Source organism: Castanea sativa, chromosome 4, assembly GCF_040712315.1.
Source record: "Castanea sativa cultivar Marrone di Chiusa Pesio chromosome 4, ASM4071231v1".
Taxonomy (NCBI): domain Eukaryota; kingdom Viridiplantae; phylum Streptophyta; class Magnoliopsida; order Fagales; family Fagaceae; genus Castanea; species Castanea sativa.
In genome coordinates, this window is record NC_134016.1 from 15,739,570 (window position 1) to 15,843,120 (window position 103,551).

General features: G+C 35.6%; 8 protein-coding genes, 1 long non-coding RNA gene and 1 pseudogene across 11 annotated transcripts; 4 read left to right on the forward strand and 6 right to left on the reverse strand.

Moving 5' to 3' along the window:
• Window positions 1-11,196: 11,196 nt before the first annotated feature.
• LOC142632511 (uncharacterized) lies at window positions 11,197-14,550 on the reverse strand. The gene is made up of 4 exons (XM_075806896.1): window positions 13,365-14,550; window positions 12,284-12,592; window positions 12,063-12,220; window positions 11,197-11,955 (listed from the first exon to the last, which is right to left on the reverse strand). Exons 1-4 carry the CDS (start codon window positions 14,548-14,550, stop codon window positions 11,197-11,199), a joined length of 2,412 nt encoding a protein of 803 aa, XP_075663011.1.
• Window positions 14,551-14,573: 23 nt separating this feature from the next.
• On the reverse strand, window positions 14,574-15,284 carry LOC142632512 (uncharacterized). Its single transcript, XM_075806898.1, has one exon. It carries the CDS (start codon window positions 15,282-15,284, stop codon window positions 14,574-14,576), a length of 711 nt encoding a protein of 236 aa, XP_075663013.1.
• A 546-nt stretch (window positions 15,285-15,830) lies between these two features.
• Window positions 15,831-16,676, reverse strand: LOC142632513 (uncharacterized). Its single transcript, XM_075806899.1, has one exon. It carries the CDS (start codon window positions 16,674-16,676, stop codon window positions 15,831-15,833), a length of 846 nt encoding a protein of 281 aa, XP_075663014.1.
• A 1,721-nt stretch (window positions 16,677-18,397) lies between these two features.
• Window positions 18,398-21,823, forward strand: LOC142632285 (RNA polymerase II transcriptional coactivator KIWI-like). The gene is made up of 4 exons (XM_075806719.1): window positions 18,398-18,657; window positions 18,767-18,872; window positions 21,437-21,459; window positions 21,534-21,823. Exons 1-4 carry the CDS (start codon window positions 18,490-18,492, stop codon window positions 21,591-21,593), a joined length of 357 nt encoding a protein of 118 aa, XP_075662834.1. The 5' UTR covers window positions 18,398-18,489; the 3' UTR covers window positions 21,594-21,823.
• A 3,259-nt stretch (window positions 21,824-25,082) lies between these two features.
• LOC142630256 (receptor-like protein 6) lies at window positions 25,083-29,010 on the reverse strand (annotated as a pseudogene).
• A 612-nt stretch (window positions 29,011-29,622) lies between these two features.
• LOC142630335 (NAD-dependent protein deacylase SRT2-like) lies at window positions 29,623-36,937 on the reverse strand. 3 transcript variants are annotated; one of them, XM_075804324.1, is made up of 12 exons: window positions 36,705-36,937; window positions 35,776-35,818; window positions 35,422-35,659; window positions 35,204-35,269; window positions 34,240-34,285; window positions 32,714-32,874; window positions 32,485-32,614; window positions 31,906-32,070; window positions 31,155-31,282; window positions 30,508-30,607; window positions 30,352-30,421; window positions 29,623-30,130 (listed from the first exon to the last, which is right to left on the reverse strand). In XM_075804324.1, the coding sequence occupies exons 1-11, from the start codon at window positions 36,750-36,752 to the stop codon at window positions 30,368-30,370; spliced, it is 1,179 nt and encodes a 392-aa protein (XP_075660439.1). In that variant the 5' UTR covers window positions 36,753-36,937; the 3' UTR covers window positions 29,623-30,130; window positions 30,352-30,367. The 3 variants fall into 3 exon arrangements, with proteins under 3 accessions (XP_075660439.1, XP_075660438.1, XP_075660440.1); XM_075804323.1 differs by having other exon boundaries at window positions 29,623-30,421; window positions 36,705-36,934; XM_075804325.1 differs by lacking the exon at window positions 36,705-36,937 and adding an exon at window positions 36,376-36,497 and having other exon boundaries at window positions 29,623-30,421.
• Window positions 36,938-40,082: 3,145 nt separating this feature from the next.
• Window positions 40,083-43,337, forward strand: LOC142630799 (psbP domain-containing protein 2, chloroplastic). The gene is made up of 4 exons (XM_075804851.1): window positions 40,083-40,531; window positions 40,826-40,981; window positions 42,222-42,544; window positions 42,957-43,337. Exons 1-3 carry the CDS (start codon window positions 40,142-40,144, stop codon window positions 42,480-42,482), a joined length of 807 nt encoding a protein of 268 aa, XP_075660966.1. The 5' UTR covers window positions 40,083-40,141; the 3' UTR covers window positions 42,483-42,544; window positions 42,957-43,337.
• A 6,788-nt stretch (window positions 43,338-50,125) lies between these two features.
• LOC142630493 (amino-acid permease BAT1 homolog) lies at window positions 50,126-55,644 on the forward strand. The gene is made up of 7 exons (XM_075804489.1): window positions 50,126-50,360; window positions 50,519-50,701; window positions 51,858-51,977; window positions 52,084-52,275; window positions 53,207-53,512; window positions 54,188-54,370; window positions 55,034-55,644. The coding sequence occupies exons 1-7, from the start codon at window positions 50,253-50,255 to the stop codon at window positions 55,523-55,525; spliced, it is 1,584 nt and encodes a 527-aa protein (XP_075660604.1). The 5' UTR covers window positions 50,126-50,252; the 3' UTR covers window positions 55,526-55,644.
• Window positions 55,645-60,949: 5,305 nt separating this feature from the next.
• Window positions 60,950-69,928, reverse strand: LOC142631786 (lipase-like PAD4). Its single transcript, XM_075806102.1, has 4 exons — window positions 69,772-69,928; window positions 69,338-69,665; window positions 62,469-63,185; window positions 60,950-62,154 (listed from the first exon to the last, which is right to left on the reverse strand). The coding sequence occupies exons 1-4, from the start codon at window positions 69,789-69,791 to the stop codon at window positions 61,351-61,353; spliced, it is 1,869 nt and encodes a 622-aa protein (XP_075662217.1). The 5' UTR covers window positions 69,792-69,928; the 3' UTR covers window positions 60,950-61,350.
• A 27,487-nt stretch (window positions 69,929-97,415) lies between these two features.
• Window positions 97,416-98,587, forward strand: LOC142632099 (uncharacterized). Its single transcript, XR_012843728.1, has 2 exons — window positions 97,416-97,616; window positions 98,247-98,587. It is a non-coding gene; the product is annotated as an uncharacterized LOC142632099 (long non-coding RNA).
• Window positions 98,588-103,551: the final 4,964 nt, after the last annotated feature.

The window sequence follows — 103,551 nt, forward strand, 5'->3', positions numbered from 1 at the left end:
CAGATATATTGGTTGTCATTGCCCCGTAATGTCTTCCACCATCATGTGATTAGGTCTATTTGTCAAGATCCTCACTTATTAAATATGTGTATGGCATATAGCGTGCAACATGGCGATCAGTAGGGTCTACACCCTTTAGTAAATTAATTTTGGCCTCCTTAATGATTTGCATTATGGACTCAAATTTAGCTTCATGAGTCACATATCCAGCTTTCAAGGCCAATGCCTTTAGAGTCGGGTCATCAAAGCGTCTGTTGAAGTTGCTAACAACATGTCGAAGGCAATATCAGTGAAATACCCGTTCTGTTCCGTCCCTCCCTCTAGGCCACTCTCGAATGACGCATTTGATACCTTTATGTCTGTCAGAAATAATGCAAATGCCTTTGTCAGGTATGACATGCTCAATCGAAGTCCTGAGACACTCTAAAAACCACCCCCAACTAGGCTCTGACTCCTTGTTCACAACAGCAAAGGCGAGAGGCAAAACCTTTTGGTTAGCATCGGTTGCCATTGCAATCATCAATACCCCTTTGTATTTACCATACAAATGAGTCTCATCAATACTGATCACTGGCCTACAATATTGGAATGTAGCAATGCATGGAGCGAATGCCCAATATACATAGCACAGTAACGTAGTACCTTAGTATGGCTTAGGTATGGTGTGATAGTTGTACTGGTTACCCGAATCCTGATCCAAGTATGCCAACAACAACTTTCGCAACCTTTGGTAAGACTCCTCCCAATCTCCAAATATCTTAGCAATTGCCTTTTGTTTTGCGTCTCATACTTTATAGTAAGAAAGCTCATGTTTATACTTAGTATGTATGATGTCCCAGAGCTCTAAATACGAGTAATGTGACTTTGTTGCAATTTTCCCACAATTTCTGATGCAACAAAATTAGAATCCATTATTTTACCGTCTCTTCGCAGACCAAAGGGTATACAAGTGTGTGGACCTACATAAGACGTGACCATCCTCAGACCATTAAGTTTAGCCTTCATGAATGCCCCAACGTACCACTTTCAGTTGCCATCAACGCATGTGGCGCACAATTTAGTTTTGGTCGACCTCCGGATTATAAAATTTCTATTATCATTTGTTGCGTATATTATCAATGCACGCTTCACCGCCTCTTTATTTGCAAAAGTCAGCCCTTTATGAAAATGCGCCCCATCTTCCCAAGTAGAAACAAATGGTATCTAAAGACATGAAGGATCACCATATTTTCCCAAGTATTTGCGTAGAATGAGTCGGCAGGAGATCTGTAGGCAATGGTTGTATTTGTATCATGTTGGACGCTAATATCATCGTCTGCATCACCTTCATCATGGTACTCCATATTTTCCTCTTCAAAATTGGGAACGACTTCATGGTCATCCATATTGTTCTCAAAGTCGGCTCGCTCAATCCTCTCTTCATACTCATCCACATCATCAATATTTTCACCAACAGTCGCGACATGATCTTCGTCTTCTTCCTTTAAATGTGTCTCTTGAGGATGGAGGGTTTCACCAGTATTGGCAACATGATCTTGAGATGGGAGTGTATAATCTCCCATTGTAGTACATCCATCATCTAAGGTTGTAAATTGTAAAGACGTAGTTGTTTGTTCCACCACCTCAGTATCAACTTCTACAAGTGGCTCCGAACTTACGTACAACTTAGCAGCATTTACTTGGGGCATTTTCTGGATCCTATTAAATATCATCTTTACATGTTTGTCTTCTTTGATCACCATATACCCGTAATTTATCTGTTCATGAAGGACTTTTTGTGGGTAACAATAAATAATCTTGATGTCATACCAAGCAAGGTTCAAATTCAATTCGTCCATTATTTTCCTTTTCAAATCATTCAACGTCTTCAACTTACGACGTATCATCATGTAGTAGCATTCGATACCCGACCCTCTAAATGGGAATCCGTCAATCTCTCTAGGATTGTCAAGGGGTCCACCATAGTATACATTTATATCAATATTCCTCAAAGATTGTGAACCTATTAGAGAGTCAAGTATAATATGTTAGTGACATATTTTATCTCTTTCATTTAACATCAATTACAAAACCTTTTCTGTCCACTCAAAGTACAAAAATTACAACTTCTCACCCCACAATTGCATATACTCACCCCACATCACATACAAACACACTCAATTATTATCATTTCGTACTCAAACAAATAAAAAAACTAAAGACAAAACTCACCCCCATTACAAAATTTCAACTCAGCTCTAACAAAAACATAAATAAAAATATCAAACCAAACAACAAAAGTCATGAGAATGTGCAAATGAATGAGTGCAATTATGTAACATCATCGTTCTAGTGCAAGAAAATTCATGGCATACCCTATTACACTACTATTAATGAAATAACATAGAGTATGGTTCATCAGACAAAAAAAAAAAAAAAACACTAATGTGAATATGATCATGAGCAATCAAAATTAGACATATCATCTAATTTCAAAATCAAGGCATTAATATACAGTCAAATGTACCAGATGTGATATACAAACTCAAATTTAATACAAATTATTGAGAAAAGGAAGCAAATAACTTCACCGAAAGCTAGCAAAAAGACTTCCTGGATCATGAATTAAAAAAAAAATATATATATATATATATATATATATATATATATATATCTTTCTCCTCACTTTCTAATATATATATATATATATATATATATATATATAAATATAAAGTGGTTAATACAAACAAATAATCAGGAAATGTCATGACAAATTCAATACAACTAACACTTTCTAAAGCACTTATATACACTACACAACCAACTATAGAGTGAGGAGACCTTTACCTGACATGAGGATGTGCAAATGTACTGTTGGGATTGTATGAGAGTTAGGAAAGGAGCAATTTTTTGCTACTGAATGTGTATGAGAGTTGAGAGAGGAGCAATGTTTGCTGCTAAATGTGTATGAGAGTTGAGAGAGAGTCTGCTAAATGGTTTTGAGAGAGGGTCTGCTAAATGGTTTTAAGGGTGAGCTTGTATGGTTTTGCTTGTCTGCTGAGTGAGAGAGTTAAGAGAGGGCAGTATGGTTTTGCTTTTCTATTGAATCCCAAGAGACCCAGACCTAGACAAAACCAGATGGGACCCAGACATTGCCACGTGGAGCAATCATTTACCACATTTAAAAATCGAGTTTCTGAGACTCGATTTCCCTTTTAGCAAATCGAGTCCCTTAGGCTGTGGCTATAAAAGCAGAAGGTTTGAAGCCAACAAGTACCCTTAGCCATTCTTCTTTCACTTTTTTTTTTCTTGTTTTTTTTTTTTATTTTTATATTTTATATTTTTATGTTTAGACGTGCCGTGAGATTTTCTTCTGACATTTTTTTTGGAGCGCTCTTTCATTGTTATTTGGACTTGACAACAAGCTTTGCAACAACTTTCTTAGAGTGGTGCCCATTTTCACTTAGTGACCTTGCATTTCCTTGATAGTAGTGTTGTTTGCCTTCCTATTCTCACACAACAATCCCTTGGTGACGTAAATTTCGACGTTTTCATAGTGGCAGTCATCTAGGCAGCCATGCTATTATCGGTGTTCATGATGCAACGATGCTATCATTGGTGCAATATTGGCCCTTGCCTTGGTAATGAAGCTATACCAACATTTGTCTTTACATTGAAACTGTGTCAACACTTGTTTTTGCAACATAGCCATACCAACTGTCTTTACCATGAAACTATGCCAAAATTTGTCCTTACATTGAAGCCATATTAACACTTGTCTTTGCAATGAAGTTGCATCCACATTTTTCTTTGCGCTAAAGTTGCATCAACACTCATCGAAGTTATGAAGCTATGCTGATACTTGCATTTGCATTGAAGCATCACAATTACTTTGTCTAACGAAGCAATACAAGCACTTGTCTTTGTAGTGAAGCCTTATCAACACTTGCATCTTCTATGAAGTCACACCAACATTCGCCTTTGCCATGAAGCCACATTAACACTTGTCTTTGTAATGAAGCTGCACTAGCACTCTTCTTTGCCATGAAGCTGCATCAACACTTGTCTTTGCAATAAACCATGCCAACATTGAACTTTGCCATGATGCCATGTCAACACTTGCATTCGCACTGAAGCTGCACCAACAATCATTGCTATGATGCTACCACAAGCCTCCACACGGAGCCACAAGCTTTGGAGATTGTAGCCTCCTCCTTCACAACTGTCCAAATCGAATCACCAATTCAGAAAACAGACACTACCACTTAATCTAGCAGCCCTCGGTTTATAAAACCAAAAAAATCAGCCTCAAATGACCATACACGCGCCCCCATGCGCCGCTAGAAGCTCCAGGTATTGCTGCCTCACAGCTCAAGTGCTTTTACACGCCTTCGTTTTGACACAAGCGCTTACATGTGACTCCATGATTCTTCAAGCTGATTATGAAGCAATGGTGGTTGCTAAGCATTAAGAATGATGAACCTATAGCAAAAAATGGTTGTGAGAAGGAGGATCTGAAAATTTGAAAGAATCAGATCTTCATTTCATGATTCAGTGTGTTTTTCTTAATGAGTTTCAATGAATCCAAACCTTATATTTATAGCGGAGAGATGAAAAACTATAGTTAGGTATGTTAGATGAGAATGGTGGATGAGAATTTTCGGTGGGGGTGGTAGATGAGAATGTTTGGCATCAAACGGGAATGGTAGGTTGAATTGGTAACTCAATGTAACTTCAAGTTTAGGATATGCTTGTGAGGATTCATTTGATCTTTGAAAAGGAAGCCTTAATGTAGTCTAGAGGATATCCCTGAAGAAATTCAAACTAAATGGATGAATTTCAAACTTTGATTTTGAGAGCTCGAGTTTTGGACAATGGGCGATTGGCAAGATATACTTGGAATTAATCATTGGAGAATTGGCAAGTAATGTTATGAGATTCAAAAGTATAGAAAAGGTAGTGACCAAATGTTAGCCAATACAGAGGTAGCAAGGCTAAATGGACGATCATTGGCCATGGAACTAGCAATCTTGAAAGTGTCTGGATGAATGCTATTCAGATTCTTGATAGGAAATAAAAATATACACAGCCAGCAGGTAAGAAGTGCTGATAAGTTAGTTTCCTCCTTTAAGTCACCATCGAAGCCGCATGTTCTTTACTAGACCAAGGTCCATGCTCGTTTATCACGCTAATGGGATTCTAAATACACTTGGGAATGGTTGTCCATCTTGCTTGTCTTCTGGGAGCCTGGCATCTACAAGTTTGTCTATACCAAAAAGTAATTCAGCCACGAACACTAACTTTCCCTTGTCTTTTCAATCGGTTTTGGAGATGATGATATACCATGAAAAGGTAGCGACAGCTGTAGAGCAAATAGGGTCATCCTTGTTCGTTGGTTTCATCCAACTCCTGCGCATTGAGTACCACTTTGTCATAAAATACACTTGTGCAAGGAAGTCCACTAAGGATGGAGAGATCCCATGGTGTGATGGAATTCTCCCCGACTAAGATATGGAGGGTATTGGTCGCTGGACTCCAACACTCACAAAACGTTTTCGTGAGATTCTCGTCATAATAATATGTGAACAAGGAGGCAAAGACAACATTATAAAGCTGAGTTGCATCAAGGAAGTGTTTACACGGGCCAAGAGCATCTTCTAACCACTCCCAGTAAAATGGGAAGTAGGAAAACCCTTTGTTCATGCCAAAGGAAAAATCCCAATTGGCTCGTCTCATAATTATCTTCTGTCCCAAAGTGTTATACGGCTTTGATTTAGCAACATTTTTGTGATGGGAAGCAAGAAGAATAATTGTCTCCAAGTTAAAACCATCATCAGGGGCAATGACCTGTGACCATCTCGACAGATTAAGGGGGTAAAAGTTATGGTCCTACTTTTTGAAAATCTTCCAATTATGGGTGGAAGAACAATTAAAGTCGTAGCCTTTGAATCCTTGTTGTCTTTTTCCTTGCAAATGAACAAGGCTGGTTCTTAACCAATCCTCGAATCCTTGAAGAAAAACATCATGATAACTAAAAGAAAAAAAAATTAATACAAACAAAGCATGTTAAAAAGAAAAAGAAAAAGAAAAAAGTGAAAGGGCATAATTTCTCTACACTTATGTTATTATGTTACCCACCGGATGCCACACTTGTGCAACTCAATGCATGTCCGGGGTGGCCTTATATAGAGAACTTTTGAAACTAACAGACAAAAGGAGAAAGAGGCATAAGTAATTAAAATACCATGCTTTCAAAAAATACTGCGCTGAAACTTAAAAGGAAAAAAAGTAGATGCCTATAGAATGGAGGAAAGTATCATGTTGTCCAAAAGAAACTATTGAACTAGACTTTAGAAGGGGCTTATAGGTTGGCAAAAAGTAACATATCATCTAGAAGAAACTATTGCATTAGACCTTGGAATAAGTTATAGGTTAGCAAAAGGTCAAATATTGTTCAATGAAACTGTGCCACCAAACCTTGAAAATAGTAAGAGACACTTAGTGGTTAACCTGGAGCCACCCTACTTGAGTTGTCACATGCTAGTCAAAGCTATTGCCATGAAAAGACTAGAAAAAGCCACAACAATCTAGTACAAAACAAATTTTGTCACCCATGGCCTTGTCCTTTGGATTTGTGCAAATTAGTCTTCATTTCACAAAAACGACCCCATAGGGATCTTATACGGACTTTGATCAGCAAAACTCGGAGAAATCAACCTCAACGAAGCCATCACGCACCTCCACATACGGCCATAAGCTTTGAAGATCGTGGCATCATCCTTCAAATTTGTGCAAATCTAGTCACCAAGGATATTTCCACCCCCCTCTTGCAAGAAATAAGGTATTCAACAAGGACATCTCCACCTTGGATCACCTTAAGTAAGTTGGTCACATTATTTCTCTCCCACTATAGGGAGCCCAAAAGATGATATTTCACATGCTCATTTTAATTCACTTTCTTCTGCATCATCTTGGGAAGTTGTGTTAGTCATGATGACTAATACCTCTAACATAGAGGAAAAGATGTTTGAAATGGAATAAAGGGTCGTCCTTCTCACAAAAGCACTTGAAGATAAGGACCTCCAAACTGCAATTCTAATGAATAAACTCGAAATACAAGATCTTGGTAAATCAAGTCATGGTTATAAGTTCCCATCTAGCTTCACATCCACAAAGGATGACAAAGGGAAAGAAACTGAAGACATTTTTCAACGGGAACAATCTATTTTGGTTGCTTTGTTATTGTGGACTAATGGAGTCGCCACCTAGAGTAGGTCTAGGAACCATATTGGATCCTTTGGACCAATCACTTACACACATGAATCCACGTACCAGATTATGGGTCCAGAGTTTGGGTACAACTTGGGAACATGTTAAGCATCCAAGATCGCCCAGCTTGTGGGCCGGCCTCCATTATGTGTGTTGCTAGGTCATATTTAATTAAAGAGTTTATTAAGAGAGCCCTAATCCTTAATCTAAACATATATCATGCACTTTAAATAAGAAAACACATACAACATGTTGTTAAAAACAAATCACAATATAAAAGGAAATAAATAAAACATAATCAAACAAAATAAATTAAATATGGCAAGTTAACAATTAAATAAAACACACAAGGAAATAATATCAAATAGACTAAACATTGCAAAAATACTAAAACAAACATGGAAAATAATTAAACATAAATAATTAACCTAATCATAGTTAAACAAAATCAAAGATTATGTGAAAAATGATTAAAACAAATAAAAACAAGATTTTATCCTAATGTGGGTTTGAGGTGCGTGCGCATACTCAACTATGTGTACACATGGTTGAACCACGGCATACTCGATGATGCACATGCATCCTTTAATACACATTCGAAAAAATTACATTTTACAGACTTAATCATTCAAAGATATAAACATAGAAATCAAACAAGCATGTTAGAACCCTAAATATTAAACTAACTTAAAGAAAATTGTGGGGTGGTAGGACCAAGAGTATGTATTGGGCCAGAGGCCCAATCCGAGAATGTTAAATAGTTTGAGGACGGGTGAATGTCTTCCTAAGAGTCCGTGTTGGTAGGTAAAGAGGTAAAGCTTGATCGTAATCGTCCAAGAAAGTGGTCCGAGGAGGAATACTTCCTCGGTTGAGTAAAGCCGAGGTTAGATGGTACGGTTTGCAACCTAGAAAAACCGCCCTAGGAGATCTTGTTGGTAAGGATATACATCATAAGAGCACAAGACACAGAAAGATTATGAAATGTCTAAGAGAAAGCTGCTACCATCGCATTGAATGCTCTGCAGCTATCTCTCTGGCTGCATTAATGAAGAAGTGATGCTTGAGTAGCATAGTTCAACCTTACAGCTTTTTCCAAAGACTTCAGGAAAGTGTTGATGGGAAAAGTATCCAGACAAACAAGCCGATCCATACGTGGAGCTTAAAGAAAGGAGGAAGAATAATATAAAAGGCAGAGGAAACCCCAGAATGGGGGGGATCATAAAGGAAGAGAAAAAGCACTGTAGACTAAAGAACAATATTTATAATCTACCTTTAAGTGAGATATACAGAAGAACTAGCTTCCTCGGATTGAGTCCAATGACGACTTTCCTTGTATAAAACTGTTTGATCTTTACTTTTTGGTCATCTTGACTCATTGCAATTGATAGACAAACTTATTAGAACCTAGATTTCAAACTCACTCCCTACAAAATTTATTGTATTAGGCTCTTTGGGCTTATTCCCTTCCTGTTTTGGGCTTAGGTGCAAATTGTGTCCCTACAAAAATAAAACAATAAACATAAAACAAAACAAGCAATTATACTAAACTAACATTAACTCAATTAAAAAGTCAAACTTTACACGGAACTAAAATAATAAAACAAGAACAACTAAAACATATTATAAACAATCTAAAATTAGATTAATACATATAAAATATAATCATGTACATCAAACAAATCAAATAAAACAAATATAAAAACTATGTGTCAAATAAAACAAATATAAAAACTATGTTAAGAAACTCATGTGAATCTTATTAAACAAAGAAAGAGTTCATGAAAAAAATACTCACATTGCTTTAGATTATGAGTTTAGAGTTTGTTTATCCAACCCCTCAGTGCCTACAACACAAAGATTAGATTGATAGGACAAGAATAATCAAAAGAACACAATAGTTTAGGTAATCACAAGTCAAGAACAAACTTTTATTGAAAAAGGTTTTGAGAAAAATTTAGAGAATAAGCTTTCTGCCTTAGAACAAACTAAAGAGAGGTTTTAATTTTATAAAAAACGTTTTAAGGCGCTACCCCTGGGTTTTGAGAAGAAAAAAAAAATGGTTTTAGTGAAGATAGAGGCAAAAAATAACTCTCTAGTTAGCTTTTAATTGGAGGCATTTGATGAGTATTCATAAGTTAAAATTATGATTTTTAGACTTTTTAACAATCTTTGGACGTTTTCTAGGGTCCATGTGGCAGCTTACATCAAAGCATTATATTTTGGGCCCTTAAAATGAAGTTTTAAAACCTAGAAAATCGGACTACCCAGTTGGCCCAATTTTAAATAGTAGTAACTCGTTCAAAATAAGTTCAAATTAGGCAAATTTTGTATTCAAATTAAAGCTCAGGATGCCTACTTTCCAATGAAACAAACTTCACTAAAAAATTCTTTGTGGATCAAAAGTTATGGTAAAAAAGTGAGCAAATGTCATTTTTCAGTATTTATTTCAAAACGATTTGAGTAAATTTGAGTTGTGATTACTTCGAAACTATTGTGAATTTTTTAATTACCCTTGGTTGACATATGTCAAGCTCATCATTGGGGGTTGGGGACCAAAATTTATTAGTAGCTACAAAATGTGGTGTCTACATTTATTAGTCCAACAATTGTAAGACATGATAACAAATACCATCTAGGCACAATATGAAGGTTCTTCGACAAGTTCTTTGACATATTCAAAACCCTACACAAAGCGCATTGACAACATGAGAATGCCAAATGGGTATCAACCTCCTAAGTTCTTGCAATTTGATGGCAAAGGAAATCCTAAGCAACACATTGCTCACTTTGTAGAAACTTGTGAGAACGCAGGGACTCAAGGAGGCCTCCTTATAAAGCAATTTGTCCATTCACTCAAAGGGAATGCCTTTGATTGGTTTATAGGCTTAGAACTTGAGTCCCTTCAGCCATTCTTCTTTCACCTTTCTTTTCTTGTATTTTTTTGTTTTTTTGTTTAGACGTGTTGTGAGATTTTCTTCTGAAGAAGGAGGTTGCAATCTCGGAAGCTTGTGGCCGCGTGTGGTAGCTCCGTTAAGGTTGATTGTTTTTGGGTTTTGTATGTCAAAGTCCGTATAAGATCACTTTGCATTAGCGAAGTGAGCTTTAGTATCAGTAAAAGGTTTTAAGTCCGCATTGATCTTTTTTATTCCACCTTGAAGGTACTTGAAACACTGATGTTGAGCAACCCTTCGTTGAATTTCAGTCCTATGGTGTATATCATCTAGGAGTCTTCCATGTTGAAGGTACTCAACGATCGCTTGTCACCAATCTTCTTTTTCAACAAGGCATACAGAAATAATGTTGGCCTGCACTTCTTCTTCTTATTCCTCAACCATGAGAGGTACCACCCACCTTTGGGAAATAGCAACTTTGGTTGTCTCTTCTTGAGATAATGCTAAGGCGGTAGCCAAATTGGAGAACTAAATACCCTTTCATGGAATTACTTTTGCTTACTCTTGATACTTTGATGATGATAAGGGACGAAAATGTATCATTTTTCATTTAGTATGCATAACAACTTTAAAATATGTGGCAGAACAAGTATGACAAACATTTTCCATAGGGGGAAGAATAAGATACTTTTTTGCCAATGATTGAGCATTTGAATTTGGTAAAGGTCATATGGATTCATAAGTGAAGTTGGGGCTACACTTGATAATGCAGCTATGTATAATGGCAATTCGATTAACATAGTTGCTCAAAATAAAGTGACACCATTAAGGCCAAATTCGGATTTGGATGTGTATATTTTTGCATTGTTTAATGAAAATATGAAGTTTGAATCCTCATATTCGAGGAATTTTGGGCTATTTCAATCTAATGGTATGCTAGTGTATTCCATTCGAGTTATTGCTGATCATTGGTATAGGATCCATTCAAGTCATTGGTGGAGTTACTAGTTCTTTTTTTTTTTGAGAAGCCACCCTCACAGAAAGAGGGGGGAGAATATCATTGAGGAATTTCAGAGAGGTACACAGCTTTCACCCCTGAAGGAACATCCTCCATCCAGGATTGGAAAAGAGAAAAATTACATGCCATTCTAGCCATGCCGTGGGCAACTTCATTGCCCTGCCTACGAGTATGACTGAAAATAACACTTTCAAGTGTTGAAGACAACCTCTTGATATCCTTGATAATGTGCCCAAAGCAGGAAGAAGAAAGACTATCATTTGTAAGAGCTTGGATAGCAATCTTTGAGTCTCCTTCCACTACTAGCTTAGTAAAGCCTAGATCCTTTGCAAAACATAGGGCACTCCGGGCTGCCAACACGTCCACCATCTCTACTGATGTAGGCAGTGGAATGGGTTGTGTAAAAGCAGCCATAACTAGACCCAAGTCGTTTCGAATTATCACTCCCAAGCCTGCTGAGCTGGAGGTACCGAAAGTGGCTCCATCAAAGTTGACTTTCACCCAATTAGTAGGAGGAGGTAGCCATTTAGAGTCCTTTGGGGGAAGGGGGGCTTTTGGGGGGTTTAGGGAGGACTGATGGAATTCCTGGAGACTGACCAAAGCTAGCTGGTTGATCAAACCCAGAGGGGGAACATCATCACCAACACGGAGTTTGTTGCGCCTAGTCCAAATCTGGGCAACTGTCATAGCCAGCATGTCTACTAAATTACTCCTCTCCGAGCACAGTTTCAACACATCAAGAAAACATGTCGCCTTACCTGCTTCGCTAAGCAACCAGCCAAAATTGACACTCCAAACCTGCATTAGGGAGGGACACGACCAAATCGCATGCATTGTGGTTTCTGGTTCCAAGCCGCAACTTGAGCACGTTGCATCAGCTAAAATTTTCCTTTTTTGAGATTTGCCTTCGATGGTAGTGAGTTTGTGCTCGTTCTCCAAATTAAAGTCTTAACTCTATTAGGAACTCTCAATTTCCAAATGCCATTCCATAGCTGCTTGGTACTGGATAGGTCCGAGGTGCTTGGTTGCTCATTTAGTTCCAGGTCTAGTAGCTGTTGGTAACCTGATTTTACAGAGTATATGCCATCAATGTTTAGAGGTCAGGTCCTTACATCCGCGCAATTACTCAAGCTGAGAGGTATGGCCTTGATTGTGGTAGCTTCTCGTGGAGAGAAGTTCGCGTCAATTACATCCCGGGACCAGCAATGCTTCTCCCAGTCAATAAGGGATGAGACCATGTCCTGGCTGTCTAGCAAGAGAGGTTTTGAAAGGATTTTCTTGATACTGGGATCCGGCAGCCAGTTGTCATGGAAAATCCGAATTGATGAACCATTTCCCACTCGCCAAAGCAAGCCTTTTTGGATTATCTCTCTGCCCTTTAGGATGCTTTTCCAAGCAAAGGATCCCTTACCTTCTTTAGCCTCAAGAATGCTACCTGAAGGAAAAAACTTTGCTTTGAAAAATCTGTAAAACAGGGAGTCCTCATTTGTTAGCAGGCGCCAGACTTGTTTCCCTAGTAATGCATCGTTAAACTTCTGTAAGTCTCTAAAACCCAAGCCGCCTAGAGACTTTGGCTTACACAGAGTGTTCCATTTGGCCCAGTGGATTTTCCTTTGCTCACCCCTCTGGCCCCACCAGAATTTCTTAATCAAGGATTCGATTTCATTGCAGAGGGTGATTGGGAGTTTGAATCAGCTCATGGCGTAGGTCGGAATTGCTTGGATGACCGCTTTGAGAAGCACTTCCCTGCCTGCTTGAGAAAGGAGCTGTTCTTTCCAGCCTTGAAGTTTTGCCCAAATTCTTTCCTTAATGTACTTGAAACTTGCCCTCTTGTTTTTTCCAATTAGGGAAGGTAAGCCTAGGTATTTCTCACGTTGCTTCACTTCTTGGACACCGAGAGTGGCTTTTATCTGATTAAGGATGTTTGGGTGGGTGGACTTACTAAAGAAAAGACCCGTTTTTTTGCATATTTAGGAGCTGCCCTGAAGCTTTCTCATAGCAGGAAAGAAGGGACTGGATTTTTTGGCATTCTACCATGGAAGCACGGCAGAAGATTAAGCTGTCGTCGGCAAAAAACAAGTGAGTGAGTCTTGGACCTTTTTTGCAAATGGAAACCCCACGGATATGGCCTGCTATATCTGCTTGGTGTAGTAGGCTATGGAGGCCTTCGGTGCACAAGAGAAACAGATAGGGGGAGAGTGGATCACCTTGTCTAATGCCTCTCGAGGGGTGAATCACGTCTGTAGGAACACCGTTAATAAGAATGGAGTAGCTCACCGAGGTGGTGCATTCCATCATTAGAGCAACCCACTTTTCATCAAAACCCATCTTCCTCATGATCTTCTCAAGATACAACCATTCAACACGATCGTATGCCTTGTTCATATCTAATTTCAATGCCATGAACCCCGACTTGCCGGATTGGTGGTTTTTCATATAGTGGAGAGTTTCAAAGGCCATGAGCACGTTGTCTGTGATGACCCTACCAGCTTGAAAAGCACTTTGGTTCTCGGAAACTATTGCAGGCAGAACAACCTTAAGTCTGTTAGCTAGGACTTTTGAGACTAGCTTATAGATCACGTTGCATAGACTGATGGGCCTGAACTCAGTGATGTTTTCTGGGGATTTTACTTTTGGGATCAAGGTAATGTTGGTATGATTTATCTCATGAGGAATTTTACAATTATTTAAACAATCTAGAACTGCAGAGCAAACCTTATCACCAACCAGAGACCAAAAAGATTGATAAAACAGAGGGGGCATACCGTCGGGGCCCGGAGCCATGATGGGTTCCATTTGCTTGATGGCAATCTCAATTTTCTCCCGTGTGAAAGGCCTAAGTAGTTGAGCATTCATTTCTTGAGTAACTGAGGGGAAGACAGTCTCCAAAATTGCATCGAATTCAGTGGGGTGGGAGGTGGCAAATAGAGTTTGATAATATTGGATTGAAATCTCTTTAATCTGGGAGTCATCCGTGCACCACACATTTGATTCGTTTCTTAAACCCAACATTCTATTCCTACAGAATCTTTTGGAGGCTTTACTATGGAAATACCTTGTGTTACGATCCCCCTCCTTCAGAAAGAGAGCCCTAGACCGCTGGCGCCACATTTGGCTTTCTTTGTCCAGGAGATCATTGAGCTCTGCTTTCAAGTTCCCGATTAAGTTTGCCTCCCCCTTTCCTTTTGCAGCTTCCAATTCTGCTTTGTTAAGCCTCTTCGATTTCAATTCAATTGCTTTTTTAATGTTTCCAAAAGATTGACGACTCCAAGACAGGAGTTTTTCACCGCAGTTTTTAAGCTTACCAGCAACCAACGCCATTGAAGCTTTGGTAGAGGGGTGACCCCAAGCGTCCTTCACAGTCTGGCTGCAGCCCCCATCACTGAGCCACATTTTTTCAAACTTGAAAGGTCTGTTTAGCCTTGGAAAGATGCCTTCCGGATTGATGACAATTGGTTTGTGGTCCGAAGAGAGGGAATGGAGATGGAATATCGAGGAGCCCGGGTTAAGGAAGGACCACTGATTGTTTGCAACTGCCCTGTCGAGCCTCTCAAAAACCATACCCCCTGCCTCTTACCCTTCCAAGTAAACTTCTCTCCTGCATACCCAAAGTCCTTGAGACCACACTCGTCCAGGACATCCCGGAAGAGTTTCATACCTCCTTCCGGTCTCGAAGCGAGACCAAGTTTTTCATGAGACCACAGTATTTCATTGAAGTCCCCTGTGCAGAGCCAAGGGAGGGAGATAGAGTGGTGGAGCGATCTGATCATGGACCAAGTTTCGTGCTTCCTGGCTGCTTCTGCGAATCCGTAAATACTTGTAAACCTCCATTTGGTTTCAGGCTTACTACCAACAATGGTGTCAATATGATTGGGGGAGGAAGAGATTACCTCAATGTGAACTGAATTTTTCCAAAACAGAGCTAGACATCCCGTTCTATTTACTTGAGGGACTATCCAAAAATGATCAAACAAAAGCTCCCTACAGAGTCTTTTCAAAAAATCTTCCCCTGACCAAGTCTCGGCCAAGAAAAGAGCATTGGGATCTTGTGCTCGAACCAGAGATCCGAGTTTTCGAACGGTGCGTCGGTTCCCAAGCCCACGCACGTTCCAACAAAGCCAACTCATTGGGCTCGGCGGGGCTGGGGTGCAGCCGCCGCCGGTGAGGAGAAGTTTTCATTTATGATTGCGTCGTGAAAGGCTCTGCGCTTTTCTGGGAGATAGTCTTCGAGGGAGGATGGGAGGAGACGTTTGCCCAGAACAATACCTAACGACACGTCCTCTGAGAGAATTGAGGGCCTTTGAATGCGAGTCCATTTCTTCTCTCCTTGGGTGGGGATTAGGGGTGGGGTCTGAGTTAGGTTAGTAATGTCTTGGAGGGCCAAGGATTTGTTGGGTTGGGTTCGTAAAGAGGGAGAGGTTGGGCCTGGGACCGAAATAGTGGAAGGCCCATTGGCATCCATTTGGGGGGCCACGGGTTGGTCAAAGCGTGAGATATCCTGGTCTATCTCTGTGATCAGTTCCTCAAAGTCCTTAGAGGGGGGAAATTTTGTGGTGGGGTCAACTTTCAAGTTTGAATTAGTCTGCAGGTCCCCATCTTTCTCGGGATTAGACTTGTTGAAGTCTTTCACATTAAATGTTGACAGAGGGGGAGGGGTGTGCATCGAGGCCATTTCAGGGCCCGCCGTGGGCGGTGGGGGGCTGCGTACCAGGAGAGTAGAGGACTGGGCATTCTTTGTTTTTCTTCGCAAAAAAACCAGGTACATTTATGACATTTCTTCGCGAAGCTTGGTAGGGTAGGGCCCTTAGCCAGGGGCCAAATTGCTGATCTTTTTGCTGTAGTGAACCTTCACTATCAATCCATTTATTGCAATTCTTATCCTCATGGGTAAGGAGCCCACACCAGTAGCACAAGTTGAGTAAACGCTCATATTTAAAGGATACCCAGTGTTCTTTCCCGTCTTCTAGGGAGATCAGTCTGCCCCTGCAGAGGGGGAGGGAAATGTCAATTTGCACCCTAACCCTGATGAAGCTGCCTCCGTCACTGTCCGGTGCATCAGGAGGGTGGATGACAGATCCCAGGACTTCACAGATCTGTTCAGCTACTTCTCTATTTCGGTATCTAACTGGAATATCAAAGACTTGAACCCAGAAAAAGACCCTATTGAAGTCTAATGGGTTTAGGGAAGTATCCTTATCATAGTGTGTGAGCACCATTAGGTGCTTGTCGAAGGACCAAGGCTCCGAATTAAGAATTCTATCTACTTCTCCTATGTTGTCAAAGGAAAAGAGAATCATATGATTGCCAAGATTTTTAATTTTGAAACCTGATTTGGTTCTCCACAGGGGAGTGAAGGTGTTGGCGATGGCTTCGATGTTGAGGGGGCGCTTAGTGAGGAATCTGGCAGCAATGGCAAACTCCGTAATGGCTTGCTCCTTTCTCAGTCGTAGTCCTGATCCCTCTTTTTCAGAGAGAGAGAGCGAACTCCAATGTTTAGTAATGTCCTCCATTGGTGTCATCGCAGCGCTTAGAAACTATCCTACTTGTTTCCCAGACCCCTGAGAAAAGACCCACTAGCCTTGAGATAACTTTGTTATCGCAAGGGACTAAGTCTCCTTCAGCAAGAAGGGACGACAGTGCCATTGCCTAGGCGAAGTTTCCAGATGGAGACTTTCCTAGCGACTGGGCAACAGGGGCTAAGGCAGTTCAATTAGTTGATATGGAGTTACTAGTTCTTTTGCTGTTGAAAGATACAATAAAATTAGCATGATTTTAACATTGTGCCTAGCATCAATTGCACTGTTCTAGAGTGGACTGAATTGATAAAGAATCTTGAGGGCAAATGTATTCTTTATTTTTACTTCTCTTGCACATTGTTATTGCACTACTTTGTAGTTTGATTTTCATTTAAATTGTGAATCGTTAATATTAAGTAGTGTTTTTCTTGGTTTTACTTCCATTTTCTATTGTAATTTTTCTATAGGTTTCCACACCCTTATATAAGGAAGAATGAAAAAATTGAATCAAAAAAAGGGAAAAATTTAAACACATGCATAGCATATGTGACCAATAATTCATTTTTTTAAGCATGGTTGGATGTGAATGTGAAGTACTCAAATCCGTTTCAGAGGGCGTTTGGATCCGCCGTTTGTGCGTCTACGTTTTTGCTTTTTTTTTTTTTTTTTTTTTACCCAGCAGCTTATTTTGACTTTTCAGCTATGAACAGTGCACAAATGCACTATTCATGGGTCCCACAAATTTCACTTTTTAACAATTTTTTCATTAAAAATGGGTCCCACAAAACTATTCATATATTTAAAAATTATTTTGCTACAGTGTTTTCAGTTTTCAGTTTTCAGTTTCAGCAAAATAAGTTCTATCCAAACGGACCCTTAGTGTTGTTCAGGCTGATTTTTCCCCTCTGATTAAATGAATTAATGTCTTTCTTCTTAAAAAAGAAATCCCTATTAGTGTTGGTTTTTAATCCCTTAGATAACATGAAAACATATTTAAAATTGACATGTCATCAACAATATAAACTAAAAGTAATCACTTTAAACCGAAAAGGTCTCTCAAAAAAAAAAATAAAAATGGAAAGACTACTTATATGTGGGATAAACTAAGGGTCCATTTGGCACTATTGTTTAAATAACATTTTTCAGTAATTAAACACCATAACACGTATTTTTACAATACTTTTTAACTTACATGTATTTCCACATCATTTAAATAACGTTACTAAAAAACTCTTATCAAGCGGACCATAATTATTGCTAGCATATAATAGTAATAGGTGATCACATCATAATAACACCTACTTGGTAAATGGTGTTGCTTCACCAACCAACCGCAGAGAATTAATTAAGCATTAAAATTAGTTATTTACGAAAGTAGTGTGTCTTTCAAATAAGATACATCTCTTGGTAAATAAACATACCTTTTTCCAAGAGACATGATTTTATTCATTGTTGCGTTACTTAATTTTATTCTCTGTGTCTGTGTTGGTGGTCTAACGACATCACCATACACAGCAAGGGCCAAACAATTATCCCTAATTACAAATATTTGGGTTTTTAAGCCCAAACCCAACACTGAGTTGGAAACAAACAAAAAGCCCAAAGTCGATTGTTAGGTTTAATTGGCGCAAAAGGGTTTCGATTTAATTTTCGAGGGTTGGGTTTCCGCCATTTATTACTTTTTACAAAGTTAATAAATATCTGATAATTTTATTTCATTTTCCATTTCTTCACACACACAGAACAGAGAAACAGAGAAAGAGAGAAAGAATCAGAAGAAAGAGAAAGAGAGAGAGAGAGAGAGAGAGAGAGAGAAATGGCTTCGGGGTTTAGGGGAAAGAGAAAGGAGGAGGAGGAGTACGCATCGGAAGGCGAGTTTGAAGGCCAAGCGCCCCCTAAGAAGAGAACCTTCAACTCCAACTCCAACTCCAACTCTAAGAAGGACTCTGACGATGACTCTGCTGACAACATCGTCGTTTGCGAGGTTCCTGTCTCTCTCTCTCTACCTCTGTATCTATCTTTCTGTGTATGTATATATTTCTAGGGTTTGTAATCTAAATTGCTTTTGTTTTTGAAATAATGTGTTTGTTTAGATATCGAGGAATAGGAGAGTGACGGTGAGGACTTGGCAAGGCAAGGTTGTTGTGGACATTCGTGAGTATTACAACAAAGATGGCAAGCAACTCCCTGGCAAAAAAGGTCCCTTTCTTTATTGTCATTTTAGGATTAATGTTTTAATATTTGGTTTTGTTGAACTGGGTTTGTGTTGGATTCTGTTTGTTTGTTACTGTTGGTTATTTATGTCCAGATTGACACTTTTATATGCTTTCCTATAAATTTGGGTACTGCTTAGGGTTTTCAATACTGTTTTGTGTGATGGGTTTTCTCTTAATTTAGTAGAAAGTATAGGGACACAACTTCTGTGCCGTAACTTTGAGGTGCTTGATTCTGAGTGGTGGAGAAAAAGTGTTGGGTTCATGTGGAAGTAATTGTTCATCACTGATGGCCGACCACTTCATCAAGTTGTGGTAACTGGTGTTAATTTGGTGAACAAAATGGAGTCTTGTAGCTCAGTAGAATTACTTGACCTCCTTTACAAAGAGTGCTCACTTGCTGTAACAATTGACTTATTGAAAAAAAAGAGTATCCGTTGAGCCAACTCTATCCTTTTTCTAATAATGTTAGAATGGCTTTATCAGATTGTGTAATGGGCAATGCGCTTGGCCTTCTGCGACCATTAAAGATCAATTAGTCACAAGGGATAGAATGGCTACATGGGGTTAAAAGGGTGACATGCTTTTTTTTTTTTTTTGGTATAAACAAAATGTAATCAAGAGATCATATCTTTTTCTAATGTTCTGTTACCAGGAGAATGTGGAGGGAATTTTTGATCAAATGTTGTTGTGATAGGCTCATAGGTAGGTTGACAGCTGAAGTGATGAGCTAAATTGGTTGAACAACCTTAAGGATGATAGCTTGCAAACTCTAATAAGTAAATTAGCGTGGGTTGTTTAAATTTATCATATTTGGACAGATAGGATTGCGACAATACATAATGGGAGAGATAGAACTGAAGTAGAATTGTAGAAATAGTTAACTCAATTGTGCAAGATGTTTGAGGAAGAGTAACAGCTAAGAAGAAATTCAGAATTTCATCTTGGAATAGAATTCTTTGCTGAATTTGGAGTATTCTTTTAGATGTGCTGCTCAAGTAGCTGTTGTATTTTAATGTTAGGTATGGTTTTGCTTCTGTAGGCTGAGTTGTGGGTCCGGCTTTATTTTGCCGGTTTCTTGCTTTGTTCTTGTTCTATGTGGTAGGTGCCCTTTGCAGCTTGGTGTTATTTTCTACTTGGGTTTGTTCGGGGTTTTGAGGGCAGTTTAACATTTTCTTGTTGGTTAGTCTGGACTCAAGTTTGTGTTTGTTGGTTAGTCTGGACTCAAGTTTGTGTTTGTTGCTTAGCCTGGACTCAAGTTTGTGTTTGCTGCTTATGCAGCTTGTACTGTATTTTGATCAATGAAGTTTTTTCATTCATAAAAAAGAAAAAAAATGGCAGAATGTCTTCTTATTCCTATAGATGTTCCTCCTTTTGATCTCAACATTTACCATTGTTGGTAGTATGTTGTTCCTTGGCACCAATTCTTATATGTTTAAAAACCGCTCTCATATTACATATCTTGGAAAATTTATAAATAAAAATAGTAAACCAATTACAGAGACCATGAAAACTTCTATTATATCATGATATATCAGTGTTTTTACATTCAATCAAGCTTACCATCTTCCAGAACATATTGTAGTACATTGTACTTTCAGTATCTATATCTCCTGAGCATTTCATAGTATTGCTCAACTCTAGCATAATCTTAGAGGAGATCACTGCTGGTTCTGATCAATAATTATCATGAAAGTGTACAGATCTTTTTTATTTTTTCATTCTTAAGGCATTGGCCTTTATTTCTATTTTCCATTTGAGCCTCCAATCCAATAGCATCAGGTTTTGAATTCATACATCGAGTTGGCAAGGAGCACCCTAGTAATTCTTTGTTGACTTCCTCTAATTAGACTCAGTTATTGGGACTTCAATGTTGTTTTTACTGGGTAGGGGGTGGGGGGAGTGTCATTTTTCTTTCATCCCTCTAGTGTACTTCCCATTTTCATCATGGGTTGTCTTTCCATATTTCTTCCAATTAATTTTATTGGTTTTCAGGGGAAAAAAAAAAATAAGTCAGGTATTTCATCTTGTCACCTGACCCTGTTGAATGACAATGTCAGCCAATAATTATAACTTGCTTTCTATGAAAAAGTCACAGACCTTGTGAGTAGCCAATCTTAATTTAGGGTTGTTCCTTTTTGTTTTGTTTTCTTTTAGTGATTGGGATTTGTGACCGATTTGTGTTTTGGTCGGTCTTTTACTCTTGAGGCAAGTATTCATTAATATTAATCAAGAAATAAAGACACTTTTTTTACTATTCCAAATTGTTTTACACATGATTAGCATCTAGGAAATACATACTTCTCTCTTTTGGAGAGCCTAATAAAATTTAAGATTGCTTGTAAAGCAAGGAAAAAAAAAAACTTTTTGAGTTAAAAAAGGCTTTTTCATACTTTTTGTCTAACACATTGAGTACAACACATCTTCCTTTCAAATGGCCTTTGCTGCATTATGTCTCTTTTTAATAAGTTGTGAGTTGTCTTAAGTACTTTTGTGTTTTCCTGTTGAAAAAACTACGACCCACATTGATGTTCTTGTACTTGTTTTCAGGAATCTCACTTACCATGGATCAGGTATGTGTCACTGTGCTTTTGCTTAGTTTAGTGGTTTATGAAGGCAATTCACTCATTGATTCTTTCTTGTGCAGTGGAATGTACTCCGAGATCATGTTGAAGAAATTGACAAGGCTGTTAATGAGAGTTCTTAGGGGGGTTTTGTTGATATTAGGAGAAAATGTTAGCCTGTAGGGTTCTTTTGTTTTTGGCGACCAGAAACTTTGGATGAAGTATTGATGTTTTGTGCTTGCCTGGGGATGATAACTTGGATTGTGGTTGCCAACTTTATGGTTGGATGTAATGGAAGTGAACCTTTGACTGATGTATGTAATTACTTAATCAACTATTTCAATGAATAGTTTATCTATGTTTAATGGTTGAAGGAGTAAGTTTAAAAAGTTTAATTAGTGTTTAAACATTATTTGGATTCTTGGGAATTCAGGCTATTATAATCTCATGATTTATTAGAAGTCCATACAACCCTAAGGGGTTGGTCTGGTGGTTCCAAAGGTCTCAGCCTTAGGTTTGAAATATTTAGAGGGTGTTTGGCACAATAGTTTTAACACATTTTTACACGTTTTAAACAACATTATATACATTTCTACACACTTTGTACTTACACATATATCAAAAACACTCAAACAACATAATTTAAACTACTCTTCCAAACATCCCCTCACCCCGTTAGAATCTTAGACAGCAACTTGGGTTACTCCCATGAGATCCCTTGTAATACTCGGTGTGTGGGACAGGATTATACATATTGAGAGAATAGTTAGGTATTTAAAGAGAGTTTTGGACACCCCCATTACCAAAAAAATAGGTCCAGGTATGTTCACTTTTTAATGGGAATGTGTTATATCTTTTAGTTTGACATTATATATTGCCAAATTGGTTTTTGGTAATGATTTTTATTTTTGCATATTTGTTTTGTGTCATGCATTTTTGCATATTTTGTGAGATAAATGTTCTAAAAAAATATGACAAATTTTAAATTTAGCTTATCTTGTAACAATACATTTCTATAGCAGTTATAGTCAATTGCATGGCAAGTAGATTGGTGATAATGTGTTAAATATGGAAATAATAGAGTGGGGCTTTGAATAGAATGGAACAATGAAGAATGATATACTGAAAGTCTGATAGACTGATTAGTGATTAATATGTTGAAAATTCATGGTTGGCCTAAAAGAATATGGATGTAAGGTACAGTTAATGAGTTATACAATGTCTGGCTCCCATCAATAAGAGTATGCAATATGCTCAAAAAAATAATAGTATAAAGAATTTCTGCAGAACACCCAACTCATTTATTATGCTTCCTTAAAGGAAATGTTTTTATTTTTTTTTTATTTTTTTTTATATACGTAACTTTTTTTATAACACTCAGCGAACTCCAAAAGTCTAGGTTTTTTCCTGTATAATTTTAGAAAACCAGTTGAGACAAAGTTTTACTGTGAAGTATCAATTGAAATTGCTCTAAAAAAAACATTAAAAAAAAGGAGGTAAAAATGGAAAACTGAATATCTACTTTTCAGTTTTTTTCATTTCAGTCCTCTAACTTTTAATTGTTGTCAATTTAGTACTCTATAAAACTCCAATTATGTCATGATGTTAATTGAGTCAAAATGACATAATTTTGGTTTTTTTTTTTTTAATAATAATTTTCGGAATTTAAAGAAAAAAAAAAAAACTGATATTAACCAACAAAAAAAAAAAAAAACCCGAGGATCACTCACTGAAATTTACAATTTCATCTCACACTTACCTTCTCAAACACCAAAATCTAGCCAAAATAGCAAATGAATAATAATTTTTAAACAATATAATTAGGAGGTACTGTCACAAAACTATATTTTTTACTAACATTTCGAGTTTAAAAGAGTCGATTTTGGCCTAAAAATCGAGTCTTTATGGGTCAATTTTCATGATCTGATCATATCTTTTTCACGTGATATTTACGTGGAAATCGAGTATCTAACACTCAAGTTATAACCCAAAATTTTTTTAGTCTAAGACTCTCGTACTAGCCATTCCCAGAAAGGCAGCAACACCCAAAAAAAAAAAAAAATCACTCACAACAAACTTTCAACTAGCCACATCCACCTCCACCACCACTCCACCAGCAACAAACTCCATACGGCAACCCCAGTCCACAGCAAAAAAAAAAAAAAAAAAAAACCACCACCAATACAGCCACAACCACCAACACAGCCTACGGCAACCACAACCGCGGCTACCGAACCACCACCAACACAGCCACCAAACCGCCAGTCACAACCAAACCCACAAAACCCACTTAACTACACAATTAAATCCTTTCATTAAAATATCTATTACCTCTAAAATGAAGAATAATTAATGTATCAACTAAATAATGCAGGGGTACAAACATGATTGCATGACGCTCTGCACGGTGCATTTTTCCCAAAACCCTTAACACATTGCACTTTCATAGAACAAACACTGTGTGATGCAGTGCATTTTGGTCGGTTTTCATATATATTACAAATATATACTAAATATATTTAACATATGTTAAATTTTACGAAATAATATTGAATATAAAATAAAATAGACACTCACATACATATATGGGTGTGGTTGTGTAATTTTCTTAAAGATGAACTGCAAGTCAAACCATATTGCATGGTGTTGTGCGGTTTTTTCACCTCCACCTGCGGCACGGTGCGATTACTCCATTTGATGGTGATTTTGGTCGGTTTAGGTGCGGTCCAAGCCGTTTCATGAATACCCCTAATTACTACTCCTTAATGTCTACCCTTTTCCTCCCACAATTCTTGAGTTTTTAGAATTCAAAAGGCATGTTGTATGAATAGAAAATTGTGAGAATATTTTATTCTTAGTGAATTAGTTCAATACTTTTTTTGAATTCTTGACGCAAAAAAGGGCAAGGCCTAACTCCTAAGTATTTGAAAAGGCAAGGACCCCTACAAAAAGGCAAGTTTGAGGCCAAGAAAAGCGGGCTCAAGATTAGGAGCCAAAGCAGACCAAGAAAAAAAGAAGTGAAATTCACCCAATAAAATAGAGAATAATTAACACATCAAGTAAACAGTGCAAGCAACAGACTTGACTTACCAATGGAGCTTAATGAAGACCAGTACTTTGCATCAAAAGATGAAAACATGGACGAGCTCCCCAAATTTCAGAAAATTCATTGCCTAATAACTGCTATACAGCCAGAAATTCATTCTTGGCATGGGCAAACATTCAATCTCATGTCCCTTACTTTAACAACAATACTAATAAAGGTAATAAATAAAAAGCTGTTGCATGAAAAATTATTAAATTAAGGATAATTAACAACTCCACTGTCTCCAACACGTTCTTCCGCATCACATGTTACAGAGCCAAGCAACCTTACTGTTGATGTCATGGAACATCAAGGTGACGAAATTGCTTGAGAGGAGTAAAACTTCCACTGACCACTGCAAATCAAGAAGCATGCCATAATTAAAATGGGAAAAAAAATGAACTTCTCATCAAAATGATGGGTATGTCCATAGGAGTCCCTTTTAAAAATTAAAAAAAAAAAAATTATGTTCGAAGAGCCATTTGATGTTCGAAGTGCCCTATTCTCTTCCACAAAACGTGCATTTGAATGTGTAAGAGCCATTGCATCAATGCTTCGTGTTCGTTTGATACAATTTTTCAATAGTGTTCAGTGCGAATATGAAATAGTTCGAGCATCTTAACTGACAAAGCTCGCATCCAATAAACATTAGTGCCTCTGCATTCGAATCCTATGTCGTTGGACTTGATGGTTTTTTTCCCACCTAAGGTACAGCTGAGGAAAGATCCTGAAAAAAATGTCATCAGCGTGTTTGTAATACCGTATCCTCCACCTCTTCCAAAGCACAAGCGGCCCAACGACCATCCCAAAGCCAAAAACAAAACCCAGTTCAACACACAGGTAATTCCAGTCAATCAAAGGCCTAGATTTTGAGTGAATATCTTCAAATGGAGCTGGCGGTCTTCTGTCTGAAGATCCGCATTCTGCCTTCAAAGGGTGCCCACATAATCCTTTGTTCCCTTCATAGGAACCTTCTGAAAATGTAGTAAATTGCTTGATATATGGAATTGGCCCAACCAATTGATTAAACGAAAGGTTTAAGACTGATAGGAAAATGAGACTATCTGCAAGTTGCATAGGTATCCCACCGGTAAGCTTGTTGCTTGACAAGTCCAATGCCTCAAGTTTAATTAATTTTCCTAGAGATGGTGGGATTCGGCCTGTGAAAGCATTGTGTGACAAGTTGAGAAGATACAACGATTTAAGTACTTATATTTCTTCTGGTATTGGCCCATCAAGATTGTTGCATGAAAGGTCAATTGAAGTGACAAGGGTCAAAATCTTCACCAACTCCCTCTCTAGACCCTCAATGAAAATTGCTATTGCATCTTGATACTGATCTTTTCAATGAAGGGCCCTTTATGGAATTCAGGCATGGAATTCGTATCTACATTAGCCACATAATGGAGGTAATTGAGCTCTAACTGGACTTCATTATTAGCTATCATTGCCTGTGAGTTAGCGAAGGATTTTATTGATAACTTACCACTAAAGTTGTTTGAAGCAAGGTCTACAATTTGAAGCATCAACCAAGTTGCATTCAGCCCCCCACAACCAATAGAACCATAAAATTTGTTTGATCTCAAGATAAGGACGCGCAAACTGGATGTCTTTCAAGTGACATGGGAACTCATCTTGTATCCGGTTGTTCCCAATGTCCAATAACTCCAAATATATGCAATTGGCAAGAGAATTTGGTACCATCCCTTCTAGTAGGTTTCTATTGAGACTCAAAGTTTGTAAACCACAATTGCTTGGAAATATATCTGATATTTTACCAGTGAGGTTGTTTCTCCTTAGATTTAGAACCATTAGAGTTTCACTCATTGCAATGAGGCAGTGGGGAATTGTGCCACTCAAGGAATTATTAGACAGATTTAGAATTTGAAGAGATGTAGCATTGCATATTGCTTCAGGGATATGCCCATTGAGTTTATTGCTTGAAAGAGATAAGAGTGTGAGAAAGAGAGTTACCAATGCCAGCTGGTATAACAGAGCTAAAATTATTCCATGACAAGTCCAGATACCAACAAGATGGTAGGGGAGTTGGGAGTTGCCCTTGGAATTGGTTGGACCGAAGGTCTAGTATACCAAATGATGAAAGATTGAGTTGAGGTTCTTCCAGGTAGTTATATGAGAGATTTAGCTTAAAAAGACGAAGTTCCCAAATCCAGTTGGGTATCTCTCCATGTATCTGGTTACTAGAAAGGTCTAAATGGGATATACTGGTTTGGTTTCTCAAGAAACTAGGAAATGTTTTTAACTTAAGAGAAGCCAATCCCAATGACTCAATAAGGGGAAAGGGGGATAATGAAGAATTCGTTCCATTATATTCAATCAACAAGCTATTGTCAGAAAGATCAAGCTCAATAGGATTTGTTAACTGCTGAAACACATTAAGTTGAAAGGAGCCATTAAAGTTATTTGAAGAAAGTAATAGGGTGTGAAGATGTTGGAGTTTACCAATAGAAGTGGGTATGGGTCCTTTCAAATAGTTCCTACTCAAATTGAGGTAACTCAACAGGAAAGAAGAATTGGAAAATTCATGGATTTGACCAGACAATTTGTTGTTGGACAAACGAAGGTACATTAGACTTGGAAGCTCTTTCCAGTGAGTGAAAGTAAACTGACCTGTCAAATGATTATCAGAAAGAACTATCATGATCAGATTCTTTGCCATGTTGAATGCTGGAATTGGTCCGATGAAGCTGTTTGATGACATTTCAAAAAAAACCAATTGAGTAAGATTTGCCATGAAGTTTGGGATAGATCCAGTGAAACTGTTTGATGATATGCGCAAATCAAACAATTGGGTAAGATTTGTCATGGAGTTTGGCATTGATCCAGTGAAACTGTTTGATGATAAGTCCAAATGAACCAATTGAACAAGATTTGCAATGGAATTTAGGCTAGATCCAGTGAAGCTGTTTGATGATAAGTCCAAATGAACCATTTGAACAAGATTTGCAATGGAATTTAGGATAGATCCAGTGAAACTGTTTGATGATAAGTCCAAATGAACCAATTGAGTAAGATTTGCAATGGAATTTGGGATCCAGAGAAGTTGCACAGTGAGAGATCTATTTTGGACAACCTTTTAAGGTTGCCAATAGAATCAAGAAGTGCCCCTAAAAAGTTTGTACCACTAAGCATCAGCGACTGAAGAGAACCATTTGGATGAAATTCAGGCAAAGAACCGTTAATTTCATTAAATGATAAATCTATCGTCCGCAATGTTGGAAACTGGAAGATCTTTTTCAGAAATTGTCCATTCAATCCACAAAAACTGAGACACAAGGATGTTAAATTTCTAAAATAGGAAAAAAAATTCTGGAAATTAAGCAAAAAAATTGTTCTGATTGAGACGAATAATTGAGAGAGACTGAAGCTTCAGTAAGGAGGAATCCGGAGGCCCCTGAAGATTACAACCTGACATGCTCAACGCCCTTAGATTTGGGAGTGAAGATGATATGGCCTGGCACCACTCATTCCCTTGAGATGATATATTTACACCATCCAACTAAAGTTCCGTAAGCCACGTAAGGTTGTGAACTAATGAAGCTAAATCTGGGTTCTCAAGTTTCAGCATATTGGAGGTAGACATATCGAGAGAAAACAACCTTGTGAGACGTGAAATCTCAATGGGAATCTGCCCCCCAAAGTCAGCATATGATAGGTTTAAATACCTCAAATTCGTTAGATTTCCAAACTCCGGTGGAATTAGAGAATTGTTGAAGTAGTTATAAGCCAAATTTAGATTTTGGAGATACTGCAGACAGAAAAGGCTACTTGAATTGTCAAGTCTGTCATAGATTGATTCTCTGACCAAGTTGAGGCCAACAACAAGTCCCCCATTGCAGGTGACCCCTTCCCACGAACAACAATCAGTACTTTCATTCCAATGCACCAGTTTTGTGGACAAAGTACTGTCGAATAAGAAGAGGTTTTTCTTTATATCGAGCAAATAGGATCGCTGATCACCACGACATTGGCCAGACACCACAAAGACAGGAAAGTTGACAAAAAGTGAGCATATTGGTATCAAGAAGAACCAAGAAAAGAATGGAATTTTCATTGGGAGGTTGTAATAAGAAACACTCATACAATCAAGAATAGAAGAGGTGATGATATTAATCTCTAGCTTTGGAATTTACATATAGCATTTTTGAGCTGTGGCTCAAGTCTTGGTAGACCAAAAACCACTCAGGTTTGGCACAGCAGTCAACAGTGTAGAATGAGAGGTAGATGACAGCAACGGCAGGTAACAGTGTAGAATGGGAGGTAGATGACAGCAACTTCACTTCAATTGGAATAATGGTGATAAGCTCATGATGTTCAAGAAAAAATTGGACCTCATCATTTATTTCTGACGACTTTCATATTCAACAGAATCAACACGTACGGTGGTTCTAGCTTACACAATGTTGTTGATTTGTTGTCACTCATTGCTGCTGATTTTACAAATCATTCCTAAACATTTTTCCTGCCTACAATTTTTTTTTTTTTTTTATTGGAATCTTATTAACCAAGGCTTAGGATAGTTTACTTTATTGATGATTAATCTTTGGTTTTGGAGTGTGAAGAGTAAAGACCCATGAAAGTGGCCTTTTAGACCTGTGGCTGAAGTCTTGGAAGACCAAACACCACTCGGGATTGGCACGGCAAATCAATAGTGTAGAATGGGAGGTAGATGACAGCAACTTTTTTTTATTGGAATAATGAGGATAATTTCTGAAGGGCTTCGTATTCAACACGGTGGCTCTAGAGCAGACAATGTTGTCAATTATTGCTAGTTGCTACTGATTTTTACAAATAATTCCTAAAAAATTTGCCTGCCTACAATTTTTTTTTCTATTGGAATCTTATTAACCAAGGCTTAGGATAGTTGACTCGTGTGCCAAAACAACAAATATCCATATCAAGTGATATATATAGTGTCGGTTTTCCGTGAAATATGATGTATAAAAAAATGGTGAAGAATCTATGAATTTCTTAAATTTTCGGTGGACTCTTGCATTTGAGGTTCTTCTATTCGTTAATTAAATCATTTATTACCTACTTAAAAAACACACATTTACTCATACAAGGAAAATAAAAAGAAGTCACTATATATCCACACATAAAATGGTGTATTTAACCCTTTACAGAAGGCAAATTGATAACTTCAAAATAAAAACTGCTTGAAGAGGGCTCCCTATCTGACATGACCAAGAATTCTGATTTTTTTGAATCTTCCTCGTCCCAATAAAAATCTAAACCAGTAAACTAACAAATATTATTTTTTTCAATGTTCTAAAGCAGAGATAGAGATGCTTTTCAATGGTCTCATTACAAAAAACTTTTCACTTCAATCTTCTCCACCCTAGACCAACCTTAAGACATAAGAGGCTTACAGATCAATGATCAATACTTTCTTCCTTTCTTTACCCAAGAATTGTATAAATTTTCAGGCTGTAGGCAATGTATTTTGCCCGAAAGAGGTGTTAATAAACCTGTAATTCCCAGTATCTTGATGTAGCCTTTAAAATCTTAAGGCTCATCTCTGTCAACTGAACTTGTAAATTCATGGGAGGGTGGCTGTGTCCTGCATCATTTCTGAATGCCAAGGAAATGAAAACATTATCCCATTTAAATGGCTCATTAAGTCAGATAGCCATCCTTCAAATAGAAGTCAACTGTCTTGAGAATGATAAAAGGATAACTTAACAATTGCAATTAATATTAATAATTTGCTGAAACCATTCCAAGTCCATGTGGTGCCCAACAACCATCAAAATCACCATTAGACGAAAATTATATTTATGATTCCAAGGTACCTCATTCCAAGTATAATCAAAGGAGAGCAGGGATACTGAGAGATCCCATGTCAAGCACTCTTGGCAAGATCTGTAACAATACAAGGAAAGTAAGCACTGATAAAGCCAATAACGGTGTGTAGAACTAGTGGCAAAGATGATATCAAGAAACTACACCTCTCCTAATCGGGCATTGATCTTCAAGGGCACAATATCATCAGCCCGGGTTACACCCACGTTCACAATCGCAGTAGCTGCACCTGCCTCATGAGCAGCTCTGTGGAATTCAATGTTAGAAGCCTTTCAGCTAAAGAATAAAATACTAAGAGAAAAATGTGTGGGTGGCTCCTTCTCTATCAGCTTTATTGCTTTCTAAATCAGAATCTTGATACTAAAATCAAACAGTCTTCTAGTACTTGATTATCTGAGCTATACAGGATATCAAAAAGTAATTATAACATATATGTACATGGAAATGACTTATTCAGGCATCAAACTGTATATTTACTCTAGCCCAAATAAACATTGAATTCGAAGACAAAATAATCATAAATTTAGCGTATTTTGTTCTTGCAAAAATACATTTGAAACTGCTGAACTATGATTATGTGCTGTTAATTCATATATCGTTGCTCGCTCTCTTCATGACAGTGGTCCTTTATTCAATTTTATATGCTGCAGGTTTTGCATACGAATTAGGATAGACCAAGCACAATAGAGAGAAGATATTTCCTTCTGTAGAGGTATGCAGCAAGCATTGCCTATGTAATATTAAACTTTTCGCTCACTTCAATGTGAAACATGTGTACAAAATAAATACGTACCTGAGAAGCCGGAAAGCAGACATGGTCATCAGAGATGATCCTAACACAAGAAATGCGTCACATCCTTTTGCAGCTTCCATTGCCTTATCAGCTCTATCCTTGGGAACATTATCACCAAAGAAAATAACCTTCAAAGTTACCACGTAAAACAAAAGTATCAAAAAGACCACCTTAATTGAGTTCCCAATGTACTTAAGAAAAGTTATGAAATGTGTGTAAAACTGCTGGGTGCAAATGAGCAGTACCCAACAAAAAAAAAGAAAAAGAAAAAAAAAAAGAACAACGCAAAAAAGAAAAATGGAAAAAATGGCCCTCATTTTATTGCATGTAATGTAATCACCCAGCTTTCAAACAATTTAAATAAATTTATAGACCTACAATGCATACTCAAGATGCAATCTCCCCTTTATTTGTACATCAAAATATACAAGAACTTCTCCATAGCTTAAAGGGGACAATGTCTTCATTTGAAGGGTATAAACAGTATCAAATACTTATTTTCTAGCATGAAGATCTAGGCCATTTTTTGGATCTATCTATACTTCTTAATTCATTTTTTTAACTAACAATAACTATAATGACCAGACCCAGTCAATTCCATTTTAGTTGTGTGATGGTGCCTTTGCCAGCTTGTCACATGGATATGCACCTGAGGGCCACATTCATGATCCTACTTCTGTTAAATTATGAGTGCTTTCAGAAAATGTAGACTGAAAACTTTTAATTTTATAAAAGCAAAAAAAAATCTTACATCAGGTTTGAGAACACCATTGCATTTTTGGCAAGTAGGGATATGAAAATCCTCTTCCCAAAACTTTTCGTCAATTTCAATATCACCATCAGGTCTTTGCTTCATGCCAAAACTCTTGTCCGAACCAGGGTTTCCATAATCAAAACTTTCAATTGCTGCTGCCCACTGCAGTAAAAATTGCAATCTTGCTAATCAGTCATGCATCCCAAATAATAGAAGAGAAAGAAAACAAGGGTTTGAGGCCAGATGAAACATTAGGTTTTATTCCAGGCATAGACAGACGGTTAGAGGATACATAAATTAGAAGGCCAGAAAATCTAAATTTACAATGCAAAAGGATAGATCTTGCCTACAATTATATTTTTAGATCATGAATATAGCATTGAATTCTTCTTAGAAGAACACAGCCTTCCATTGGACATAGATTAAGGCTCACTCATAAATCTCCCTTCTTAAGCATAAAGAGAAGATGACAATGTTCTGAGCCAAAAAAGGTGACAATGTGGAAGTAACCAATGATGTGATATGAGAAGCCTAGATTGTTGCAACTCCAGGAAAAATAAATTACTCAAAATTAACCTTTGGATTGAGCTCCTTCACTTGATCTTGAAACGAAGTCCGACAAAAAGAAAATCCACAATCTAGACAAACTACAGTATACACAGTCCCATGTAGTTCAAGTGGGTTGCTACCAGCATGATGATGCAGCCTGAAACAGAATAAATGTTAAAATTAATCCCATTGGCTTTGCTCCTGACACAAGTAGAGCTACACATTTGAAAGAAAAGGACATACAACTGCTACTTACCTGTCAACATTTTGTGTAATCATAAAATTTATCCGGCCAGCTTTCTCTAGAGATGCTAAAGCAATATGAGCCGCACCAGGCTGTGCTGCAGTAAACCGTCTCCATCCAGCATAACTCCTTGCCCAATACCGCCTGCGGGCCCGACTTGATCGGAGAAACTCCTGTTGAGAAACCCACAATACTAACTTAAGAAAACTTGATATTTAGAAACACAAACAGCAGTAATTTACAAGGTGATCATTCAGAGCTTTGATCAACTGCGTCAATGTTTTGTGAATTAATTTTAACTCTTCTTCTTCCTCCACTCAATCTTAAAACAACAGCATGTCTTTAGAAAGGAATTGGAAATAGTCACTATAAAACATAAAATACCAGTATCATAATCCAAATTAATACTCCCTTTGTCACATAATGAGTGACCCAGTTGGAACACGTACAAATTTAATAAAAAACAGAAGAAAAAAAAACAATCCTTTTGTATAACTTTCCAAACATGCATTAGATGTATTGTGGGAAAGAAATTCCCTGATAGTTGGAATGGCCTTGATAGTTGGAATGGAAATACATTATGGGACAAAAAAAATGCGAATTGAGCAATCATTATGGAATGGAGGAAGTGGTAACTAATGAAAATATGCCAAATTATTGTTGCCATTGGTTTGAATAGATGATTATGTTCAAGTTCTTAGCATGTTCGTTGAGTTTTGAATAATATTAAATTTATCCAAATATAACTTACATGCTACTAAACCTCCCTATTTAGTCTTGCTCTTTTCAATAAACCTTCAAAATCAGATGTGTGACCCCTCCTTATTAAAAATTGATTTAGGGTGTGACAACATGTGGCTGAATATATAGAGGGAAAGAAATTAAGGAGAAGAAGATTTAATGCCAAGAACATTGTAGCTCAATTGGCACCTTTTGGTGTTTCCAATGCAAACATCCAAGGCTCAAATCCCTTCCCCTCCCAACTATTGATTTATCAAAAATAAAATAAAAAGAGAAGATTTAAGAAAGAAGATGAAACAGGTTGGAGGGATGGAACGGATCAGAATATAAGAAAAGCAAGAAAGTAGAGAGGAGAGTATATCCGAGAGGATTAGGGGTATAGAAAGCGATGAGATATAGGGAAATATCATGCCAAAAAAAAGAGAGCAAGATGAATAAGGGAGCAGTGCACCAGAAAAGAAGAAATGAGATAGCAAGGCAAGAGGGGAGACCAAAAAAAAAAAAAAGTACTCATCAATTTTACTTCTTTACTGAATCAGAAAGATGCCTTCTTAAGGCTTTGCAGTACTTGGGGAACAGGGAAGTATACTCTAGATCTATAAATTGTCCTCATACAAAGATACATCGGACCTACATCTCCTACTTCAAGCATTGAAGAAAATTTATTAATATAAATATTACAGAAATCACTAAAACATTTTCCTAATATATCTAAATACTTGTGTGGGGTAATCATAAGACATACAAAAACATACTGCTATAGGGGATAAATATCACAGCACATGCCTTCAGATCACCTGATGGGTAATTGGTTTGAAACCAGAACTATAAGCACCATTGGGACTGCAACATGATAAAAAATAAAAGCTGATATTATTTAAAAAGTAGAAAAATATTACCATTTAGGGAAAATATGGAAAAAAAAAAAAAAAGATTTGGCATTTGATAAACTTTAAAAGGAAGCATCACTTTACAGGTATGATAAATTCCACCACAAAGCCTTAAAAATATATTTAGTGTGACATATTGAGAGCAAGAACACTTTAATCAACTCAAAGCCCGCTCCAAAAAAAATAACAAAATAAGGTTTTTCTTGGGTTAATGCTAAACCGCATAATTAGATGAACCAGAGGCTTATGCAGTTATGTATATTCAATTTAACAGAAGGGTGATTTTTTTTGTCCTGTGATAAAATCACAAATGAGAAAAAAAAATATTGAGATAATAGGTGAGTCTACCTCTAACAGGAGCTTGCTGAACAAATTTGTATGAAAACTGAGATAGCTAGATTTATTCATTTTCTTTGCTGATGATAACCAGCTAACAAAATGCAGCATAGGCCACAAACATCATATAAGAGTACACATATTAAACAGTATTGGAAGCCTTTAAAACCTTTGATATTCATATGGATAATTAATATGATTTGAAAAGTACGGCAATAGTCAAAAGAAAATGAGGATTGACTGGATCAATGAGACAATTGAGAAGAAGTATCAACTATTACAAACAATTATGCAAAATAATTGAAAATGTTTTGGGTAGAGTCTATATGTGCCAAGGAACAAAGAGCACATGCTTAATGTGATCAATATTAGGTGCTGCATCAGCAATATTAAAAGGTCTTTATTAGAAACATATAAAACACAAAGGTAGAGACATCCTTTAGTTCTGTGTGCTTATGTGAAATAGTAATTTGGGAAAAGTTTCAAGAGATTTGTGGATCTTATAAGCTTACAAGAACCAAAGAGGAGGTAGAACCTTCTATAATCAGGAATTCCACATTCTGTACTGATTCCAGCCCCCGTTAATACCATGAGCTTGTTACTGCATAATAGCAAATAACCAATGAAACAGAATCTGGCAAGAAAACTATTAAAAAAAGAGCTAAAAACTAAGCACTAGGATTCATAAGATAAATTTCATAAGAAACCCGGAATTTTAAAATATAACTATATATGAGAACATCTAAGATTGACCTTTGATCAAAGAATTGATATAAAAGGTTGACATCACTAGTGCTAGGAGGATCTGAATCAGGAACCAACTTCTTGTCCCTCAAAAAGTTTGAAGGTGCTCTTTCTCCTCTCCCTGTTGAGGTCCCTGGAAATGAGATCCGGCATGAAGTTTTAACAGACTTTATAGAGCCCTGAAACAAAATGACTCTTCTTCCTCTACTTGGAGATTTCCAATTATTGCGACTTGATTGAAGAAAACCTAAAAATAAAAAAGAGTTTGCTAGCACTTTTAATATCACCCATTTATACAGAACATAAGTAAGAAATTTATCTAATAACGCTAAAGAATTTGGTGGATGGCATGGGCATACTTGCCTGTCATAATACTCCCCAGCACTTCACTTGCACTTCTAGAGGTCTGCTTATCCAAAGTGAATAATTCAGTATTAAAAAAATTCAATCCACAACTGAACAGATTCATGGAGAAATGATGCCAAAATTACATATCAAACAGTACAGACTACTTTTCTTGTAGACTCAAATGGATAGGCATATATGAATTTTGATGAAATTTTATTCAAAGAAGCTTCTGCAGAATGTACATTTCATTTGTCCACTATAATAAAATCTCCAATCATTATTTTTGAGAACTAAAAGTTACCAATATACTCCTCAGATATGTTCGCACAAGATTATGAATGGAGTTCTTATTTGCTTTCAATTCAACGATTTGGTACGATTCCTTTTTGACATTTTTTTTTTCCTTTGCTAAACATTTAATATAATTTAGACCAATCTAAAATGCAACTCAATAAATTCTTCTCTGTAGAGCTGTATACAAAATAATTTGACAATAATGAAAGATAAAGGGCCTCCACTTATAACTGAAATAGACTTTAAAGAAGCAACAAGCAAATATATGATTATAGCAATTATTTCATCAAATGTGAAGTAGTACTTTATAAATTCCAGTACCCATTTCCAAACTTGAACCAACACATCATTCTCTTTCCTTCTCATCTCTCATCTCCACCCCCCGAAAAAAAAATCCTTAACTAAAAGTGTAATAATTCTCCTTCAAAACCCAGCAAATGCCAACGCTTCTATTGTTGAAGCAAATACAAATGCACCCTTTGGCTTCTCTTTGGTTTGGAAAATAGAATAGCTGAGTGAATCAAAAATACAGATGAACTTCTTGAGCAATATTCATTATTTTTCACAGAAATCTTTTTTTTTTTTTATAAATTTTATAGCAGAATGGTAAAGATTAGAGGAAATTAAAGAGAAAAAGTATTGGAACTTACAGAGAAGAAGGGTGGGTGAGAATGCAACCGCATGAGCATAGAAGCCATTTGGTTGGTTGGCGTTTTGAATATCTGATTATTTCTTCAGCAAAATTTAAGGTGGTCGGATTATGGCAAAGAGAAGAGGTTATTTCGTGGAGTTCGTGGCTGTTGTGATTGTGGTTGTGGGTCTATTTTATTATTATAAAGATGTGTTTTTGATAATAGAAAGAAGCATTGGACAAATCGAGGGGGTAGTTAACTGTTTCTCACTTTCTTTGTCTTCCCAATTTGGTCCACTACCACTTGGGTTGGGTGGCACTTTTTTTCCCACGTTGCATAAGTCTCCACCCATCAATTTCGAAAAGTCAGGGACTTTGTAATTATGACTTAAAGCTGAATTAGGTTAGTTTAGTGATAGTAGTGTACAGAGGTAATTTGCAGAAGTGCATGAATTTGCCACGTTATATCATTAGTTAGCACGAAGTGGGAAGAATTTTGAAGAATAACATTTCAAGCCTTTGAGGCTCGAGCTAAGTGAAGAAATCGAGACTCAAAGCCTCGAGTTCTAATTGCTGACCTAGAAATATTTATGCCACGTGGAAATTGAGTCTTGTTTCCATAAAAGAAGAAGAAGAATCTGAAGAAATACAATAAATATCTAAGATTCTGAAGAAATTGAAGACGAAGAGAAGAACATAGAGAAAGAAGAAGAATAGTCCGCACGGGAATAGAAAGAACACGATGAAGGATTCCACGGAAGAAGACAGGACCGGGTGAACAAAGAAGAACAAAGAACAAGAAGAAAGGAGTCCACAGAAGAAGAAAGGATAAGGTGAACACTGGAAATCGAATTTTAAATACTCGATTTCCACGTGGATTTTTTTTCCACATCAAATTGCTATCACACACAACTCGAACTTTAGAAAATCAAATTTCACGTTTGAACTCGAGTTTTAGAGTCTCAAGATACTAGTTTGCTACATAATTTTACAAACATCACAACTACCTAAAATATTTTAAAAATAATATTAAATGCAAAAAAAAAAAAAATCAAAATGTACAATAAGAATTGAGATGAGTTTTCCTGCTGTAGTATGAGTTTTGCATTATCTACTAGAGACTAGAGAGCTCATTTACCTTAACTAAATTGTTCTACAAATATATATATTTTTTTGGAAATCATACTTTACCCCCTAAACCATATTTTTCTTACACTTACTTTTTAAATATATATATATATATATATATATATATATAATAATAATAATAATAGGTAAAGCAGAGAGAAAATCTAATTAAATTTCAAATTGAAATTAAATTAGAGTCTAATTTTATGACATGTGTCTCATCTAATCTAAATTTTAGAATTTTGTGCCAAGTGAATTAATTTTGTGTAAAAATTGAATTTCAATTAGATTTTAATTTTGTGTCACGTGTTTCATCTAATCTAAAATTTTAAATTTTTGTACCAAATTAGTTAATTTAGTGTAAAAAACGAGGAGTCCAATATAATAAACCATAAAAAAACATAATCATATAACTAAAAAAATTCAAATTTATAAGTCATATATATATATATATATATATATTAATAGGTAAAACTTATAGAAAGTTGAATTAGAATTTGAAATTATAATCCAATTTTGCACATGTCTAAATTTATGTGGGGACTACACTATAATTATCCACTTAAGCATGTGCCATGTGTCTACTTGAGTTTTTTAATATTTGTGTCAAGTGAGTTAATGAGTGCAAAATACTAAGAATATAATATTAATGAACTATAAATTTTTTTTAAAAAAATTACATATACTTAATAAAAATCACCTCATGTTTCTCAAAAAATAAATAAAATAAAAATCACCGCATATTCTATCTTATTAAAAATTAGAAGAAGAGAAATGATCATAAGTAGTACTAAATCTAGGTAAGAATTTTAATATGTGACTAATTATATTTGCTTTAAAAAAATAATTTGACTAATTATCTATATTTTATGATAATTTTTTTTTATTTAATTTTAAATGTATCTACACGTATGCATAAATGCATGTATTACATGTTTTTTAAAAAATAATAATAATTTGACTAATCATTTATATTTTTATAATAAAAATTTTGTTTAATTTTAAATGCATTCATGCCTTTGCATGGAGTTACATGCTAGTTATAATAATACACACTTACCTTTCTAAACTATATTCTTTTTTACACTTACCCCTTTAAATTATGAGATTGCACACTTATTTCCATGGGTAATAGTTTAAGCGAGTAAATATGCAATTTAATATTTTGGAAAGCAAGTATTACGCGGATAATAGTTTAGGAAAATAAATGTGTATTTTCATAATTTAGGAGGATAAGTATAAAAGGGTATAGTTTAAGGGGCAAAGTATAATTACCCTTTTTTTTAATGAGGACTCTTATAGAATTTGTTTTTCTATTGATTATGCCAAATAAATATAATGTTTCTGGTTTTTTTTTCCTATTCGATGGTTAAATAAATTTTTTTTTTTCTTTTCGTTTACCTCTATGAAAAGAGCTAGGCCGGAATTGTTAAGCTAAGAGGGAACATGTATATATACATACATACATACATATATATATATATATATATATATATATTTTGTTAATATTGAAATTTGATTTGAAGCTTGGAACATATAACATCTTGATCATTTTTTTTAACTACTTTTGAGGGGTAATTTTTTTTAATATGTCATTGTGTTTATGAGTGTTTTTTAATATATGTGTATAGTTCGACTTTATTTTTTAAAATGTATAAAAATGTTATTTAATAATACATTTTAATGCACTTTAATCACTGTTGCATCTGTTAACAAAAGCCATAAAAGACATGAGGAAATAGAGCATTCATGTGTAAAAATTCTTGTCTATTTTAGCATAAGAACCTACTTTTTCTATGTTACTTAACCACTTTTCAAAGAGCATACGACATATTATCTATTTTAAACTCTATTTTATTAAAATATCAAATTTTCTTAATTTTTTTAATTGTTTCTGTTTCTTCATACACCACAACCACTCTCTTCTTTCATCATCAAAAAACATATAAAATTTTTTATTAAAGGAAAGAAAATTTGAAATGTACAATAACTATGCTTGTGTATACACAACATGCTGTTTATGCGTATGGACAAATTATGGCTAACAATTTTTTTTTTAATTGACCAATGCTAGAACCAAAAAACTTACATAATTTTTTATGTGACGAGTAGTGAATGATGAAAAAAATATGGTGAGTTCATGTGAATCCAGAATTTTATTACTCAACTATTGTCACACAGTAAGTAATGTTAAAAATTATGTTTTTTTTAAAATTTTTTTATTTTAATGTTACTAGCATTTTCCTTAAATCTGTGGGCAGGCTAAAAAGCCCAACAACGTGTTAGAGAGGCCCTCATCATCTCCAACGAACGAGTAGAGTAAAAGTAATGGCTTTGCAAATTTGGTTCCCTCTCTTCAACCATTACCACAACCACAATCTCTGTAATCATGCTAGATACGGTCCAACATTAATGTCTTCTCCCAGAACCCTCTTCTCAGTTTCATTGCCCCAAGCTTCTCTTTCGTCAACTCAACAACACAACCCAGATACCACTCATTATTTGAATTTGAATATTAATAATGACACTCACAAAGCAACTCAACTTGGTTTTTTGAGCAAGAGGAGGAACCTCAACCTAGTAATTCTTGCATTGTTTTCAAATGGGTTTTTGCCAAACATGACAACAAAGCCCATTTTGGCTGAAGAATTGCAGCTCCAAAGGTACATAGATCCCAAGGAGGGTTTCACTCTCCTCAGACCCTCTTCTTGGATCAAGGTACTACCTTTCTCTCTCTACTCTACTCTACCATGTATGTGTTGCGTGAATTTGCTTTGAATGCATCTAGTTTTTGTTAGATTCAATTTTCTAAGAACTTAAAGCTTATGGGACGGTTGGTAATTTATTATGGTTTCATAGCAAGAGGTTCCCAAAGCCTATTAAATTCACCATTTCCTAACAGCTTGAGCTTTTGGGACAATTGGTAATTTATAGTAGGAGCATACAAACCAACAGACAGACACACTTTCAGTAATGTTGTTTGTATAATTGAGGTTGGTTTTGCGTGGATAGGTTGATAAGGCAGGGGCAACTGTTCTGTTTGAAGAGGCTAATAAGGGAAGTAACAATGTTGGGGTTGTGGTAAACCCAGTTCGTCTTACAAGCCTTGGAGAGTTTGGGACTCCTCAATTTGTAGCCGAAAAGCTTATACAGGCCGAAAGGCGCAAGGTAACTTTTTTGTTTAAATGCTGCTTTCTGGTGGGTATTGTATGTAATTGCTTCAAATGTGGAAGAAAGGAGATTTAAATTGAATGAAGTTCTTTGTTGATTCTTAGTGAAATGGTAAAAGCAAATCCAAATGGACACATGAAAAAAAGAATAGGATGGGCAATAAAAGGGTAAACCCACATTTTTAAAGATTAGATATTTTCATAATTAGAGGGAGACCTTTGCTTTAGTTTTGTGCGAGCACTTCTGGCTGTTGTTTCACTTTTTCACTAGGTTAATTAATATTACTGTGTCTTTCTCGCTTAATTAACACCTCAAGGACAAGGTGTTCCATATGTTTTCATTTTGGTTTATAACTCTAATTGCACTGCCTGCTTAAGATTGAAACACAACTTGATCTTTTTTGTTGTGTGTAAACTTTTGGTTGGTAATTGAAGCACCACTATGGTTCTATCCATCTCAATGAGCCATCAAATGCTAATATCTTTATTCTTTCAAGATAACTTTATGCTTCATGCTTGGATGTAATCACTAGTGATTATTTGGTGTAAATATTTTCAACTTTTGAATGGAAAGGATTTTTAAATAGATGGTTGGTTTAAATAAGAGGAAGAACTTTCATTTGGATAACTTGAAATGGTTAATTGTTTTTATCATAGCCAATGAGCTCTAGCTCTATTGGCACCTCATTCCCTTATAAGTTCCAGGTGGAGAGTGTGAGGTTATGGATTCAAGATCCATTGGATGCTTGTGTAACTTACCAATCCAAAATCATGTTTCTTTTACAAGTATCAGTTGAAACAAGCGGAAGGGGACAAGTAAAGCTTCTATGACAGAAAGTTACATTAGGTTCTTTCATCAATCCAGATATTTTCACTTATTTTACCCATGTTCTTTTGAGCATGATTAGCCCTTCTTTTATACCAATTCCACTTTGGGGACCCAAAAGGCTTCACTGGTCTGTTATCTATCATTTGACTGCTTTTGGGTGTAAAGTGCTATATATGACTGATTGGCGGATTGAATGTCAGAACAGAACATAGGAAGTTTCAGTTGGAGAAACAATTAAAGTCATGCATGTGCCACCTCTGTAATAGTCCTTGGATATTTTTTTTATGAGTCATGGCTAAATTATGCTTGGTTGAGTTTGTGCATCTCTTCTCTCTCTTTTTTTTTTTTCAACAGTTCTCTTGTTGTATAAGGAAATTCAAGGCAAACAGTCATGAGTTTTCTCATATAGGAAAGTACAAATGATGCTGAGGTGATTTCAGTTGCGGAGAGATCTGGCCAAGGAGGCTCACAAGTGTATGAGTTTGAGTATAAGGTTGACAGCACCAGGGGAGGGATGAAAAGGATCTTCTCAGCTGTATTTGTGGCCTCTAAGAAACTCTACCTCTTAAATATTACTCACTCAGACAAACCAGATAGTCCTCTTGATGTCCACACCAGAATGATGTTGGAGCAAGTTCTTCATTCCTTTGATGCAGCACCCCAGACATAAAATCACAACATGTGTCATGGAAACTTCATTTTTTTGTCTTTGCTTGATCTTCAAAAGCAAAGGTAATGCCAATCACTTGTCTTGTATTCAGTTTATGTTGGAAGCAAGGATATTGGAAGCTTGCTTGAAGTAGTAAATGAGTGTTCTGAAACCACATTGACATGATTAAATCCTACTACACTTTTCCCCCAGTTCAGTTCTAGATTAAATATTCAGTACTAAAATCAAAGGAAAAAAAGATGAGGTAGTGTTGAAAACTTGTTGCCAATGTTCTTGTGGATTCCACTAGTGAGATGTAGACATACATTCATAGATAAATATAACTGATACATATATGCATGCATATATTCATAGTTATAGCAGTTATTGGTCTACTTCATTATTCATTCAATATGAAAATAACTTCAAATATGTGAATAATCACACTACGTAGTCGACCCCATGTGAATAAGCAAATTTTTTTTTTTTATTCAGATGGAAATGCTCTAGAATGGAAGTAACCTTTGCTGGTGGATTCAAATGGCAGAAAAGTATCTTTTGTGGCATTCATCAAGAGAAGAATCATCCTTTAAGGATTTAACCATCCTTTCAAGTTATGAGAAGACTATGACGGGTATCACTAAAGCCCTCATTGGTATCACTTAATCCCTGATTATTCATTTTTGTTAATACAAAATCAGTTAAATGGGCTTAAGTTGTAAAGTAACACTGGTGTGCTATTTTTGTTTAATGTTTCTTATTCAAGATTTCTTCAGCAAATGCCTCTAGGCTTTTTGTAAATTGTATCATGTATTCCAAGTTTATTGGCCATTCTTTCAACAACAACAACGAAAAAAAAAAAAGGTTTATTCCAAATTTGTTGACTTGTGCTGTGGTGGTAGTTGTAACATCCATATCTATAGCTGCTAGTGCTACTTTCCCTATTGTTATTATTGAAGTAGAACAAGTTTGATAATAAAACTGATGCAGTACAAAATTCTCTAAAGAAGTTTGCAAGAAAAACAAAACTGAAAAATATGATAAATTAATAAATCAACACCTACGCTTATTTGGAATCTCCATCAAGTGGGATAGAAAACCTAGGAATTGGCATCTAGGGTTGGCTAAAGTTGAACCATTAGAAAAATTCCAACTTAGATTTTATTTATCATAAACTTGTCTCCATCTGAGTACATTAACACGCATATATAGACTATTAGGACTAAATTCTAATTCTAATGACTTGGGTAAAAGCTTCATCATTGAATATAAAAGTAATCTTGGTTTAAGAAATTAAATAAAATACTAAAACCTAATTAGTCAATAGGAGCTAAGAAAAAAATTATATAATTGACCTCTAAAATTAAATAAAACTAAATTAAAATAAAATCCTATTTGCATTTCCCACATCAGACTAGGTATCTATTGCAACTTGTTGCCTAATTGACCATGTTTTAATTATGTCAAATACCATTGCCGACTGAAGTAGACTTGTTTTGGGCACACATGAGGATTAAAAGCCTGATGGACCATTGGATTTCACATTGCACCAAGTCTTGTCTTGGTAATTGAAGTATTCAACTTATGTGCTTAAAGATTAAATATAAGATCGAATATTCAATCAAGAATCAAAATCTTCCCAACCCACAAGTGACATTAAAATTACTCAATTAGAAAATTTATTAATTGAGAAAAGATCATTGCATCTTCGGATTCTAGCAAACCAAAATATCCACAAAGTCTTAATGCCAATATCAAACGATGGAATTTTGATACACTTTCCATAAAAATAAAGAGGTGCCTTAGTTGATGAGCCAAATAGAGCCATCAAGCTGAGGAGACATCTAATAGAATACTAATAAGTAATAAGTAATGAAATTAAATATAATGTAAATTGATTTTTGAAATTTTTAGAAAATACAAATGACTCGTGGCAGAAACTTGGGCCTTTAGTAGTTTAGTTTAGTATAACCAAATGACATACAATGAACAGTTTTTAGGGGTTGAACTTCTCTGAATTTTGACTTAACTATAATAATTAATGATATTAATTATAATATTAATTTATTTGTTTAGATTAAACAATATTTAAAAAAAATTAAAGGACAAAGATGGATTTGGGCCTTTGAGCTTCTCAATGTTTATATTTTTACCATCAGTGTAGTTGCGTGATGCATTGTTTAAATCATAAAATGAATGTGTTTCACAAATAATAATAATGTGAAATATATATTAGCTAAATTAATACAAATTAGAGAATACTTTTAGAATTGCTTTGCATTAATTAGAATTTTTGGAAGCAAACATTGAAATCAAATAAATTAAGTGGCTTTTCTAAAAATTTATAATTTTTTTGCTAGAATGGAGTAGCCGTTGGAGCCTACATTAAGTTCTGGCACAAACTAATAATTCGTTCCATGGCATAATAAACTATTATTTCGTTTAGATGAAATCAGATTCTATCTTATTATAATAAATATAATATGATTCGTTGATCATGCTTGATCTTTTTCAGCAGTGTGCATGTAGTGGAACTTCCCGAATGACTTTTCTTGATGGACTTGAATAAAGGTTTAATTTATATGATATAATATATAGCCTTTATGAATCAGCGGCATCCACTTCCTTCTGATCAGGCTTAATTAGTTTCAAGATTCAATCTCTCGTGCCTTAGAATATATGTATGTATATCCCACCAGCCAGCCTTATGAGTTGACTAATGGCATAAGATGAGGAGAGATACCAGTAACACTGGAATGGCATGCTTTGATTTATGCTTTTCCCCCCTTGAAATCATTAGAGTATCAACTATCACCAGTATTTTGATATCTTTTTTTTATACTTAGGAACTGTTTTTTAGGTTCCATTTTTAAGATTCTACCACGTGGATTTTTCTCTTAGAATAGAAGTATATTTATTAGTTAAGTAATTACATGGCTAAATCTTAAGAGAAGAATTTAAGGAACAATACATAAAATACTGTATTTAAGTTTTGTCATTTATTAATGGGTGTCCTTATATACAGGTAGGGTTACATTAAATATTCTAAAATACTGTTAGTTATTATGAGTTCGAGACAAAAAAAAAAAAAAAGAGTGGTGAGACACTTGTGATGTGTGTCATGAAAGTATAGAAAAATGATTGCAGCTTGACTAATACATTAAATGCTTCCTTATCGAATAACTTAGAAATTTGGGCACCTATAAAATGGACCCAATCAATTTTTATATAGTAATTACCATTTACCACCAGTGTTTGACATAATATGCAACATAATTTAAGCAATATCGAATGTTCTATTTTCTGCCACAGCCCACAATGCATCTTCAAGCCAATGGAAGGAGCTCTGCATGTGCCCCAGCCTTCAAGTCATGGTGCATGCATGTATATTTTGGATTTTCATGATTTTTAAGTAGCTCCACTACTGTCTGCTTTCCATGTCTTGAGGGCTATGGCTAATCACTAATGCACGTTTGTCCATGCATTCTACTCCTTCAGGATTATGAAGATATCTAAAGAATTAAATTTCCTGGCAGAGAGAGAGAGAGAGAGAGAGAGAGGGTTATACATTTATTTATTGATACAATAAATTTAAACCTACAGTGTCCACCATATGATATTTACTCTTATTATTAAGCAAAGCTACCATTTGATTTTTGTTGTTGGTAGGATTTAAACCTCAAATCTGTTATTTGATGACAATAGACTTCACTAAGTAAGCTAACTGAAACTCATGACTTTTTTTTAGGGGGAAACTCATGACTTAAGAGAAGGGTTTGACAAATTCTGCAATTATTAGATAGTCATCTTGAAATAAAAAGTATAATTTTTTTTTTGGAACACAACATGATTAGGAAATATTTGTAAGTTCCAGTCAATTCAATTGGTAAAGTATCTGTTAGTTGAATAAGAAATCTAGGGTTTAATCTTGTCTACACCAAAAATTGATTGGTGTCTTCTATCTTGATCTAATTATTAAGAGCAAAAATCATAAAAATGGACGCCATAGGTTGATGTTGGTGCAAACACAATAATAATGGAAATAACACAAAAAGAGACTGAATAATACTTCTGAATATTATTTATTTGAGATTAGAAAATACACAACACTACTTGGATTGAAGCGCAGCACTCGCCCTCTTTAATGAGATTCAAGCCCTTAATTAGCTAAACTTTGTAACCGGTGCAGACTTTCTTTGACTTACCTAACAAATATCGTATGGCTAGAACAATCTCTGCACAAAGTGTTCAAGCCCAAAACTCCACCAGAAAGAACACCCTTCTTTGCTGGATTTTTTTGGTGTCTTCACGTTGTTAACTTCAACTTGTTATATTTCAGTATCTTGGATGTGCTGGATATTATGGGCTGGAGTTACACAATTAATGGATGAAATAAGGAGTTTTTGAAGAAATAAATAGGCCCAACAAGTAATCCATTAAGTGGGTGAATAACTTTTCATTTTCCATAATAAAAAGGTCAGTTACTCACTAATGAATAAGGAAATTATTCTAAAAAATAATAATAGAGATACAAACTATTTTTCAATTTTTTTTACAAATTGCTACAATACATATCAACCTATTAATCACCACATTTAAAATGAATAAACTAGTCTCTCTCTTTTCCAATGTAGGATTAAACATTTTCACTAACTTCTCATTTTCTATATTAACTCTCATATCTTTATATTTATATTGTCATATAAATTTATTTTAATTAATTAATATTAAAATGCTCCAACAGTTGATACAAAAATAAATAAAAAAAATAAAAGATAATCTAAGTTTATTTTTGGTCTTAGGGTGGAAGCTTTAGTTAATTCTGTTTTTAATTCTGGTTCCCACACGGCTGAGTAAGATAGCTCAGATTCTTGCCAGCTCTTTTAAATGATGAAACGGACCAGTGAAAAGTATGGATTGCATGATAACAAATTGACAGTGTTCAAACAATTTATGTGTTTGTTCTCCAAAAAAAAACGGTGTCCCAAAATTTCAAACAGTGTCCCAAACTTTGATGGGGTTGGTTTGACTTCATTTACATCTCAAAAGGAACACGAAAAGAAAAGGCAAAAACGATTAACGCTCTGTTTGTTTTAGCAATAATGTTTTTTAGAAAATGAGTTATTTTCTAAAAAGCATTTATTATAAAATTATCTCATTTTTCAATATTTGGTAGCAACTTTAAATGAATTGAAAAACAACCTCATAACTTCCCTTATTTAGCTTGCTGTAAGATATAGTTGTTTTTCAAAAAATTTTAATGGAAAACAATCTCCAAAAATAAGCCATACTTTTTATGTTGACCAAAGATAGTTGTCCTTTAACACATCTTTTTTTATGCTACCAAACACTAGAAAACAAGGTAAACTATCTTTACACAAGGTTTTCTATTGAAACAAACGGAGCGTAAGTAATTTTGTTTTTCATTTTCTAATCCTTTTAAGACTCAAAGACCCAACGTAAATTCCAACCCCCAAAAAACAAAAAACTAAAAACCCGATAGGTATGATTTCATTATGATTTATGAGACGAATGATTTTAGTTATAATATCTCCGTTTGTTTCAATGGAAAACCTTGTGTAAAGATAGTTTTTCTTGTTTTCCAGTATTTGGTAACATAAAAAAATATGAGTCAAAGGAAAACTATCTTTGGTCAACATAAAAAGTATGACTTATTTTTGGAGATTGTTTTCCATTAAATTTTTTTGGAAAAGAACTTTATCTCACAGCAAGCTAAATAAAGGAAGTTATGAGGTTGTTTTTCAACTTATTTAAAGTTTCTACCAAACATTAGAAAATGAGATAGTTTTATAGAAAATGCTTTTTAGAAAATAACTCATTTTCTAGAAAACATCGTTGCTGAAACAAACAGAGCGTTATATTATATATCATATATCATATATTATATAATAAAAGTTAAACTTAAAAATTGTAATTGCAACAAATGACTGCTCCAAATTACAGTAATTTTTAGATAAAAATAATAATTTGTTTGTTCTTATCAATTTCTTTGGATAAAATAACAAAAATGTTTTTAACAAAATATGTAACCTATATTCAACAAATGTAAAACTTAAAAAAAATATTAGCATGTGTATAAAAATGATTTTAATCGTTTGAACTATTTCATTATCTTAGAGATCGACCTATATCAATTTGGTCTCATCTATCACACTGTTCGCTTATCAACAATTTTTTATTTTCATATTTATCTTCAAGTATATCTCCAACTTGAGATTAGATCATAGGGAATAATTTGATGAGATTTTATATTAGAGTTTAACTTCAAACTCTATTATCTCTTAAATAAAATCAATCGAAAAAAAAAAATTATAAATATTTGAATACTTTAAGGTTGACTATAATGAAAGCTACAAGTTCTCTTTTCCCCTACAAGGTTATTTAACTTCATCATTTTTCTTTTATATTTCATTATGTTCATGAAATACATCATTTTTTTTAATCCCACAAGTAACTATATTGGAACTCTTTGAAGTTTTTATTCCATAATAAGTATGATCAATCCTCATTACTTCTTGCATATATTCTTTATTCTTTTGCCTAAATCTTCTAAGGTGAAAAAAATGAAAGTATTTGTGTTATTAGAATTTTGAAAATTATTATTTACTGTAAGCTTGAATTGGTACTTAGGGACTTAATTAATTAGATCTTCATCAACCATGATCTATTGGGATATGATTACAACAAAGGATTCTCAAGAGAGATAAATCGTAAAAATTAAGGTGTAGTTGACTTAGCAAGTTTGGGGGTTTGAGTGGGAAAAGAGTTTGAGCTGCTCTAAAATTTATAAAAAAAAAAAAAAAAAAATCTTAACCAATGTTGGAAGATGTTTTATTAACAAATCAGAAGGATCACAAGTTGCAACTAGTCAAAGTGTTTGCGTGCATATTATTTCCTGCCCGTTAAAAATTCAAAGCTGACCACATGATGAGATCAGATGAGATATTTATTCAAGATAATTGGCCGCGATCTTGGACTTCCTGGATTCCATTGGAATGGAGATATTCTTCAAGGCTCTTGGAATCTTTCCATCTTTGAGATTTCCTGTTCTATCTTTGATATTTCCTGTAATAGTTGCATATAAGATGTGAAAGGATATTGTCTTTTACATGTAGTAAATTGTCATTTATGGATAATTATTGATAGTAAAAGTGACATGTTACTGGTTCAAGTTCGGAAATCACTTCTTTAAAAAATAGTTAGAGGTAAAGCAAGGGCCTACCATCACCTTTTTTTTAACCATACAAAAGTGGAAGTTTTAGTTTTGTGTATTGGGTGCGGTTTTTTTTTTTTTTTTTTTTTTAAAATTTTTATTGTATTATACGCTCTTCACATAAGAGTTCACATATGGTCTTATGCATGGGACCTATTCTTAGGAGAGAGAGAGTGAGGCACAGTATGTGCAGAATATACTAATTTCTTAAAAACAGCACACTTTATTATTGCAGCTTTTATTGTACTTTGGGAAGCAATATAGACCACGCAAAACTCAAGAGTGTGAACTAAGAAGCGTATGGGAAAATAATCAAATATAACACTTGACAGTTGTAATTAAAACTATTATTGGAGGGAACTAATTAACGATAATTCAAACTTGGCAACAGTTTGACTTGCATATCTTTCGGCACCCTCTTTTCCCAAAGCTGGATCTTTAAAAATTCTAAAGCAGAATATACAAAAAGTTTATAAGTCAGACCCTTCTTTCTGCTCACTATTTCAATTTTGTTTAACCATCTTTGATCTCAATTTCCAAGTGATATCTTTGATATCATGAGGAACCACCAACAGGAACCTGAGGTGCCACAAATCCCAGTAATGGATACTGGGGAGAAGCGGCTCAATGAGCTGGGTTACAAGCAAGAACTCAGAAGAGAAATGGTAACTATTCCTTTATTTGGTTATCTTGCTACTATATGTATTTGTTTTTTTGCTCCTTATGATGTTCTTTTTATCATTGCATAGATTTTCTTCTTCTTTCTTGTTTGATTTGCTCCTATATAGACTTTTACTAATAGTGTTGCTCTAATTTGATGCAGACTTTGTTCAAAACACTGGCAATATCATTTTCAACTATGACCCTTTTCACTGGGATTACTCCCCTGTATGGTTCAAGTCTTCAATATGCAGGTCCTGCAAGTCTAGTTTGGGGGTGGGTGGTAGTATCATTCTTCACCTGGTTTGTTGGAATTGCAATGGCTGAGATCTGTTCCTCTTTCCCAGTTAGTACCTTTCCATCTTCCCCTGTTCATTTATTTATTTAAATCCTATTTGTGATCTAGTTTTTCAGTACTTGAAAATATTAGGCAAAAATACATTTTTGGTCACTCCATTTTGCCATGTTTTCAATTGGGTCCTCAAGTTTTTGTGATTTTATTTTGGTCCTTATATTTTTAAACTTGTCGTTATTTTGGTCTATGCCATAATCTCACTTACAGAAAATGCCTGTGTGATTAATGAATTACACTGCGCACTTAAAATTATTATTATTATTTTTTTTGTAAGTGAGATGATGATAAAGACTTAAATGACAATAAGTTTAAAAATATTAGGACAAAAATGAAGTTATAAAAACTTGAGTACTAAATTGAAAACATGGTCAAAATATAGTGACCAAAACTGCCATGGAGATTTGTTCTATTTAATCATTTGCTCCTGAATTTAATATCTGCTCATTATCCAAATGCATATATCTATAAAAGCATAAGAAAGGAAACATGATGCAACTACTGGGCTAATTAGAAACTGAAAATTGATTTTCCCTCTATGGAAATCAAAATTAAAAGGAATATAGGAAGATGATATTCACGTCAAAATTTCCAAAGCCATGTCAAATTCTATTAAGCATGACCTTGTTACAACTTAAACCTTTTGAGAAATCAAGTAGCTTTCTTATTTTCATCACAAGAGAATAGTTGTCCAATGTATGATCTTTACTGAGTGAAAACCAAATTTTTGGCTTTATGTACGTTGCAAGTATTTTACAAGAAACATGTTTATGGATCGGAAGATTGACGATCCATGTTCAGTGCCCAACACAACAGATAAGCTCAAAAGTTTTGCTTTATTTAGTGAAAATAGGATAGCAATTAAACCAGTTTCAGGAGGTAAGTGAGAATCTCTGGGAAATAGAACTCAAGATTAAATTAGAAGTAATCTTGTTGCAGCAAGTAAATTTTTCTGTCTTTACATCCAAAAACTTGTTTTGAGCCTGCTTTCTCAGCAACATTGTTAGATCTACCTTATATGGTCCAATTTTTTTTTTTTCTCCTGGCTTGTTAATATCTATTACAAATCATTATTCCCTTAATAATGGCTATGAATGCATTTTGCTGAAGTTTTAGATGACTGACTATCTCTTGGTTGTGTGTTAAACAGACTACTGGTTCTCTTTACTTCTGGGCTGCCCATTTAGCTGGTCCCAAATGGGGTCCATTTGCATCATGGTGTTGTGCTTGGCTAGAGACCATAGGGCTCATTGCCGGCATAGGCACACAGGTACCTTTTTTCCAAATATTTTATAGAGTTTTTCTATTAATTTTTAGGTATATGGTAAATTGGTAATCATATTTAACTTCTTTTTTTCCCTAACTGGGTGGAGAAGGCTTATGCAGGATCACAAACACTGCAAAGTATCATTTTATTATGCACTGGCACAAATAAGGATGGAGGGTACTTGGCTCCTAAATGGTTATTTCTATGTATGTACATAGCCCTGACTCTTATATGGGCATTTCTCAACACTTTTGCACTGGAAGTGATTGCCTTCATCGATATAATTTCAATATGGTGGCAGGTATAATCTATATAAGCTTGCTTGTATGCCTTTTACAGTTTATACTCTAGTTGATAATCAAGATGTGAACCATTTATATTCTAGTTGATAATCAAGATAATGGTGTTAAAAAAAAAAGAGACAGTGAGCAAACATAAGATACAATCATTTTCACGCTTCCCAAGAGTTGTTCCTTTCATCTCTGTTTATGGGAACCTAATCTAGCATTACCTATGCTTCATTTCCTGTTAAGAAATTTTTAGGCTATGCCGGAGACTAATCAAATTGGAAAGCGATTGAATTGCAGAAAAAACTATATAGTAATGTTAAAGTCCATTTTTCTTATAGCAGTTAAATTATATACATTCCTCTACTATAGTGTCATTACCAGAAGTGAAATCAAAATACAAAAATAACTGAAGTAAAAAACTGGTTGTAAGCCTAAATGATAAAAAAATTAAAATTTTATTTGCATAAAAAATTAATAGCATTTCTAATTGCCTCAAAAAATCAGAAAAGTTAGTCCAATTTTTAGTTGTAATACATAAACAATCATCAACTAGTCAATTAGGGCCTGTTGCAGTGGCATACGGACAAATCTTCAATCCTAAAGTGGGCTTTTATGACCTCATGCTCTATTTGGTTTCCAAAATTTAGGAAATGGAATCTTAAAATTTTCTGGGATGGAATGCTTGTAAGTTTCTATTCTTTTCCCAGGATTTTCTTTCCAACTGTTTGTGTATCTTAAAAAGATCTTCTTTCGAGCTGTCTTTATCATGGCAAAGTTAGGCATTAGTAATTAATGGAGTTCTAATCGGAAAATCTCATCCAGCTCAGTAAGCCTGACTGGCAGAACCTACTCTTCCAATTTCTACATCAACTTTTATGAAGTAATTAACATGTGAAATGTAATATTTTCAGTTCTAACATTTGGCTGCAATCCCTTTTTCAGGTCATTGGAGGGACGGTTATTGTTATAATGCTGCCCTTGGTAGCACTGACTACACAATCTGCTTCATACGTGTTCACGAATTTTGAAGTGGTACCTGGGACAACTGGAATATCAAGCAAACCTTATGCAGTCATTCTATCTTTTCTAGTCAGCCAGTACTCACTATATGGATATGATGCTGCTGCACATTTAACTGAGGAAACCAGAGGGGCAGACAAGAATGGCCCTATTGCAATTCTTTCCAGCATCGGGATCATTTCAATATTTGGATGGGCTTATATTTTGGCCCTTACTTTCAGCATTCAGGTATATTGTCATGATGACTAATTTTAGTCTCTGATTTTGGCCCTTACTTTCCAAACAAGTAATCAGACACTACTGCAAAGTTCAGAACTCTGGTTGTAATGAGTTATTTCAATTCCTCTATTTCTTTTATTCATTTGTTTGGCCCTAAATAATACTCCCTCTGTCCCATAATATAGATGATAACCTTAACCTTTTAGGTCGTCCTAAGATATATGAAACTTTCAAAAATGGAAGTTCATTTTCCTATTTTCCCCTCATCTTATTTCAAAAAACAGAAAGGATTATTGTCAAAAGTTATGCCACCTCTAATATAAATTAGAGGAAATTTTAGGAATATCACTATATTTTTTTTCCTTTTTTGATAATAACTGTGTCATTTCAAAAGTCTTGTCTATTGTGAGATGGAGGTAGTAGCATAAACAACAAAGTGAGCGTTCAAAGTTGCATTCAATCTTCCTCTTGTCATAAGTACTTGCTGCTTCTAGAAATTACTATGCAATGATATTAATGCAAATTGAGTAGCATAATCTTCTCACTTTCTGATATGAGTAACAATGAGGTCCACGTACACTGTATGTTTTTATATTGTCTTTTAGTAGGGTCATTACCTTCTTTTTTTCCAATTATTCTCTGGATATTTTCCTTCTTTGATATGCTTTGCAATTTTTCACTCAGGATTTTGGCTACCTATATGATCCAACCAATGAAACTGCTGGAGCATTTGTGCCAGCTCAAATACTCTATGATGCATTCCATGGTAGATATCATAGTGCTACTGGAGCTATAATTTTACTATTTATCATATGGGGTTCATTCTTCTTTGGGGGGCTCTCAATTACTACTAGTGCTGCCAGAGTGGTAAGCGGCTATCATTTTTTTACATAGTTATTATTTGCATTGGGAAGAATGGGGATTTGGAGGGGATGAGGGCTCATTTCTAGCTTGAGTTTGGGGAACCACTACCAACACCTGTTTTGCAGTGGCAAAACAAGTGAACTTTAGCAAGAGCTTTCTAGTGTAGTCCTTGTGCCAGCTTATATAAATCATGTGAAAGTATGTCATTACATGTATTACCATTGGGCATCTCCCATATATCTGCTGCTGAGCCTCAGTTTTGCATGTTTTCCTTACAATTAAGATTAAAATTCTGAAAGGGTCTGGATAAATGTTATCCTGTGAACAACAGCATCTCAAGTTGTCCACCTGCACAGGAACTATGTTATGAACAATAGACTTTGAGCTTCCCAATTTTATACTTAGGTGAAATCATTACATTGTTACGGGTATAACTATGGTATTGTATATATTCTCTAGAAAGAGAAGCAAATGCAAAAAATTTAGAAGTTTTGAACTGTACTTTCTTGTATGCACAAGACAACATTACTTTCTTGTATGCACATCTAATTTCTAGACTTCATATTGTTAGAAATGTCAAGAGCAATATCCATGTTGAACTATCTCTTAGAATTTTTCTGTTTATATTTCTGTATAACCATTTCACTGAACCATGTTATCCTTCAGGTATATGCTCTATCAAGAGATAAAGGAATTCCCTTTTCATCCATTTGGCGAAAAGTGCACCCAAAACACAAAGTCCCTTCAAATGCTGTGTGGCTCTGTGCAGCCATATGCATCCTTCTTGGACTTCCAATCTTAAAAGTGAATGTAGTCTTCACTGCCATAACATCCATATGTACAATTGGTTGGGTTGGCGGCTATGCAGTTCCAATCTTCGCAAGAATGGTTATGGCTGAGAAAAACTTCAAGCCTGGGCCATTTTATTTGGGAAAAGCAAGAAGGCCAATTTGCTTGGTTGCCTTTTTGTGGATCTGTTATACCTGTTCAGTCTTCCTTTTGCCAACTTACTATCCAATTACTTGGAATACTTTCAATTATGCACCAGTGGCATTGGGTGTAGGTTTGGGTCTAATAATGCTTTGGTGGATGTTGGATGCAAGAAAATGGTTTAGGGGACCAGTTAGGAATATTGATGGTCAGAATGGGAAGGTTTAACTTCTCTCTTGTATTGTAAATTTTTGTTGAATTCTTTCCATGAACTCCTTGTTATATAAACTAGTCCTAGACTCGCGCGATGCACGGGAAAATTTGATATGATTATTATTTTTGGATAATTATTGAATTAATATATTAGATTGTATATTTTTTTAAAATTCAATATGTATTATTTAAAATTATGTTTTAAATTAGAAGTTTTTTGTAGTGTAACAAAATATATTTTGTAGTCAGGTATTATATATAGTGAGATATGTATGAAAACACAATGCAATAAATTTTTTTTAATTGATAGTTTGAGAACTATTAGACCAAGTTGTAACTATGTATACCATGTTTATTACTATACAGATGTATGCAATTCAACTCTTATAGGTATATTTTTCTTTAAAACATAGATCCACATCTCTTTCTTCCTCACAATTGAAACTAAGGCTGTGTTTGTTTCGGGTGTAAAGGAAAATTGGAAAACATTTTACACCAATGATGGTGTTTGGCAACTCAGGAAAATAAAGTCAAACTGAAAATTAATGTAAATGACCGTAAGATAACCCACTCACATATGTAAAATATTTTACACACTGATTTTACCTTCAAACTATTTACACTCCTCCTAATTTTTTTTTTTTTACCTCACTCTCACTCTCATCACTCACGAGCAAGGAAGTCAATACCGTATCGGAGGCTGTATCGGTTTAGCCAGAGGTAAGATATATTTCGAGTACTGGTCAATATCGGTGTACCGTTTCAAGTTTACCGCTATTTTATATATTGTACATACACACACACACACTAAATCTCTAGAACCATGTTTACAAGATTATCCACTATTCTTTTGCCCCCAAGAAGCATAGGAATTATAATACAAAAGAACAACTTTGCCGAGACAATTCATCATTAGAGAAAAGTTATAGATGCACGACAAGTATAAATTAGTCTCATTTTTCTTTTGTGGAATTAAATAAACACAATGCTGAAATTACATTTTGTAATGAACCTGTAAAATTGTCTCTCCAAAGAAAGAAACAACCCCCCTTATAACAAATGAAAGTAAACCAAAATTAATTAAAAAAAACACAGAAATAAGTTTCAGAGTATAGAAACTAAAAAAAAAACAAAACAAAACTGAAAAAGAAAATAAATAAATTCTATGTTTTGCATCAAGAAATTCTGAAGAATAACATAATGGAACAATTGCAATATACTCGTATAAAAATGCCAATTTTTAAAAACTTATGGAAAACTTATATCATACTGTAAGTGCACAATTGCACCTGGACCCAAGAACAACTGTGGGCTCAGGCCCAATGAGCCTTAAACAATGAAAATTTGTAGAGTGTGGGAATGAAATCTAGTTTAAGGATGCGAGGAATTTATTGAACAGGCTCATTGGGCTTGAACCCACAGTTGTCCTTAGGTCCAGATGCAATTGTGCACTTACAATGCTGAGTCTCAAGGATCACAACAGACGGCGTCAATTGTAAGTGCACAATTGCATCTGGACCTAAGGACAACTGTGGGCTCAGGCCCAATGAGCCTGTTCAATAAATTCCTTGCATCCTTAAACTAGATTTCATTCCCACACTCTACAAAATTTCATTGTTTAAGGCTCATTGAGCCTGACCCACAGTTGTCCTTGGGTCTAGGTGCAATTGTGCACTTACACATACAATGACAACGATTTTCAAATTTGATTAAAGCAAAATTTTACTTGAGAATGAGAAGCCGAGACCCGAGACAGAGAATGAGAAGCCGAGACATAGCAAAGTGAGAAGCCAAGACATAGCAGAGTGAGAGACATAAAGCAGCTGAGAGAGAACGTAAGAGAAAGAAAGAAAGAGGGTTGTGCGGCTAGGACTTAGGGTTAGAATTAGGTTTTGCACAATTACCATATTTCTCTTGAAAATTTGTCAAAATTACAACAAAAAAAAATTGGCTTGGAGTGTTTCAGCCCGGTACGCTTCCAGTATGGCCGGATTTCGCTGGTATGACTGGTATGCGTTCGGTACAGCCGGTATATTTTCTAGTATGAAATAGAGGGGTACCTGTACCGGTGCACTGGCTAGTATGGTATCTGCTCACGAGTCCCACCAAGCCCTACCCGAAGGATAGAGAGATTAGCCGTCGATGAAGACCAGATCATCATCTATGACCCACAACCCTGCCAGTGAAGCTCAGATCGTCATCCCCAACCCACAACCCCACTATCGTGCATGCAAGCCCCACCACCGATCCATCCCTCTTCCTCCCTCGACCCATCTCCATTGACCCATCAATTTTCCTCTACCAAACCACCTCCACCTCCACCTATCCATCCCTCTCCCTAACCCACCTCCACTGACCCATCCATTTTCTCCACCAACCCATCTTCGACCTTTCTTTTCATTCAAGACCCACATTCTCTAATAGAGATCTGGGTTTATATGGGGTGGTTCCCATTTATAGTGTAGTATTTTTGTTTTGTTTTGTTTTCATGATTTGGTTGAGGTAATAACAACGATTTGTTCTTGGTTGCAATTGATTTTTTTTTTTTTTTGTATGTCAAAACTTGAAAATTATGACTGGTCCATTGATTTGATCAATCAATCCATTGAAAATTATAATCCAATTCTATTATAGGTATTTTTTGACATTTTCTCTAGAAAATGTTTTACATTGGAGAACCAAACACAAGAAATACTTTTTCGGAGTATTTCCTAGAACACAACCAAACAGATGAAAATGTTTTCCTTTTCATAAAATATTTTCAACTGAAAATATTTTACATGTTGCCAAATACAGCCTAGTGAAAAAGTAGATAAAGATAACTATGCAATAGATCATTATCAATAAATCACATATCATAAAGTGGAAATATAAAATAAAATAAAATGCAAAAAGAAAAAATTCTTTAAGTATCTATATATAAAAACATTAATAGCATAATGATGCTCTAGAGTAAATTATATTTTTTTCATATTCTCTTTTTGGCATTTTCAGTAAAGATGATTAACTAAGCAAAGTAAAAACTTACTAAGAAAGTTCAAATTAACTAAAAATTTGATGGTGGAGATACTAATTATTGGTAATAAAATGACCAAAATAAAAATAACAAATAGACTTGAGAAAAACACATAAGATTTCTAAAGTAATTTCACCAAACACATGGGATTCAACAATACAAAATTACTACACCAAATATTTTTTGACCTTTTTGATATTCTACAAATAAAACAATTTATTAACTTTTTGTCACAATATAGACTATAGAGCGATTACAATGTTTATTATAGTCTCCCCCCCCCCCCCCTCTCAAGAGGTTATTTTATAAGCAGTTTGATTGAAATCAAAATATGCTTTTTATTTAAGTCTAATTAAGGGATACTCCACAACATCACCAACCTAAGTCTTGTAACGGCAAACTGATATCTTTTCATTGCTTGTAACAACTACAACCTCGTCTTTGCAAGTTAAAAGCTCATTGGCCACAATCATATGCATCTTGTACTTTTTAAGAGCCATATCAGCCTTCTCCAAAAGTATTTGTATCTCTGTCTCTAGCTATTTAGTCAGGCAGAGTAGAACTTTCTGTCTCATTTCATTATAAAAGAACAAAAATTCATGGAACTTATAGCAAAAGGCTTTCTATACAAAATTCCAGTAGAAAGGAGACTAATAGGCCCTCCACTTTCTTCAAGACATAGAGGATTATGAAAGAGCATACATCATTTGCCTACTCTTTTCTTTTTCTCAAATTCACATTACCAAAGAAGTATATGAAGCTAAAAACATTGTGGAGACTTCTCTGTTTAGTGGAAGTCCATTGGTAGGCATATTCAAATTCGTAGCCGTGTATATTTTGTTTTGATATAAACTCAAATTTCTATTTTTTTTAAAAAAAACTACATATTAACCCAAACCAAAATTCAACCAAAGCTATAAGAGTGATTTGTGATGGGAAATTTAAAAAATACAACACAAAAAAATTAAATAAAAAAAACCAATTAGAGTTATAAGAAAGAACAAAAATCGAGAGAGAAGAGAGAGAGAATACTCACAGTTTTTGTGTGGAAAAAATATGGATTGAATGAAATAAATGATATCAAATTTATACAAAATAAGACGAGGAGAAGAAAAGTCAAAATATAAGAAAGAGGAAATGATAAAGGAAGTATAATAGTAAAGTAAAGAGTAGTAGAGAGATAAAGAGACAAAGAGGAAGGGGAATGTTGGAGGAAGAGAAGAAGAGTTTTTTTTTTTTTTAGAATAAGAAGATGAATAGTAGAGAGATATAAAAAAAGAGTTTTTGTGATGGGAAATTTAAAAAATACAACACAAAAAAAAATTAAATAAAAAAACCAATTAGAGTTATAAAAAAAAAAACAAAAAACGAGAGAGAAGAGAGAGAGAATACTCACATTTTTGTGCGGAGAAAATATGGATTAAATGGAATAAATGATATCAATTTTATACAAAATAAGATGAGGAGAAGAAGAGTCAAAATATAAGAAAGAGGAAATGATAAAGGAAGTTTAACAGTAAAGTAAAGAGTAGTAGAGAGATAAAGAGACAAAGAGGAAGGGGAATGTTGGAGGAAGAGAAGAAGAGTTTTTTTTTTTTTTTTTAGAATAAGAAGATGAATAGTTTAAATATTCAATTTTAACAATTAATTGAAAATAGAAAGAAGAAAACAAAAAGATGAAATCAATTTGGGTAGTTGAATATAGTCAAACATTTGCATCTAAAGAATAGTAATGTTTGTAATGAATAATCAAACATGTGCATATATCCACTAGAAAGGTAATGAATTATTCAATTTTAACAATTACTTAATTAGAAAGAATAAAATGAAAAGTTAAAATCAATTTGGGTAGGTGAGTAGTCAAATATTTGCATTTGAAATGAATAGAAACATGTTAAATAGTAATGGAGTGCATTAACAGGTTTGTTCATGAACTATATTTAATTATTTTATATAAAATAAAATAGAAAAATCATAAATATTTTTAAAAAGTATGACATTGCTAATGAGGTAGCTTAACAGTAGTATAGTAACATTAAATTCTACGTCTTATATATATATATATAGATGTTTACCACGAAAAAAAAAAAAAAGAGTTACAAATTTACTGGTCAATGTGAATTTGTAATTACCAATTTCAGATTGTCCAGTCACACCACCAAGAAATCTTATTGGTCATTTTAGTCAAGATGCAAGAATAATCTGGCATTGCAATTCTTTCTACCAGAAAGTGAATTTGGTGTCCCAGTTGCATGTTTGGCAAGGAGTGCCAGAGATGAGGAAAGCCAATAAAATCAATAGCTAAGTTTAAACTAATTGAATTTTATCCTACATGTAGTGACCCACTAAGAAGCACATACCAAAATATATGATCACAGCCCAAGTATGGAAGTGCTTCTCTGTCGTGGTGGCTCATACAGGTCTTTGGGGTAAGAAATATTATTGCATAAGATATACAACTTAATAAATATGAGTCTGCATAAGATATACAACCTAATAAATATAAGTCATGTACCTAAGATACAATTAGCATTGTATCACAATATGCACTACCAAATCAAAATGCGCTACAATGCATTGTTATACTGAATTATACACTATGGAACGACTTCCCTAATCACATAATCTGGAGACTCGGGGAATTGGATCAGCTGTGATTTCAACTCAATCCATTCTACCACTCACAAATTATAGCTTGCATTCTTTGACAGAACATCAGTAGACACTTCCTCATCGTCAACCGATTTCCTTGCATACTTTTGAAATGCATCAATATTCTCCGAATCCAAAGCCAGCAATCTGGGGTCACTTGCTGAATTGTACACTAAGGAACTACTTCCCCATTCACATAATCTGGAAACTGAGGAGAGAGTTTTTTCAGCTGTGATTTCAATTTACTCCATTCTACCACCCACAAATTATAGCTTGAATTCTTTAAAAGAACATCTCTAGAGACTTCCATATTATCAACCAATTCCCTTGCATACTTTTCAAATGCATCAATATGCTCCCAAAGCAAAGCCAGCTTTCTTGGGTCACTTTCACTTCTAATTTTATCAAGCCACTCCCTTGCTTCCTCCACCCTTGCCCAAAAGCGTGAATCTTGAGTTAAACCTGCAAACTTGCTCCTCTTATTATTTTCATCCACACTTACCTTTCTCTCTTTCCACCACCTATCAAAAATCTCATACCTCCTCTCCCTTCCATGCTTCAAGTAATGGCCCTTGACATGGTGCATCCCTGTCCGATAGTATTCTGCAATATCCAATGGCTCAACCAGGAGTTTATAGAACTGTGAAGTATTGACCCATTTTGCTCGCCTATTAAAATCATAAGGCAGTTCATTGTTATCCAACATTTTGATGACATTATTCCAGAAAACAGCAAGCTTGTGCCGGTTCAAGTTAACTTTAGAGCCCTTTTTTGAGTTATCCCTTTGCTTGAAACAATCATAGTACCCCATGTGGTCATCAGACTCATCACAAGATGCTTTATACCATTCTATCTGAGCTCTGTATGGATTAATTTTCGCTAAGCTAACAGCCAGCTTGGCAGCATTCAGGTTTGGTCTGAGACCCATTCGCCTTGCCGTCTTCAAGCAGTCTTTGACAGGTCTGGCAACTGTTTCCTATAGGTAAAATAAAGGAGAAATGGTTAATTCAATTCACCTCAAAGCAAGGGTAATAAGGTTCTGTATGAACATATTCAGGAAACACTTTGAACATATTGATGTGGTATGCAGATAATGATTGGCCTTTTGAACTTATAAAAAAGAAAATCTAAAGCTACTTGTCCGTGTCATATTTGATGTTGTTTCTAAGAAAAAATTTAGGGACCTTTAGGGAGTACTTGTAATGGAGCTGAAATGAATAATATGAATGGCTTCAGTTCCTAAAATATATGACACTAGGAGAAATTTTTGAGATTGATAGAATGCACTACCTGGCTATATATTCCTAAGGACTGCAGTGCCATAGCAACCCCTGATTCATAGCTTGACTCAGGAATATCTGCTTGCATGAAGCTACTCTGCTTCAAAAACTGTAGAGAAACTTTCTCCACATAATCTCCATACTTGAGATGATCCTCAACACTACTACATGGAGAACCAGTCATAAGCAACAAATACATCATTTTGATAACAGACACGGCATTATCCACACAAATTGCTCCCTCTTCAGAACAAAACAAGTAGCTTCCTAGTGGCCAAAATAAACTTTTTGCTACCTCTTCTCCTGCTTGTGCTATCACTTCCAAATGACACATGACCAAGCGCAAGAGCTCCGCTTTATCTTCATCCTGTAATTGGGCAAGCATGCCAAAGCCAGGAGAAGTCATGGACAAATGCCAATACTTCAGTAGGACTGGGAAATGTAGCTGAGTAAAAGATGCTTGAGGAGCAAAGAGCATTCTTGGCATGATGTCATGTTTTGAGACTACATTACAAAAGTTACCACCCCATCTTTCTCTAAGGACAGCTTTGGAAAGTGACTCATTGCCAAGCATTGGAGAGCCAAAAGTGATGCATAGGACTTGTAAGGGAGAAGAGACAAGTTGGAAGTAAGAGAGGAGCCAAAGAGTACAAAGTGTGGCAACTGTTCCTCCTAGAGAGTGGCCTGTGATGACAATTGGCTTGCTTTTCTCCGTTAGTGCCAACATCTGCCGAAATCATTTGCATGTTTGCACTTTGTTACATGAGGCTTAAATCATGCAATTAATAACCATGGAAAATTAGAACTTGGGAGCAATTTAAATATTCTGTAAAAGTTAGGAATATTACCACATAATGGATTAGCGGAACTTTCCTTCCAACCAGTTTGGAGGGTGATTCTAAGGGCATGTTTAGTAGATTGTAATAGGTGCTGTAATGTAATAGTTATTTTTATGGTTTATCTATGCTTTAGTTTGGTTATATTTTTATTATAAAGAATAATCATTACTTATGAATAGCTATTCTATAAAATGAGGAATAAGTATTCCTCTTTAAAAGGTTGTATTAATTATATTTTAGTAAGTGCAATAATTTTAAAGCTTAATATATTTCCAAATAAACAAACTTTCCATCTACATTTAACAATTATAAAAATAAAAAATAACTCATATCTCTCTTAAATTTAATACTAATAATTTTTAAGGAGATATAATTGTATGAGTAAGAAATTTCCTAAATTAAATGTTAAATTACATTCTAATGTTATAATTCACAACCAAACTAATAATTAGGTTTAGTTATTATATTACAACACATATTATTTCTAATAATAAAGATTACAATTCTTGTCATAATCTTCATTCTGTGTACCAAACTTACCCTAACTGTTTTTAACAGATTTGGCATAAAATAGGACTAGTATTATACTTTAATTACTTCTACTTTAATGACCAACCGTGTACAGATATTTTTGAAAGATTCAAAATTTTCCTCCAAATAAGTTTGGAAGAATTTCCTCCAATTTATTATATAACAGCTCATAAATCACGCAACTAAAAGTACATCTCATCAATCGCCACCTGATTGGTTGGAAGAATTTTCCAGAGTTTTGTGATAAACGTTTTCCTCTTTGAATAGGTAATTAATAATTACTTCCTACATTTTGTAATATTAATTGAAGTGGTGATTTTCGGCAAGGGAAAATGAAGAGCCGCAAAAGATGAATGAGAGAAGTCAAGAATGAATGCATGACGGTATTTTTTTTTTCATGCATGACGTTATTAATAGCACGTGGGAAGCAAAAGTTGACCAAAGCGTGTGATTCAAGTTCTTTGACTATAGCATAGATTTTTTTTATAAATATATAAGTAATAAAATCATGATGTTCTAGATCAATATGTATTTTTGCAGGTGATATGTACACGATCAAATTAGGTGATTAGTTAATCGAGTTAGGTGAACTTAGGGAATCACGTATTCTTAAGGGAAAAGTACCATATGAACCAATCAGTTCTTCACAATGTTTCTTCTCAAAAAAAAAAAAAAAAGTTATTCATAATATTTATTATTGTGCTTCTAGCAATTTGAAAGGGGTCATTAAATCAGGAGATTGGGCTGATGTATATAATTTATTTTGCAAGCAACTTCTAAAGTTTTTCAATGTTTTTCATTGCTTGTTACACTACACTGGTTACACTAAGGATCCGTTTGGATACAGCTGAAAACTGAAAATACTATAGCAAAATAAATTTTAAATGTCTGAATAGTGCCGTGAGATCCATTCTTAATGAAAAAGTGGCTGAAAAGTGCGTGAACAGTATATGAACAATACGTAAACAATACATGAACCGTATGAAATAGAGTGTGAATAGTGACTTTTGTCTCCCAATTGAAATGCGTGCAGAGGAAAAAAAAAAAAAAAAAAGCTGAAACGCATCCCTAACAAAACGTAAACGCTATAATTATTATCCAAACAATCACTAAGTTTTAATCTCACTAAATATGTGTTATTTAACATACAAAACATAACGAAAAAAAAAAAAAAAAACATAATGAAAAGAAACTCATAAAAAGAAAAATAAATCTTTATGTAATGAGATTAAGTTATTGAATTTGATGACAAACAATTATTAGAATGCTAACAAGATTTCCTCTAAAAAAAATTAAAAAAAAGAAAAAAGAATGCTAATAAGATTTCCAATTGCGTTTGACTTGGTCCAGAGTCTCACTGACTGAGCACTTGGTCAATCAAATTCTCTTTGTTCAAAGTGGGTGGTTTCTTATTGTTAGTGGCTTATTGCCCAACGTAAATAAATAAATAAAAATTTATATAACCAAAGAAAAAACTTTACCAAGTTTATATATTTATAACAACTTGGGACATCGAAGAAGAGAGATTATAGTAACTACAATTGAAAATCATTTTTATAAAGAGTTTAAAATTTAAAAAGGTTGGTTAAAAAAATTGTTTCTACTTTTTTAAAATATAGTTAAATAATAAAGAGTTACCATTAAAAATAGATTCTATAGATTGAAATTATTTCTTAAAAAAATAAAAATAAAATAAAACAAACTTTTCCACTATTTCAAAGTGTAGACAAGACTATGCTGATGCTGATCTGGAAAGTGGAAAGTGGAAAGTTAAGAATTAAAAAAAAAAAAAAAAATAACCACGTAAGTGGTGGCACCAAGTAAATACAAATCGATAACGGCACGAAAAGGAATCGCCGACACTAATAATTCATTTTTTATTTTTTATTTTTATGAACAATTCTTAGCTTTATTAGTTGCCACTTGTTGGTTTGTTTTTATTCGACCCGCGAGAAAAAATTAAAATTGGAATTTTCATGACATTTTTTGTTCTTTGAGAAAATATTCCATAACATTGAACATAGACCACCTAATAATCTTGAATTTCGTAAAATAAAATAAAAAAACAAAGAAAAGTGGGAATATCACTGAAAGGGAGAATTGTATATTACTAGAAAGTGGTAATTCTTAAGTATTCCTAAAACACAAAGAATGATACTCTTTTTTATTTTTACATTTATAGTAAGGTTCACTATGAATATGAAAAGAGAGAGTACCATGTCTTCAAACTCCGAAAATATCTAAGAATTTTTCCACTATTACATATATATAATTGTAACACCAAATATCAACTCCGTTATTAATTAAGGGATTCTTAATGTTTTAAATAAATAATCAATCATAAGCAATCCATTCAATCACAATAAGAAAATACATCAAATTATACACTACCAAGGAAGGAGTTGCATTTTTTGGTGAATGAAGCCAATGCTTGTAATTTGACCATGCTACCAAATTTAGCAAATTTGATAAGTTTTTATCATAAGATTAGAATCAAGTTATACTTGATGTAAATATTTTTTTAAGTTTATAATATTTAAAAAATAAAATATTTTTAAAATTTTATCATTGTGTTATATGTTCATTTTTTTTAACATGTACGGTCAATTTTGTGCTAATCGGACTATTAGTTACTATCCTATCTAAACTCATACTTTGTCTAATTCAATTGAATTTTTTTATTAAAAAATCTCTTAAAATTTAACGTTTTATATAGTGATATTTATTGATTTACAAGTAGACAATATTGTAATTCAATGATGGAATAAAAAAATATGATTTCAAATTTTCAACAAAAAAGATTAAATAACTTAACATTAGCAAAAATTGCATCAAATCAAATGTAACTAAAACTTATATTGTACCATGTCTTCCTCCACCAACTGTACTTTTATTCTAGTTTTTAATTAGGAAATTCTAAGGACTGAGTCGGTGTGCGCTTGGATTTATACATGCAGAATACCACTTCCTACCATTCTCACCTTACTTGGATATCTTTATTAGAAAAAGTCTTAGAAACCCAGTAAAAACTTTTGACCATAATATAAAATTATAAATTAAGCACGGGGAATTGAGAAAATATACCAAATAGGAATTAAGAATTAAATTGAAGTAGCTACTGAATTATTTTTGATAAATTTGAAGATTACACGTTACAACAACGGACAATAAGAAATTTGAATCATTGGTGTTTTTTTGAAAAACATCAACGGGTTGAATTATAAAACTTTTAGCAAGTGACTTCGAAATTGTATGCTACATTTACACTCCAATAATCTTTAATTTATTCAGTAACATATATAAATGATAATAACACACATCACCACCAGTATATAAGATATATATAGCCATGTGAATTTATTATAAAATAATAATAAAGTTTGTAACACAAATCAAATCAAAGGTCAAATGAAGTTTGTGGGAAGCATTCTATCAAGATAAAATAAAATAAAAGTTTGTGGGAGCATCCACCCCACCAATTAAACAGACTCCATCCTCTTCATCTTATAATTACACCTAATTAATTTGTATTAGTCAGGAAATTGCAATTAGATTGACCAGTAATGTATGTGGCATTATTGATAAGTATAAAAATGAAAGGAACCTTTCACAATTATTCTAACATAAAATCACCCGAAAAAAAAAAATGAAAGTAGTCAACACGGCAGAAAGGCTCTTTCCTGCGAAGAGATTGGATTGAAGACTGAATTTGACCTCCCAACTACAATTCAAACAGACAAAGAGAATCGAATTGGGCACAATGGCTAAAATTTTTTGTATTTAGAAATTGTGACAAACACTATGGCCAAAAATGTGAAGGTACAAAAATACAATCCAGTTTTTTGCCTTTATATGTGGTGATCATGGACAAAACAAGATTTGGAAGTCACCAAGCAACATCTTCAAGAGGCTTTCAAATGAAAATTGAAATTCGGTGATAAGATAGGACAATATTTGGTGATAAGATAGGACAATATTTGGAGCACATAGGAATATATAATCCGTGACCTAGACAGAAAATTATTAGATACAATATTTCAATATCTTATTGCCTACCGTTTAATACAATAGGATCTCTCAATTTACCGATTACCAACCTTACTTTTATCCCTGCTTTTATGAGTGGCTTGCATTATTGAGATATCAATGCAAACAAAAGTTAAAGGTGTTTTTAAATAATTAACTCTTGTATGTCTTTTGTTCACTTTATTTTTATTTTTAAATTTGCACGTTTTATACAGTATGAATAATATGAAAGGGATAAGAATTCAGAAATCAACTTTTTCAAGTTCATCTCTACTTCCCTTTTCTCACACACTTTCACAAGATAGTGCGCTTCTCTTTACCTTATTTTTTATATTATTTTATCAGTATTATTTTCATATGTTATTCCTATTAATTAACTATTTAGTGCTTCAAGTTGTTAGAACCTTCCCTTTTCACACCTCTATGATTTTATGGTGTTAGATGATTCCTTATCAGTTTAACTTTAAAAATTTCCTTTTGGGGCAAACCTAATTAGTAATGTGAGGTAAAAATATAGAGGGAAATAGAGTTAGCATAGTTCATATTATTTCCATTTATAGTAGCCCGCCCCTTCTGGACCCAGATACCCACTTTTTTATTTGTTTTCCAAAAATTTATCAGTACTCACCCTAGTTCAGTTGGCATTGAAACCGCTTCTATCAGCATGGTCCAAAGACTCCAAACCAAAAAAAAAAAAAAAAAAACCTGCCAAGGTCTTTTATATTTGGCTAAAACTTTAGTTCCTTACACATTATCAAGACACTAATTAATGACTACCAATTAATTTGATTATTAGCATATGAAATTGAAATGTCATGTATACATTTCAGCATGTAATAATTCAATGAGAAGAAATATTAAGTGTATGTTTGAATTTTGTTGAAAAGCATTTTTCAGCTGCATCTCATGTTTTCTTGTAAGTCATGTGCACTGTTCGCAGGACTCGCAAGTACTTTTTTCAGCAAAAACAACCTCAAAATTGAATTCTACGGCACTATTCTTACATTTAAAAAATTATTTTGCTATATTGTTTTTAATTTTCAGTTTTCACCCTTAAGCAGTATTCAAACACAATATGAGCTAGTAACGGATGATCAACTCAATGCAAATGCCCAGAAATGGTGAAAACATAGCACTCAATCTAATTATCTTAATCAAGACCAACTTGAAAACAAGCTGAAACCAAAGAATCATGAAATCATAGCTAATTCTACAAGATAAATTTAATGGAATTTTACCTTAATTATAGACTACGAAAGAAGTTAGAAAATAATGGTGTTTCAAATGATCATGTTAACGGTCAAACACCAGCCTTTGATTAGTTTTTTTTTTTTTTTTTTTGAGTTTGCTCGCCCTATAAATCATTTCTGTTTATTTTGTTTTGATTTACATGGTAATACAGATTTCTGATTTACTGAATTATACACCCGCATACAAAATCTGAACTAGAATTTATTTAATTCCAATGACAGAAACAACTAACCTGGTTTTGGAAATTTGTATGCATAGACAAGAAAAGCTGTAACAGGCCTTCATGCACCATGACAGGCTCCTCGCCTTCGTTGAGGCGGTGCAGCGGGATGAACAAGGCGTTTCCGTCGCTCTCCATTAATGGCACCAAGTTTCCGCAGCTGGGTTCCGAGTTTCCAACCGTTTGGATGCCTGAGAAAGCGATATACCCAACATCTCCAATTTGCTCCGTGAAAAAATCTCGCGGAGTACTTGTGTTGGAGATGTTGCAGAGCCTCCATGACTCCGATAGCAATGGTGTGGATGCTAAAAACTTTGCTAACATCTCACTCGTCTCAAACCTGCAGCCATATATGGTTAATTAATTGCTAATTGGAGCTTGGTCAAAAATTCATAGTATTTGGAAAGGAAAAAAAAAAAATAAGGTGTTAAGGTGGAGTAATTTACGATGAAGTTTCGGTTCCCATGGACTAGTTGTTGTTGTTCTCTCTTTGTGTCACAAAGTTTGAAGTCTTTGGTTAGAAAAGAAAGTTAAGAGTCGTGTGAACCTGAAATGGACGGAGGAGTTGAAAAATTTGATAGAAGGTGGGGTTAATTTTGTGGTGTTATTTTTCTTTTTCTTTTTCTTTTGAGAGAAGGTGTTATTTTTCTAACGTTCGTACCAATATAATGATTCTTTTTTCTTTTTTTCGTCTTTTTGGCAAGCAAAGATAATGATTCCGAGTAATTCTAGTATTACAAAAAAAAAATCCCAATTTTTGCCACAGTTATTGTAGGTGATAAACTATGATTAGTAGAACGGTTTTTTTTTTTTTTTTTTTTTTGGGTCCTAGAATTTTTGTTGATTCTTTTATAGGAGTATGGAGACTGGTGGTGGGTCAATTTGTCATGTAATGTGTGGGGGTTCTGTTTGGAGCTATGATTAAGTCTTCACTTGGACTGGAAATTGCCGCGTGAGATTGTTAGCGAGTCAATGGCACTGTCATTGGGTCGACGAGGCACTTGTGGGGTTTTGCTTTGTTTATGAAACGCGGTTGCTTTTGCGTTCTGTTTGGGACTTCCCTATAATATGAGGAAATATAACATGTTGACGTTTTTTTTTTTTTTTTTTTTTTGTGTGTGTGTGGGGGAATTCTACAGTTTAATATGGGGTCAACTTTTGATTCAAAAAAAAAAAAAAATGGGGTCAACTTTTTTTTTTTTGGGGTCTTTGAGAAGGATATGGGATCAGCTCAAAATCTTAAACTAAGTGCTATGGTGTGAAATGATATTAGTGATCATTAAAAAAAAAAAAAAACAATTGATGGTGGGTAAGTCACAACTCATGAGTGACGCTAGCTAATACCATTTGGCAAACAATTAGAAGAAGAAGAAAAAAAAAATGCAGTTTTTAAAACTTTATTTATTTATTTTGACTGTTCTCATAAAATGAAATAAAATAAGAAAGCTTTCTTCATCTTATTTCCATTTACAAAAAAATAACATTCTTGATATAGTATTTCATATCAAATATCACTACCTAGTGTTCAATCCCTTTTCAAAGTGTTACATTTTCCATAGAGAAAATATATGTTTGAGTTGTGTTTTTGCATTAATGGGGATTAATTTCCTGTCACCTAGGCACAAGTAGAGAACAAATTGAAATTCGCCAAGGGCTTTGATGACATTTACGAAGTGGTAGTGTGGTACTTGAGCTTGACCACCACCGACTTAGTCTCAGTCCATGAGATTTTGGGTTTTAAATTTTTAGCAAAATACACTATATGTGTCAGATTCACCACCACCACACCCACAAATGACAACCACAGTAATAGGCATTATTTTTCAAGTTGCAGCAATGTTATATACACGATAAATTTAATAATTATTTTAATAAGTTATTGAAGTAATAGACAATGATTAATGCAATATCATTTTTATTAGATTCATTGTTAATATTATGTTTACTGTGCACCAAACAAAACATGGCACCTTGATTATTGTAAAAAAATTTGTGAAGTTTGTTGCCTTTATAACTTATTGTTATTGATTTTATATATATTACTGCTTCAAGTTCTCCAACAGTCATATTATTCTTAAATTCAAGTTACAAATTTCACACTACAAAAAAAAAAGTACTATTGCGACAGGCCAAAACCGCCGTAAAAGCCCAAATAACCGCCGCTAATGGTCCATTTGGGCTATTGCGGCGGTTTTGCCCGCCACTGTTGTGGTGCCGCTATAGATCTATTGCAGTGGCCACAAAAAGTGCCACAATAGATCGCCCATTTAGCTGCGCTTTTGGCCTATTGCGGCGAGCAGAAAACCGCTGCAATATGAGATTACCATATGGGTCAAGTGACCTTTTTAGACCTGCCGCTATAGGTGACAACCTTTAGCGGCGGGCATTAAGCGCCGCTATAGGGTTTATTAAACAGCAGACTCTATGTCAAGGAAGACAGTTTTGTATCATATCGGCTGGTATATTTCGTACCGGTGCGTACACCGATACAGAAATGGTGGTGTTTCGTACCGGTTTAAATACCGGCCATATTGGACCTGTTTTGCCCATACCGAGATATATACCGGGTTTCAACCAGAAATTAGATACCGGAAAAAAAAAAGGTTGATTTCGACCGGGAATTAGATACCGATTTGGGATCTCTTCACCTTGGCCTCACACTAGTGATAGCAAATCTGGCTGGCAGTGAACAATGGCACCGGCATTGAAGCAGTGAAATGAAGTTGAATGCCTAATCTAAGAAAGGGGGAGAGAGATCAAATCTGAAAACATGTTTTGGCTAATGGAAGGGAAATACTCTCATGTCGGAGAGAAAAATCTGAAAATATGTGTGGTGGGAAGAGCAAGTCATGTGAGAAAGAGAGAGTCTTGGAAGTTTAAATTGTGTGAAATAGGAAGTTGTGCTAGTCAGTAAGTTAACGTGTTTGACGTAAAAGGCTGACAAAAGGTACTTGAAAGATGGAAGATGCAAATTTTTTTGAGTTCCTTGGTTTTATCACCCACTATTTTAATTTTTATAATTATTTAATCTTTTTCTACCAACTCCCTCTAACGTAATATCTCATTTCTCACCTACTGCCTTCTTTTTTTGGCCTTATACTTTCATCTTTGTTCATTTTTTTTATAATAAACTTATAAATAGATTATTGGCCTTATACTTTGTTCATCTTCGGCCTCATACTTTTTTGGCCTCATACTTTTAATTGCTTAACAAATTAACTTTTACCAAATAATTAAAGTTATAAATATACAAATGATATTTATATATTTTAAAAATATATACAAATAATTTTTTTTTAAATAGCGGTAAACTCGAAATGATACACCGGTATTGACCGGTACTGAAATATATTGTTCCGCTGGCTAAACCGGTACAGCCTCCAATATGAGATTAACTCCCTTGCTCTATGTATCTTATAGCGGCTGCCGCTATATGTTTGAAGCTTTAGCGGCAGGCTATAAACGCCGTTATAAGTCTCCAATTATTTCATAATTATAGTCCTTCAGCAGTGGTTTTTTCCCATTGCTATAGGTTTTTTTTTTCCTCCTAAGTTCTAAAACCACACTTCTATTATAAATAACCTGTAATAATTGTAGCTCCACTAAGACAATACCACAAATTTAACTTAATAACACCACAAATTTAACCCCCGTTAAAGGTTCATTTGGGCTATTGTAGCGATTCTGCCCGCTATTGTTGTGGTGCCGCTATAGATCTATTGTAGCGGTCACAAAAGGCACCGCAATAGATCGCCCATTTAGCGGCACTTTTGGCCTATTAAGGCAGGCAGAAAACCGCCGCCATATAAGATTACCATTCGGGTAAATTGACCTTTTAGACCCGCCGTTATAGGTGACAACCTTTAGCGGCGGGCATTAAGCACCGTTATAAGGTTTATTAAACAGTAGACTATATGCACCTTTTAGTAGCGGGCATAGACGCCGCTATAGATCTCCAATTATTTCATAATTATAGTCCTTTAGTGGCAGCTTTTGCCCGCTGCTATAGTTTTTTTTTTTCCTCCTGGGTTCTAAAACCACATTTCTATTACAAATAGCATGTAATAATTGTAGCTCCTCTAAGACAATACCACAAATTTAACTTAATAACATCACATATGTCTCCAAACTAACATTATATTAACATAGAAATATATTATCAAATACATAACAAAAGAAAAGATGTGGTCCTTTGTACACAACATTATATTAACTACATAACATTGTTTATAACCATCATCATAAAATCAACAAAAGAAAAGATATGGTCTTTTGTACACAGAAAGTCCTTCAACACTTAAATTAAACTAATACCATAATCGCCAAAGGCCTTGTAGCTGAATTGACACCTCCCCATGTACAAAGTGCTTGGGGGTTTAGGGGGGAAAGGGTTCAAGCTGTGGAGTTAGCAGCATGTTGTAATTATTTCTCAAAAAAAAAAAAAAAACTAATACCATAATAAAAGTTTCATAATATTTTTCAACACTTGCAAAAAATGTGTTTGTTTAAATGTGGTTCTTTGTACACAAAATGTCCTCAAACACCAACATAACGTTTATAAGTTACTTGGTTGATGGGATGCAGCTGATGATTTTTGGGGAGCTGGGGATTGTAGGATTGGAGGAACGTCCTACATACAGAAAAAAAAAAAAAAAAAAAAAAAACGCATTTATTAGGACACAACGATATCAAATATTGGAATCCAAAATTGCTTAATGCATGAGCAATACAAGGGAAATTTGGAGTTTCAAAGACTGCAACTACAATATGGAAATCACAATACAACTATCAAACACCTTAAAGTATAAACACAATTTCTACAAGGAAGAAATGAAGTGCTTTTAACTTCAAATATATTCTATATTCACTCACATTGGCATTGACATAAAAAGCAATAGTATGCCGATTTCATCAAACTTTCAAGCACTAAAAATGTTTCAACAAATGGATTTTTAATTTTTTATAATAAGAACAAGCCAAAGATCAACAAAAAGAGAAACACGTATAAAAAAGATCTGGTAACATATATTAGAGCACATCAATTAGTGGTCACTAGATCTCTAGATGCTTGTGACACCAACAGAAAGGTTGACTTCCATAATTTTTCTGACTTTCAGTCAAATCTTAGGCCATTGTTTGTAGTAATGCAAAAGTCTAAGGCTTGCAAATATAAATAAATAAAGAGTAGATGGACCAGACCAAGCCTTCCAAAAGTTCACTTAGGTGGGGCCTGCAGCAAATTATGTCCAACTTTTTAGTCAATCTTTTCCCCCCCACTGCAGGCAAAACACGGTAAGCTAGTCAAGCTCCTTATCTAGCAGAAAAGCTGGTAGCCATTATCTAATGACTATCCAAATTACCATGAAATCCAATTCAACATCAACAAAAAGTAAAGAAGCAAAGGCAAAGCAACCTATCTATTAACCAACCTCTAAGCTCTTAACATTTTTTGCTTTTAGAATCCAAGTATCACTATTCTGAATCTGAATAGGTACAATTTAAGAGAGAGAGAGAGAGAGAGAGAGAGAGAGAGAGAGAAGAAAAAATGACCAAGCCATTTTTGTCTTGACAATCTCTCTAGGATTATCAAGCCTACAATTCAAGCACTAATAAAAAAAAACATGACAACCCACCAAACTGCTGCAGATCGTACTCAAAGACTCACAATACATTTGATTAGACCTCTTTTTTTTGGGGGATATATTAAAGTATACATTTCATTAAATTTTGTTTTTATTTTCTTTCTTCCAGTTAGACATGGAGTAGAGGCAGCCCAAGGACTCCCTGGTAAGCCACAAATTAATCATTAGACAAATTTTAACAATCCTAAAATAACCTATATAAGTCAACAAGCTTTGATAGGTAAGTCAACAAGCTAGATCTGCAATGAACATGTAAAAGTCTTGCAACAAATCCAACTAAGAAACCAAACCCCTTGTCTGTTTCGTATAAACTAATTGTTTTTCCTCTCTAAGACTTAGATTCTAACCACAGCTACTTTACAAAATGAAGGAAAATTATGATTTCTTTTCCTCTTTTTCAATTGGGTTAGCCTTCAGGGAAGAAATTTTTTCTTTAAATGTATAACCTTTATACGTAAAACCTAATACAACCAATCAAACCCAGATGCAGATATGCTAACATTATCAAACTCCAAGCAAAAGACACACAATCAATTCAAGTGAATTTGAAAAAAAAAATCAGATTCCAAGTGCTAATCAAAGTGCTAATCAGCCTAAATGATCAAACCCCTTTACACACTTTTGTTATTTTTCAATAGCCTAAAGTGCTAATCATCCCAAAGTCTTCACTAAGTTTTATATTACCTAAAATTGGCAAGTATAAATCATGTAGCTTAGAAAGAAAGCTCAAAAAACAAAGCACAAACCTTATTACTATTTGAATACAAATCAACCCAAAAACACAAATTAACCATTAGAGACCCCAAAATCAAAATCATTAATGCCAACCTAACTACATTGTGAAGTTATTTGTTGCATTTGTTGAAGCATGCGAACCATTCTTTGCTCCATATCTTCGAATTGGGTAAGTCTTTCCTTCATTTCGTCAAAGAGGACAATTTCTCCTGCATCTTAACCAAGGAAGCCTTCAGTTGTGTAACTTCCTTGTCCCTTGATTGACTTGATTGTATTTGAAGGTCTGTGAGAGCACTCTTACTACTTCGGCTACTTGGGCTTAGACCAAATTCTACCCCACGAATACGACCTTTGAGCCCCTTACCCATCACTTTGGCAAACACATCATCTGGTGCCCATGCAATACTACCAGTTGTGTCAGATGATTGCAATTGATTCGAAGGTTCAGCCAACAATTCCTTCATTTTATCCTGATATATGAATTCAATGAACAATTTTTAAATAGCATTTAATGAGCAATCATTTATGAATAGTACAAATAAGATTTGAAATTATGGCATAGCAGTACCAACAAGATTTGAAACATCTAAGTACCAACAAGAAACATCTAACTGAAGTAGAAGTTCCTCAACAAACTAAAAATTAAAACAACTATGGAAAGTATTTCAAAACAACTAGCATCACAACTAGCATTTCAAAGTATTTCAAAACAACTAGCATTTCAAAGTATTTCAATAAAGTTGTCTTCTTTAACATGGAAACATAAAGCAGTGTTGCCGTGTGAAGACCATTGATTTTAGGCTAAGATTACTTAAATGAAGAGTGTGACATTGGCATCTAAGTGTTATTCTTTGGAAATCGGCCATGTCAAGAGATAAAATAGAAACCTTAACTCTATTTTTCCATATGACATCTTAACCAAATGAACATGAATAGCTGAACAATTAATAGATATATCACACAATTTAAATATATGTTCATCTGTTCTTCAGTGTCTGTTTGCATGCAGCTAAACCATAAATTGCAGAACTACTTAGATCATGATTTTTAGGTCAAACATAAGAGTTGTATATAAAGTTTCTTGACAAAAATGTGAAATGCATGTAAAATATTGTACATAAGTTTGGCAAATGAACAAAATTCCATCATATATTTCAAAACGCATGCTAGAAGTATATCTGTGTGATGTGCCAATTTTCAAAGACAGAAGTCCTACAAATCATAGATCTGCTAGATTCATCCAGCCTGTCAAAAAACTATTCAAACTTTAAAGCAAATGCATAGTAATCCAGCCCAAGCTCATCATGTCATCAAATAACAAAATCAAATGAACCAAATTCAATTGCAACTTTCACTCATATTAATTTAAACCTCCCTCTAACCTATAATATCATTTGAATCAAAATCAGTCTTTCACACTAATGCATTCACCAGATATATGGTCAAAAAGCATAAGAATCACTTAACAAATAAAATTCATATGAATCAAATAATGAAACTTTTATCCTTCTGCTTGATGATGATTCACAATCATAGGCCACTGCCTCCATATTATTGTTTTGTTAACCTTCATTTCATTAATATAAGTCTATACATCACCACAAGCTCCCATATACAAACTCAAAAGCAGGCACGTAATAAAATTTAATGTAAAAAAATGGATTACTCACCATTTTTGCTTGCACTACAGGATTAATTGCAGATCCACCTTTACAAGTATGCAATATTGAATATAATGCTACACGCTCTACAAGACGTCCATCCGCTTTTGCCAGCAATATGAATAGCATATTTATGTAGTTTTCAATCAATTTCACATCTTGGTTTAGTGCTTTATCGTTATTAAAAAAAATTACACCTTATAGTTATTCAAACACTATGTTCTACTAATTTAACTATGGTGTTATAAAGGATTATGTTGTCCTCTTAAGCAATGGAATTCACCATTATAAGGCTTAGCATGCAATATACTACACTACAAATGAGCTTCAAGCATTTGATTTAAATTTCTCTTTTGTTATCAATACATGCTAAATAGTTTTTCAGAGTTTAAGAACATGATATTGAATGGTTGAAATTATAACACAGCATATGGTCAGGAGCTAGAAATTAGTAAAGTGAAAATTAAACTTTTTGTGGTTCTCTAATAAAGCAAGATTGCATGACTTTTCAGCCGCCTAAAGTCCAACATATGTTACACATTCACCTACATACAGTGAGCTGATTTTAACCTCAAGTATTGGACTTGCATCTTACCCCATATATATATATATACATTTTAAACTCATTCAACTGACAGAAAGTAATACACATTCAAGAGGGGCACAGGGTGGAATACTTGGTCTCCATCAACAGGAGCTAGGATGTCTTATTGCAAGTCATCATCAAGATACTCTAAAATATTTAAATTTACAAGCAGATGGCACTTCTCATTAATTCCATAAGCCTAAAAGTTCAAATATGCATCGGATTAAAATTTCTAGCTAGCATGCCCACAAAATTAGTAAACTTTATATAGCACGAGAAGTTTCTAATTATTTCTCTCCACTTACAGGACACCTAAAGTAGTGATTAGTGATACTAATATTAAAAAATGAAGCATGGGTTAATAAACTCAACTAACATTATTACAGAAACTAAGTCTATTCCATTGTACAATTTTTGATTAGTGATTCTAATATTAAAAAATGAAAAGAGAGAGAGCTCTAAGCAACATACCACTGCATCCTCAATATACCAATGGTCAACAAGAACATCCTAATCTTCTGGTATGCATCCCTTGGGTTAGTTGCTCTTCACCTGTACTTTATTTCTTGGATGCGGTATGTAATGAGCCGTTTTCAGCTACACTTGTGATCCCTCCAAGCCTTCCCAATTTTTGTAAGGTAACTACAATCAAATAGTTGAGTTAGAATTAGAACTGCAACAAGCATGCTAAAATGTCATAATTACAAGTATTATAAGTTCCTAATTTACCTCTACAAGACGCCAACACTCTTCTTTAAGTTCTTCTTGCATGTCCTTCCAATTCAAATATCTTATCGGGCACATATGGGATTTCCGCACAATCGTCCCCAAGAAACTAGTGAAAGCCCTCTCCCCTTCATCAAGCGGCTAATGCATACTATTTAGCAGCAACTCAATTACTTGGTCGTCGGGAAGATCCCAAACATCCCTAACTATAGAACTTGAGAGTTTCAACATGCATACAGGCATAACAAATAAAACTGTCACATTTAAAAAAAAATTAGACATACAAATTATTCACCCTAGGGTATGATTAGTGATGAGTTAGACTCTACATGAGATTTTTATTTCAATTTATGTTGTAAGTGAGAGCCAAGAAGCAACAAGTGACCATATCATAGGCAGTTTTCATCAGGTATCCTTTAAGGATTATATAACTTGAAAAAGGAGAAATGATATAATGTGTAAATCAATCTTAACTATACTATTATGTGAAATGGAATTGATAGAATATAAATATGCATTGCATGAATCTGAATCAACTAATTAGATTCAACAACTAATTCAAAACATGATGACCATCTAAGGCATTGTTTTAATATATTTTCATAAACACCACAATTTCAATTTATTTCTAAGTCCTGTCAAACTCTAGACTCATAAGCATCATAAAACTTTTAAAAGGATAAATGATTTCATGTGTAAATCAATCTTAATTATACTATGACAATCATCAAAGCAAGTGGACCTATGTATAAATCAACAGCTAATTAGCGTATAAATCAACAACTAATTAGGAATATGACAACCATCAAAGCAAGTGGACCTATGTATAAATAATGAGAATCCACCAGTCTCAACTGAACATCAACAAAGGGCTAACAAAATATAAAATCTGATAGGTTAAAGTGTCATAAAGAAATACTAAAAGGTGAACCAGTAAAATTCAAGAGAGGGGTTTAATTCAAGTAAAGATATTTGACAACGTTAAAGAAGAAAATAGATAGAGTAGATTAATTCCAACTTAAGAAAAAGATTTTACAATTGCTTTGACTTTGAACTATGCTACTTCATCAACAAATCTAATCTAATGGCACAAAAAAAATGCTACTTGTGCACCAAGAGGGATTGTAATTCTCATGCCAAAAAAAAAAAATTATCCGTTTCTCCTAGACAAAAACCATAGGGGAGAATTCAAAGGCCAGGAGAAAGTATAGATAGCATGCCAAATAGTTCATACAGAATTTTAAAAAATTCCAAAACCATCCCATATACTAAGTGTGCAGAAATACCTCACCTATACACATGAGGAAATAATATCAAAAAAATGTGATAACAAATTCATAGGAGGATGCAAATTAACTCAAATAAACCTTTACAGACTCAAAAACCAGAATTGTTTAGCGCACATTCCTATCAATTATAGCAAAGCAAGCCACATAGTTCAAATTGGTCATCAACACCAAATTGAACTCAAGCTAGCTTAACGTGGACAAAGTCAAACAGATAGATATATAATAGGGGTGTCAATATTCGACCCAACCTGCGAACACGACACGAACCCGACACGGGTTTTTTCGGTTTAGGGTTGGGCCTTAATGGGTTTGGGTCATAAACGGCTCGACCTGAAAGCGACATGAGAAGAAACGTGTCATAAGTGGGTCAACCTGCGTAACCCCCAATAGACACATTTGACATGTCAATTTATTTGTGTTAACCCGAAATGACCCACTTAATACAACCCGTTTAACTCGCATAATAAATAAATATTTATTTTAGTTTAGATTTGTCAAATACCTTTTACATCCAACATATATATTTTAAATTTAAAAAGAAAAGTGAGTAATTACAAAAATTTACAAGGGATATAATTGGAAATTGAAACTTTACAGACCCTAGAACTACTAATACTTTGTTTTTTGGCATAGAACTTGCACAAATGAAATTGGATGAGCTTGTGGAAGATATTTTGAATTTGGACATCAACAAAGAATTTATGGATGATAATCGTGGTCATAGTCAGGAGTAGTCTACTGTTTGCTCAAATTCTTTTAATATTGATACTTAGCACTTGGTGAGTTCCAAGGATATTATATTTTTGTTGAACTATGTTATTTTATTTTTGTTAAACTTTGTTATTTTGAATTTGGGTTAAATTTTATACACTTCTTTTGGAGTCTAAAGAATTTATTTCTACATGAATATTATATTTTTGTTGAACTATATTATTTTGAATGTGGGTTGAAGATTTAAAGTGTATACACTGCTTTTTGGGATAAAAAAAAATTATTTCTAGATGGATGTTATATTTAATATTATGCAGTTGAAATGGGTTGTGTTACATTCGTGTCAACCCAACACGACTCGTTTATTAAGTGTGTCAAATGGGTTGGGTCAGGTCAACCTGCCTTATTAACAGACCGGTTAGGGTTGAAGGATCATAACATGATTATTAAATAGGTCGGGTTAGGGTTGAGCAATTTAGTCGAATACCCCTATCTCGACACGACACGAACCCGACACGCTAACTAGAATTGACACGCCTAATATATAATATGTAAAATTGAACAAAAAATTGAGTCATAAACATTTGTACACCATAAATAATTACCATGCTAAGCGGTATTTACAAAATAGTCATAAAACAATTACATTAGCACCTTCATGCGGATAAGAAGTAATGAGTTGTAATAATACAGTCATATAGGGCAAGGGCTGAGACATAGAGGCTACCCCTTTATTTTATTTTTTATAATAGAATTTTAAGCAAACTAATAGCAAATTTGATATCAAGTTGTAAGCCCATACCTTGCATAGAAGCTTTGTGCATTTCTTGGTTCGTTTCTTGATCCACATGTTCTGTAGAAGCTCCTTCCATAGTTATGCTCTTGAAACACGTGCGTAAATTTGCTTTTCGCCTTGCCATTGCAACTGTCAAAGTGTAAAATAAAAACAAGTATATAAGCACAATGAAAAGTAAAAAACAATTCCATGAGTATGATTGTTGAATTAACTAAGGGTAGGAATATAAATCTGTGCTTGACAATAAGTCCAACCAAATCATTAGGCCCTTTCTTCGTAGGTTCATTCTTTAGTCCTAAGCCTCTATCTATTCCTAAATTTGACTAGGCCATATGAATCTCACTCTTTCTTAAGGTTATGATAATGTTGACTAACAATATTGTGTATCTCACTCATATTCTATTATACAAAAAACTCTAACCTTCACCATCAAGTCGGCCTTTAGCAAAGCGGGAAGCTATCCCTCATAGTATAGCCTAATGTTCAAAACAAGTCTCTATGCTAGATCATAAGAAGTAGATACTATGGAAAAAAAAATCATAAGCAACTAATATTCTAATATTACAATATATAAGCATTTCAATGAACTGGTATGATAGGCACATGCTTGTGAGGGTTTTGATCTACTGTGTAGCAAATTAGAAAGGTTCAGGTCTCTACATCAAGAAGTGGAAGTAGAGTGGCTTTGGCTCTTGATTGATAATATGACCCATAATTTAAAGAAGACAGATCACTTTTCTTTTTCACTAAGTAGCAATTTGAAAAATAGGTAGCAAAATTAAAGACATCTTGATACATACCAATAACTAATCAGAAAACACAGTATCTAAGCCAACTTATAGATTTATATAAAACAAACATAACTAAAAGACCCCCATAAGTGTTAGATAGTATAGCCAGATTATCCACTAAACAAACGCACTATGAGAATAATAAAATAATGCTCATTCTCAAAATGCATCAAAATTAATCAAACACACTAGTATTGATTATGGAGTAGCACAAAGAAGCCTTTACAAGAAATAAAGCAACCCCTTTATTAATTGAAGATAACTAAAAGAACGCCCCATATGTTTTAGCTAATGTAGCCAGATTATCTACTACTAGGCAAAGCAAATAATACTGTGAGAATTATAAAATAATGCTAATAATCAAAATGCATCAAAATTAATCAAACACACTAGCATGGACTATGAAGTAACACAGAGAAACCCTTACAAGAAATAAATCAGCTCCTTTATTAAAGCAATGCAATGCAATGTAGATGTCTACCAATGCATATGATTTTTCCTTAAACCCCTTACCCCAATAAAAGAAACTAAGAATCAAACATACAAATTCAAAAAAATCCAAATATATAACAGTCTCACACTTATATACAATGTACAAAATATAGAGACATAACATGGAATTCATGGAAGCACCAAAGTACTTGAACCTTTTGTTTTATTCAGAACAATTGATATACAAACAGGGATTATGCACTCACTAAGTTATTCATGAAGAACATCCACAAATTTTTTTCCCCTTTTTTTCTAACAATTACTTCCACGGATTTCATTATGTTTGATAAAATGAGAAACTCGTTGCTTTTATATGAAATGTTTATTAAATCAAAACAAGCTCTCAAACCCCCAAAAAAACCAAACCAATCACACAATCAACTCGATAAACAAGCCTAATATCAATAATGCATTTCAAAAATTAAAGAATCAAAGAATTTAGAGGAATAATTTGGTTTTTGACTAGAAAACATCCACACAACAAAAAAATAGATAACACATTGAACATAAAAAAAAATTAAAAAAAAAAACAAAGAGAGTGTTCGAGACAACTTACAAAGAGAGCGTTAGGTTTTTGGGAGTGAAATGAGGTGGTGGAGACAAGGTGGATTGGGGTTGCTAGGTGGTGGCCACTGAGTCGACGTGGTGGGGTTGTTGTGAAGGCGTCGGCGGTGGTGGGATTTTGTGTCTTTGAAGAGTGAGAGAAAGAGAGAGAGAGCTAGAGAGAGATATAGAGTTTAAAAGATAAATAGTGTATGGTGGGATTTTGGGTCTGCGAGGGAGAGTGAGAGAGCTGGGATTTTGGGTCTCTGAAGAGTTAGAGAGAGATACAATGAATGAGATAGAGAGATACAGTGTTTTTGGCAAAAATGAAAAGGCGCTAAAATGAAAAAGCCAAAAAAAAAAAAAAAACAGAGGGAAGATTTGAGGAGAGGCGGGAAGTTAGAAGGTCTATAGAGGCAGTCTAACCTGCCACTATAACTAAGAAAAACCGCCACAAAAAGGAGTCCCTATTGCGGCGGTCATACAAACACCATTACAGCTTGCATATTGCAGCCTTTTTCTATACCGCTGCTATAGTATCTATGCAAAATGATATATTTATTGCGAAAGGTTTCTAGAGCACCACTATATCTAAGTTACCGCCGCTTATATATTGCAGCAGTTTTATGTCCCACCATTGTAGGACGCCGCAAAAGACTATACCTATAGCAGCGGTCCCCAAAAACACCGCAATAGACCACATGTATAGTGGCAATCCCAAAAAACGCTGCAATAGGCTACATATAATGGCGGTTTTTGCACCCGTTGCAAAAAAACAGCCGCAATAGTTCAAATTTCTTGTAGTGTCAACTTAATATAATAATACTCAACCCACGCTATTAATTATTGGATTTTGAAATTATGTCTAAACTAGATTGTAACATGTGCTTATGTACAAAAATATTCAGCAACAATAATGATGGGGTGATCTTGCCTAGATGAGTGACATAGTCACCTTGACTCTCATATTGAGTATTATGAATGGGTCATTTGGCACTAAAATTAAGAAAATTAAATTAAACATTTGGCGCAAAATTAGACTACAATTATAAACTAATTTAGATTTTGATTATGCTTCAACCTTTTATATATTATATGTAAGTGCACAATTGCACCTGGACCCAAGAACAGTTATGGGCTCAGGCCCAATGAGTCTTAAACAATATGAATTTGTAGAGTGTGGGCTTGAAACCCAGGTTAGAAGTGTATGAGGATGAAATGACAAACTAAAGATTGCAAGTACTTGGAAACAAAAAGGAGTAATGTAAATAGGCCTCCTCGGACATAAACCGAGAGCTGTTCTTATATTATATCTCTCTCTTTTTCCTTGTTCTTTTTAGGTTACAAAAAGTTCCTCTCCTTTTCTGTTCCAGGTCCCTCCTTAAATACTCCTCTTTTTAATACTTTATCCACGTGTTGCCCCCCAATTCCTCCCTTAGCCTAGATATTTCTTTTCTTAGTGCCTTTGAACAGTAACTAGAAGTTTCCCTTCCACTGTTTAAGTGTCACTTCCTCATTAATGCGGCCAGGGTGGTAGGTGCAGGGTCTTTAATGTGGAGGTAGCAGCCTTTACCTTTGATATTCTTCCAACATCGGCGCTTCTAGGACATTCAAGGGTTCTCTCCCTTTAACCATTGGTCTTGACCGTATCATTCCCTAATCTTTACCATGAAGTCTCAGGTTCTTTGATGTCAGTCCGAGGGGAAAACCATCCTCGGCTGGATCCTCGGATCCTCGGCGTATAGGCCGACCCATAGTACCAACAATCTCTAACCCCAGGGTCAGGTCGGCCTTCCTTAACAAGGCCCAAAAGGCCCACATTCCCACCAGGATCCTTTTGCCCCACATAATAGCCCCTCAAAACTCTAATTTTCGACATCCGAGGAGAAAAATAGGGTTTTGATCCGACAAGAACCTGCTCTACACACTTTATAAGTGACGACACGTGTGGAAATCGTTTCGCGTCCCAGAAGATGACACTTGGCGGTTTCATTTTCGAAAACGTGCGCATTTATTACTGTAAGTTACTCTTTGTCTCCCACACTCAACGGTGAGATGGGCATCCAACGGTTCTCCTCACTCCACGAAATTTTAGGCGGGACAGACATAATTTTCGAGGCCGCCTTTTCGCACGTCGTGACGCTTCGGGAACCTGCGCCTTCATTTAAGTCATCAGGGATCAATCTCATCAAAACAACAGCAATCATTCTTCACCAGCAGAAAACCGTGGAAACCCGTACCTTCAACTTTGTAAGTTCTTGCTCTCTCTAGTCTTGACCTTTTCTCCTCGGATACAGTCCTCGGCTACCAATACAATCACTCTCCCTTTTAAAGTTTAGTCTATCGTCTCTCTGTAATGGGAAGATTCAAGTGTCTAGTTGATACCGCCGCTGGGATGGAAGGCTTTAGAGCCAAATACCATATTCCGACGTAGGGTTAGAATCTTGCCGGCAATGGCCGTGGCTGGTTCTAGGAAAGAGGGAGAGGTTATCATTCCTATGATAGCCTTCATAGAGGGTGGGATGACCCTACCAATGAAACCCGTAATGAGGGAGTATCTTCGCAACCACCGGTTGTGCCCCGACCAATGCCTTCCAAATGTTTTTAGAGTTTTAGGTAGTGTAGATGCTCTAAACGAGCGAGATGAGTTTAAACCTCACATGGCACGATGTCGTGTTCCTATATGAGTCCCACAAACTCTCTAAGGTAGGCTATTATATGAAATCTCGGTCTAGCACCGTTAGGCTAATCTCCTGTCTGCCCAAATCAAACAAAGGCATGAAGGACGACTACCTGATCGTGTCTGGGAACTGGCACGACGGCCTCCACTGCCCAGTTCAGTGGGGGGATCCAGGTGCGACACCATAGGATTAATCTCCCCACAACACAACTTCTCCTAACACACACACAGAAATGCGTATTTGTATTTACTTAAATTCGTTAAATATTTGTGTGAATCTGACCAGGTTTGTTTGTTTGATGTCTTTTTTGCAGATAAGCAACACGTGCGTCCTCGTCTAAGTCACTGTAACGTCGCAGATCTAAACCGGGTACTTCGCTCCGAGGTGTTCGTTAGTGAAGACCTACAACTCCGGGCTGCTCATCTTATTCTAGGATACACCCCCCTTTCCAAAGACTTTCAGGAGATAGAGGACGCCATTATTGCCGGCGACCGAAGACGAAAGAGGATAAACGTAGCTCGGCCCCATTTTTTGGACGACCGTGACCTCCCGGACGCTCCTGACACTATTTTATACAACCGGCCGATAGCAGCAGTCCCCCTCGCCATACACTCACAAACAACGGTCGTTCCAGAAGAGGAGGTGTCTTCTTCACACACTCTTGACGACGAGATAGACCAATTCCATCTCGAAGACACCGAGAGACCTCGCGGGAACCAGTTCGTGGTACTTTCCGACGAGGAGGAAGAAGCCACCGAGGCCTCTGGAATCGCAGGGTTTGTAGTTGCCCTTCCCGAGGACGAATCCGTAGAAGGCATGGGACGAATGGAGGGTCTTCTCACTAATAGGGCTGCCAAAGTTGCCGAGAAGAAGAAAACGGGGACGTCCCAAGTTCCCCCAGCTTTACCTCCTCCTCCTCCTCTAGCTGAGCCAAAGAGGATCCCAAGAAGAAGAGGAAGGGAGATAATGAGGGGACGATTACTAAAGACCCCAAGAAACCGCGCAAACAACTCCCACCGGCCCGGCGAAGGCCGGACAAAGGCAAGGGTAGAGCCCGTTCAGCTGAACTTGGGGAAATCAGGGATGAGGCCGTAGTGCACCGAGCACCGGCCACTTGGTCCCCCGATCTAAGGCTGGACGGCGCTCCTATCTCCTGCCAGTCCAGTATAAGGGCAGTTCAACAAGGCCACGCCCACCACCTGGCCGAGGTCCTAGAACGCCCTCTTCTGCTGCCCAAGGACATGGAGACCTTGGAAAAGATGGGCCAACCACAACTATTCCTCTCCCTAAAAAGAGACTTAGCGCTGGTAAGTGTTTCTCCTTTTAACAATATTCGTAAGTAAGTTTGTTTTTGTTACTCCTAACTCCATCATACTTTGTTTATAGGCTATTCAGGAGGTCTTTGTAGTTGAAAAGTTTATTGAAGACACTCGGAAAATAGCCAGAGCTGAGCTCGAAATTAGGGTGGAGACCGAGAAGTCCTTGGGTACAGCCCTTGCCGAGAACGAAAAGCTGACCTCGGAGGTAGCAGAGCTGAGGAGAGAGAAGAATGGGGTCGAATCAAACTTGAAGACAATGAAGACCCAGATAGAAGGACAGCGCAAGCTCCTTCATGCAAGAGATGAAGAGCTCTCCCAAGCTCAAAAGGAGTGCTCGGATCTGAAGAAGCAGTTGGCGCTGATGAAGGAAGAAGCCAGTTCCTTCCCACTCTCTCTTCAAGCTGCGAAGCAGGCAAGTTTTGATGAAGGGGTAGCCACTACCGAGGAGCAGCTGACAGAGGAGTTCGCGGCTTTATGCCGCGAATACTGTCAAAAAGTATGGGGGGAAGCTCTAAACGTAGCAGGGGTTCCTCAATCTTCGGATTTGAGGAAGTCCGAGAACGTTTGGCTTCCCCTAGAAATACAGGAGATTGAAGAGGCTCCTGCTGCTACTCCTACCCCCGAGACAACTCTTCCTGCCCTACCTCTGATGGTCCCACAGCAAATTCCTGATCCTACAGAACCTTCTGGTTCCAATAAAGAGAAGGAAGGAGGAGGGGATGCAGAGAAGGACTTGAGCCAGACAGTGGAACCCATCGTCCTTTCAACAACGACAGTGGATAAAGGAAAGCAGATTATGACTCCTTTTGAGCTGGAGTTGAGAAAGACCGAGGGCACTAGCACCTCTCAGCAAGATCCTCCTCCAACAGCTTAGGACTTAGCTTAGGGCTTCTCTTTTTCCATTCTTTTCTGTTTTTTTTTTTTTTTGAACTTATCTATTGTAATGTATATTCAATTTGATTAATAAAGAACAATTTCGTTTGCTTTTCACTTGGATTGTGTCTGCTTTTACTCTATTCCTTTTATTGTACTTATTACAAAAGTTTCCCATTAAGTCATATCAAAAGTTTCTCAGAGTATAAAAATTTAACTCCAAGGATTGCACAATCGTAACTTCCACATAATCATGCGTATATTACTAGAGATTTAATATGAGGTGACATAGTTAACACGCTTGTACAATGCCTTGATAAAAAAGGAAAGAGGACCTCATACAACGATCAAGCCTTTATAATGCATAACACTGTTTCTAGTAGGATGTAAGATCCGAGGACCATTTCTCACACAAATCCACTCAATACTTAAAGATATAAACCTTAAGATCCAAGTTAATAAACAATAAGGTATTAACATGCAGACACAATCAGAGGTTAACTTTAAGCAAAGTCATAGTCCGAAGACAAATCTTAAGCAATCTTTCGTTTAACTGTAAACGTTAGTTTTCCCAAAGTAGGAGGTCCGAGGACCCGGCATAACTAAGCTTCTGTTTAACAAATGACAAGACATCAATTTCCACAAGGTTTGTGGTCCGAGGACCGTACTTAACCAATTTTCTGTTTGATTCTTTAAAACAAGAACTTCACATGTTAATTTTCCCAAAGTAGGAGGTCCGAAGACCCGGCATAACTAAGGTTCTGTTTAACAAATGATAAGATATCAATTTCCACAAGGTTTGTGGTCCGAGGACTACACTTAACCAAGTTTCTGTTTGATTCTTTAGAACAGTAACTTCACATGTTAATTTTCCCAAAGTAGGAGGTCCGAAGACCCGGCATAACTAAGGTTCTGTTTAACAAATGACAAGACATCAATTTCCACAAGGTTTGTGGTCCGAGGACTACACTTAACCAAGTTTCTGTTTGATTCTTTAGAATAGTAACTTCACATGTTAATTTTCCCAAAGTAGGAGGTCCGAAGACCCGGCATAACTAAGGTTCTGTTTAACAAATGACAAGACATCAATTTCCACAAGGTTTGTGGTCCGAGGACTACACTTAACCAAGTTTCTGTTTGATTCTTTAAAACAAGAACTTCACATGTTAATTTTCCCAAAGTAGGAGGTCCGAAGACCCGGCATAACTAAGGTTCTGTTTAACAAATGACAAGACATCAATTTCCACAAGGTTTGTGGTCCGAGGACTACACTTAACCAAGTTTCTGTTTGATTCTTTAGAACAGTAACTTCACATGTTAATTTTCCCAAAGTAGGAGGTCCGAAGACCCGGCATAACTAAGGTTCTGTTTAACAAATGATAAGATATCAATTTCCACAAGGTTTGTGGTCCGAGGACTACACTTAACCAAGTTTCTGTTTGATTCTTTAGAACAGTAATTTCAAACGTTAATTTTCCCAAAGTAGGAGGTCCGAAGACCCGGCATAACTAAGGTTCTGTTTAACAAATGATAAGATATCAATTTCCACAAGGTTTGTGGTCCGAGGACTACACTTAACCAAGTTTCTGTTTGATTCTTTAGAACGTTTAATTTCAAACGTTAATTTTCCCAAAGTAGGAGGTCCGAAGACCCGGCATAACTAAGGTTCTGTTTAACAAATGATAAGATATCAATTTCCACAAGGTTTGTGGTCCGAGGACTACACTTAACCAAGTTTCTGTTTGATTCTTTAGAACAGTAACTTCACGTATGAGAGCCAGCCATAACTTTGAAACATTAATTGACGAAAGCTTATTTGATTAATAATAATACCTTCTAAGATTATTTACATTCCATGGACGTGGTACAACTCGTTCATCCAGGTCAACTAACCTATACGACCCTACGCCTGCTATTGAAACAATGCGGTAGGGGCCTTCCCAGTTAGGTCCTAGCTTACCCCATGCTGGGTTCTTAGAAGTGCCTACAACTTTCCTTAATACAAGATCACCAGGCGCAAGTGGCCTTAGTTTCACGTGGGCATCATGTCCTTGTTTTAGCTTCTGCTGATAATAAGCCATTTGGACCATAGCTGCCTCACGCCGTTCTTCAAGTAAATCAAGATTTCTCTCTAGAAGTTCCTTGTTATTCTCTGGACTAAAAGAACTTGTCTTTAGAGTAGGAAATCCAGACTCCAATGGTATCACCGCCTCGGCTCCATAAGCCATAGAGAATGGCGTTTCTCCAGTGGACCTGCGAGGAGTGGTCCGATACGTCCACAGGACATGAGGGAGCTCTTCCACCCATCTGCCTTTCGCATCATCCAACCTCTTCTTGAGCCCATTGACAATGACCTTGTTAACGGCCTCGGCCTGTCCATTTCCTCGAGGATAGGCCGGGTAGAGTATCTGTTTGTGATGCCCATGTCACTACAGTACTGCCTAAAGGCGTTGCTGTCAAATTGAACGCCATTGTCAGAGATAAGAGTATGTGGTATACCAAATCTAGTAACAATATTCTTCCAAATAAACCTCTTGGAATCAACATCTCGGATATTGGCTAAGGGCTCAGCTTCGACCCATTTAGTGAAGTAGTCTGTCCCTACAAGCAGCCATCTTTTGTTTCCAGCAGCTCTCGGGAATGGCCCTACAATGTCCAAGCCCCATTGTGCGAAGGGCCATGGGCTAGATAGGGGATTAAGAACCCCTCCAGGTTGGTGGATATTAGGGGCGAACCTCTGACACTGATCACACTTTCTGGCATAATCCTGAGCCTCCCTCTGCATATTAGGCCACCAATAACCCTGAGTCAGGGCTCTATGGGCTAAGGACCTTCCCCCAGTATGACTCCCACAAATTCCTTCATGCAATTCCTCCAGCAACGATTCTGTTGATTCAGGGTGTACACACAACAAATACGGTCCCGAAAAGGATCGTTTGTATAGCTTCTGATCCTCGGACAACCAGAAGCGCGGCGCCTTTCGACGCACCTTTTCTGCTTCAACTTTGTCTTCGGGAAGGATGTCATTTTTGAGAAAAGATATGATCGAATCCATCCAACTAGGACCAGGCCTTATTAAATGGATGCGAGGTGCGTTAGCAGCTATAAGAGAAGGTTCTATCAGATCCTCAACGAGAATCACCCTTGGGAGACCTTGAGCCGAGGATGTGGCCAGTGTAGCCAAAGAATCTGCATGAGTGTTTCCACTCCTAGAGACATGAGCTAAGGCAAATGAGTCGAACTCAGCTCGCTGACGTTTAACCTGGGCCAAATATTCTTGTATTCTGGGGTCTCTAGCCTCCATGGTCCCCATGACTTGGCCGACCACTAATTGAGAGTCCGAGAACACATGGATTTCTTTGCCACCCATCTTATGTACCATTTGCATGCCTACCAAGACTGCTTCATACTCGGCCTCATTATTAGTAGCCGAGAAGGCCAATCTCAAAGATTTTTCAAAGACAATCCCTTCAGGGGACACTAGAACAAGCCCAACACCAGACCCTCTTTGATTAACAGCCCCATCCACGTGAACTCTCCAAACCGAGGGTGATACATCTGTGATCACACCAACTGATTTTCCACCCATGTGTGTTTCTTTTGAAGTCTCTTCTATCAATGGTTCAGTAAACTCTGCCACCAAATCTGTGAGGACCTGTCCCTTCACCGATGTGCGAGGCCTGTATTTAACATCAAAGGCTCCCAAAATGGTTCCCCATTTCGCCACCTTGCCAGAATAATCAGCACTACGCAACACAGCCTTGAGAGGCAATTGGGTCAAAACAACCACAGTATGAGATTGGAAATAATGAGGAAGTTTGCGCGTGGCGTGGACTACAGCCAGAAGTGCTTTTTCCAAGGGCAAATAGCGCACCTCGGCTTCATTCAAGGACTTACTAACATAGTAGATCGGCCTCTGCACCCCATTTTCATTCCTTATAAGGACTAGACTCACCGCATGAATAGCCACGGCCAGATAAGCGAATAACACCTCGTCCACCTCAGGGCGAGATAAAATGGGTGGCCGAGATAGATATTGCTTAAGCTGTTGGAAAGCTGACTCACAATCCTCGGTCCATTGAAATCCTTTCCACTTGTTCAGCAACTTAAAGAAAGGACGGCACCGGTCAGCTGACCGAGAAATAAATCTGTTCAACGCAGCAATCATTCCGGTTAATTTTTGAATATCTTTTGGGTTCCGAGGCGGCTGCAAATTCTGAATAGCCTTAACCTGCACTGGGTTCACCTCTATGCCCCTATGAGTGATCATATACCCTAGGAACTTTCCGGATCCCACGCCAAAAGAACACTTGGAAGCGTTAAGGCGCAACTTATATTTCCTCAGCATTTGGAAGGTGTCGCCCAAATCTGTCATGTGCGAAGGTACTGTCTTACTCTTCACCACCATATCATCCACGTATACTTCTATGGTTTTCCCCAGTTGCTGTTCAAACATTCGGGTCATCATTCTTTGGTAAGTAGCCCCAGCATTTTTTAACCCAAATGGCATGACCTTATAATGATAGTTCCCGGTTGGAGTAATGAAAGCAGTTTTCTCCTGATCCTCTAACGCCAAGGGAATTTGGTGGTAACCCTGGAAGGCGTCTAAGAAACTCATCCGAGGATGTCCAACAGTAGCATCTACCAGTTGATCAATCCGTGGCATTGGGAACGAATCTTTATGTCATGCGTTGTTCAGAACAGTTAAATCTACACACACTCTCCACTGCCGTTCTTCTTCTTAACGACAACGGTATGAGCCAACCATTCGGGGTAGAAAACTTCTTTGATAGCCCCCGCCCTTTTGAGTTTAAGAACCTCTTCCTTCACGGCCTCGAATGTTCTCGGGAAGATCGCCGAGGTGGCTGCCTCCTCGGAACAATGGCCGGATTGACGTTTAAACGATGACAAATAAAGCTCGGATCCACGCCTGGAGCCTCATAAGGGTCCCACGCAAAGACATCTATATTGTCCTTTAGGAATTTTAACAACTCCATCTTCTCTTGGTATGGCAAAAGTATGCCAACTTGGAAGAATCTCTCTGGATCATCTGCTATTACAAACTTCTCTAACTCCTCGCAAACCGCCTCATCTTCTGTCATCGCTCCAGGTGCCTCCGGAGCTGTTAATTGCTATGACTCCTGGATGGGCAAGGTTGATAACTCAATTTCTGACTGGCGAAGTACTGCCGCCGATATGCATTGCCTGGCCACTACCTGGCTGCCGAGGATCTCCTCAACGTGTTCCCCCGAGGGGAATTTAACCTTAACGTGCAAGGTAGAGGAGACGGCTCCCAGAGCGTGCAGCCATGGTCTGGCGAGGATGGCTGTATATGGAGAGTACGCGTCAACCACAATGAAATCTACCTCAACCGTTTCTGTGCCAGATTGAACGGGTAAACGGATCTGTCCTTTTGGCACAACGGCTCTCCCTTCAAAGCTGATAAGGGGTGAGTCATAAGGAGTTAAATCTTCCAACTCCAACCTTAACCCCTTAAATAGATCAGGGTACATGATATCTGCACCGCGCCACGATCTATCATCACCCTTCTCACATCATAGTTGCCTATTCTGAGGGTAACGACGAGAGCATCGTCATGGGGCTGGATAGTCCCTACCTTATCCTCCTCGGAGAAACCCAAGACAGGTAAGGTGCTCCTTAATCTCTTCGGCCTGCTACCGACATCCTCGGCCTGCGGATGAGAAACTGCCATAATCCTAGTGGGACCTGAACCGGTCCTACCAGGTGCAGTGAAGATAACATTAATTGTTCCCAATGCTGGCCGAGATGAACTGTTCCTCTGGTTGTTTGAACCAACTTGGCTTACTTGCCCAGTGGGCTGACACAAGTGCTGCTTTAACTTTCCCTCACCGACGAGTTGCTCCAGATGGTTCCACAGGGTCCGACAGTTCTCAGTAGTATGACCCACCTCCTGATGGTATTGACAGAAAAGGTTTTGATTTCTTCTCGCAGGGTCCCCTGCCATCTTGCCGGGCCATCTGAAAAAGGGCTCTTTACGAACTTTTTCCAATAACGATGCTTGGTTCTCGGAACAGCCTGGGGTGCTGCCGAGCCGGATTGTCCGAAGTAATCCCTCCTCGGCTTGTTGTTGTGATATCTGTCTGACCTGAAATCCCTTCTCTCCTGCGGGATAACCTTCTCCTTTTCTTTTCCTTGCTGCTGGTCTTCCTCTACCCTTTTATATTCGTCGATACGATCCATAAGACGGCGTACGCTGCGGACGGGCTTTTTCGTCAAAGACTTTCTTAGGTCGTGATCAGTAGGGAGGCCTACCTTAAAGGTATTAAGCGCCACCTCATCAAAGTCGCCATCTATTTCATTAAACATTCCCCAATATCTGTCGGAGTATGCTTTCAGTGTCTCCCCCTCCTTCATGACCATGGATAGCAGCGAATCCAATGGCCGAGGGACTCTGCTACACGTGATGAAGCGCGAAGCAAATGCCCTAGTTAACTCCCCAAACGAGCCCACAGACCCCGATTTGAGACCGTTAAACCATCTCATAGCCACAGGTCCCAAGCTGGAGGGGAAGACTTTACACATCAAAGTCTCGTTATGGGAGTGCACTGCCATCCTTTGGTTGAAGTGGCTCACGTGTTCCACCGGATCAGTCCGGCCATTGTAGATGGTAAAGGTGGGCTGGGTGAACCTCCTGGGAAGCCTTCCTCTCTCAATCCTCCGCGAAAACGGAGATTTAGAGAGTTGGTGCAACGCTCTACTCATGGTATCGTTGCCTAAGCCCCTAGAACGAAGCTTCTTACGTCTGCGAGTTGATTGGTCGTCCTCCTCGCTGGAGGATGTTGCGCTAGTGGGGGAATATGACCTTGAACTGTAGCCAACCCCCCTATCCTTCTCTGAGGAAGAACTAGACGAGGACGGAGAAACCTTACGTTTAGCACGGCGTAACTTCTTCTTCAAACGATTAATTTCCTTCTGCATGGATTTAGAGCCCTCATCGTGGGTAGTGCTACCCCCTCCTTGAGTATGGCTATCCCCTGGGTATTCTGTATGGACGCTTCCCTCACGATCCTTATGACGTTCAAGACGTTCGAAATGATCTTCCGGTTGTGATCCTTGTGACTCTGCATGGTGAGAGCCTAAGCCTGCCATAATATCTCTACTACTTCCAGACTAGATTTCCCACAGACGGCGCCAATTGTAAGTGCACAATTGCACCTGGACCCAAGAACAGTTATGGGCTCAGGCCCAATGAGTCTTAAACAATATGAATTTGTAGAGTGTGGGCTTGAAACCCAGGTTAGAAGTGTATGAGGATGAAATGACAAACTAAAGATTGCAAGTACTTGGAAACAAAAAGGAGTAATGTAAATAGGCCTCCTCGGACGTAAACCGAGAGCTGTTCTTATATTATATCTCTCTCTTTTTCCTTGTTCTTTTTAGGTTACAAAAAGTTCCTCTCCTTTTCTGTTCCAGGTCCCTCCTTAAATACTCCTCTTTTTAATACTTTATCCACGTGTTGCCCCCCAATTCCTCCCTTAGCCTAGATATTTCTTTTCTTAGTGCCTTTGAACAGTAACTAGAAGTTTCCCTTCCACTGTTTAAGTGTCACTTCCTCATTAATGCGGCCAGGGTGGTAGGTGCAGGGTCTTTAATGTGGAGGTAGCAGCCTTTACCTTTGATATTCTTCCAACATCGGCGCTTCTAGGACATTCAAGGGTTCTCTCCCTTTAACCATTGGTCTTGACCGTATCATTCCCTAATCTTTACCATGAAGTCTCAGGTTCTTTGATGTCAGTCCGAGGGGAAAACCATCCTCGGCTGGATCCTCGGATCCTCGGCGTATAGGCCGACCCATAGTACCAACAATCTCTAACCCCAGGGTCAGGTCGGCCTTCCTTAACAAGGCCCAAAAGGCCCACATTCCCACTAGGATCCTTTTGCCCCACACATTATATATGATTTATTAATTTAAGAGTTAATCATATATAATATATTAAAGTAAAAACTCAATTAAGAATCCAAATTAGTTTTTTAAGTGCACTCCAATTTTGTGGCAAATATCCTCCTGATTAAACTATAATTTGATGCTAAGTGTCATTCTAATTGAATTATAATTTAATGCCAAATATCTTTAGATTTCTTATCCACTTCAATTTCATGCCAAGTTTCTTTCCAATTATACTCTAATTTACCATCAATTATATTTATATATGCAAATTCTATACTTGGAAATTATAAATAGACTCAATTCAAACTTTAAAATTTTGAAAAAAAAAATTGTTTCTATATAATACTGTGAATGTGTATAATTGTGGTTATTTTTTATTGCAACCATGTAATCATTTATTGTCTCAAATACTAATCCCTATGAGTTAGCTGGTTTAGTTTTTAGAATTGCTATAAATTAAGTTGGATGATAGCAAGAGCCTTGTAGCTTAACTATTTACCCAAATCTAGTCATCCTTAGAGTTTGTTTGGTTGTGGGTGGATAGAACATGGAGAATGGATGGAAAAGTGAGAAAATAGAAGATATTTTAGTTTTTTTCTTATGATGTTAAATTAGGTTGGTATAAAAGTGGAGAGATAGATGACTCTTTTGTTTGGTTGAGAATAAAAAAGAGATGATAGAAAATGTAAATTGTATAAATTTACTCTTATACCCCTAGTACTAAGAAAAAAATAAAAAAAGGGGGAAAACTTATGGTAATATAGGGTGAAAAAGAAAGAAAAAGCAACATTGAATAAGATAAAAAGGGTAAATGGGTAATTTCTCATCAAATTCACTCCCTCCCTCCTATTTGGAAGAAAACCATTTCACCCTAAATTAGGGCTATCCAACGAGTAAAAGACCCGACCAAACCAACCAACCCGAAGCCCAGTGGGTGGACTCGAAGCACATGGTCGGTTAGATTCGGGTCCTTCTCTCACAAAAACCGAATATTTGGTTCGAGTAGCGGGTTAAGGGATTAAAAACCCATATAACCCACCTAGACCGAAAGTTTCAAATTTAAAATATATATATATATATATATATATCTTTTCAATTCTTTCTAGGTGAACACATGAAGACTGAAAGTGATATGACTAAACACTGACTTATTAAGCCTTACACGTTATCTAAAACTTACATGTAAAGACAAACTCATATCAAAATGGCTAAATTTCAAATAAAAAACAGAGTTTCAGAGGCTTCATACGTCTTGCACAGTTCCACTTCCACATGACCTCATATTTTTAAACTTAAGCCTCTCAATCCGCATCTCACTCTCTCATAATCTAATCTCCTTTCTCTCTTTATTGTATCTGTTCTCTCTAGTCTCTGTTCTTCACTCTACACTCTCTACACTCCTCTCCGAACCCTAGTTGTTGTTGTCGCTGCTGCCTCATCACCACACCTGACATTGTAGCTTCCTTACCTCACTCTCTCCATCATGGGTCAAGTCTTCTCAGCCTCTCGGTCTCAAGTATATTTTCTTCCTTTTTCATCTCTCTTTTTCTCTATTTTGATTTTTGAGATATGGGTTTATCATCTTGTTCAAATTATTTTAAACTTAAAGATTATAGTTGTGAGAAATTGCTTAGCCATAGAGTTGCATGTAGTCACTCTCTCTATGCTTTTCTATTTGATTCAAAGATTAAGGGACCAAAGCTAAGCAAGAGATTGGATTCAAAGATGAAACCCTAATTGTTTTGATTTAATTTTTTGGGTCAAAGACTTGAGTTATCACTTTTCAAGGATGAACCCCTAATTCAAAAAATTAAATCCTAACACAATTTTATTTTGTTTATCTGATTGTATTTTATTGCTCATTTGTTTGATTCATTTTGTTTATCTTGATTCCACTACAAAACATAGTATCCAATGTAGTCAATCTCTCTATACTTTTCTATTTGATTCAAAGATTAGGGGACCAAAACTGACCGAAAGATTGGATTCAAAGATAAAACCCTAATTGTTTTGATTTGATGACTAATCACTAATCGGGCAAGTTTCTGCCCTTACTGTTATTTCTATTGAGTTTCGTTTCTACTCTTTCTATTAATTTTTCTTACTACTATTATTGATAAATATCTCTTTGCCCTTTTTATTGTAGGAAGAAGGACATATTTTGTATATGAGGCAGATTTTTGGATGCATTTTTGGAAGTTGATATATTGCTTTTCTAACTTATAAATCAACTCTTGCTTATAGAAAGGAAAACTTATAGTTTATAGGTTTTCTTTTCAATAAGTCATGGACTTAACTATAAAGAATAGAGTAGTTGTTCATCAATGCTTTAGAAAAGATATTTTTTGGAAATACTTAGGTATTTCATAATTGTCACTAATGATATATACTGCTGGAAATATTGTAACTAGCCTACTGCCTTGGTAGTTTACTGCCTTATAGACTTGCGAGATGCTCTTTTTATCTATTGTTGCCATACTTGTTGTGTGTTTATGATTGATTTATTTGTTGGAATTTGTTTTCTAGAATTCGTTACATGTGTGGAATGGTGGGCAGATTTAACAAAATCAGATTGAGATGGGCTTTTATGCCTATGAAACTATTGTATTTTCTTGATTTGTTTCTAGTTTTTTAAGGTACTGCCCAGCTCTTAGGCTAAGGCATTTTGAAAATGTGCTATTATTTGTGTGATTTACAGGTGGTTAAAATGTGCTATTATTTGTGTTTTTACTTGTTTGCTATTTTGCCGAGGTTTTTACGAACTATTTTGTGTATTTGTTGTCATCATTTGTTTATATGTCGGAACTAGAAGCATTAAATTTAGACTGATATGGCTTGAAGACCTAAAAGATTCAAAGTTGTGTAGTAGCATACAAGCTAAGTTTGAAGGCCCAATTTGAAATAAATGATGTAAAAGGCATACATACAAGCTAAACTTGAAGGCCCAAATTGAAATAAATGATGTGAAAAGAGGCCTGTTTGATAAGGTTAAAAAAATATAAATCTTTGTGAAAAGTAAGCCCATTAATTTGGGCCAAAAAGGCCTGTAAAAATAGAATTAAAAAAAGTCAAGCAAATCCACAAAATTGGCCCAATTTGAAGCCCAAACCTGCCTAACCAACAAATCCAACCCGCAAAACACGCGGCCCAAACCACCAGGTCCGACCCATACGTTCGGTTGAGTGCGGGTAAAAAATTTAAGCCACCCAATCCGGACAAGTCGAGTACAAGTCAAGCCCAAACCCAATCCAACCAGACTCGTGAATAGCCCTACCCCAAATGGTGGAACTGGAAAGAGAATTCTTAGAATCCACCGTTTTTACAGTCTCCTTCCCTTTCCTTCTTGAACAAACACACTTTTTTCCCCTACTTTTTCTTCTCTCCTCTCCTCTTCCCACTTTTCTCCCTAAAATAAGGACCCTTAATAATTAGTTTGGTTTAGAATGCTAATGCATGTTAAGTCCTAACTTGGGCTAATTAATTTGGGATTAAGGTAGAGTACACAACGAGCTATAACTTGATAAAATATCCGGTTGGGCCATTGCACCAAGATGCTTTGCGTCCAAATTTGACACAGACCACATGATGTGCGGCCCACGCATCTTTCACGCCTTCTACGGTGTTACCTATGAAAGGCTTTTATCTTTTTCTATTTTCTTTTATTTTTTATTTATATTTTGGTGCTTGCTTGTTCGTACCCTTAAAATATCTCATTGAATTTACTTTTACTTTTACTTTTCTTTTTTTTCCTTTTTAAAATTATTTTATTAATGTTTTGTTTTAAGAATGAATGAATAATACAAAAACGCCATACAGAAGGACCATGCATTTGGCATAAAATTTTATAAACTTTATACAAAAATACAACTCTATAAACAATTTTAAAAATACTGTATGACTTCATAAACGTTTTGCACAAATTCAAATCTTTTCAAACCATTTTAGAAAGTACGCTACAATTGACTTTAGGTGACAACAATTTTAGCTAATATCATAACTTCTAGTCACAATCTCTATTATTATTTAGCAGCTTGAATTGGATAAGAGTATAATGAGTGCCACATTTAGTGTGCATCTGGGAGGGGCTGAAACGACCAGCGTCTGCGTTTCAGCCCCTTCCCTTTTCTTTTCTTTTTTCTTTTTTCTTTTTTTTTCAATAGGACGCGTATTGTATACTGTTCATTAGCTATGAACAGTGATTTTTAGATTAATAAACAGTGATTTTAAGCGTGAACAGTGTTTTTTACACATTAAAAAATTATTTTGCTACAATATTTTTCAGTTTTTAATTTTCAGTTTTAGCTACATCTAAACGGACCTTTAATCATTATTTTAATTTATGATTTTAGTATTAAGAGAATTGTAGCTCAATTGGCACTTCTTTCTTGGTATTTTTAACATGAATGTCCAAATACAAATCTCACTTCTCCCAATTATTGAATTAACAATAAAGAAATAAAAACTCCCAATTTTAGTTAAATAAGTTGAAATTGTCAGTAATCATAGGCTAATCTTAATCAACAAAACACATATTTCAGTTTGAAGTTAAGCTTGTCCAAATTGGACTTTAAAAAAGGAGGATTCATCATCAGATATCGTGCCTATAAGTGATTGTCATTGACCTAATCTGCTAGACACAATGTGTGTTATTGGACTTGTTTCGTTACCAAATTGAGTTTTAGATGAGTGGCGAGCAATATCAAAGGGGTTACTCATTTGTTGATACAGTTAATATTACTTATTTATTATTATTGGAGTAGCTTTGCTATTGATGGAGTACTTCACCAGCAAGACCCCAAATAAATAATAATAATAATAATAATAATAATAATAATAATTCTGGTTGGTCTTAGAGAAATGAAATTCTGTAAGGATGAAAATCACATGCAAGAAATTTGATTAGAGTGAAAAGGGTTTGCATTGTCTCACTAATCAAATTTCCTTTGATCCAGGCGTGAATGGATTGCCCTCTATTATAGACATCAATATGCTTCTTCATGGAGAGTTAAAACACTTTGTGAGCTTCTCTTAACACCAATGCAAGTCCTCTTAAAGTGTTGCATTGTGTCCCTAATCAAATTTCCTGCATGAGAATATCACCCACTTCTCTAGAAGAAAAATTGGAAATCAAGTGTATAGATACACCATTGTCAGGGTGTGATTACACCTACAACACTAACATTTCTTTTGAGAGAGAGAGAGAGAGAGAGAGGCATGTGTTGCTGTTAAGGCTGTAAACTGACTGAATTGAGCCAAATATTAAAAATCCAAGAGCAGCACATTTATTTTATTCGAAAAAGTGTCAAGTTTAAGTTTATTACTAAATAAAATTATTTGTTTAACTTAGTTCATTTTTTGTCAAACAAATTCGAGTTTATTTATAAGTAACTTAATTAACTTATTCTTTTTCCACAATAAACATTACAAATTAATTTTTTTTTACCTCTTTACAAATCTATATTAATAATTAATAACTAAATTATAGTTAAAATTATATTTTTTGAGTTAATTAGATAAAATGATTTTTTTCGTTTATGAAACTATAAAAATTAGATTCATCAATATTGCATTTATATTATCAATAAATCACAAATAATAATTTAATATGTTATTAACTTTTTTACAAACTTTTAAATTCAATCTTAAGTATATATTTATATATTTTTATAATGTATACATATAAATATATAATACTATATATATGTAAATCGTGCTCTATGCTCATAAGTGTACTTGAAAACACATTATTATGTTTGAATTTGACTCGTTTAATAATCAAGCCTAAACTTGATTTAGAAATCAACTCATTTACTAAATAAACGAATATAAATAAAGTTTTTCCCAAGCTAAGTCTATATGTTATTATAAAAATTTCAATTCATTTACAGTCTTAGCTGTCATCTACCAAAAGCATCATCGTTGATGGAGGAGGGTTGCCTAAAGATGGGGAGAGATGTGAGGCAGGTGTAAGACAGAATGGGGCAAAGGCGAGGAACAAGAGATGTTAGAGAAATGAAAAATGGTTCTTTCATACAAAATAAAATCATGACTTCCACCTCTTAAGTTCAATTTTTTCAAATTAAATTGTGAGTTGAAGTCAAGTTTTCAAATGTGACACGCCTTTCTATTTACCTCAGCCTACCAAGTCAGCATGTAAATCTTAAATTCAAGCCATGATTTCACCAATGGCTTACTTCAAGCTGTTCACAAAGCAACTAGAAAAGTAAACTTTGGGGGTTTAAATTGATAGTCCAATAACAATGACATTGTTTGCGATGTCTTATATTTGTCACTCGAACTTCATCCTCCCCTCCCCATTATCTACCTATTACAAATAGAAAAATAACTTCTAAGCTAGACCTCCCCATACATCTTAAGTCCGTAAGCATAAAAAGAAGATGATGCTTCAATTTCTTCAGGTTTTTTTTTTTTAATAATATAAATTATTTCTTGTAGCTAAAGATTAATTGCATGCCTTCCATGGAATGGAAGAGCTTTGATTTTTGAGAAAATATGGAGACACCGGGCAAACTTTGATAGTTCTTTTGTTCTCATAAAGGAAGAGGAGGCTCTCACTCTGTCATTGTAAGAGCCAACTTGTTTGGCTTGCATAATTAGGCTTGATTCAGTCCAAAACTTTTGCGTATGAACCCCAAAAAGAGTGAATTGAGACAACTTATAAAGTTATAACCACTGTGCTTTAAAAAGAAATAGTTGTAACTACTATAGTAATTTTATCTCAAAAAAAGAAAAAAGAAAAAAACTATTATATATTGTATAATTTCATACTACAACTTTTTTCTTTTTCTTTTCTGGTTCTGATTGTACAAACACTACATACAGAAAACAAAGCAACTAACAGACAAACTTTCACAGCTGGTACCATATAAAATTTAGCCTTTTTTGACTTCCTGAGGATGAATTCAAACATCAAACCGGATTAAGAGAGAGCAAGTCAGACAAGCATGAAATCTTGAGATGTTACTTTAATGCGTTCAGATAGATCTTATGGCACATAATAATTTGTAGAGCTGTAATAATGGTTTTATTATCATAGTCTATTATGATATGACTAGCTGTGAAAGCCTTTAGTAAAAATTTACTTCTCTAATTGTTGAAGAGTACTACCAATGATGACAAGGTTGAAATTGGGTATATGATTCCTTGTAACAACTACAGTAGCTCCAGTTTTTCTTGTGGAATATAAAACTGCATCAAAATTAACCTCCACTCAATTGGATGGAGGCTACTTGATGCAAACACAAAATATAGGCCTTCAATTATGCATACTTATGGGCCTAAGAGCAAAAACAAGACAGCCCACCCTATGGTCTTGTGGATGAAGCCTACTAATAATTGGGCTTCAAATCCTATTAAGCCCAATCATTTAATAATTAAGGTTTCTTTTATGTAGTTTGTTATTCTTTATTTAAGCATAATTTTCAAGGTAA

Coding starts and splice junctions, on each gene's coding strand:
- LOC142632512 (XM_075806898.1), bottom strand. CDS start 15,284: ATGAGTTGGCTTTGTTGGAACGTGCGTGGGCTTGGGAACCGACGCACC.
- LOC142632285 (XM_075806719.1), top strand. CDS start 18,490: ATGGCTTCGGGGTTTAGGGGAAAGAGAAAGGAGGAGGAGGAGTACGCA. Junction 18,873..21,436: donor GCAACTCCCTGGCAAAAAAG/GTCCCTTTCTTT, acceptor ACTTGTTTTCAG/GAATCTCACTTACCATGGAT. Junction 21,460..21,533: donor TCTCACTTACCATGGATCAG/GTATGTGTCACT, acceptor TTTCTTGTGCAG/TGGAATGTACTCCGAGATCA.
- LOC142630493 (XM_075804489.1), top strand. CDS start 50,253: ATGAGGAACCACCAACAGGAACCTGAGGTGCCACAAATCCCAGTAATG. Junction 50,361..50,518: donor AAGAACTCAGAAGAGAAATG/GTAACTATTCCT, acceptor AATTTGATGCAG/ACTTTGTTCAAAACACTGGC. Junction 50,702..51,857: donor AGATCTGTTCCTCTTTCCCA/GTTAGTACCTTT, acceptor TGTGTTAAACAG/ACTACTGGTTCTCTTTACTT.
- LOC142632513 (XM_075806899.1), bottom strand. CDS start 16,676: ATGACACCAATGGAGGACATTACTAAACATTGGAGTTCGCTCTCTCTC.
- LOC142630799 (XM_075804851.1), top strand. CDS start 40,142: ATGGCTTTGCAAATTTGGTTCCCTCTCTTCAACCATTACCACAACCAC. Junction 40,532..40,825: donor GACCCTCTTCTTGGATCAAG/GTACTACCTTTC, acceptor TTGCGTGGATAG/GTTGATAAGGCAGGGGCAAC. Junction 40,982..42,221: donor TACAGGCCGAAAGGCGCAAG/GTAACTTTTTTG, acceptor TTTCTCATATAG/GAAAGTACAAATGATGCTGA.
- LOC142630335 (XM_075804324.1), bottom strand. CDS start 36,752: ATGGCTTCTATGCTCATGCGGTTGCATTCTCACCCACCCTTCTTCTCT. Junction 35,819..36,704: donor CTCACCCACCCTTCTTCTCT/GTAAGTTCCAAT, acceptor TTGGATAAGCAG/ACCTCTAGAAGTGCAAGTGA. Junction 35,270..35,421: donor TATCAATTCTTTGATCAAAG/GTCAATCTTAGA, acceptor GCTATTATGCAG/TAACAAGCTCATGGTATTAA.
- LOC142632511 (XM_075806896.1), bottom strand. CDS start 14,550: ATGTGGCTCAGTGATGGGGGCTGCAGCCAGACTGTGAAGGACGCTTGG. Junction 12,593..13,364: donor CTCGAGAGGCATTAGACAAG/GTGATCCACTCT, acceptor TTTTTCCTTCAG/GTAGCATTCTTGAGGCTAAA. Junction 11,956..12,062: donor CAAACTCACTACCATCGAAG/GCAAATCTCAAA, acceptor TCCCTAATGCAG/GTTTGGAGTGTCAATTTTGG.
- LOC142631786 (XM_075806102.1), bottom strand. CDS start 69,791: ATGGGAACCGAAACTTCATC. Junction 69,666..69,771: donor ATGGGAACCGAAACTTCATC/GTAAATTACTCC, acceptor ATATGGCTGCAG/GTTTGAGACGAGTGAGATGT. Junction 63,186..69,337: donor ATACAAATTTCCAAAACCAG/GTTAGTTGTTTC, acceptor TGATTTCGGCAG/ATGTTGGCACTAACGGAGAA.